Source organism: Mastigoproctus giganteus, chromosome 1 (assembly GCF_048544385.1).
Source record: "Mastigoproctus giganteus isolate SK-2022 chromosome 1, ASM4854438v1, whole genome shotgun sequence".
NCBI classification, from domain to species: domain Eukaryota; kingdom Metazoa; phylum Arthropoda; class Arachnida; order Uropygi; family Thelyphonidae; genus Mastigoproctus; species Mastigoproctus giganteus.
The window spans coordinates 9968098-10084211 of record NC_143575.1 but is presented as its reverse complement, the minus strand read 5'-3'; the positions used below and the strand labels follow the sequence as shown (position 1 = coordinate 10084211).

General features: G+C 37.4%; 2 protein-coding genes across 2 annotated transcripts in view; both read right to left on the bottom strand.

Annotated features, from left to right (window-relative positions):
- Positions 1-10755: 10755 nt before the first annotated feature.
- Positions 10756-77452, bottom strand: LOC150090544 (multidrug resistance-associated protein 1-like). The gene is made up of 9 exons (XM_090379086.1): positions 77372-77452; positions 77089-77288; positions 66547-66670; positions 57139-57240; positions 54535-54678; positions 46340-46498; positions 33390-33556; positions 17068-17259; positions 10756-10864 (listed from the first exon to the last, which is right to left on the bottom strand). The coding sequence occupies exons 1-9, from the start codon at positions 77450-77452 to the stop codon at positions 10756-10758; spliced, it is 1278 nt and encodes a 425-aa protein (XP_090235212.1).
- Positions 77453-112390: 34938 nt separating this feature from the next.
- The window catches only part of LOC150090543 (ATP-binding cassette sub-family C member 1-like), a 198292-nt gene continuing 194568 nt past the window's right edge, over positions 112391-116114 (bottom strand). Inside the window, exon 24 of the mRNA XM_090378813.1 lies at positions 112391-112435. Coding sequence (XP_090234939.1) covers positions 112391-112435 — 45 coding nt within the window. The remainder of the gene's footprint in view (positions 112436-116114) is intronic.

Sequence of the window (116114 nt, the reverse complement as noted above, 5' to 3'; positions counted from 1 at the left end):
CTGGGGGAGGGTAACTGGCTTATCCTAGCATCGTATATTTGTAACCTTATATGGCTGGACACTAAATCTGTAATTTGTCAAATAGAAAAATTAAATGAATGCTGAAATGGGATTTTATGTCTTTTAAAATTTTGTACATATGTGTATACAGTTTATTCTAGTCTTTTATATCAGTAATGAGTATTACTAAAGTGTTTCTTTGTACAATAAATTGTGATTATTTACATGTGTTGACTGGCAATAAAACAGTTTTTTTTAAGCTTCTTGTGATAATTTTTTTTTTTTTTTTTAGGTTTTACTAAAGCATTTCACAATACTTTAGTAAAAGATGGGCTGTCCCAGAAGCATGCAAAGGGTTTGTTTGTTTGTTTTGATTTTTTATTGGCGCATTAGCTTCCAAGGCTATAATGCACCAAGACCAAGTCATATATAAAAAATTTTAAACATTCAGTGACCTAATTAGTTAGGTCACTATGTCAAAATGTATAGAAGGTATAAAATATAAATCAATAAAAATCACAGTAAAATATAAATTTTATACACGAGCAAAAACGTTTATTGATTTTAAAAAGCTAAAAACAGCAGACACATTGCCATTGTCGGATAAAATCTGACTGAGTGTATAAGGCTCAGTCAGATGGTTAAAAGCGATAAGACGAGCATTACTAAAACTGGAACAGTTACATAAAATATGTTTAACGGATAAAATGGTGTCGCATTGCTCGCACATAGGAGGATCATCCGCCCTCAGCAGAAATGAATGTGTCAGATGACTATGTCCTATGCGGAGTCGGGCAAGAACAACTTCCTCGCTCTGATTCCTGCGCAGACTGGACTGCCATGTTTGTATTAGAGGCTTTATTTGGTATAATTTATTTGTTCTCTCTCTGTGCCATAATTCTTGCCATTGGGAATATATCTTTTGGTGTATTATTTGCCTGTAGTCTGTATAGGGGACTGACAGGCAACAATCGTTAGTGGGAGCTGCTGATTTGGCTGCAGTGTCAGCCAAATCATTTCCCTTTATGCATGCAAAGGGAGAAGATAAATAAGATTAAGAAATTATAATTCATGTTCATCTTAATGCAAAATGAGGCTAAACAAAAACTGCTATATACTATCACCTAACTAATGTTTTTTTTTCATTCGAACCCCACAACTTTGTTCATAATGTGGTATCTGTGTGATTTTTGTTTTAATTTTAAAAAATACAGTAGGGCCCCGTTTTTGGCATTCTGCTAATACAGCAGTTTTTAATTATATCGATGTTCATTATGTTCTGCACTTTTTTGGCATGATGCATTCAACAGCTGAGTCTGAGAAGGGCATCTGGCACCATTTTATTGTCAGTGATTCAGTCTGTTTACAGTGTATGATAGTGTAATCATGTTATTAGGCTTGTGCATTTGCAATTAAAAAAAAAGCTATATTCCACTTTTTGGAAATTGCTTTTTGGTGGAGGTCTGGAACCTAACCTGCCATATGGTGGGCCCTACTATATCAAATGAAAATAAGTGAGAGAAACCAATAGTTTTTATTGTATTTTTTTTTAGAACTTAAGGTCACCAATCTCCCAGACAAACTCTGAATCTCACATTGTATCTGACAGAAGCAATGTGACCGTCTATGAAACAGGTTGTTTAGAAGAAAGATGATTTTGCTCACGTGCATATGTTGAATGCCAAGAACAAATTTAATGTCTTGTAACTCATAGTATAACAAGATAGAAACAGAAAATACTAATTAATTAGAGAATATTGGTGGGCAATGATATACAGGAGGATTTGATTTCATTTAAAAATTAAGTGGCACCTGTTAGAGATGCCACATTAACAATGGAAGGTTAAGTTAATCACCTACACAAAATACTACTTTAAAAAGGCATGCTTAAAACTACTACCTGTTGGTAGGGGTTGTATGCATGAGAATTAAGATTAAAGTTAACAAGCTCAGCTCATTCTTGTATGAATTTCCTATTTCCCCTTCTCCATAAACAAGTAATACAAGTTGTCATTCTACCACAGTTAATAAATACATTAAATAAAAAAAAAAAGTAATAAAGTATTCGCAGTAAGACTAAGTTTTACTTTTCTTTGGACATTTAACCAAAAGATGCAAGGAAACTATTCAACAAAAAAAACTTTTCATATATCCTTTATCTCTTATATTACATATCACTCTTTCCACTACCTAAACGTAACAAATTCAGTTGTCTATTAAACTTCTGACTATTGACCTCAGGAGTGGAACTGGCATAGTAGGCCCTGAGGCATGAAAGTTTGTATTCCTAGAGTATTTACTTCTGAACACACAAATGTTTAGAATTAAACCTAATAACTTTTTCCAAGGCAAAAAGTTACATTCAGTTTAATTACTGTTGGGTGACATACAAAAAGTGTGTTTAATAATGGTTATTAATTTTGTTCTGGAATAGCAATAGATAATCACATGACATTAGCATGGGCACATGATGCAAGAAAACAAGCTTATATAGCATCAACCAAAAAAAAAAACACCTTATTTCACCCATCCCCTTGCTGCAAATGTTTGTCAAGTTCAGCCTTGAATCTATTTAAGCTATCAACTTCTACAACAACAGATGGAAGTTTGTTCCGGCAATCAACCACCCGCTGACTAAAGGCAAACTTCCGCACATCTATCCTACAACCGTCTTTCCTCAATTTGAATTTGTGCCCTCTCAGGCAATTATTCTGAGCAAGAGGAAGAATCCCATCAGCACTGAGAATGCTCACACCATTCAAGGCTTTATACACCTCAATCAGATATTTACCCTTGATGGTAGTTACCTCTTTGAGTAAATCCCACTTCAGCACACTAATCACCTAGTGGTGATTAGTGTGCTGAAGTAACCACTGCCACCTAGTGGTTACTTTATCTGCGGGTTCAAATCCCGCCTCGGGCTTGGATCAAAGTACTGCAAAAACCTTGGGAGGTGCACTATGGCCACAGAAGCCGATGCGCCAACAACTACAAAAAAAAAAAAAACAACCTTATCTGCAGATACGTGAAGATTCATTACTGATACGTGAAGATTCATTACTGATAATCAGATCAAGAGTATTACACCCTCTAATTGCCTCCCAAACATGCTGCTGTACAAAATAATCATCCAATAAGTCCACAAAAGCCTTGCTAGTGTATTAGCGACCAACCCACAAATTCCAGTCAATCTCTGGGAAATTAAAATTCCCCATTATAAGACACTCTGATTTACTGGCCCACTATTTCTCAGCACAATTGCTCATTATACTCATCAGATTCATTTGGCCTATAACACACACCTACTCTAATTTTTCCTTTCCCAGTGCTTATGTCACACCAAACAGACTCAACATTGCATTGTCCACCAACATCAATTGGATGCACTTCCTTAGATTTTGGTGTTTCTGAACTAACAGCATAACCCCTCCTCCCTTTCTAGTTCCTGTCTATCCTTTCTGTACATATTGTACTCCCCAAATTCCAGTTCTGCACTGCTTATGTCTGTGTGACACCATGTTTCTGATATCCCAACAATATCTGCTTTTGATGTCTTGACTAGCTCTTCAAGCTCATCGAATTTATTAACTATACCCCTAGCATTGGTGTACATGCACCTGTTTCTACTCTTAGTTACTCTAACACAGCCCATGTATTTACTTTTTCCACTGACTCCCAGCAGTCCTGGAAATCCCCATTGCCTTGCTTTCCAGGCTGCTGCTCAATTGCATTTCAATAGAAGTAGTGCAAGAATCACTTTTATCTCTGCCAGCAGCTACTGTTACTCTATTAGTCAGTGTATCCCCTCAAGCTAGCAGTTTTCCGACCCACCTAACTCTGCCTTGCTAGCATCAGTAAATATTCTTGCACCCTTTTTATTTAAGTATCCCATCCCTGTAGAAGCAGTCTCTCCTGTTAACAAGCACAGACCAGGCTGAGAAAAATTCTGTCCCTTGAGCCTTGCACAATCTCTCCAAGGCCAAATTGATCAACAAGGGTCTCATCATATACTCCCTCCTATCGTGTCTGGACAGAATTGCAGACACTTTCAAATTCAACTCTAACTCACGGCTTTTTTTCAGCATTGACTTGTACTTGTTAAGTAATTCTGCTGATCTCCTACTCTTAATATCATTAGTGCCAACGCGTACAACAATATCACCCTTTTTGTCCTTAAAAGATGATATCTGCTCTACGTCATCAACCTCTGCCCCTGGCAGACATACCCTGATCCTGTTCCATCTATCCTTTTTGCACAATATGTTCCCCATTTCCCTGACAATAGTCACCTACAACTAGTTCCTTTGGAACCAGGGCATTCTGCTGTGGGGTTTGCCGCTGTGTTGCTCGATGTTCAGGCTGTGGGCAGCTGAGAGCTTGATGGGCCCCTCAATTTAAATCCTTCGAGGGCATCCACTCTGTCCTTCAAGCTCTCATATAAGCCCATAACAATGCTGAGTTGATGCCCGATTTCCTCGGACACACAAAGACATTCTCCTTGGCAATATCATGTCCTGTTCTCAATTGCTCCACAAACTTGCTCATGTTAGAAAATGATGACATCAAAGTGTTTGCCACAGTATGGCAAGAACTTTTATAGCCTAGATGAAATCTCTGCCTGCACACTACAGTCAAGGAAATTAACTATATACACAAAGTTTCAAAATTACACAGAAAAAATATGGGAGCATATTCTACAACTAAGAATAAGAAAAAAAAAAAAAAAAGTTCCTATAAACATGCCTCAAGCCTTTATTTCCAAGATATTAAACATTAATTATAAAAATCTGTAAAATAGCAAAACATCTATATACTGTATTTAATACAGAAAGCATTTTCTTTCGACAGTGTGTGAACAATAGGCTTAACTGGCTGGAAGTGGTCTCAAATTAAAAAAAAAAAAAAAGAATATATATATATATATATATATTTTTTTTTTTTTTTTTTTTTTATGGAATGGGCCAGTTTTGTAGTACAAACTAGAAAAGTTCAACATTCACTTTATAGATGGAGTCTCAGGAAGATGTTAACTGTTAAAAAGTTGTCCCTTTGTTCCAAAAAAAAAAATAAATAAATAAAAAAAAATAAAATAAATAAATAATAAAAAAACTCATCTACCAATTGTGAAATTGCTTACTTTAAAAGAAAGAAGTAATCTCAGTATTCCATTGCACTGTTTGGTTAACATTAACTGAGAAACAAACGGCTCACGTTGCACACGCAAGCTCATACACTTGTTGCCATTCGTTATGTTTAATACGTTCAGAAGTCAACTTAAATTTGTTTTTTAAGGTGAGTAATAATAATTTGTCACAGTCAGGAAGACATGTTGTGTTGAATGTACCTTGTGGTGAAGAAGGTGCCTTCGTGTTTCTGCCAATTCATTCAGAATTAGTCTGAAATGGTGAAATCAAAGAAAATTTAAGTTTCCTCAGATACAAGAATCAGATACACTATTCTATGCATACTGACTTATTTGCTTACAAAATACTTACTGCATTTCTTTAGGATAACTAGACAAATTCTGCTACCAATTGTGAAATTTTTGCAATAGGTACAGCTAGAATACAGCTATTTGCAATTCAATGCATACTGGCTTACCTGCTCGTGACAAAACAGACTACATTTAGTATTAGTAACGGCCGCATGGTGCAAGAAAGCCTATGGCTTATGCTGCACCAGCCAAAAAAAAAAAAAAGTAAAAAGTAAAATAAATTAAATAACTAAATAATAATAATTAATAAAAAAATATAAAATAAAAGGAAATTAAACCTATCATCCTATGCGCTTCCCTTACCCGAAAATACTATCCAGATGACCTTTGAATTTCCCCAAACTATCGGCCTCTACCACCCATGAAGGCAACTTATTCCAGTAATTTATAACTCGCTGGCTAAAATAAAACTTCCTGCAGTCCAATCTAAACATTTCCCCCCATAACTTGAATTTATGTCCCCTAGTTCTAGCATCATTTATAATCTTGAAAATTTTGTCCTCATTCATTTTACTGATGCCTCTCAGAGCCTTAAACACCTCAATGAAATCTCCTCTAAGGTGTCTAGTTTCCAAACTCTGCAACCCACATATTCGAAGTCTTTCTTCATAAGGACGCCCTTTTGCCGATCTCACCAGGCGAGTTACCCTTCTTTGCACCCTTTCAAGAAGCTTGATGTCTTTCTTTAGGTGCAGTCTCCATACTTGAACACAGTATTCCAAGTGTGGGCTAACATAAGCCTTATATAATGGGATTATCACATCCCTATCTCTACTTGCAAAAGTTTGATAGATCATCGATAGGACATCATGGGCCTTCCTTGCAACCTGTTTACAATGCTCAGAGAATTTCATGTCTGACCGTATCGTAACACCCAAGTCCCTTTCCTCCAGTACTGGGTTTAGTTGAACTCCACCAAGTGAATAAGTTTTTTTGGGATTACTGTTTCCCAGGTGTAATACCTTACACTTTGTTGGATTAAAGCATAGCTGCCATTTTTCTGACCATTCCTGAAGTCTATCTAGGTCTCTCTGAAGAAGCTCAGCTTGACAGTGATCATTAACTACTCTACCAATTTTAACATCTGCAAATTTAGACATCACACCCTCTATCCCTTCATCAATGTCATTTATGAAAATTAAAAACAACAGTGGTCCTAATACTGATCCTTGGGGAACCCCACTTCTTACATCAACCCAATCTGAGGAATAGCCATTTATCACAACCCTCTGCCTCCTGCCCTGAAGCCATCCTTCTATCCATCTAAGGATTTTCCCAGTGATTCCAACTTCTTTAGGACAACTGGAGAAAAACTTACCAATTGCGAAATTTTCGCAATGGGTACTGCTAGTATGTACTAACACAGGTCACGGTGTTGTTCTACTATATGAATCATAATAATTACTCAGTTGTAATTAACCAGGCAAAGAACATACTAGCAGTGATAATGTGTTCAGTTTTACGTTCCACCACCTAGTTTACAACAGAACAGCATTTGTTAAATTTATATTGTGAGATACTATAGATGTGTTTACTTTTGCTGAATTAACTGACATTTTAATTTATGGCAAGATTCATAAGAATTCTTTAGCTGCTACTCACAGATAAGCCAAAAAAAATTTTCAAACTCAGTGGATATCACATAATAAAATATTTGCTGTTGTGGAGAGAAAACTTAGAGAAACATGTATGTTGAAACCCTGGTAGAGAAAGATTAATGAACTGCAAATATTGAAGACCACATACTTTGTGCTATATAAGTATCTCTTACTATGAGTACCAGAAAGTTGTCAGATTGCAAAAATGTTACATTCATAGGTGTATGAAGGATGTGAACAGCAATGATATCTACTCCATAGCATGCTTGTACAAGAATTTTTATCACAAGATATGAATAAATACAGAAACTTTTGCTAGTGACTCATCTTGCAATGTACATATGCTTCTCAATTCTTAACATATCTGGGCCAAAGAAAAATCTTCATTCAATTGCCAGTACTCATTAACATGCTTCTCTTTTCTTTCCTGTTTGGTGTGGTATACTTGGGACAATCTTGCTAGGACTTTTTTCCCTTTTTTATCCAGCAAGGCTTTCATGAATTACATACATTTTCTGTGGAAAAATTGTTTGCAACAATTGGAAAAAACTCTGAAAATCAGTAGAGGATGTGGTTTATACAGAGCACCAGCCCACTTTCCTCATGTGATTTTTCAGATTTTTAAATGCAGAGTACAATACCCCTGTGGATTGGTCAGAATGGCCCTGTACAATGGACACCATGATTCCCAAACTTCATATCCTTAGATTACTTTGTGTGGTGTCACATGAAATCCACAATTTATTTTACATATATTACCATGCAAAAACAAACTGAGAAATCATAAATAAAAACTTTATTTTGAAAGTTGTTGAAACCATTCAAAACAGTCTTAAAACAATAAAGGCACAGAGACTCACGGAGTGTTGCACTGAATGAAATGGAGATCACTTTGAACTGCAGCTGGGTGTTTTTCTTTTTAGGTTTTGTAGTTTGATTTTTTTTAATATCTCAAAAATAAAGACTTGAGATAGGTGTTCCTATCCATATTTTCAAGAACATTTCTTATTTTTAGCTGTAGAATATGCTCCTACATTTGTTTTGTTCTATTTTTAAACATCCTATGTAACAGTACATACACTGGTATTCAAAGAAAGTATCACCCCTTAAAATTGTAATTTGTCGTCTGAATAATGTAAGTATATGAAAAGATCTTACAGATTGCATCAGACAAGATTGACATGCATAGGTGATGTAGTATTGCATCAGCTGTTACTTTCAGCTATATAAGGATGCTCTGCAAGAGTTGCAGTCATTCCTTGACTGTGTCAGGATGGCAAGTTATGTGCAGTTGACGCACATTTCTGCTTTTGCTTTACGTGGTGAGCAAGTTCTTCCCATCAGTGATTAGATTTCTTTCCCAACTTAAGAATACTGGTTCTGCTGATAGGAAAAAAGGAACCAGGATACAAATGAGTCTAACGCCAAAACAGAACTGCATTTTGAAGTGATTATGCCTTAAAAACTGTTAAGCTTCTTCATCTGAGCTGAAAAGAGAATGGGAAGAGACATACAGGAGTATGGTAGTAAGTGCAGTAAGTCAGAAGACTCCTCTTCAAAAATGGATTTGTAGCCTATTGTCTTAAGAAGAAGCCCCTCCTCACAGAAAAAAAATTAAAATTAAAAAAAAAAAAGGCCCGATTAATTTGGTGTAAGGAGCATGTCAAATGGACCCCCCCCCGAGCAGTAGAAGTCAGTTATTTTCTCGGGTGAGAAGAAATTCAACTTGCACAGCTCTGATAGGAGACAAACGATTCACCGGAGACGTAGTGAAGAATACCATCCAGACTATGGTGTCTGCAGTGAAATTCCCCACCAGCCAAATGATATGGGGGTGCATTTCGTATCCTGGGTAGAGTAGGTCACCTGCAGTTTATAACAGGTCCCGTAAATGCCAGTGGATAACTGCCTATACTGGAAGGCAAATTGCTGCCAACCATTAGAGACCTTTCATCCTGCCAGGTAACTGCATCTTTCAGGACAACTCTGCTCCTTGTCATTGGGCAAAAAGTGTAAGTAGGCACTTCTGTCGTTACTTTAGCTTCATTTCTGCATTAGAGGTTTGATAGTAATGTGTTTAAATTTGTTACAGGTGAAAAAAAATGGTTGGAGGAATGGTCCATTACAACTCTTAGCTGGCCAGGAAACAGCATGGACCTGAATCCTATGGAGAACTGTTGGCAATCATGTGGAATCTGCAGTTGCCAGAAAGAAACTAAAGACCCTTCGTGAACTTCAGAAATTGATCTTGTCAATGCCTCAGTGTGCTGCCATCATCATGGCCAGAGGCAGTTCAACTAAATATTAGTTTGCACCTGGTAAACTTTTCATTGTGTTTTCCATTTAAAATGATAAACAAGCAAAACGAGGGCTTCTGATAACATTTCAGCCATAATTGTCGTGTTTACCAAAACTGTTGTAAAAAGGCTGCAAATTGCTCATTTTGGAATATTTTGAGAGCAGCTTTCAAATATTACTTAGCTTTGCCTTAACTATTAATAAATACCTTTTGTTTATATTTATGTGTGATGCTAGTCATTAATGTAATATACCATTGCAAAAAAGGGTTAGAAATATGAAATTTCTAAGCGATGCACTTTCTTAGAACATTGTTGTGTATATTACTTTAATTTTTATGGTTTTTCTTTCTTTCTTTTTTTTTTTAATTGCTACAGTATTCCTGGTCCCAATTGCAATGGAGAAATCACCTTCAAATTTACTTGTATATTCTAGAAAAAAATTTCAGCAATAAAAATCATTTTCCTTTTTATTTAATGGTGGATTATAGTGGTTATAATGTACCTGACTGAGCAATAATTTTTTATTCATTTCCTGTTTTTTTATTGCTTTTGAGTCCAATTTTTTTTTAATGAAACAGGATCATTATGATTATCTTTTATTAACAGTTTCTTGGCTATCCATGATAGGTCTTCTTACAATTACAAATGTTTTAATTACAATTATCAAAATATTGGAATTATCCAAAATTTAACTCTAAACTTGCTAGACGTAAGGTTTAAATGAACATTAAATATACAATATACAAAAATAAAATATATAATAAAATTTTAAATTCAGATCAGTACATGCGATGCAAGTCTAACATTACTCTTTTCTATGAACACAAAGTGGAGAGAAATGTTAATTTGATTATTGCAAGTTTGATCTTACATCTTCCTTGGATTCACAATAATAAAATGCGACCTGAACATAAACTAAATTCAATAACAAAACTTTTCATATAAAATACTAAAAAGCAATTATCAGTGTTATTTTATCTTGAGTTCATGGTAAACGCAACTTAAATTGATTTATAATATATGCAACTTTAAAAGTTTTCCAAAAATTACTGTCTGATGTTAACACATTTGAATCACTATTTATTGAAAGTAGTGTTCGTAGAGTTACTACCCAATTGCATGACTGCTTTGTTATAGTTACTGCAATTGTAAAATTGCTGTGGTATTGTTCACAAATTGCTAGTTACGTATGCTTTTAAGCGTAGCTTCCAACACCATTACAATTATCTATTTACTCTGAACATGCAGGCCAAATGAAGGCTTATAGGAAAATTAAACTCAAATTTTCATACCTGCATTGTGCATGCTCAGAAATGATTACAGAATATAGAAATCAGATTTCCATTGTAAGACAATATTCTCTCTACGGACTATCAATATCAGCTTCATCACCTGATGTGTAGAAATATAAACTATGTAGTGCTCTAGAGTTGCCATTTCTTGAAGGTACACCATCAGATAACACAATAACTCTAAGGGGAAGAGGAAACAAGTATTAATACATTTTTTGAATGCTAAGGATAGTTAAAGTACAGTATATAAATATATTATATCAAAATACATTAAAAAACTATGCTGCATGACTGCAATATCTTTATTAACATTTCAGGGTCAACACACCTGATAGCAGATTCTTACTTTGTCTTTATATGGAATTCCATCAACTATTATGATGGGTATTAGCGAGGTGATCTGATAGAGGTCTATAAAGCCTTGAATGGTTTGAGCATGCTCAATGCTGATGGGATTCTTCCTCTAGCTCAGAATAATCACCTGAGAGGGCATAAATTCAAATTGAGGAAAGACAGATGTAGGATAGACATGTGAAAATTTGCCTTTAGCCAGCGGGTGGTTGGTTGGTGGAACAGACTTCCATCCCTTGTAGTGGAGGTTGATAGCCTAAATACGTTTAAGGCTCAGCTGGACAGGTATTTTGAACGAACAGAGGGGTGAAGTGGAAGTGGGTTTTTTTTTTTTTTTGGCTGATTCTGCATAAGCTTGCCTTCTTGCATCAAATGCCTCTACTAATGCTAATGCTATTTAATTATAGACTAAAATATTGCAATATATGGAAAGCAAAAAAGTTTCCAATTTAAAATCAAATAAAGTTGTGCAATAGCACACCTAGCCAAGTGCTTAACAAGCTGCCTGCACCTTTTACTTAAAAAAACAAATACTTGGTTTCACACTTCTATTCTCTGAACTTAATAGCCAAAAGATTAATCTATTTCTGAAGGACTAGACTCCTGAGACAAAATATACCAAATTTTCTTTTCTGGGATGAATCACTGTCCTACAGAGCCTCAAAAATGGTAGTTTCTGCTGTCTGACTGACACTTTCACTCACTCATCAATATGCTAACATATTTCTGATTAGATTAAGCTAGAGACTTGAATTTTGGTACAGTTATAGGGTAGTCTTTCCTGGCAATGGGAAAATTAACAAGGCTATGGCAAGTTATTTAGGGACTGCATATACACACATTGCTAAATATGCATCTTTCTAATAGAAGCAGAGATAAGAGATGACACTTATTTTGACATATGGTACATTTTAATTAGTAGGCTTGATGAATAGATTCAAAATGTACTGCTTGCTTTTATATTTGGAGGAAGATAGCTCCAAAAAAAAAAAAAAAAAGATATATACAGGGTGATTCACGACCAGTGCAACAAACTTGCAGGAGGTGTAGGGGGCACAAAGACGAATAAGAATCACATAGCATTGCAGGGTCCAAAATGCCTTTGTCATGCGGTAGAGGACGTTGAACGGGAGGTCGCATGAACAGCGATTGCTGGAAGTCAGCATTTGCGAACCGGTTCCTGAGGCAGTAGTATGGATGAGTATTCAAACGTTGAACTGGCTGACATGCACCTCTCGTATGGAGCTGCGGACTGTAACGGGTGCGCTGCTCTGCGCTTGTACCAGGAACGTTTCCTGCACAGGCATGCTCCTCATCATACAATTTTCGCACGTGTGCACATGTGCAAGGTTATGTGAGACTGGTTGTTTCACGAGAGGTACCATGAATCTAGAGCGAATGACGAAGACGCCAGACAAATGAGGAGAATGTCCTACGTCTTGCAGAAGGCAATCCGAGTACAAGTACTCGAATGATAAGCCAACGATTGGGTATTTCGCAATCCACGGTATGGAGGATACTGTCAACAAACCAAATGAGTTCATACCATCTGCAATGCGTCCAATCATTGGAGCCTGCGGATTATCCACTCCAGAGGAGTTTTACTACTTGGTTTCTTCAACAGAAACAGTTCGCAAATGCTGACTTCCAGCGGGAACGCTGTTCACGCGACCTCCCGTTCAACGTCCTCTACCACATGACGAAGGCATTTCGGACCCTGTAATGCTATGTGATTCTGATTCATCTTTGTGGCCCCTACACCTCCTGCAAGTTTGTCGCACTGGTAGTGAATCACCCTGTATATATGTGTGTGGTTTTCACAGCATCACTAGTAACAGAGCATCAGTATTACAATACCTCTACAAAAAGATTTAATATCTCAAAAATTAGCATTAGCAGAGGCATTTGATGTAAGAAAGCAAGCTTATGCAGCATCAGCCAAAAAAAATAAAAATAAATAAAAAAAAATAACCACTTCCACTTCAACCCTCTGTTCGTTCGAAATACCTATCCAGCTGAGCCTTAAACTTATTTAGGCTATCAACTTCCATGACAAGGGATGGAAGTCTGTTCCACCAACCAACCAACCACCCGCTGGCTAAAGGCAAATTTCCTCACGTCTATCCTACATCTGACTTTCCTCAAGCTCTCAGCTGCTTAGTTTGCACTTGAGCTTCACGCAACACAGCAGCAACCTCCAAGGCAGAATGCACTGGTCCCGAAGGAACTAGTTGGTGACTATTGTCAGGGAAACGGGGAACATATTGCCCAAAAAGGATAGGTGAAAGAGGACCAAGTTGATGTAGAGCAGATATCTTTTAAGGGCACAAAGGGTGATATTATTGTACACATTGGCACTAATGATATTAAGAGTAAGAGACCAGCAGAATTACTTAACAAGTACAGGTCAAATGTTGAAAAAAGTCATGAGTTAGGATTTGAACATATATATAAATACATATAAATTAACATGTGAAAAAGACGCCTATAATAGATATAAGCTGGTCCGTAACCAAGTCACAAAGGAGGTAAGGCAGGCAAAGGCAGATTAAAAGGAATCTTTGGCCAAGGATGCAAAGAAACCTCTAGAAGGAAGGGGATGAATCAGATTGTTCCACTGGATATTGCTGGTTCAACTGTTGACGATCCTGCTCAGGTAGCTAAAAAACTAAATGAGTATTTTGCATCTACATTCACACATGAGTTTTTCAGGGAGGGAAATGCCAGAAGTGAATTAAAGTCTATCATTGAGCTAGATGATTTTGTAATAACCAAGAGCAAAGTGCAGGAGAAATTGTTGAAGAGAAATATATAAGAAAGGCACCTGGGGTTGGTGGGATCTATCCAGTTATATTAAAGGAGGCAGCAAAGGAAGTAAGCAAAACCCTTATCCATAATTATGAGAGCTTACTTGGACTCAGAGAAGGTACCCATGGACTGGAGATGTGCAAATGAGAGCCCAATTCACCAAGGAGGATCAAAGGGCGATACAAGTAATTACAGATCTGTTAGTTTTTCTGGAACTTCTGTTCCAGGGAAATTTATGGAGACACTGGTTAAAGAAGCACTGCAGGATCATCTACACAAGACTTCAGTTATAGCTCAGACACAGCATGGTTTTGTTAAGGGAAAGTCTTGCCTGACCAATTTGATTGGATATTATGATGTGGTCACAAAGGAACTGGATGCAGGGAATAACTTTGATATCATATATTTGGATCTTAGAAAAGCTTTTGATACTGTTGCACATGGAAGACTGCTGCATAAATTGGAGCAGTATGGCATTGGAGGCAATTGCTGCTATGGATAAAGGGATGGTTGAGTGGCAGAGGACAGAGTGGTAATCAATGGACACTACTCTTTGTGAACGAATGTTATTAGTGGAGTTCCCCCAGAGTTCAGTGTTTGGTCCATTGTTTTCTGTATTTATTAATGATATTGATGATGTCCAAGTTTTCAGACGATATGAAGGTTGGCAGTGTTGTTAATGACACTAATGACAGTACGCTGCTGCAACAAGATCTAGAAAAGTTGAGCAGGTGGGCTGAGAAATGGCAACTGAAGTTTAACATTGACAAATGTAAAGTACTACATATGAAAAGCAGTAACCCCAGAGTAACATAACTCTGTGGTACCACACTGACAGTGGCAGAGAAGGAAAAAGGACCTGGGAGTAATGGTGCAGGCAGATATGAAGTTTTCTGACCAGTGTAGATGGTCTGCAAGAGTCGTTCATGGTGTCTTATCAATGATATACAGGAATTTTTCTAGCAGGGATAAAGGAGGCGATTATCCCCTTGGATAAGGCAATGGTCAGGTCAGACCACGCCTTGAATATTGTATACCCGTCTGGAGGCCCCATTTTTAGAAGGATGTAGAGCTGCTGAATGAGTATAGAGAAGGGAAACAAGATTAGTGAATAGAACAAAAGGTTGTTCTTATGGAGAAAGGCTTAAGTTTTGCAAATTACAGTGTCTGGAGACTAGGCACCTGAGAGGTGATCTGATTGAGGTGTATAAAGCCTTGAATGGTTTAAGCATGCTCAGTGCTAATGGGGTTCTTCCTCTTGCTTAGAATAATCACTTGAAAGTGCATAAATTCAAATATTGGAAAGAGTTGGTAGATAGATGTGTGGAAGTTTGCCTTTAGCCAGCGGGTGGTTGATTCCTGGAATCAAATTTCCATGTGTCGTAGAAGTTGATAGCTTGAATAGATTCAAGGCAAAACTAAACAAACATTTGGAGCAAGTGGATGGGTGAAATGAGTTTTTTTTTTTTTTGGCTGATGCTATAAAAGCTTGCTTTCTTGCATCATGTGCCTTTACTAATGCTAGAAAAAAAAAATCTGGAAACTAGGTATCTATGTGGAGACTTAACTGACATGTTTAAGGCTTTAAAAAGGTACTTTTTAAATACTGATGGTACCTTAATTCTTTCTTAGGTAACATACACATAAGGGGGCATAAACTTATTAAAAAAAAAAAAAGAATAGTTGTAGAAATATATGCAGAAATTTTCTTTCAGCCAGAGAGTCATTGATTGTTGGAACGAATCCATTCTCTGGCTGAACCAATCAATAAATTTAGTGATGGGCAAATGAAGTGGGTAAAATGTTTTTTTTTTTAAAAGCTTGTAAAATTTAAAAGCTTTTACAATGTAAAAGCTTGGTTTCTTGCATCAAAATGATACAAGGAAGCAAAAATATAACAACTTTATTTTGGCATTCTGACTGATGTTTTCAGTGATTAACTAGGCAAGATGACCATTGAAAAACTGCACACTTGAGAATGCCATAACATTGGACCAAAGCCTCTCAAACCCAACCTGATGAGGGAGCGGAAGAGACGTAGGGTTATTGAAATGCTATATATCTTCTCCCCCCCCCCTCCGTTCACTGTTGTGCTGTAGTCCCTGATGAACATGAGCCCCCAGCTGACAAATTCCTTCTTCAAATACTTTTTTATTCTAAAATTATGTTTATTATTTCATTAATTTTGCAACATATAAAAGTTCCAAGCTGCAGAGGAGAAAAGACAGTCTTCATATATTAAAGGAAGCAGCAGGATTAATGCAAAAAAAATTTTTTTTTTTTTTAATCAAGTGTAGCTCTGATATGCCTCATGTAAAATCCCAGCAGATCAGAGTTGTGTGTAATCTCTCTCTCTCTCTCTCTCTCTCTCTCTCTCTCTCTCTCTCTCTCTCCCTCTCTCTCATTTAGATCAACAGTTTCAATAATGAAATGGGTAATTACAGACCTGTAGGTTCAACCTCTGTGGTTTTAATTACAGAAACCACTATGATCATATGAGCAGAAATACAAGAAACCTCATTAATTAATAAAAGGAAAACTATATCTAACTATTCTGAGAAGATATTATGAGAATGTTACAAAAGAATTAAATGCAAAGAATAATTTTGATAAAGCACACAAACTTTAGTAAAGCTTTGATACTGTCCTACATGAATTGTAAAATGTGCTATTGGTGAGAAGGTGGAATAAAGGTTGGTCAAGTGAGAGGGAACAATGGATGGTTATAAATAGCTATTGTTCTGAACTAGGAATAGTTCAGTCAGAGAAATATCCACAGTGTTCAGTAGTGGATCCAGTGTTTCTCTGTTATTTGCTAGTCAAGAAATAACAGCCTTTTGTTAAAGTTTATTGATACAAAGGTTTGGAGGATGATAAATGATATAACCAAGGAATGCTGCTTTGACAAAACCTAGTTAAAGTACTATATAATATATATAAAGCTGTAATTAAATAAATTAATTGCTATTAATTAAGCAGCACAATTCTACTGCAGTATCCCAAATGGCATATTCTTTAATGTAAAATTAATCTATATGGCCTGGCAGACCCAAAAATGATTTTGGTTTTGATTTTTTTTTTTGGTGTCAGTAATTATTTTTGAAAGGAATCTTATATTTTTTATTAATATTATGGTGATTAACATTTTAAGTTACATTTATGAGATAGTTTTAAGGTTAAAATAAAGATATATAATCAGGTTTAAACTCAGGATATTTCTTAACCTGTCATAATCTAAGACTGTACTAATCTGATGAGCAATGGTTAAAATGCTGCATGTGGGAAAACATTTCTGAATTGCATGTTGAACTGTATTATCCAAGTCCAGATCACCATATACTGCTCCATCCAGGACCAAAATTTGTGACTTTTGTAGCAGTGCCCTTGTGAGACATAACAACAGACGTGTCCTAAAACTAAAAGAAAAAAAATATTTAGGCATGGGAAATAATTCCACTATGTTAAATTGTAAAAAAATATGATGGCCCTTAACCAGCTGACCACTTCGAATGAAATTAATTTAAGAATTCTGAAAATCATCTTGTACACAAACTTTTAGGATAATTGAGGATAATTTTAGGATAATTTTAGGATTTTAGGATAATTTGAGCATAACAAAATTTTTTTGTTATGCTCAAAATAGATATACACAAGACAATTCAAAAGAAGCTTTACAACTTGTATGCATATAACATTGGGCATATATTTGAATTTAATAAATTATACCAAACAGTATTCTTGTTTTTTTTTTTTTTTAAATTTGTGGTTACCTCTCAGCACATCAGGTATTATATATCAAACAGTAGTAATGAATTGTTTTTTAATTTTCAAATCTGCTGATAATGGCGACTGATAAGTTTTTCACATGGTAGGCAGGAGTAACTACAAGTCAATAACTAGTTTATGTTGATTTTTATTACTTTGAATAAAAGGTATCCTATTTTTCAGGGTTTTTCATCAATTATATGTAAACTTGCATTTTTTTGGCATTTAACAAGAATTGTGCAATTCAAAATGATATTCTCTCAGCAGTTTTAAACAGGCTGCTGTCATATGTTTATGCCTAAATGAACACCTGTACATTTTTTTTACAAACACTTTATAAAAAAATGCTTTTATGAAAAACTTTTGGTTCAAGGGTAATGGAAGAAACTAAAATATAGACATCTTCACTAGAGCTGTTTTCACAGAATAATTGCATTAAAACACCTGCAAGGTACAGCATGATCTGCTGAAAAAAAAAAGTTTTACATATATACACAGGGTGTCTCAAAAATATTGGTACAAACATTTAGGGGAGGTAGGTAACATCTAAAAGGAATGTGAATCGCATAGGAACCCATAACTGGAAATGTCACGGGAAAGTAGTAGCAGAGGCACAAGAAGCAGAAATGACACAAGACAGTAATTAGTGGCAAACATTTATTTGACATAATATTAACAATGGAGTACGAGATGGATGTATTTCATGATGTCACAACGGAAGCTCGAAGGTTCCACCACGAGACACAATGCATGAATGACACTGACGCAGCATGGATTGGCGGACACTGTCGAAAACACCTGGAGTTTCTTTGACAGTAGCAGCAGCGCAGACGAGTCTCGCCCCGAGATCCAGTTCCATCTCCACAGGCGATTCATATACGATAGATTTGAGGTTCCCCACAGAAAGAAATCAAGGCTCGATAAATCAGGTGAGCATGGGGGCCAGGCAACAGGTCCACCACAGCCAATCCATCAACGCCCAAAACACCTGTTCAAATGGTCATGAACACGCCTTCCATAATGGGCAGGCACCCAGTCATGTTGAAAGCAAATGCTGCATCTCATTTGCTGGAACATCGTCAAGTAACTCTGGTAGAACTTGTTCAAGAAAGATCCGATGGAGTTCATGCAGGATGGTAACAGGTATGGGCCGACTAAGCAGTCACCGACCATAGCCCACACATTTATTGCGAAGTGATGTTGTGCTGCATGGGGGCGCACACTGTGTGGGTTGTCGTGAGCCCACACATATCAGCATTATGCTGATTGAATAAGTCTTCCTGAGTAAAATAAGCCTCATCCATGAACAAAACATATGCTGGAAAATTCAAGTCTTGAACACTTTCCTGGAGAAACCACTGCGCAAAAGCCACACATGCAGGATGATCTTGGGGGAGCAATAACTAAACTCTTTGGAGATGAAAGAGGTGTAAGGAATCATCATGCCAGACACGCTGTACACTGCAACGAAACACTCTTAAGGCAGAGGCAACAGCAAGTGTGCTGGTAGTAGGATTATTCTGGACAGCATTCAACACACTTTCTTCCATGGTGGATGTTTGCATCGAACGTGGTCTACCTGCACTACTCCTGTTACCTCTAAAATGACCCATAATTGCACAAATTTTGATGCACATGTGCAAACAAACAGTGGTCCAGTACATGTCTGTCTGTCTTGGAAGCGTTCTCCATAAATTTGTTGAGAGGCTTGTCCATTGCCCTCTGCTAATCCATACACTAGGTGCATGTCTGCCAGCTCACAGTTCACATATCGATGCATGCTGTTCGTGCCGCAACTATTGCTTGAATGAATAAACCACAAATTTTCCCTCTCGCAAACTGATGAACAGCGCAGTGTACCGACTTACGGCGACGTTTCCGGTTATGGGTTCCTATACGATTCACATTCCTTTAGATGTTACCTACCTTCCCTAAACATTTGTACCAATATTTTTGAGACACCCTGTATATGTGTGTGTGTGTGTGTGTGTATGTATGTGTGTGTGTGTATATATATATATATATATATATATATATTTTAATTAATATGATAAATAAAAGTAAAGATGGCAGTTCTTTATCTGCTTGTAAATGAAGAAATGTAAAAACTAATATGCAGCAATCAAATTCAAACAGTACATTAAAAGAAAAACATTAAAAGAAATTAAAATATATTGAGAAAAACATTAATAAAAAATATATTGAAAGTAAACTGGAAGTTATGATATTAATGTAGCTAGGAGGTGTTATGAGATTTTGAAATAGAAAGCTATAATCAGATAAAATTTTATCAACATTAATAGGAAAATAATTAGCTGGCTAGATTATCATGGATGACATCTGAGGACTCCAGTCATAATTATCTATCCAGGATATACTGTTTTGTAGCACCAGGATATTGTTGGGGGAAAAACCCACCAAAATAGGTACATACCAACATTGCTAGTAAAATAAGAGATATAAATTTTGTATCAGAAGTAATGAGATGAGCAGCTTCAATGATTATTAAATGAATAAATAAAAAATAAGGTATGTCATATTTATAAAACTGTAGTGCTACAAAGTAGTGAATATATAATGCTGAAGAAAAAACAACAGAATGCCAATACAATAACTTCCACCATCATCATCAGCCATTTTCAATCCACTGTAGGATGAAGGCCTTTCCAGCAACTACATCAACTTCCACCATCCTTTATATCCTCTCCCAGATGTTCCCATCTGGGACAGGATATAGAGGATGTCGGAAGTTGATGACTATAGTCCTCCGAGGAAGTTAGTTAATTATCCAAATAATTATTTGGTTATCAAATACAGTTCTCCCAACTTCTCCCATTCAAATCATAGCCCTCTTATAAAATCTTGTTATAAATTCCCTAATTTCTAATTTACTTCTCTGGCTTAAAATCTCTCTACCTCATTCTGTCAAATTCATCTGTTGTCTCTACCATTCTTCCAGTCTCTACCAATTCCACAAATCATTTGGAACTCTGACTTCCTCTCTCTGTAACTTAACTTTCTCCAGTCAAACTTTCCTAACAGTGAGTTAATTTTACTTGGTGATTTTAATGTGCACAACTCTAGATGGCTTCCATTTTCTAGTCACACAGACCCAGCTGGTAGAAATGCTGAGGCTTTTGCAATTACTAATGATTGTTCGTTTACCTACCAGAATGCTGGACAATCCTAGCGATACAACCAACACACTTGATCTTTTTCCCACAAACAACCCCTTTTAAGTGAATGGTCCTTTAGGCACCTCAGATCACAACTTAGTGATTGTCTCTTCTCCAATTGAGCCTTTATCTCATGGCTATTCCCAACCTCATGTTGTTTTGGCATTATAAGAATGCAAAATGGGATGACCTGTTTTCTTTTCCTTGGTCAGATTATTGTTTCAAAATTTCTGATGTCAACGTTTGCTCAGTGAAATTTATTCTTGTAGAAATAGAATCCTTTATTCCATATTCCACCCTAAAATCTTGTCCTTTATCTAAACCTTGGTTTTCCAATAAATGTGCTAAGGCTGTTCAAGAGAACGATGTTGCATATCATAATTGGCTTGTTTACAATTCTTCAGTTTCATTTTCTGCATAAACCAGAGCACGCAACAATTGTAATGCAGTTATTGATCAGTACAAACTAGAGTTTGAACAGGCTAAGAGTAGAAAACTTGCTTCTTGCCCTAATGGTAGCTGAACATTCTGGTCTCTTACTAAAGCTATAGGCCACAATTTTTGCCCATCTCTGCTCCCACCTCTGTCAAAACTGGATGGTTCTATTGTCACTTCAGCCAAGGATAAAGCTGACATGCTAGCATCCCATTTTTCTTCCAACTCTTGTATTAATGATCTTGGTAAAACACCTTCCACCATTCCCAGCATACTCCATTCAATGCCTCCTGTGGTCTTCCGTCAAAAGGATGTCAGAAGGATTTTGATGAATCTTGATGCTAAGAAAGCTCCAGGTCCTGATGGTATTTCTCTACTTGTTCTCAAAACCTGTGCTCCTGAACTTACTCCCATTCTTTGCTGCTCTTTTCACTTTCTTATTCCAAATGTGTTTTTCTTTTTGCTTGGAAATTTGCTCATATCCAGCCAGTTCCTAAAAAGGGTGACAAATCCCTCCCATCTAGTTATCATCCCATTGCAATTACTTCTACTCTTTCTAAAGTAATGGAGAAGTCAATTAACTGTCAACTCAAACTATCTAGAAACCTGTGTGATCAAAGATCGCCAGTATGGATTCCATCAGTGTCGATCCACTGGTGATATTTTGGATTATATTACCCATTTATGGACAAATTCAGTGGAAAAGTTTGAAACTACAAGCAGTTGCTCTTGGCATCTCAAAGGCTTTCGATCATGTTTGGCATAAAGGTCTTCTAAACAAGCTTCCATCTTATGGTTTACCCACTGTTATTTTTTTTAATTTGTTATCCAGTTTTCTCTCTGACTGCTCACTGGCTCTTTCTTCTAACTTCTCCACTAATGCTGGTGTTCCCCAAGGTTCAGTTCTTTCCCTCTTGTATATTAATGACCTTCCATTGACTGGAAATTCTCTCCATAGTTTTGCTGATGATAGCACATTGAATTCCACTTTCCAGTTTGAGAAACCTTGCCCTGCTTTATTAGCATTAGCAGAGGCATATGATACAAGAAAGCAAGCTTATGCAGCAACAGCCAAAAAAAAACCCACTTCCATTTCACCCCTCCATTTGTTCGAAATACCTGTCCAGCTAAGCCTTAAATTTATTTAGGCTATCAATTTCCACAACAAGGAATGGAAGTCTGTTCCACCAACCAACTACCCGCTTGCTAAAGGCAAATTTCCACACATCTATCCTACATCTGTCTTTCCTCAATTTGAATTTGTGCCCTCTCAGGTGATTATTCTGAGCAAGAATCCCATCGGCATTGAGCATGCTCAAACCATTCAAGGCATTATACACCTATCAGATCACCTCGCCGGTGCCTAGTCTCCAGACTCTGCAATTTGCAGTCTTTCTTCGTAAGAGCACCCCTTTGTTCCATTCACTAATCTTATTGCCCTTCTCTATACTCGTTCCAGCAGCTCTACATCCTCCTCGAAATGAGGCCTCCAGACCTGTATATGGTACTCAAGGTGTGGCCTGACCATTGCCTTATACAAGGGAATAATCACCTCCCTATCCCTGCTAGAAATATTCCTGTATATCATTGACAAGACACCATGAGCTACTCCTGCAGCTCGTCTGCACTGCTCAGAGAACTTCATATCTGCCTGCACAATTACCCCCACGTCCTTTTCATTCTCTACTACTGTCAGTGTTGATACATTGAGTTGATACATTGCTCTGGGGTTTCTGTTTCCCGATATGTAGTATTACATTTGTCAATGTTAAACTTCATTTGCCACCTCTCAGCCCATCTGCTAAACCTTTTCAGATCCTGTTGCAGCAGCATAGCATCAGTAGTGTCCTTAACAACCCTGCCAACCTTTGTATCGTCTGCAAATTTGGACATTAAGCTTGATGTACCATCATCAATATCATTTATAAATATAGAAAACAATAATGGACCGAACACTGAACCCTCAGGGACTCCACTAATAAAATTACACCACGATGAGCAGTGTCCATTGATTACCACTGTCTTCTCCCCCCTCAACCATCCCTTTATCCATTGCAGAAATTTGCCTCCAATGCCACACTGCTCTAATTTGTGCAGCAGTCTTTCATGTGAAACAGTATCAAAAGCCTTTCTAAGATCCAAATATGTAATAAAGTTATTCCCTGCATCCAGTTCTTTTGTGACTGCATCATAGTATCCAATCAAATTGATCAGGCAAGACTTTCCCTTAACAAAACCATGCTGTGTCCAAGCTATAACTGAAGTCTTGTGTAGATGATCCTACAGTGCTTCTTTAACCAGTGCCTCCATTAATTTTCCTGGAACAGAAGTTAAACTTACAGGTCTATAATTACTTCTGTCAGCCTTTGATCCTCCTTTGTGAATTGGGGTCACATTTGTACATCTCCAATCTATGGGTACCTCCCCTGAGTCCAAAGCTCTCATAATTATGGCTAAGGCTTTACTTACTTACTTTAATATAAGTGCATAGATCCCATCCACCACAGGTGCCTTTATGTTTATCCTCAACAATTTCTCCTCCACTTTCCTCTCAGTTATTACAAAATCATCTAGCTCACTGCCATAGTTTAATTCACCTCTGGCATTCCCCTTCCTGAATAACTCCTCATGTGTGAATGTAGATGCAAAATACTTCTTTAGTTTGTTAGCCACCTGAGCAGGATCCTCAACTGTTGAACCATCAATATCCAGTGGACCAATCTGATTCACCCCTTTCCTTCTAGAGTTTACATAGGTAAAGAATTCTTTTCTGTTTTTCTTTGCATCCTTTGCAAAGGATTTCTCATAATCTGCCTTTGCCTGCCTAATCTCCTTTGTGACTTGGTTACAGACCACCTTATATCTATCATATCTATCCAGCTTATATTTATCAGCTTCAACTTCTTGAATATCCACTAAATACCATTCTCCAGATAATTCTCCAGTGGAAGAAAGACAACTTAGTTGATTTCAATCCTAAAACTGAGTCCTGTCTTATACCTTACAAAAAGGATTCTTCTGCACCTATGCTTATCTTCAGTGACACTGATTTCTAGGCAAGATGATATATCTCTTTTGGGGACTACCCTTACTTCTAATCTCTCTTGGCACAAGCACATTACAAATATTGCTTCCTCTGAATCAAAAAAAAAAAAAAAAAAAAAAAAATTGTTTTTTCCTTTCTCTTGGAATTACTTTTCCTCCAAACAGCTGTTGACTCTGTACAAATAGCAAATCCGCCCTACCATGGAATATTGTTCCCACATCTGGGACGGTGCCCCCAAAACCTCAGGCTTCTAGATTCCATTCAGAAGAGGGCAGTTAGGTTAATTACCGACTCATCCCTAACATAGATGAGTCATTAATTAACATGACTCATAGACGTACTGTTTCTGCTGCATGCACTGGTAATAGAAGCACTGCAGGATCATCTAGACAAGACTTCAGTTATAGCTCGGACACAGCATAGTTTTGTTAAGGGAAAGTCTTGCCTGACCAATTTGATTGGATACTATGATATGGTCACAAAGGAACTGGATGCAGGGAATAACTCTGATATCATATATTTGGATCTTAGAATTGGAGCAGTATGGCATTGGAGGCAACTGCTGCTATGGATAAAGGGATGGTTGAGTGGCAGAGGACAGAGTGGTAATCAATGGACACTGCTTTTCGTGAACTAATGTTATTAGCACAGGCATATGATGCAAGACAGCAAGCTTATGCAGCATCAGCCAGAAAAAAAAAAAAAAAAAAAAAAACCTTCCGCTTCACCCCTCCGTTCGTTCAAAATACCTGTCCAGCTGAGCCTTAAATTTATTTAGGCTATCAACTTCCACAACAAGGGATGGAAGTCTGTTCCACCAACCACCCATTGACGAAAGGCAACCTTCTGGACATCTAACCTACATCCATCCTTCCTCAATTTGAACTTATGCCCTCTCAGGTGATTATTCTGAGCAAGAGGAAGAATCCCATCAGCATTGAGCATGCTCAAACCATTCAAGGCTTTATACACCTCTATCAGATCACCTCGCCGGCACCTAGTCTCCAGACACTGCAATTTGCAAAACTTAAGCCTTTCTTCGTAAGAGCAACCCTTTGTTCCATTCACTAACCTTGTTGCCCTTCTCTGTACTCGTTCCAGCAGCTCTACATCCTTCTTGAAATGAGGCCTCCAGGCCTGTATACAGTACTCAAGATGTGGCCTGACCATTGCCTTATACAAGGGAATAATCACCTCCTTATCCTTGCTAGATAAATTCCTGTATATCATTGATAAGACACCATGAGCAACTCTTGCAGCCCGTTGAGTTCCCCCAGAGTTCAGTGTTTGGTCCATTGTTTTCTGTATTTATTAATGATATTGATGATTGTATATCACGCTTAATGTCCAAGTTTTCAGACGATATGAAGGTCAGCAGTGTTGTTAATGACACTAATGACAGTACGCTGTTGCAACAAGATCTAGAAAAGATGAGCAGGTGGGCTGAGAAATGGCAACTGAAGTTTAACATCGACAAATGTAAAGTACTTCACATGAAAAGCAGTAACCCCAAAGTAACATATCAACTCTGTGGTACCAGACTGACAGTGGCAGAGAAGAACAATGGACCCAACACTGAACCCTGAGTCCCTCAGGGTTCAGTGTTGGGTCCATTGTTGTTTTCTGTATTTATAAATGATATTGATGGTATATCAAGCTTACTTGGTGATTATCCCCAAGTTTGCAGACGAGACAAAGGTTGGCATGGTTGTTAAGGACACTAATGACAGTATGCTGCTGTAACAGGATCTAGAAGAGTTGAGCAGATTGGCTGAGAGGTGGCAAATGAAGTTTAACATTGACAAATGTAAAGTACTACATATGGGAAGCAGTAACCACAGAGTAACATCAACTCTGTGGTACTACACTCACAGTGGTAGAGAACGAAAAGGACCTGGGGGTAATTGTGCAGGCAGATAAAATTTTCTGTGCAGTGCAGACGGTCTGCAAGAGAAGCTCATGGTGTCTTGTCAATGATATACAGGAATTTTTCTAGCAGGGATAAGGAGGTGATTATCCCCTTGTATAAGGCAATGGTCAGGTCACACCTTGAGTACTGTATACAGGTCTGGAGACGTCATTTTAAAAAAGATGTATAGCTGTTGGAACGAGTACAGAGAAGGGCAACAAGATTAGTGAATGGAACAAAGGGTTGCTCTTACAAAGAAAGGCTCAAGTTTTATAAATTACAGTGTCTGGAGACTAGGCACCTGCAAGATGATCTGATTGAGGTATATAAAGCCTTGAATGGTTTGAGCACTCTTAATGCTGATGGGATTCTTCCTCTTGCTCAGAATAATCACCTGAGAGGGCATAAATACAAATTGAGGAAAGACAGATGTAGGATAGATGTGCAGAAGTTTGCCTTTAGCCAGCGGGTAGTTGGTTGGCAGAACAGACTTCCATTCTTTGTTGTGGAAGTTGATAGCCTAAAAAAATTTAAGGCTGGGTTGTGGCTGATGCTGCATAAGCTTGCTTTCTTGCATCATGTGCCTCTACTAATGCCTCTTCTACAGATCCACGGGCAGTGTTCTTCTGAATTGGCTTCTATAATTCCTGCTCTTTGAAAACAGTCTGAACATGTGCTGCCACCAGGCAACATCCATTTACTGTTCAACTTCAAAACTCACAGAACCAACTTTTCATCTTCCTTGTTTATTTATTCAACTGCAATTTTCTGGAACAACCTTCCTTCATATGTATTTCCTGAAAATTACAGTCTACAGAAGTTCAAGTCTAATGTCAACAAATATCTTCTTTTGTCTTCTCAACCTCCAACCCATGCATGGTACTAAGTTCTATAGGTTCTAATACCTCTTGTGTTTTGGGTTTTCATAAAAAAATAAAAACCTTTCAATGTAAATATTTTACTTTTGCTTTGCTATTATTTGTATTTCATTATTGCACATTTTTTCATTTACAGGTTATGGTTTACTTATATTTGTACATTAAACTTTCTTCACTTCTGTCCTTTTTCTTACTTTTCTTCATATTGTTTCCTCTAGGTTTGGCATGTTATGAGAGGAGCTTAAAAAAAATGCATATTTGCTCAGAAGTAGTTGTAATAGAAAGGTGAAATTGTTTTTGTTTGATACTTTGAAATCTCTTTACCAATCACACAAATTTTGGTTTCAATCTAAATTTTTTTTTTCTTTTTTGCAGCACTGAATGAAGTGAAGTGTCATGATGGATAAATTGGAATACATATAGCAATTTGGTTCCTCTTTCTGCAAGGGAAGACCCAAACAATCATGAAGAAATGGTCACTGTTTATTACATTCTGCCTGGGTTACAGTGTTGTTGTTATTGCACACTAGTATAAACAATGTGCGACAACAAAAATGTGGAAGAACCTCAGTGCATGAGTAAATCCCAGAAACTGCTGTTACCTAGGGAGTGTTGCAAAAATCAAGTCATTAATGCTGGAAGATTGCCTATTAGCATCAAAGAACTAGCTGCAGAGCTCCAAATTAGTGGAGAACATCATCCATCAAGAGTTGCATACAAGTAAAGTGTCTAAGATGAGTTCAGACTTCTGATCCCCTTATCAGAAGGAAAGAACAATGTGTACATAAAATGTTGTTGATGTGCCATGAAAAGCAAGGAGTTGTTTTTATGGCTAGTCACCATGAAAACTTGGATCCATCATTATGATCATGAAACTAAAATGTCAAAACAATGGAAGCATGCAGAATCACCACTCCCAAAAAGGCAAAAGGTGCAACCAAGTGCTGGCAGGGTGATGTCAGTTTTTTGGGATCAGCACAGTATAATACTAACAGATTGTCTTCAAAAGGACTGTACTGTGAAAGTAAAGTACTGTTCCAACTTCCTCAAAGCTACATGCTGCTATAAAAGAAAAAAAAAAAAAGACAAGGAAAGCTATCAAAAGGTGTGCACCTGTTCCACGATAGTGTCCCTGCACATTCCTCGCATGCTGCAGTGAGGTGTGCCCATGAATGTGGGTTTGAAATATTACCTGATCTCACACCCTCAGATTTCTTCCTCTTTCATGCCCTGAGGTCCTTTCTTCATGGAAAAGATTTTGCTGCTGCTGATTAGGTGATTTCTTCTGCCAAGTCGTGGTATGAAGGACAAATCACAGGACTTCTACAGAACTGGGCTGCAGAAGTGTATCGAGAGGGGGCAAAATGTGTCATTCTGTCTGGTGTAACTATGTTGAAAAAGTTTTATTGGTGTTTGTTTCAATCATCTTTAACTACTTCTGGGTGAATACAAATCTTTTTGAACTCCCCTTATACACTGGATATTCACCCACCATTTCTTATTTTAGATGCTACTTGCTTTCTCTCTCTCTCTCGTTAAATATACATGCAATTATCTAGTACTAAAACAATATACAAGCAGAAATATATGGAAATGTATAATTCTGAAATTTGCATGCTTAATAGTTTTACAAATTGGAAAAAACAATTCTATCTTTTTTCCAGCAGAATTAATAAGTTTTGTTTAATTGAAAACAAAGTGTGTAAAATGACAACTTAAATATTCAAAATTTTCATCAAAAAATAAACTTACTTTTAAAAAGTATTACAATCCATTAGTAAATGGTCAAACATTAGTATAATCCAAAGCAGAAATAAAAAAACCAAACCTTTCTCCAGAAATAAAAGGTTGAGCACTATTAGGCTAAAGGGGAATGTCTACTTCAAGGAAGTTTTTTTTTTGTGTAAAATTTTATTGAACATTTGGACTTTAATTGTTCAAAGAGAAAAATGCACAATGCACATTCTAATCCATTGAAGTCAGTACTTTGTACACTAAAAAGGTTTTAGTGCTAAAAGCCTCAGACTACAGAAAATTCATTAATCAAACAAGTTAGCATATTATTTAACATTATGCATTAGTAGAGGCATATGACGCAAGAACGCAAGCTTATGCAGCAACAGCAAGAAAAAAAAAAAAAAACTTCCACTTCACCCTTCCATTTGTTCGAAATACCTGTCCATCTGAGCCTTAAATTTATTTAGGCTATCAACTTCCACAACAAGGGATGGAAGTCTTTTCCACCAACCAACTACCTGCTGGCTAAAGGCAAATTTCCAGACATCTATCCTACATCTGTCTTTCCTCAATTTGAATTAATGCCCTCTCAGGTGATTATTCTGAGCAAGAGGCACAATCCCATCAGCATTGAGCATGCTCACACCATTCAAGGCTTTATACACCTCTATCATTATATCATGTTAGTTCATAGTAAATTGCCAAAGTAGGTGAAATGGCATCATTTTTGTTATTAGTGTTAATATTGGCCACATGGTGCAAGGAAGCCAATGGCTTATGCTGCACTAGCCAAAAAATAATAAAAGAAAAGGAAATAGACAACATATGCATTTCCCTCCCCTTGTAGGTAACCATCCCAGCTGACCTTTGAATTTCTCCAAACTATCAGCCTCCATCATCCATGTAGATAACTTATTCCAGTAATTTATAACTCACTGGCTAAAATAAAACTTCCTGCAATCCAATCTAATTATTTCCCCCATAACTTTAATTTATGGCCTCTAGTTCTAGAATCATTTATAACTGAAAATTTCTTCCTCATTCATTTTATTTTTGCCTCTCAAACCCTTAAACACCTCAATCAAGTCTCCTCTAAGGTGCCTACTTTCCAAGCTCTGCAACCCACATATTCAAAATCTTTCTCACATGGATGGCCTTTTGCCAATCTCACCAGGTGAGTTACCCATCTTTGGACCCTTTCAAGAAGCTCAATATCTTTCTTTAGGTGCAATCTCCTTAGCTGAACACAGTATTCCAAGTGTGGTCTAACAAAATACTTACATAATGGGATTATGACTTATCCTATTATCTCTACTAGCAAATGTTTGATAAACCATTGATAGGACACCATGGACCTTCCTTGCAGCCTGTCTACAATTCTCGGAGAACTACATGTCTGACCGTATCATAACATTCAAGATCCTTTCCTCCACTACTGGCTTTAGTTCAACTCCAAGTGAACAATAACCCCAAAATAACTTATTTTGGGGTTATTGTTCCCCTGGTGTAATACCTTACACTTTGCTGGATTAAAGCATAGCTGCCATTTTTCTGACCATTCCTGAAGTCTATCTAGGTCACTTTGAAGAAGCTCTGCTTGGTGGTGATCAGTAATTACTCTACTGATCTTTACATCATTGGTAAATTTAGACATCACACCCTCTATCCCTTCGTCAATGTCATTTATGAAAATCAAAAACGATAGTGGTCCTAATACCGACATCTCATATTGTGAACTACCTTTACAACAAGTTTCCCTGATATTGTACTGCCTTGAATAAGCAAAGCTTTACCAGTGGAGAAGACTAATGTTACTTATTCTTGACCAATACTGCCACCCAGATGGCACCATTTCAAAGCTTTTTGGCCTCTCATCAGTGGGTGAGTAGGTAGGTAGGTACCCTGGTGTTACAAAAAGTGACAGCCCAGTTATGAAGTATAACTCCACAATATGAGAGATGCCAGATGGTGTGCGACGGTTGAGAACAGCACACCATCTGGCATCTCTCATATTGTGGAGTTATACTTCATAACTAGGCTGTCACTTTTTGTAACACCAGAGTACCTACCTACCCACTGATGAGAGGCTAAAAAGCCTTGAAATGGTGTTGTCTGGGTGGTTGTGTCCACCGAGAATAAGTAACATTAGTCTTTTCCATTGGTGATTGTTTGTTATTTGGTTTTTAGGAGCATTAGCAACTAAGGCCATATTACTCCGGAGATATGCGGTGGTCATTCCCTGACCTTTCCGCATCCTCCCTATTTGGTGGTAATGGGCTCGAACCCCGGTCTAATCAAGACGCATGTGCTACGCACTGCTGCTCCTTCTCACCTGGCTACGGAGGCACCTTTCCATTGGTGAAGCATTGCTTATTTGAGTTAGTACAATATCAGGGCAACTCATTGTGAAGGCTTTCACAATATGAGATAACAAAAACAATACCATTTCACCTACTTAGCATTAGCATTAGTAGAGGCATTTGATGCAAGAAAGCAAGCTTATGCAGCATCAGCCAAAAAAAAAAAAAAAACTTCCACTTCACCCCTCTGTTCGTTCAAAATACCTGTCCAGCTGAGCCTTAAACTTATTTAGGCTATCAACCTCCACCACAAGGGATGGAAGTCTGTTCCACCAACCAACCACCCGCTGGCTAAAGGCAAATTTCCGCACGTCTATCCTACATCTGTCTTTCCTCAATTTGAATTTATGCCCTCTCAGGTGATTTTTCTGAGCTAGAGGAAGAATCCCATCAGCATTGAGCATGCTTAAACCATTCAAGGCTTTATACACCTCTATCAGATCACCTCGCTGGTGCCTAGTCTCCAGACACTGTAATTTGCAAAACTTAAGCCTTTCTTCGTAAGAGCACCCCTTTGTTCCATTCACTAATCTTGTTGCCCTTCTCTGTACTCATTCCAGCAGCTCTACATCCTTCTTGAAATGAGGCCTCCAGACCTGTATACAGTACTCTAGGTGTGGCCTGACCATCGCCTTATACAATGGAATAATCACCTCCTTATCCCTGCTGGAAAAATTCCTGTATATCATTGACAATACTCCATGAGCTACTTTTGCAGCCCATCTGCACTGCTCAGAGAACTTCATATCTGCCTGCACAACCACCCCCAAGTCCCTTTCATTCTCTACCACTGTCAGTGTTGTACCACAGAGTTGATACGTTGCTCTGGGGTTGCTGTTTCCCATGTGTAGTACTTTACATTTGTCAATGTTAAACTTCATTTGCCACCTCTCAGCCCATCTGCTCAACCTTTCCAGATCCTGTTGCAGCAGCATAGTGTCAGTAGTGTCCTTGACAACCCTGCCAACCTTTGTATCGTCTGCAAACTTGGACATTAAGCCCGATATATACCATCATCAATATCATTTATAAATACAGAAAACAATAATGGACCCAACACTGAGCCCTGAGGGACTCCACTAATAACATCAGTCCACGATGAGCAGTGTCCATTGATTACCACTCTGTCTTCTCCCCCTCAACCACCCCTTTATCCATAGCAGCAATTTGCCTCCAATGTCACACTGCTCCAATTTGTGTAGCAGTCTTCCATGTGCAACAGTATCAAAAGCCTTTCTAAGATCCAAGTATATAATATCAAAGTTATTCCCTGCATCCAGTTCTTTTGTGACTGCATCATAGTATCCAATCAAGTTGGTCAGGCAAGACTTCCCCTTAACAAAACCATGCTGTGTCTGAGCTATAACTGAAGTCTTGTCTAAATGATCCTGCAGTGCTTCTTTAACCAGTGCCTCCATTAATTTTCCTGGAACAGAAGTTAAGCTCACAGGTCTATAATTACTTGTGTCAGCCTTTGATCCTCCTTTGTGAATTGGGGTCACATTTGCACATTTCCAGTCTATGGGTACCTCCCCTGAGTCCAAGGAAGCTCTCATAATTATGGCTAAGGGTTTGCTTACTTCCTTTGCTGCCTCCTTTAATATAACTGGATAGATCCATCCACCCCGGGTGCCTTTCTTGTGTTTATCTTCAACAGTTTCTCCTCCACTTTACTCCCAGTTATTTCAAGATTCTGTAGCTTACTGCTAGAGTTGAATACACCTCTGGCATTCCCCTCGCTGAATAACTCCTCATGTGTGAATGTCGATGCAAAATATTCATTTAGTTTGTTAACTACCTGAGCAGGATCATCAACACTTGACCCATCAATATCAAGTGGACCAATCTGATTCATCCCCTTCCTTCTAGAGTTTACATAAGTAAAGAACTCTTTGCTGTTTTTCTTTGCATCCCTTTCATTGGTAATTTACTTTGGTAATTTACTCCAAACTAACATGATGCAATGCACCAACTTGTTCGATTAGGTCACTACTTTGTTATTTACAAAATTTAGACAACTACCAAAGAAATGAACTATCAGTCACTGTTTTCATTCAGTGCTTGGTATGATTTAACAAATTCAAAATGAACTAAGTTATAGGTTTAAAGTTGGTCTATTCCTGAATTATTGTATAATAAAAAAAAAAAGCTCAAATTTGAGTGGCTTCAATAAAACTATACAAAAGAAGCCAGAATAATTTATTATACAGATAAATGATATAATAGAAACTTAGCCTTGCCTGAAAATTTTCGTGCCTTCTGCGATTTGGTAATATAGATGACATGGTATACTTGTCACAAAGTCGGAAAGATCAGTCTGCTCTAATGCTGACCAAATTTCAGGATCACTCCTTTTATTCCAAGGGTCAAGGTTCATCCGAAGTGTTCCAAAAAACAATACAGGATTCTAAAATGAATAATATTCTTCAACTGCATTATTTATAACAGGTATACAGCCATTTTAAATGAGTAATTCTAAATGTACAAAATATAAAGTAGGGAAGGGAATTTACATGGTTTATGTAATAAATTTTAATTAGTAAACTTGCAAGGTAATAAATAATGGCAGTAGTACTATAAAATATTACAAAGTGGAGTGTTCATAATGATAAAACTCTTTATTATAGACTACGATCATAGACTAAGACCAGTGCTATACAGTGCACAGAAGTAAAGATTAAAACACATTTAATTTATTGGCAGTGTTTGAAAGATAACCAACTTTAAATTATTTGTTTAAAAAAAGTCAAATTCAACTATTTATAATTATAATTTGACTTTTTTTATTTAAACTATTTTTATTTTTTTATTAAACTATGGTTTAATAATTTGACTATATATTTCGATAATTTAACTATTTATAAAGAAATCTAAAACTGCTATCCATTTTAACTTGAAAAACAAAGGAAGTAACAGAGTGTCAACCTTTCTTTAATAACACATGGCTGGCTGTACATCATGGTAATAAATTTGTATGTCACAGTTTCAGCCTGCACTAGTCAATCACTCATATCTTAATTCAAAAAGTAGCCTATTTGATAGGCAATGGTTAGTTCTATCCTTCTAATCTCAATCAATCAAGTATCCTTGTGGTTACTTGATTGATTGGCTCAAACTCAAAATAGTTTTGAGCTGGCCATTAGTCCTTTTGAACATGAGTAATTCAGGTCAACTTAAATAAGTAAAATTGTGGAGACTCTCCTGCTCACTAAATTCCATATTTCAGCCTAATACAAAAAAAATTAAGACAAAAAGAGCAATCTATCATTTTGCAACAAGATCCATATCAGTCAGACAAATGTCATTTAAAAGGATACTTAAAAAAAAAAGAAAAAGTGATATGTGCTCAGGCAAAATTCCACTGTTGGCAATGTGACTCATGTTATGCAAATAGACTGGGATCAACTCCAGAGATCAATTTAAAGCTACTAGAAAACTAAAAGAGGGCTTTGTGATAGGTGTTAACCCATGAACTGGTCTAAAGAACCAAATTCCTTATGGATCAATATTTTTCGAAGAAAACTGACTATTAAAGTACAAGACATGACAAAGTTCCTAAATGCTTAGCCAACCCAACCCAACTCTTCTGGTGTTGGGTTGGCTAAGCATTATGATATAATACAGACAGATTCCCAAACATCTGTGACTGCTTATGTTCCAATAATAACACAATTGTGCCATTCCTTGCAAAGCAGTCATGTTAAAAGTAAGAGCATTTCTTGGTCTTAATGCAAAAATGAGTGCTCATTAGAGCAATGAATGAAGTTTGATGCAAAGTTAGGCAAAAGTGTGATAAAGCCAAAAATATTACCAGTAGTTTATGGCATGCAGCAATGAAAAAAAAATTTTTATTGAGTGGCACAAGCATTTCATGAGTGAGAAGTTTGGATATTTTCACAAAATAAAGTCAAACTTTCATAACCTCTTTTCAATTTTCCACTGAAAAACATTGCATAATTGGTAAATATTGTGAGCCATTTTACTATTCACATAACACTTAGTGGCAATTATTAATTTGAGTTTTTAATAAATATCTACACTATGCCATGCAGAAGTTCATTTGCATGCATTGTTGCAAATTTCTTTACTTTTGGTCTTGTTCAGTTTTGTGAGGGTTTATTTGTTCTTGATTCTTTCATATTAATTAACACAAACATCCACTAGCCCATAAAAAAAAACAGACAATGTACAGCACTTTTTGCTTTATTTTCTCTGGTTATTCAGAGCCTCCCATATCTCATCCAAAGGTTGTACATATCACATATTTTTAATCACAACATAATTAAACTAAAGTTTCACAGCACTTATCACAAACAAACAAATATACACTGAGTCAAAACATTATGAACAGCGAGTCATTGTGTAAATAGAAGCAATTGCAGGTGAACTACGCCACGTGCACGGATCAGGACACTGTATAAAAAAACACCTGATACTGAGCTCTGTTAATCAGTGTCACTCTTGGTCTTCAGATAGGAAAGACAGCGGACGTAAGCGAGTTTGACAAAGGCCAAATTGTAATGGCCAGAGAACTGGGTCAGAGCATATCCGAAACAGCACAGCTGGTGGGATACTCATGGCCATCCATGGTTGGTACCTACCAGAAGTAGGTCCGAGGAGGGGGAACCCACGAACCACCAGAGAGGTGTTGGACGACCACGAATCATCGATGCTGGAGGTGAGCGAAGGCTCTCCCGGATGGTATGTGGCAACAGACGGGGGCGACTGTGGTGCAACTCTCTGGTAATTGGAATACCTGGTGATGGGAGTAATGTGTCACAACACACACAGTACATCGAAACCTGCTGAAAATGGAGCTGCACAGCTGCAAGCCACTCCGAGTGCCCATGCTAACCATGGTTCACCGGTGACAGCACCTACAATGGGCATGCGAGCATTGAAACTGGACCTTGAGTGATTGGAAGAAGTTTGTCTGGTCTGATGAATCAAGTTTCCTGTTGCACCATGTGGATGGCCAGGTATGTGTGCATCATTTACCTGGGGAAGTGATGGCACCTGGATGCATCATGGGACAAAAACAAGCCAGTAGCATCGGTGTCATGCTTTGGGCGATGTTCTGCTGGGATACCCTGGGTCCAGTCATCCATGTGCCGGGCACTCTGACATCTACCACCTACCTAAACATCATGGCTAACCAGGTACACCCTTTCATGGCAACGGTCTTCCCCTCTGGCAGTGCAGTCTTTCAGCTGGATAACGTGCCATGCCACACTGCCTGGATTGTTTGAGACTGGTTTGTGGAACATGAGGAAGGCTTCCAGGTATTGCCCTGGTCTCCAAATTCCCCAGACATCAATCCCATCGAGCATCTGTGGTTTGTGTTGGAAAAGCAACTCTGATCTGCAGCGTCTCAACCATGGACCTTACAGGAGTTAAAGGATCTGCTGGTTGGTACCAGATACCACAAGACACATTTAGAAATCTTGTAGTGTCCATGCCTTGCCAGGTACGAGCTTTTTTGACTGCACATGGAGGACCAACATCATATTAAGTAGATGGTCATAATGTTTTGGCTCATCGGTGTAAATTAAATTTCAGTATAACAGCCTTTTGCTTTGATCACTACCTTCAAAATTTTTTAGCAACTTTGTCAATTATTTCTCAGAGCATTTCACAATTGGAGTTCTATGCATTTAAAAAAATGCTTTAATGCAGTTAAAACTTGAGTAGCAAAAGCCTTGCTCTCCCACTATGCTCTACACAGACAATCAAGTAATGAATTCAGATGCCACTCTTCAGTACCGAATAAGAGCTGACAAATTCTCAACACCAGTGTACTGGTCTAGTCTTGTGAGAATGTGCTGAGCCTTGCTGGAGTAGCCATGCTAACTACAATTATTGCTGTGAAGGAAGAAAGTTCCTGGTTGACAGTGACTTCCTACAAGGGCAGGGGAATTGTTTTGCTACTCTCCAAACCATTATAAAAGTCATGTTTTTGTATTTGCATAAGTTTGCAACTGAACTGTTTTACAACACATTGTTACTTTTGGGAGAGGGGAGTTTTCAAAGAAAGAACTCTCTCCTGAAAATCTGATCAGAAAAATTTAACTGGATTGAAAATTTATCTGATTAGATTCATTTGTTAGATCACTTTTGAAAAGTGAATTTGCAGAGAGACAAGCCAGTGGTTTTGTTCTTTTGAATTGAACAGCTTACCTTGAATTCATGAAGTATAATTTTTTGAAACATGTAGGGCTTAAACTGAAGGCTTTTCCAAATGCAGTGGATTGTTTCTTAACTGATTGTTCATTAGCTTTTTTGAGTGACTGATGACAATTTCAGAAAAATAATTATTTGATCTTGTAGTACCACAGTGACATTTACAGTTCAAGGGAGACTTGATTTTGAGTAATTTAAGAATATATCAAACTTCTGAAATCAAACTATTCTGCTGATAGTGCTGCTCCCAATGGCAACCCTTTTTGATATCCTGCACTGATTCATTCCAGACTTGAATGGCAAAATAACTTGTGTATCAAAGGTGTTGAAAACAAAGCGATAACAGAAAACTTCAAAAATAAACCTTAATTTTCAGTAAAGGCCCACAAAAAAACTGCATTTTTCAAAATTAAGTTGCACCAATTTCAGTTATGTATCAAAACTTTTGTGCAACCACATAAATCAAAAATTAGTGAGAAATGATAACTATCCAATTTGAAACATATTACTTGTAGTAGAATGATAACTGTGTCATGTTTATATTTAATTAAATTTTATGTATCTAATTCCATCACCCACTGTCAAATATATATATACAATGCAACCTTAATATAATGTGGGTGCAGGTGACAACTTTAACACCAGTGTTATAAGCAAAGCATGTTACAGCAAAAAAAAATTACTATTTTTAAATAATTACTTTATTTACAAAAGTTTTATAAGTAAACTGACTAAAAGACAAACTTAAAGGTTATATCATTCCCTTTACATTCTACTGATACACAATGCTGTTATGGACTTACATTTTATGCATCGATTCTTAAATAGTCATGTAATTTAGTTTGCCAGAACTGATAACATTTTTTCAGTATATAATTCTTAATAGTAGTCATATGCAATAAATGATGTTCACTATCATGTTCTACCCACATCAAGACCTCAATGTTTCAAGCACTGTTAATTTCTGGTGCTTTTTCCTTACACAAGTTTATCCATATCTTCTGAGTCACTGGCCTTCTGTTTGTCGATCGTCTCCCAACTGTTCACAGAAGATAAGATTTCTTTCTCACTGAGGTAATGCACAACAGGAGCCTCTGCATCCAGTTCAATCCAAGCAGCCAGATCATTTATGATATGAAGTCCTCTGAGCAGTGCAGACGGGCTGCAAGAGTAGCTCATGGAGTATTGTCAATGATATACAGGAATTTTTCCAGCAGGGATAAGGAGGTGATTATTCCATTGTATAAGGCAATGGTCAGGCCACACCTAGAGTACTGTATACAGGTCTGGAGGCCTCATTTCAAGAAGGATGTAGAGCTGCTGGAACGAGTACAGAGAAGGGCAACAAGATTAGTGAATGGAACAAAGGGGTGCTCTTACGAAGAAAGGCTTAAGTTTTGCAAATTACAGTGTCTGGAGACTAGGCACCAGCGAGGTGATCTGATAGAGGTGTATAAAGCCTTGAATGGTTTAAGCATGCTCAATGCTGATGGGATTCTTCCTCTAGCTCAGAAAAATCACCTGAGAGGGCATAAATTCAAATTGAGGAAAGACAGATGTAGGATAGACGTGCGGAAATTTGCCTTTAGCCAGCGGGTGGTTGGTTGGTGGAACAGACTGCCATCCCTTGTGGTGGAGGTTGATAGCCTAAATAAGTTTAAGGCTCAGCTGGACAGGTATTTTGAACGAACAGAGGGGTGAAGTGGAAGTGGGTTTTTTTTTTTTTTTTTTTTGGCTGATGCTGCATAAGCTTGCTTTCTTGCATCAAATGCCTCTACTAATGCTAATTTACTCCAAGACTGCCACCAAGAATGTTACAAGCAGCTTTTGCTTCTTGTTCTGAAAATGCTGTGCTAATTCGAGGTTATTATTAGTGATTAGCATGCAGTTTTGCATGCTAATCACTAATAATAGAACATGCACAAAGGAACCTGGATGCAGTTATTCCCTGCATCCAGTTCCTTTGTGACCACAACATAGTATCCAATCAAATTGGTCAGGCAAGACTTTCCCTAGGCATATGATGAAAGAAAGCAAGCTTATGCAGCATCAGCCAAAAAAAAAAAAAAAAAACTGCTCCCATTTCACTCCATTCATTCAAATATCTGTCCAGCTCAGCCTTAAATTTATTTAGACTAACTTCTACAACAACGGATGTAAGTCTGTTCCACCAACCACCCGCTGACTAAATGCAAACTTCGACACATCTGTCCTACATCTGTCTTTCCTCAATTTGAAATTTATGCCCTCTCAGGTGATTATTCTGAGAAAGAGAAAGAATCCCAAAGTATTTAGCATGCGCAAACCATTCAAGGCTTTATACACCGCAATCAGATCACCTCGCATGTGCCTAGTCTCCAGACATTGTAATTTGCAAAAGTTAAGCCTTTCTTCGTAAGAGCAACCCTTTGTTCCATTCACTAATCATGTTGCCCTTTTCCTGTACTCGTTCCAAAAGCTTTACATCCTTTTTAAAATGAAGCCTCCAGACCTGTATACAGTACTCTAGGTGTGGCCTGACCATTGCCTTATACAAGGGGATAACCACCTCCTTATCCCTACGAAAATTTATTTTGTTTCTCAGAGCAAACTAAACATAATTACAATAATAAGCTTTTGGCTGGGAGGCAGCCTTCTTCAGATTGAATACATGAATGGCAGTTGGAATAGAGATGTGCACTGCCAGGATGGTGCGTGAGGTGCGTGGTTAATTGTTTGTTGATGTTTGTGGCTGTGACATATGGTGGTGACGTGGCCAGCGTTTGTCTATGGATAGAATTACTGCCTCTGTGATGGGGTTAACTTGGCAACCACTGTTCCTTATCCCTGCTAGAAAATTTCCTGTATATCAATGACAAGAAACCATGAGCTACTCTTGCAGCCTGTCTGCACTGCTCATAAAACTTCATATCTGCCTACACAATTACCCCTGGGTCCTTTCAGTTCTCTAACACTGTCAGTGCAGTACCACAGAGTTCATACGTTACGCTGGGGTGGTTACTGCTTCCCATATTTAGTACTTTACGTTTGTCAATGTTAAACTTCATTTGCCAGCTCTCAGCCAATCTGCTCAACTTTTCTAGATCCTGTGCAGCAGCGTACTGTTAGTAGTGTCCTTAACAACCCTGCCAACCTTTGAATTGCTACAAACTTGGACAATAGGCTTGATATTCCAACAATATCATTTATAAATACAAAAAACAACAATGGACCCAACACTGAACCCCAAGGGACTCCACTAATAATATTAGTCCACAATGAGCAGTGTCCATTGATTACTGTCTTCTCCCACTCGACCATCCCTTTATCCCTAGCAGAAATTTGCCTCCAATGCCACACTGCTTCAATTTGTTCAGCAGTCTTCCACGTGTAACAATATCAAAAGTCTTTCTAAGATCGAAATATATAATATCAAAGTTATTCCCTGCATCCAGTTTCTTTGTGACCACATCATAGTATCCAATCAAATTGGTCAGGCAAAACTTTCCCTTAACAAAACCATGCTGTGTCCAAGCTATAACTGAAGTCTTGTCTAGATGATCCTGTAATATGATACTTCTTTAACCAGTGCCTCCATTAATTTTCCTGGAACAGAAGTTAAACTAACAGGTCTATAATTACTTGTGGTGCCCTTTGATCCTCCTTTGTGAATTGGAGTCACATTTGCATATCTCCAGTCCATGGGTACCGCCCCTGAGTCCAAAGTACTCATAATTATGGATAAGGGTTTGCTTACTTCCGTTGCTGCCTCCTTTAATATAACTGGATAGATCCCATCCACCCTGGGTGCTTTTTTATGTTTATCTTTAACAATTCCTCTTCAACTTTCCTCAGTTATTACAAATTCATCTAGCTCACTGCCAGAGTTTAATTCACCTCTGGCATTCCCCTCCATGAATAACTCCTCATGTGTGAATGTATATGCAAAATACTCATTTAGTTTGTAAGGCACCTGAGTAGGATTATCAAAAGTTGAACCATCAATATCCAGTGGACCAATCTGATTCATCCCTTTCCTTCTTGAGTTTACATAGGTAAAGAACTGTATGCTGTTTTTCTTTGCATCCTTTGCCAAAGATTTCTCATAATCTGTCATTGCTGGCTAAAGGCAAACTTCCACACATCTATCCTACAACAGTCTTTCCTCAATTTGAATTTATACTCTCGGGCAACTATTCTGAGCAAGAGGAAGAATCCCATCTGCATTGAGCATGCTCAATCCATTCAAGGCTTTATACACCTCAATCAGATCACATTGTAGGTGCCTAGTCTCCAGACACTGTAATTTGCAAAACTTAAGTCTTTCTTCATAAGAGCAACTCTTTGTTCCATCCACTAATCTTGTTGCCCTTCTCTGTACTTGTTCCAACAGATCCACATCCTTTGAAATGAGGCTTCCAGACCTGTATACAGTACTCATGGTGTGGCCTACCATTGCCTTATACAAGGGGATAATCACCTCCTTTTCCCTGCTAGCAAAATTCCTATATATCATTGACAAAACTCCAGGACCTGCTCTGGCAGCCTGTCTGCATTGCTCAGAAAACTTCATATCTGACTGCACAATTACTCCCAGGTCTTTTTCATTTTCTACCACCTTAAGTGTAGTACCACACAGTTGGTATGTTTCTCTGGAGTTACTTCTACCCACATGCAGTACCTTGCATTTTTCAAGGTTAAACTTCAGTTGTCACTTAGCTCATATGCCCAAGTTATCTAGATCCTGTTGCAGTAGCACACTGCCATTAACAACCATGCCAACCTTTGTATCATCTGCAAACTTCGACATTAAGCCTGATATACCTTCATCAATATCATTGATAAATATACAAAACAACAGTGGACCCAACAGCGAACCCTGTGGGACTCCACTAATAACATTAGTCTGTGAAGAGCAGCCCCCATTGATTACCACTCTGTCTTCTCCCACTTAACCACCCTTTTATCCATTGTAGCAACTTACCCTTAATACCATTCTGCTCCAATTTGTACAATAGTCTTCCATGCGCAACAGTGTCAAAACCTTTCCTGAAAATCAAATATATGATATCAAAATTATTTTTTGCATCCAGTTCCTTTGTGACCACATCATAATAACTAATCAAATTTGTCAGACAAGACTTTCCCTTAACAAACCCATGCTGTGTCTGAATTATTGCTGCAGTCTTGTCTAGATGATCCTGCAATGCATCTTTAACCAGTGACTCCATGATTTTACCCAGAACAGAAGTTAAACTAACTGGTCTGTAATTACTCCTGTCACCCTTCAATCCCTTTGTGAAATGGGGGATACATTTGCACATCTCCAGTCCATGGGAACCTCCCTCCCCTGAGTCCAAGGATGCTCTCATAATTATGGCTAAGGGTTTGCTTAGTTGCTTTGCCGCCTCCTTTAATATAATTGGATAGATCCCATCCACCCCAGGTGCCTTTCTTATGTTTAACTTCAACAATTTCTCCTCCACTTTGCTCTCAGTTATTACAAAATCATTAAGCACCCTGCTACAATTTGATAACCTTCTGCCATTTTCAAATCTTAATAATTCCTCACATGTAAATGTAGATGCAAAATACTCATTCAGTTGGTTTGCTTTCTGAGCAGGATCATCAACAGTCGAACCATCAATGTCAAGTGGAACAATTAGATTCATCCCCTTCCTTTTAGAGTTTATATAAGGAAAGAAATCCTTGCTGTTTTTCTTAGCATCTTTTGCCAAGGATTTCTCATAATCTACCTTCGCCTGCCTAACCTCCTTTGTGACCTGATTACAGACTAGCTTATATCTGCCATAGGCTTCTGTGTTGCCTGATAATTTATATGCATCCCATGCATTTTTCTTCTCTGTCATGAGTATCATTAGTTCATTTGATAACCATTTAGGCCTAAAACTTGAACAATACTTCTTAATAGATATGAAACTTTTAGTAGCATCCACGATTAATTCCTTGAATGCTTCCCATTATAATTTACTGTTAGTAACATCGTCAGTTGATCCCACTGTACAGAATTTAAAAACTGTCTCCGACCACTGTACTCACCTTTATGGAAGCAAAAACCCTTTCCTTTACCCCTAATGGTAATTATATCTTTAAGTAAATCCCACATCAGTGCACTGTGATCACTGCCACCTAGTGGTTCCTTTATCTGCAAATTCTTAATACATGAATGATCACTGCTGATAACCAGATCAAGAGTATTACTCTCTCTGGTTGCCTCTCGAACATGCTGCTGCAGAAAACAATCATCCAATAAATCCACAAAAGTCTGACTAGTGTGTGAGTGACCAACCCACAAGTTCCAGTCAATATCTGAGAAGTTAAAATCCCCCATTATAAGACATTCTGATTTACTGGCCCGCTATTTCTCTGTACAATTATTCATTGTACTCATTCGGAGTCATTAGGCCTATAACACAGTCCTACTCTTATTTTTGCTTTCGCAGTGCTTATATCACAAACTGACTCAACAGTGCACTGTTCATCTATATCAACTGGATCCACTTCTTTTGATTTTATGTTTTTCTTAATTAACAGCATAACACGTCCTCCCTTTGTATCCTTTCTGTACACATTGTACTCCACAAATTCCAGTTCTGCATTCCTTATTTCTGTGTGACACCACGTCTCTGCTATCCCAACAATATCTGCCTTTGATGTCTTGACCAACACTTCAAATTCATCAAATTTATTTACTATACTTCTAGCATTGGTATACATGCAAGCATACATGTGTCTGGGCAGAATTGCAGACTTTAAAATTCAACCCTAATTCATGGCTTTTTTTCAAAAGTGATCTGTACCTGTCAAGTAATTCCACCATTCTCCTACTCTTAATATCATTAGTGTCAATGTGTACAACAATATCATCTTTTGTGCCCTTAAAAGATGATATCCACTCTACGTCATCAACCTTTGCCCCTGGTAGACATACCCTGGTTCAGTTCTACCTATCCTTTTTAAATACCATGTTCTCCGTTTCCCTGACAATAGTCACCAACAACTACTAGTTCCTGAGGGATTCTTTCCCAATACATTTTTTCCAGCAGTTTAATTACTGTTAAACTTTCTCTCTTCCATTCTATTCTTTCAGATTAAGTGTTTTCAGAAATTCTAGAACTTGAATTTGAGTTCACAACAAGCAAGTAGCTTACCATGAAAGCAGGCTTTGAAGGCTTGAATAATCTGTGATCCACTGGCTGAATTAGTGCAGCTGTGTTCTTTGGCAGAAATATGACTGTGACTTTGCTATCTTTCGTTTCAGGACATCAGTCAAAGGATGGACTGAGCAATAGGATATTCAACAGTAAAAGAGTAAGTTTTTGGAAAGGAAGTCACATCTCACCAATGGTACAAATTCACTTTCAAATCATGAAGGAAAAATATCACTCATGTTGATGTGCTTTAAACACTGGGGACTTCGACTTTTATTTTTGCAAAATGGGGTTAGCGTGCGATTTCCAATCCTGTTTCTGCACAGTTCTCTTTGTAAGTTTTCCCATCCACTTTGTTGGAAATCTTTTTAATATCCAGTTGACTTTTCAAGGAGAATTTTACAGTACAGTGCTGTTTTGTCACAGTTGTACAACAGTTCAGTGATTTCACCATCTCGAATCACATTACACAGAAATTCAGGAAGTGCTGCTGCTGTAATGGTACCAACTGCAGATTCACCTACAAGACTAACCTGAGATATCTAATGACAAGCCCTCCCATCTGTAAAGCCACTCTTCAAAAGCTTTAAAATGTGTCATCTCCACCAAGTAGCTTATGAAATGTAAGTGTTTGAACTTTCAAAATTACCCCATTTATTGGTATTCCTTCACTACACTTTTGTAGAAACTATTTGTATAGGCATTTCTGTAGAAACCATATCGGTCCACCTCACTGTTTTCACAAAGTCTAGTTTTCTTTCCTTGGAGACTTACTTCATCTTCTACGTAGTCTATGAATGAGTGCAATTTTTTTTCCCCCTCTTTCAATTTTATCCAACCAAGGATTGTTCTTTCAGGAATTAGACATTCAAGAAATATACTGCATGATGTTTCACAACTCTTAAGTTTTCTTCAACTGTATAAGGTTTTTTTTTTTTTTGGTGGCCATTACTTCAGTCCTACTGATTTACTAATTTTGCTGTATATTTATTTATTTCTGATGCCCTAGAATGTGTTTTCAGAAAACTAAATCAAAACCAAACTGCCCAGCCTATCATAATGCCAAAGTGAAGTCACATGATTTCTCCATAAATTACTTTGAGTACTTTACTTGGAGTACAAAAATATACATGTAATGTATATTTTTGTCTAGTTTAGCCCTTTGCAATGTTTGCCATCCTAAGTGCAACTTTCTAGTCAAAGAAAGGATGTCATGTGCGGTTTACAAAAATTTACTTTGTAATTAATGTAATGCACTTGATTAATATCAGTTGTATTCCCCTCCAGGAAGCAGCTGTTTGAAATTAGCATTTCACTGATATACTCTTTTACTACATCTCTAGATGAGAGGAGAAACTAGGTTGACAGTAGTTAGTCTCTGATGAGTCCTGTTTGCAAAAATTACTCTGCAACTGAATACTTAATATATCGAAGTGAATATACAGCCAATTTTTAGCTAATTTCTCCTCTCGGAAATATGGTAGGGATATACAGTAGATACAAATATATACAATATTTACTTTTTCCAGTTTGAAATACTGGAAATGCTAGTTCTTTGAACACTTCCTTTTCTTCATACTTCATTTTGGGGACATGGTCATGCCTGCAGTATATCCAAAACTGCAGTATGAAGAGGTGTGTTATATTGAGGTTGCGCTATGCACACCCACATAAAGACTAATATCAAACATTAGTTTCCTTTGCTGGAGTTATTTGCCTCATAAGAGAAAAACAATATATCATATTGATTGCATTGTACATGTGATGTTAATTTGCATTAAATTTCATAATGCATGTCCAAAGCATTTACTGTCTTCTACTTTGAGATTTTATTGTAATAAAAAAAGAATGACTCTTACCCGAGGAATGATTGCCAGGTTGCGACGTAGATCATGAAGCCCAATTTTAGTGATATCCACATCATCAATCTCAATGGAGCCATAGAAAGGTTCCACAATTCTAAATAGATATAATGCTAAGGAAGGCTTTCCTGCAACTGCTTGGCCAAGAACTGCTACCTAAAATAGTCAAAATGCATTAGATATTAAATTCCCTGGAACACTATAAATACAAAAGAGATTTGGCAAATGTAGGTCCCTATTTAATTCATGCATAACAAACTTCTCAGAGACATGAAGAATGTTCTGTGACTCCCTCCTCTACAGTGAACAGGGATTTTGAAATTTGGTCTGGGATTTAAGTTTCTGAAAAGGGTTGGTCACCTAAGAGGAATAGTCAACTTGCCTGTTTCTATTTAAGCTGTGGAGTGGATTTGACAGTATGGACCAAACTTTGACAGATTCTCCTCCTATAGTGCTGAACAACAGATATGATGTGGGCTTTTTAGAGGTTGATCTTTTCACTCTCTCTCCTCCATAATAAGGAACAATTTAGAACTATCACATCCAGAAAAAATTTGAATTACCTTGAAGAAAGCACTGCAAGACCAAGAGAAACTTCATTCACATTAGCAAATGGTCCTTGAGGTTGTCACAGACATTCTCTCAGATATGCCAGACAAGCTGCACTTGCTACGTGGGAGCCTAAAACTTTCATGGAACTGATATTCGGGTGACGCTCAAGTCAAGTGGATCCAATTTCAGCGAAGTCCAGATGGTCTGTGATAGCCAAATCCTCTGCTTTCACCTTCACGATGGTGGGACTGTTAGTAATCCTGAGTATAACCTCCATGCACAAGTATACGGTGGATGACCACCCAGGTGCGAACCAACATAAGCAGGTATCAAGGTGTGGCACCCACACAACATGGAGGAATGCCGCCCCTCTATGTTACCAGACAGTACTAGGTGGTAGATGACTCATCAACTGGTGCAATACCACCACTTTGATTATTGGAGGCTTGAAGTGGTGGAACCCATGTTTAGTCTCTAGAGCTAAGTTCCGGTCAATCCTTCCCTATCTCTTAGCATTAGCATAGGCATATGATGCAAGAAAGCAAGCTTATTCAGCATCAGCCAAAAAAAAAAAAAAAAAAAAAAAACCACTCCCATTTCACCCCTCCGTTCGTTCGAAATACCTGTCCAGTTGAGCTTTAAATTTGTTTAGGCTATCAACTTCAACAACAAGTGATGGAAGTCGGTTCCACCAACCAACCAACCGCTGGCCAAAGGCAAATTTCCGCACATCTATCCGACATCCGTCCTTCCTCAATTTGAATTTATGCCCTCTGAGGTGATTATTCTGAGAAAGATGAAGAATCCCATTGGCATTGAGCATGCTCAAACCATTCAAAGCCTTATATACCTCTATCAGATCACCTCGCCGGTGCCTAGTCTCCAGACTCTGTAATTTGCAAAACTTAAGCCTTTCTTCGTAAGAGCAACCCTTTGTTCCATTTACTAATCTTGTTGCCCTTCTCTGTACCCGTTCCAGCAGCTCTACATCCTTCTTGAAATGAGGCCTCCAGACCTGTATACAGTACTCAAGATGTGGCCTTACCATTGCCTTATACAAGGGAATAATCACCTCCTTATCCCTGCTAGAAAAATTCCTGTATATCATTGACAAGACACCATGAGCTACTCTTGCAGCTCGTCTGCACTGCTCAGAGAACTTCATATCTGCCTGCACAATTACCCCCAGGTCCTTTTCATTCTCCACCACTATCAGTGTAGTACCGCAGAGTTGATACGTTGCTCTGGGGTTACTGTTTCCCATATGCAGCACTTTACATTTGTCGATGTTAAACCTCATTTGCCACCTCTCAGCCCATCTGTTCAACCTTTCCAGATGCTGTTGCAGCAGCATAGCGTCAGTATTGTCCTTAACGACCCTGCCAACCTTTGTATCATCTGCAAACTTGGACATTAAACTTGATATCCCATCATCAATATCATTCATAAACACCGAAAACAACAACGGACCCAACACTGAACCTTGAGGAACTCCACTAATAACATTAGTCCACGTTGAGCAGTGTCCATTGATTACCACTCTGTCTTCTGCCACTCAACCATCCCCTTATCCATAGCAGCAATTTGCCTCCAATGCCACACTGCTCCAATTTGTGCTGCAGTCTTCCATGTGCAACAGTATCAAAAGCCTTTCTAAGATCCAAATATATAATATCAAAGTTATTCCCTGCATCCAGTTCTTTTGTGACTACATCATAGTATCCAATCAAATTGGTCAGGCAAGACCTGCCCTTAACAAAACCATGCTGCGTCTGAGCTATAACTGAATTCTTGTCTAGATGATCCTGCAGTGCTTCTTTAACCAGTGCCTCCATTAATTTACCTGGAACAGAATTTAAACTAACAGGTCTATAATTACTTGTGTCAGCCTTTGATCCTCCTTTGTGAATTGGGGTTACATTTGCACATCTCCAGTCTATGGGTACCTCCCCTGAGAGGTACCATCTTCCATCATGCAGTATGATTGATGACTTTTGAGCTTATGATGAACATTGTGGAGAGATCCAATATTCCTTACATTGTGAGGGTACAGCTCTAAAACGGTGTTCACAGGCCGGCCACTAGTTAGTACACCGGACCGAACCTATTGGTAACTCTCTAGGCTTCCGGATCAGCTAGTGTATAATCTTGCTACCTCTACTCTGCCAGACACTGACTGGAGGGAGTCCGAGTAGTGTGTGTGTGTGTGTGTGTGTGTTTTCGGGGAGCACTGTCGAGGCCACATTATGTCAAGGATCTGGTTATATTCTTACCATGTGTACGCCACAGCCAAAAATTTCATTACTTTATACAGCATGTCCCACCCACTTTTTCTTACTATTGAATACACCACAAATTGTCAAACTAATAGAGCAAGCTTATCTGCGAAAAGATCTAAACTTCCCAAGCACTTCCTAATTCATTTCACAAATATGTGGTCTCAATTCTTATCTTAACGATGTCCATTTCCACTTGCAGTCTGCCAAACCCCATGTACTTTTTCTGACAGAATCTCAGTTATCGGTTGATTCAACTACTGCTCATCTCAGATGCCCAAATTATTCGCTATGATTCCTTTCACCTCAAAGGTGGTACTTGTGCATATGTCCATTCTGATATTCCCTGTCAGAGACTTGGCAATTTGGAATCTCCTCTTTGATCTTCTCTGGCTTAAAATTTTTCTACCTCATTGTGTCAAACTCATCTGTTGTCTCTACCATTCTCCTAACTCCACTAATCACTTGGAGCTCTTTGACTTCCTCTCTTTGCAACTTGACTTTCTCCAGTCCAACTTTCCTCATAGTGAGTTAATTTTCCTTGTTGATTTTAATGTTCAAAACTCCAGCTGGCTTCCGTTTTCTAGTCACACCAACCCAGCTGGTTGAGATGCTGAGGCTTTTGCAATTAATGATGACCTTGCATAGATTGTTCATTTACCTACAAGAATACCGGACAATCCTAATCATACAGCCAACATGCTTGATCTTTTTCTCACATACAACCCTTCTAAGTACACGGTTGAAGTGAGGTCCTTTAGGTACTTTAGATCACAACTTGGTGATTTTCTTTTCTCCAATGGAGCCTTTATCTCGTGGCTATTCCCAACCTCGTGTTGTTTGGCATTACAAGAATGCAAAATGGGATGACCTGCAAGATTTCTTTTCTTTTCTTTGGTCGGATTACTGTTTCAAAACTTCTGATGTCAACGTTTGCTCAGATCATGTCAGTGAAGTTATTGTTGCAGGAATCCTTTATCCCACACTCCACTTTAAAATCTCGTCCTTTATCTAAACCTTGGTTTTCCAATAAATGTGCTAAGGCTGTTCAAGAGAAGAATGTTGCATATCTTAATTGGCTTGTTTCTAATTCTTCAGTTTCATTTTCTGCCTACACCAAAGCTTGCAACAATTGTAAAGCAGTTATTAATCAGTCCAAACTAGAGTTTGAACAGGCTAAGAGTAGAAAACTTGCTTCTTGCCCTACTGGTAGCTGAGCATTCTGGTCCCTTGCCAAAGCTATTGGCCGCAACTTTTGCCCATCTCTGCTCCCACCTCTGTCCAAACCAGATGGTTCTGTTGTCACTTCAGCCAAGGATAAAGCTGACCTGCTAGCATCTCATTTTTCTTCTAACTCATGTATTAATGATCTTGCTAAAACACCTCCCACCATGCTACATTCAATGCCTCCTGTGGTCTTTCGTCAAAAGGATGTCAGTAGGATTTTGATGAATCTTGATGCTAAGAAAGCTCCAGATGGTATTTCTCCACTTGTTCTCAAAACCTATGCTTCTGAACTTACTCCTATTCTTTGCCACCTTTTTTCACTTTTTTATTCCAAAGGTGTTTTCCTTCTGCTTGGAAATTTGCTCATATCCAGCCAGATCCTAAAAAGGGTTACAAATCCCTTCCATCCAATTATTATCCCATTGCAATTACTTCTACTCTTTCTAAAGTAATGGAGAAATCAATTAACAGCCAACTCTTAAACTACCTAGAAACCTTCCATCTGGTCAACGATCGCCAGTATGGATTTCATCAGTGTCGATCCACTGGTGATGTTCTGGCTTACGTTACCCATTTATGGACTAATTCAATGGAAAGGTTTGGTGAAACACAAGTAGTTGCTCTTGACATCTCAAAGGCTTTTGATCGTGTTTGGCATAAAGATCTTCTAAACAAGCTTCCATCTTATGGTTTGTCAACTGTTTTTAGTAATTAGTTATCCAGTTTTCTCTCTGATTTCTCACTGAGGGTGATGGTAGATGGGCCTCTGTCTTTAACTTCTCCACTAATGCTGGTGTCCAAGGTTCAGTTCTTTCCCCCTCTCTTTTTCTCTTGTATATTAATAACCTTCTTCCATTGACCAGAAATCCTATCCATAGTTTTGCCAATGATAGCACATTGCATTCCACTTTCCATTTTGAGAAAACTTGTCCTGCTCAATCAGCTTCAACTTCTCGAAAATCTGCTACCAATTCCTTAAATGCCGATCTTCAGGTAACTCTCCAGTGGGGAAAAGACAACTTAGTTGATTTCAACCCTTCTAAAACTCAGTCTTGTCTTATATCTCGCAAAAAGGATTCTTCTGCTCCTATGCTTATCTTTAGTGACACTCCGATTTCTAGGCAAAATGATATATCTCTTTTGGGGATTACCCTGACTTCTATTCTCTCTCTTGGCACAAGCACATTACAAATATTGCTTCCTCTGTATCTAAAAAAAACTTGGGTTTCCCTTTTGCTCTCTGCATTACTTTTCTTCCAAACAGCTGCTCACTCTGTATAAATTGCAAATCCACCCTGCCATGGAATATTGTTCCCACATCTGGGCTGGTGCCCCCAAAACCTCTCTCAGGCTTCTTGATTCCGTTCAGAAGAGGGCAGTTAGGTTAATGATTCATCTCTAACAGTCTCTCCACTCGCTGTCTCATAGACTTACTGTTTCTGCTACATGCCTCTTCTACAGATACTTCTATGGGCACTCTTCTTCTGAATTGGATTCTATAATTCCCACTCTTTTTTCCAAAACAGTCTGAACACATGCTGCCACCAGCCAACATCCATTTACTGTCCAACTTCAAACTCACAGAACCAACTTTTCATCGTCCTCGTTTATTCATTCAACTGCCGTTTTCTGGAATAACCTTCTTTCATACGTATTTTCTGAAAATTACAGTCTACAGAAGTTAAAGCCAATGTCAACAAATATCTTCTTTAATCTTCTCAACCTCCAACCCAAGCACGGTACTGATTACTATAGGTACTAATACCTCTCGTGTTTGGGGTTTACATAAAAAAAAAAAAAAAATAAATAAAAAAAAAATAATAATAAATATATATATATAAAAAATTAATTCAGAAGCCTTTTCATTTTGGAAGCATAGAAGTCCACAAAGTCTCTGCACCAATCCTAACAGTGGTGGGGAGGCCTCTCCGGTTTCTGTCCTGTCTCCAAAAGTGTCTACCCTAATTACTTCTTCCTTAAATTTCAAAAATCTCACACATATTTAGATTTCCTAAATGTTTGCCACTATCCTTCTTTCCAAACCAAGCCTTGGTCACAAACTACAAAATACACACATGCTACCCTATATCTTTAACTATTCCAGATATGAACTTTATAGCCTTAATGCTGGCTACACCCATTTCCAATCTAAGGAGCAGAACTGACACAAAAAGAAGGGATTAAGGCCTTTTTTTGAAATGATACCAACTCAAGGTTGATCTAGAATTTGTCACCCTCTCCAATTTCCCACACACAGTTATGCTGTAGACATACAATATTTTCGTCACTTTGGGTTTTTGCAGGAGCTTTTAGAAGGGTTCTACTTCCATCTAATGTTTTTCAATCTAGAATTGTAAAACAAGCACTTCATTCTATTTATTCATGACACCATCAAACTTATTGTCTAAAAAATTAAGTTCTTTACTTTCATTTTAATGATACTGACATGTATCATTAAAATGAAAGTAATGAGTGATAAAAATTAGAATTAAAAGTATTATTAACAATATAAATTAGTATTATTTTTTAATTAAAAATAATTTAAAAGCAAGGCAATGAAATCCTTTCAAAATTGCAGTTTTCCTGAACAAAATATATTTAACTAAGTTCCAGTAATATGATCATAGATAAGTTTAAAACCAACTCCTGATGAAAGAAGGGGATGAAAAGAGGCAGGCCTTCGTCTTCCTTTATCCTCCAGCTATTGTGGTGTCCTTGCTAATCTGATATTATACAACTAATTAAACCAAACAAGTTAAATAGGTGTCTAAATCATTTCTAAGCAGTTCTGTTAAATTTTTCATTGCAGGTTCAATGATGCAGTCTTGAACACCATTGAAGAGACCCCACTTCCTATAACCCAATATCCTATCCATGGTTCACCTCTGTAGAGTTTGTGGACACAGTTCATACAGCCAAATCAAGGCTATGATTTGATTATTTCTACCAACTGGCTAGTCCTTTTCAAACACCCAAATACAAGACCACCAGGTTTCAAAACTCCTTCCCTTTCTTCTCTAGGAAAGAGGATCAACAAATCACTGAAGTCAACTTCTAACCTAACCAAGGAAAATCTGCTGAATGATCCTAGAAGACCAATGCAAATGGCAGTAAGAATGTCAGTAGTCCTATAACAGTCGGCCTTATTATAACCAGTCAGTGTTTCAAGATAGTAGGCCAGAGCTCTCTCTTGGTAACCAGTGTTACATCATCAAATGTTCACAAGTCAGGACTGCCACCTTAAGCAGTTGGTAGTGAAGCACTGTCACATTAAAAACCACCAAAAAAAAAAACAAAAAAAACACAAGTGTATAAAACTTATGGCAGTTGTTAATAATTTATACATATATATTAACCATTAAATATTTTTTTCTATCATGCAGAGTTCTTTTTATATTAGTGAATTTAACTGAAATGTTTCATTAATTAAATTTATAGATATGACCATGTATTATGATGATGAATATTAATTCTCAGGCTGAATTAATAAAACATTTCCATTTTCTGTTGTTACTATAAGCAGAAAGCATAAAACGGAACTCCTAAGCACCACATAGTTGTCAGTGATGCAACTGTGATGGTGCTGAGTGGAATAAAGACAATATAATTACTGCAAGAAAGTTGGTGTGGGCTGCTGTTTTTAATTAATAGCAACAAGTCCTATGCCATTGAGACTCATTAGGGAGCTCTGATAAGTAGGACAGGGTAGACCTGGGGCATCAACATCCCTACCATGAGGCTAAAGGTTGCTATCTGATTAAATCTTTTTCAGTTTACATTATGTTTAATGTTGACCTGAAGGAGTCAATGTTTATAGTTTTTATACTATAACCTACTGATATGAAGTGTTATGTTCCTATATGAAGATGAGCTCTAGTTGCATATGTCTGAGAGCATGGGAGGCAACTAGCATACTGACTCACTTAAATGTAAATGAGTGTGTATACAGTGGAGTTGTGGGAACCCACTAGTGCTGCTTGACTCTAAATATTATGTAAATGTATTACAGGATTTATTTGTGGAAGCACATGTTTCAGATAAGTTTCTAAAAATCTTTTGACAAACATCCATTATGATACCAGAAATTTTTCAACAGGAATAGGATCACAACCTTTGCAAAAGTGATTTTCCCCATACCTTTTCTCCTGGACTGATCTGCAAACTAACACTGTTTGTAACTGGAAATTCTTCTTGGTAGTTGACATCCAAATTACTAATAATAATGGTTCCCTCAGCTGGCCAACCTGGGGGTGGTTTCTCATCTTCTTTTTCCCAGGAATCCTGTTATGTTAATGAAAACATAATATTTTTGAAAATAAAGATCTTTGGGTCTTTACTTTTAACTTGCCTTAGACAAGTTAAAAAGATATGAATGCTATAAAATTTATTGAACTAGCTCTATTTACAAACTGTAATCAATGTAATATAATAAAACAGGCTATGGTCCTTGGGCAATATACATAGACACAGGTATGAGAAATGGGATTGAGTCCATATGTTGCCACAAAATATACAGCCTACTGTTACCCAAGCAGTCAGCAGTGACTTGACAAATGGCTTGGACCAGGATTCAAGCAGTTTGTATTGATGAATTATTGTAAACTCCATTGACCTGGTGGTAGTGTTAGAGTACAAACAAGAAAATCTACAATGAAATTATAAGTTCCTCTGACAGTAGCCATATAGAGTATAAACAGAAATTGTTATGTAAAATTATTTGAAAGTGTTTCATAAACTGAATGCCAAGTACCTCTTTCCCCCAACCAATATGCTCCTACATTTCCTTAGTAGGCTAAGCACTGCAACAGTTTGCACCTACTCTGGTTATTCCCATTAACGCTAAATCAATATTGGTAAAAACTAATCATGTAGCATAATGAAGCTTACTTTATGTAAGTAAACCATTTTTTGTGCAATATTTGGTAACATTAGAAAAGTGATACTTGTTGGATTACATAATTATAATTATACAAGCAAGGTTACGTTAAGACCTATGTGCAAACAAAAGAATTATACCCTTCCTTTCTCTTCCATATATGAAAAGATCTGTATTCATTTTGTTATTCCTCTTTTCACAAAGTCTTAAATTTTCTGCCCCTGAGAGCTAATGCCTGGATGTAACTTCTTCCAGATCCTCCATCAAAACATGACCATTTTGGATGAGTCAGCAAGTAAAAGAATGGGCAACATTGCTACTCGGAGAATCATTTTAAAAATACCACAAGTCCTTAGGGAGAAAATGTCTAGGGACACAGGTTTGTATTTGTTAAGATTTCAAAGGAAAAGGGAAGTTTTTACTGGAATCTATAGTACTCCAGTACTGTGTATGGAGCGAGTAGATGAAAGATACTTGGTGATATTAAGTTTTCACCATTTCTGTAGTGTGTAATTTTCAGGAAATACATATGAAAGGTTGTTTTCAAAGAAGAGAAATAAATTTGATAAATAAAGGAAGTGAATCTAATTTTTAAAGCTGAATGGATAATGTCAACTACCTAATTCACAAATTTGGAATAGTGCAGAAGAAAGAGGTAAAAGATACAGATGCTGACTCAGAAGTAGCAAAGGAAAGGAAATAAGAAAACTGTAGAAAAGGCATGCAGCAGAAACTGAACATTTGTATGATACTGAATGGCAATAATTTGTAAAAGAGAAATCATTAATTAACCTGACTGCTTTCCTTTTAGAAAAATTCTAGGAATGGTAAATCCCGGGAGCAATCCATTGTGAGAACAATATTCTACAATAGGGCAGATTTTTAATTTGTGCAGAATTAGCAGGTGTTTATCCTGTCTAGAAATCTGAACATTGTTGTAGATAAGCATAAGGCTGGAGTTTGTCCTGGAAGCCAAAGATACTTTTGAATACTTCAATCCCCCATTAAACAAAGTGTTGTAATTTCATTGTGTGATGACAATCGTTACTACTTTGCATTGCTAGTGTCACAAAAGCTTGGCCATTCGTCTGTGGATGCCACACCAACTCATCTATATATACTGGAAATGCTCAGATAGGCTTCTCTAATGTACTAGGCATTCATAGTTTTTGAATTTTTGGACTCTTATCCAGATATGGAGACATATCCAGAGTTACTAATAGTCTTAATCAGCATGAAGGTGCAAAAAGATCCAGAAACTGCACAATTACCAGACTTTTCTGAAATTTGCCACATAAGATTCAGAAGTGAGACCTCAATATTGGCTTCATTAGCATTTTAGACTATCAGCCTAAGTTAGCTCTCATTAGTGGAAGAATGCCCATGGACAATGTCTCAGAGACCAAAGAATACACATTTATGTGGGTGACAACCAGAAAACTAGTAAAGTTTTGTAATGAAACAGAAGGGACAATTAAGATAAAAGAAAAAATGCTAATGGTTATTGTACACCAGTGGTTTAAGGTAAATAAGGGTACAAGGGAGCTACAATACCTAAAAACAACTTGTGTATTTAAATTGGTATTCCTTAATAAGGAACACTGGGCTCTAAATATAAGGTAAAACTGAAATAAGAGTAATTAAGTCATAATTAAGAGGAAAGAACTGAAAATTTTAAATCTTATTTTAACAAAACATGGGCAGAAAAAAAAATCATGTTTAGATTAAAAAAAATCCATGTGATATTTTTATAAAAAAAACTGTATTTACAAATTAAAATAATAATAAAAAATTAGAAATCCCAAAATAAGTATGAAGTAAATAAAAATAAAAAGTAAGTAAAAAAAAAATTAAATAAGTATTACCTCTTGGCTAACAGCCATATATTCTGCCATTTGTTCCAAAGTAGCAGCACTACTTTCTAACTGAGTGAAGTTCCTCATCAGTTGGCCAAGTCCATTTGTTATCTGAATAAAGATTGAGGGAGGGAAAAAAAAAATGAAGTCCATAAATAATCTTAAAATATTCAAACTAACCAGATCAGAAAAAAGTTACTACAGAGAGTAGTAACTTTGGACAGAAACCATACAATTTTCATCCCATTTTTACAAATTATACAACCTTTAAAGATGCATAGCAATAGCCATCAATTTTGTGATAAAATAATATCCATCAAAAATACCAATTCTTATATGGCATTTTTGATATCATTTATCAAAATAAATGTTAAAATTTGAAATAGTAATTTTTTTATTAAGTTATAAATATTTCATTTTAAATGAGATTATCTTCAAATCAACACAAACAATTCATTCAAGTTCATGAAGGTAAAAAAAAAAACAAATTCACACAATGACAAATTTTAAGTAATCTTAAGTCTTAAATAATCATCTTGCACATGGAAGACTGCTATTCAAATTCTAGTGTGGCATTGGGGGCAAATTGCTGCTATGGATAAAGGGATGGGGTTGTGTGGGAGAAGACAGCGGTAATCAATGGACACTGCTCTTCATGGACTAATGTTATTAGTGGAGTCCCCCAGGCTTCAGTGCTAGGTCCATTGTTGTTTTCTGTATTCATTAATGAATGTTTTTTATCAGGCTTAATGTCTAAATTTGCAGACGACACAAAAGTTGGCAGGGTTGTTAATGACACTAATGACAGTAGGCTACTGCAACAGGTTTGTTTGTTTGTTATTTGGTTTTTAGGAGCATTAGCAATTAAGGCCATATTGCACTGGGGATATGCGGTGATCATTCCCTGACCTTTCTGCATCCTCCGTATTTGGTGATCACGGGTTTGAACCTTGGTCTAATCAAGAAGCGTGTGCTATGCACCTGGCTACAGAGGCGCCCTACTGCAACAGGATCTAGAAAAGTTGAGCAGATGGGCTGAGAGAGGCAATTGAAGTTTAACATTGACAAATGTAAAGTACTGCATATGAGTAGCAGCAGTGCTTTTTTTGTAAAAAGACAGGTGCCGGTACTCATTCTTTGCTATCAGGTACAATTGAAAATTAAAAGGATATGAAAATTACTCTCAAAATTTTTTTTCCCTGATATTGTTACTTTAGTAACAATGTTTTTGGAATAAGAACAACAAATTTAGTATATTAACAGTTTATTAAGCAAATATATAAAAAAATAAATAAAATGTGAGGAAAATAAGTAAATAAATCTGTCAACTACTGAGTGCCAGCAACTCAGGATGAAGGGTCCATAGTCACGAATGGTAGTTAATGTAGTATCTCAAATATAGAGCTTTATGGTAACTGAAAAAAAATTTAGTATCCTGGATTGGCCTAAAACTGAGGAACTAACAAAAATGTTGTCTATTTGTGTCTTTCCAATTGTTGTGAATGACAAGGGAAGAAGCGACGCAGTCTTCCTGGAGAAGCAATTAAAGTAGTAGTAGTAGTGGCACATGATGCAAGAAAGCAAGTGTAGGAGCTTATGCAGCATCAGCCAAAAAAAAAAAAAAAAAAAAAAATCACACCATTCCCTCCAAATGCCTGTCCAGTTCCTCCTTAAATTTATTTAACCTATCAACTTCTACAACGACAGATGGAAGTTTGTTCCAGCAATTAACCACCCGCTGGCTAAAGGCAAATTTCCGCACATCTATTCTACATCTGTCCTTTCTTAATTTGAACTTATGTCCCCGTAGGTTCGTAATCTGAACAAGTGGAAGGATCCCATCAGAATTCAGCGTGCTCAACCCATTCAAGGCCTTATAGACCTCAATCAGATCACCGCGCAGGTGCCTAGTCTCCAGCCACTGCAATTTGCAGAACTTAAGCCTCTCTTGGTAAGAGAATCCCTTCATTCCCCTCACCAATCGTGTTGCTCTTCTCTGTACACGCTCAAGCAAATCTACATCCTTCCTAAAATGAGGCCTCCAGACCTGTACGCAGTACTCAAGGCGTGGCCTGACCATTGCCTTATACAGAGGGACAATCACCTCCCTTTCCCTGCTAGCAAAATTCCTATATATCATTGACAAAACCCCATGACCCGCCCTAGCAGCCTGTCTGCACTGTTCAGAAAACTTCATATCTGACTGCACAATTACTCCCAGGTCTTTTTCATTTTCTACCACCTTAAGTGTAGTACCACACAGTTGGTACGTTTCTCTGGGGTTACTTCTACCCATATGCAGTACTTTGCATTTGTCAAGGTTAAACTTCAGTTGCCACTTCTTAGCCCATCTGCCCAAATTATCTAGATCCTGTTGCAGTAGCACACTGCCATTACTGTCATTAACAACCCTGCCAACCTTTGTGTCATCTGCAAACTTCGACATTAAGCCTGATATACCTTCATCAATATCATTGATAAATACACAAAACAACAGTGGACCCAACACCGAACCCTGTGGGACTCCACTAATAACATTAGTCCACGAAGAGCAGCACCCATTGATTACCACCCTCTGTCTTCTCCCGCTTAACCATCCTTTTATCCATTGTATCAACTTACCCTTAATACCATTCTGCTCTAATTTGTACAAGTCTTCCATGCGCAATAGTGTCAAAAGCTTTCCTGAAATCAAAATTATTTTTTTCATCCAGTTCCTTTGTAACCACATCATAATATCCTATCAAATTTTTCAAACAAGACTTTCCCTTAACAAACCCATGCTGTGTCTGAATTATTGCTGCAGTCTTTTCTAGATGATCCTGCAATGCATCTTTAACCAGTGACTCCATTATTTTACCAGAAACAGAAGTTAAACTAATTAAAGCAAAAACCCTTTCCTCTGTAATTACTCGTGTCATCCTTCGATCGCCCTTTGTGAATTTGGGATACATTTGCACATCTCCAGTCCGTGGGAACCTCCCGAGTCCAAGGATGCTCTCATAATTATGGCTAAGGGTTTGCTTAGTTACTTTGCCGCCTCCTTTAATATAACTGGATAGATCCCATCCACCCCAGGTGCTTTTCTTATGTTTAACTTCAACAATTTCTCCTCCACTTTGCTCTCAGTTATTACAAAATCATTAAGTATCCTGCTACAATTTGATAACCTTCTGCCATTTTCAAACCTTAATAATTCCTCACGTGTGAATGTAGATGCAAAATACTCATTCAGTTTGTTTGCTATCTGAGCAGGATCATCAACAGTCGAACCATCGATGTCAAGTGGACCAATCAGATTCATCCCCTTCCTTTTAGAGTTTATATATGTAAAGAAATCCTTGCTGTTTTTCTTAGCATCTTTTGCCAAAGATTTCTCGTAATCTGTCTTCACCTGCCTAACCTTCTTCGTGACCTGATTACTGACTAGCTTATATCTGCCATAGGCTTCTGAGTCGCTTGATAATTTATATGCATCCCATGCATTTTTCTTCCCTGTCACGAGTCTCAGTTCATTTGATAACCATTCAGGCCTAAACCTTTAACAATATTTCTTAATAGGTATGAAACTTTTAGTAGCATCCACGATTAATTCCTTGAATGCTTCCTTCTTAAAATTTACTGTTGGTAACATCGTTAGTTGATCCCACTGTACAGAATTTAAAAACTCTGAGACCACTGTACTCACCTTTACGGAAGCAAAAACCCTTTCCTTTACCCCCGATGGTAATTAAATTCTTAAGTAAATCCCACATCAGTACACTGTGATCACTGCCACCTAGTGGTTCCTTTATCTGCAAATTCTTAATACACGAATGATCATTGCTGATAACCAGATCAAGAGTATTACTCTCTCTAGTTGCCTCTTGAACATGCTGCTGCAGAAAACAATCATCCAATAAATCCACAAAAGTCTGACTAGTGTGTGAGTAACCATCCCACTAGTTCCAGTCAATATCTGGGAAGTTAAAATCCTCCATTATAAGACATTCTGATTTAATGGCCCACTATTTCTCTGTACAATTGTTCATTGTACTCATTCAAGTCATTAGGCCTATAACACAGTCCTACTCTTATTTTTGCTTTCGCAGTGCTTATGTCACACCAAACTGACTCAACAATGCATTGTTCATCTATATCAATTGGGTGCACTTCTTTTGATTTTGTTTTTCTTAATTAACAGCATAACACCTCCTCCCTTTCTATTCTGTCTGTACACACTGTACTCCCCAAATTCCAGTTCTGTATTTCTTATATCTGTGTGACACCACGTCTCTGCTATCCCAACAATATCCACCTTTGATGTCTTGACCAACAGTTCAAATTCATCAAATTTATTTACTATACTTCTAGCATTGGTATACATGCAAGCATACATGCTCCTATTCCTGTTCCTAGTTACCCTAACACATCCCATATACCCACCCTATTTCACGATGACTGCCATCAGTCCCTGAAGCCCCCAACACCCCTCGCTCCAGGTTGCTACTTATTCTAATAGAAGTTGTGCAAGAATCACCTTCACCTGTGCCTGCTGTTAAACTATTAGTCTTTGTATCCCCCAAGTTAGAAGTTTTCCGACCCACCTAACACTGCCTCGATAGCATCAGCAAATATTCTTGCACCCTTTCTATTTAAGGGTGTCCCATCCCTGTAGAAGCAGTCCCTTCTGTTAACAAGCACAGACCAGGCTGAAAAAAATTCTATCCCTTGAGCCTTGCACAATCTTTCTAGGGTCGAATTGATCGACAAGGCTCTCATCATATACTCCCTTCTATCGTGTCTGGGCAGAATTGTAGACAGACACTTTCAAATTCAGCCCTAATTCCCGGCTTTTTTTTTTTTTCAAAAGTGACCTGTACTTGTTAAGTAATTCTGCTGGTCTCCTACTCTTAATATCATTAGTGCCAATGTGTACATCACCTTTTATGCCCTTAAAAGATGATATCCACTCTACATCATCAACCTTTGCCCCTGGCAGACATACCCTGGTCCTGTTCCACCTATCCTTTTTACAAAGCATGTTCCCCATTTCCCTGACAGAGTCACCAACAACTACTAGTTCCTGTGGGACCAGCGCATTCTGCCTTAGGGGTTGCTGCTGTGTTGCGTGATGACCAAGTGCAAGCTCTGGCGTTTATGTGGGCAGCTGAGAGCTTGATGAGCCCCTCAATTTAGATCCTTCGAGGGCATCCACCCTGTCCTTCAAACTCTCATACAGGCCCATAACGACGCGGAGTTGTTGCCTGATTTCCTTACATCGCGCACAGACAAAGACATCCCCCCATGGCAATGTTTTGTTCCAGAGAGTCCGGCAAACATTTCACAAGTTGCTCATTTTTTTAGGCTGTGATACGTTGGAGAATCGCCCCCCCTCAGTTCTCTCCCGAGTCACAGCACTCCTGCCACTTTGTGCCCATTGCTTTGCTGCTCTAGTCTGGGGCATGATGTTTTAAATTAATAAGATCAATCAATTTAATTAAATGTCAATACTATGCTATCTAATAGAAACTGATGCATATCACGCTATATAATTATACGTTAGAGCTATCTAGTTAACACAATTAAAAATTTTTATTCTCTACCACTATATACAAAAACAATGGCTGTAAGATTCGAACGAAATAACGGTTTTACGTATATTAAGTAGTAATCCACAAAAAACTATCTAAATTAAAATAAAAATAACCAGCGTAACTATAAGACTACGTATAAAGTACAGTATAAAATAACAATTATGTAAATAAAAATGCAAACACATCGCTTTTTCGGAGCCTGTAACTCACAGCTGTAATTTTTAAAGAGAGTCAGCGCCCTCTCTTTAAAAAGCCTTGGAAGAGAAGCGACTGGCAGGTGAGGGCCATGCAAGACTCCACACAGGCACCCCCTCACCATAACACTGGCTCTGAGTCTTCCTTGATGGGACAACGCCAGCTTTGAAAATTGTTACAAAAATACTTCTCATTGCAAAATTTATAAATGACCTTTATAGAATTATTAGCTAACTATTTAGCAACCTGTTTGTCACCAAAATGAGAGTTATTTAGTACAAAGCGCTATCAAAGTGCAATAAAAAATTGTTTTTTTAATTTTAACATAAAAAGTAAATGATAGATTTCAATTGGAATAGTTTTCCCTTAATAAGCATTGAATAACGCATAGATAATGTGATTTTTTAATTTTTTAGCTCTATTAGCAATAGAAATAGAGGGGAGGGACACAAATTACTCACATTTTCCTGTCTGACGCTGCCATTTTTAATTAAAAAACTTCCATTTCTCAGACAAATTTTTGTCAACAATGAATATGGCATTATGTTGGCCCACATGTACAAACCCATGCAAAATTAAGTCAATAGGTTGAGCTGTTCCAGAGATACAATACTGTGACAGACGGATGGACAGACAGACAACTGAGTGACATTAAAAGGTTTTTCGTTAGACTACTGACCCCAAAAATAATAAGTAAAAATAAATAACATAAGTAAAAATAATTTCATAATAAAGTTTTTGTAGAATATTCAAATTTTTATTAAGTTCTCATCTGACACCCTATGCCGACTTCTTTTCTTCCTCTTTGCTGAATGACATTTCCGAAGCAGCCACGAATAGACATTTTGCTAGATCGAGGCGCGTCAGCGGTGGGCCTACAATTTTAAGAAACAGTGAAGAAACTTTGTCATCAAGGAAGCTCTGATTGGGCTGGCGATGAGATTCATTTGTGAAAATCCTCATTCACTCAATGAAATTGATATTGTACTCAGAGCGTCCATCAAATGCTTCAATTCTTCTGAAACCATCTTTTCAATTACGTATTCCTGAAATCCACGAATAGTATCTCTTTCATTTAACTGTAACCTAATTAACAATTTCTAACTTCATTTTCACCAAATGCCAACAATTCATGTTTAGAAAGTTTAATACCTTCATTGTCCTCCTCTCGTCATCAATGTTGTCACTAGTTCTTAAATTTGTTTTTCATTTTTCTGTTTTGGAAACTGTCCAAAATGTCAGTGTCATTCGAATATTCAGACATTGTGACCATGTAAACAGATAGGGAAAATTTATGGAAAAATACGAAACAATTAATTTGTAGGGGTAAAAGAAAATAACTATCCTAATTCTCAAACGGGGTGCTTACATTTGATTCACAGTTAAGTCTAACCTATGGCCCACCCAGAAAGTGAAATAAAACAAACAGCATTTTATATTATTAATTATCAAAAAAATTCTCATTAAATATTTTATTCAGTAAATGTAACTGTGCATTGTACTTAATAAACTTTTCGAATATTTTCAATTTTACTTTTACATGCAACAAGATATGGAAAATGTAACACTAAAGAAATCTAACTTTGAATTTTTTTTGAATATGGCCCCTGTATAGGAAACATTTGGACACCACTGCAGTAGAGGTGTACAAACCACCACTACAGTAGAGGTGGACCAGAGCCCATTGGGAATAGCCCTTGATCTGCTCATTGTTGACCAGCACGACTTCTACTTATGTGGGACAGATAGTCGGATAGGGTTTTACTAGGTACCACTAAGTTGTAGAATGGTAATCCTTTAGCTCTGTTAATTTGCACAGCAGCACTAATTGCCTAAAGGCTAGAAATGCAAATAGTGCGTACCGAGTTAATTCTCTCCATTTGCTATATGAAAATTTTCTTTGCTCAAGGGAAAGTATTTTAAATGTTACTTACAAGGGGAATTCAAAATAATTCGCTATAAAAGGACTTCGTTAAACAGATGTCCAAATGAGTAATTTATAATTATAAAAATGGTTATACAGTTTTATATAGAAAATATCTTAATAGACAGTGAAAAAAAAAATGCAAATTTAGTTAAATAATTTTAAGCTTTTGAATAGTAGGTAAACATGTGAAAAAAAATTTACGGAATATTGCAAATTTTGAAGTGTACTGCATCCAAATGTCACACATCACTATTAATAAAGGTGCCGGTACACCATACTGTCCCAAAAAAAGCACTGGGTAGCAGTAACCCCAGAGTAACGTATCAACTATGTGGTACTCAGGGTGATAGAGAATGAAAAGGACCTGGAAGCATATTGTGCAGTCAGATATGAAGTTTTCTGAGTAGTGCAGACTGTCTGCGAAGAGTAGCTTCACTGTGTCTTGTCAATGATATACAGGAATTTTTCCAGCAGGGATAGGGAGGTGATTATTCCCTTGTATAAGGTAATGGTCAGGCCACACCTTATATGCTATACAGGTCTGGAGGCCTCATTTTAGGAAGGATGTAGAGCTGCTGGAACAAGTACAGAGAAGAGCAACAAGATTAGTGAATAGAACAAAGGGTTGCTCTTAAGAAGAAAGGCTTAAGTTTCACAAATTAGTGTCTGGAGACTAGGAACCTGCAAGGTGATCTGATTGAGGTGTATAAGGCCTTGAATGGTTTTAGCATGCTGATGGGATTTTTCCTCTAGCCCAGATTAATTGCCTGAAGGGACAAATTCAAATTGAGGAAAGACAGTTGTAGAATAGATGTGTGAAAATTTGCCTTTAGCCAGTGGGTGGTTGATTGCTGGAACAAACTTCCATCTGTCATTGTAGAAATTGACAGCTTAAATAAATTCAAGGCAGAACTAGACAAACATTTGGAGCAAATAGACAGGTGAAATGGGAAGTTTTTTTTTATATGATGCTGTATAAGCTTGCTTTCTTGCATCATATGCCTCTACTAATGCTAAATGCCTCAAATTTAGTGTTTCAAGCATAATTTGAAATTTTTTCCCCCGGACCTTATACAAATAATTTGTATAGGGCCTCCCACACTGTGGATGATTTGTTTAGAGACCACAAATTTATAAATGCACCCTTGCTTTTAAAAATTTCCTCCACTCTGACAGGGCTCAAATCTTTCCTATCAAAATGATGGAAAACAGCAAACTGGCTTACTCTTGTAAAGGAAAATAGTTCAGATTATCAGGCATCCGTGGAATGAGGTCAAAGAGGCTATAGATATCAACTAACCCTCCAGAGCTCAAGTTTTTCAGGTAGATAGATTCCTGTGGTCTGGGTAATACAGACATTTTGCCAGGAATAATGTCCCCTTGGAAGTAAAACCTAACAATAAATTGTCTTTGTGTGTGGGGGGGTTTAACACTCATTTGTACCCAGGCCCATAAATTCATGGCTGCACAATGCTGGCCACATCTTTGTGTTTCCTAATCTTTGGACATGAATGTCAGTGTTCAAGCCATTATCCATGCCTGAAGGAACCAACATAGTATATTATATTTCAATGGGCTCTAAGTGCTGGTTTCAGTCCATTTGAATGTCCTTTGAAGATTAACTGTTTTTCACAAAAAAATGTAAGCTAGTTTTCAATTAATTTATTTAACACACACACACACACACACACACACACACACACACACAAATAAGCCTACCTGTAATGAATAAGTTAATGCTAATCCAATAAATCCTAGTCCATTTTCTTTAAACACAACAGCTAAAACAGATGTTAATAACGCCATACATGCACTGAGAAAGTTTATTCGAATCTCAAGCCACCTAAGAAAATATAATTATTCACCTTAAATTTTTAGCAATGTCTCCAATTATCAAATAATGATTAAATGTAAGAATTTAGAACTGTGTATGAAAAATTTTAATTAATAAGGGTGGCGGACAGTACATTGTCTTCATGTCCCTTTTGAAGAGTGCTATCTGACAGAGGAAAACAAATATCCACTACCTGTTTCTTCATAACCTTCAAGACTACTCCAAGAAACAAAGATGACATAAAAAACAAAATGAATGGACTTTTTACTATGTAAAAGACATTAACTTATGATACATACATTCCTAACTGGAACCTGTCTATCTACGCCTAAAAGAAGGGTATTTCTATATCTAAGAAAATTTCCTCCTGTACTTAGTGTTTGGGTCTCCCTTCTTTGCACAGGGTTCAGAAACTTTTCTGTATGTCAGATGTTGACAAATTCAATACAAGACAATTTAAAAGAAACATGCAATGCCTGGAATAAAAAATTAAATGCATATATTCTGGAATTTCGTTTCAGTATACATCAATACAATATGTCCTTATATTAATTTCAGTATATTACTGTGAACAAGCTTTAATATTTAGGTAGACTAGTTTTGATCAATTAATGATTAATTAGCTGCACTTATCTATGCTTAAGTCTAATACATGCTCTAAGGTAAAAGCATTTTTGTAACATCTAAGAACATTTCTAAACAAAACTCATTTGCATCATACTTTATGCAATTGCAGTTGTGCATTAAGTCTTTCCCTAATGTTTAAAATATTCAAAATGGTTATCCACTTGTGAATTTATAGAGAAAATTGAAACCTTTAGATTAATAGTTGGCTTTTTTTTGCTTTTTTTTTTTTTTTTTTTAAAGAAATAGACTAATCAATTCCAAATTAAAAAAAAAAAACTGATAAGGTTCCTATCTCAATATTCACAAATCTGTAGAATATACATTCTAGTTTACCTGTATGAACTTTATTATATGAGATGCAACTAGCTATTATCATATGCAAAGTCTTCTGTTTCTTTCAAAGCATTCTATTTCCAGCTTTTTAAAGCTTACTTGCTTTGACATTTATATTCAAAAAACAATTAACAACAGTATTGAGAGAATATTTCAAATGGGAACAATGCAAAGAAAAAAAAAAACTTTTATACTTTCAATACTTTAACATATGAAGCATAAATTTCATTACAAAATCTTTTCTGATAACAACCCATTAAAGTTTTACACACATTATGTTCCAAAGTATAACATCAGCAATTCTACATAGCTGTAAATTCTCTTCATTCCTGCTGATATGAGTAGCATGATATATCATTGTTGCACATATGTTTAATAAGAGAGAAGTTTAAACCATTGATACAATCAGACAAGCTAAGTTTAATATCTGAATAAAACTATATATACATAAAAAAGGTGAGATTCTTTTTCTATTAATAATATGCACTCAAATAACAATAAAGAAACAGATTCATTCATTTACAATGCATAGACAAACTAAGTTTACTAATTACAGTTAATTTTTTTTTTTATAAATTCTTCTCAAAAGTTCAATACATTAAATGAAACAATTTCAAAAAAATTGAAGACTTCAGATGGATGATTAAAAGTTCTTTTCTGAGCAGCAGTGGAAAATGTCTAACAAAAATCAATTCCATCATCCTCTAAGCATTTTTTTTTTTGTCAGTATTAACCTTTGTGGTGGTGTACAAAGCATGTGAAAATAAACTGGGGATAAATATCTACTAGAGTGGCTTCTGCAAAATTTTGCTTTCTAACTATGATTTCCACCTTCATATTAATAAAACCTTTGTCCATACTTAACTATAGTTAATAGTTGTCTGCTCTAACTATTATTACATAATGTGCAACATGACTGATAGTTCAAATTTTATTGCATCTTTTTAAAAGTTCACATCATCCTTAAAAAGAACTGATTTTACTCATAAGGCTATATATATAAAAAATTAAATAAACAAATTTTAAGAGCAAATATACAAAAGAGAAACTTTTAAATATTCACAAATTATCGGAGTATAACACACAACAAAATAACTTGATAATTATCTTAATGGTGTCTTGGTTAAGAAAAAAAAAAGTACTTGTTTCCATTAAAATATTAGATGATAAAATAAGACATGAGGTGCACAGTTTTAAGCAATTTATCTTTTATCCAAAAGCAGTAAATAATACATCACATGTTTTGAACAAAAATTTATGCACTTCACTTAAGCTTTAAAATAGCGCAAGTTATTCCCCTTATCATAGTATTATTGGAGCTAAACAGCTAAAGCAGCTATTACAAACAACATTTCAAACATACACTGTAATCCTTTTTATTCTCCTTAAGAAATTTAAGTTTACTTTTAAATTTATTTCTGACTAATAAGTACATTGTGCTCAAATTACATGAAATGAAACTGTATCAGCCTACTGCGGAGAATTTTGAAACATCTTGCATGTTTCAAATTTTTATCCTGGATAGAAGTCACCAGGACAATATTTTCTGTCTAGTTTTTGGCATTTGAGGTATAATTTCATCTACACATGATGCCGTTCCACACCTGATATTTAAATGGTCATTTATGAATAGAGAAAGTATCCATTGTTTCCTCCAATTCAACCTTTATCCTCCCTTCACTGATACCTTCAGTTTTTAATTCAGTCTGATTACCTCATTTATGGTTTTTTTCATCTACTCTGAGATTTAACTACCAAATCCTCCCATCCTCCCACTGCATTTCTTTCCATGCCTTTCCTGAACTCTTCAAGGATTTTTTTAGCCTCTTTCATACATATCTTAGCCCTATGGCACTTTTCTTTATATTTTCCAATGATTTGTTAGTTTTATTTGCTGAAAATTCTTATTGTTTCTTTTCTGCAACTTTATTCTTTAACTTAAGAGTCCAAATCATGTTGAATTTCTTAACTTTACAAATCCCATATGCCTCCTTTGCAGCTTCCACTAAAATCATTAATTTTTCCACTTTTGATCTGAAGTCATGTTATCATCTGAAATGCCATTTAACTTTTGAGAAAGGAGGGTAATATATTTTACATTTGCTGACAAATTTGAGTTTTGATTTTCTAATTTGAACCCTCTTATACCCCTTATTTTTGATCCTAATTATTTAAAATTTGCTCAATATAAGATGACCATTGCTTCTAATTTTGAATCATCTGTAAATCTTTAGATTCAAGTAGTTGTTTAAGATGCGTTTTGTTTCTATGTTTTCTCAATGTAAACTTGTGGCTTAGTTTTTTTCTGAAATAGTATTGGCAGTGGAAAACAATGCAAAGAAATAAGTTTATACATCAAGAAAAAAAAACTACCTGCTTTATTTGTATATCCTTTCTAATAATTTGTCAAATCGTTCTCTAAATTCAAACTATCTACCTGGAATCATCCTCTTAAAATTTAAAGATTTATGTCCCTTAGTGCGCATGTGTGTTATCCAAGAAAGAGTAAAAGGTGACTTTCTGGTCATCTTACTCTTTAGTATTCCCATCATTAAAAACTTCACATTGACTATAGATATAAAATATTTATTCAATTTATCAGCAACCTAAACAGGATCATAAATAGTTAACCATTCAGATCCAGTGGATTAATATGGCTCATTCCTTTCCTCGTATGGAAATAAAATTCTTTTCTACTTGACTTCATGTTCTTAGCAAGATTTCTGGGCTAAGAACTGTCATAGCTTACCTAAGCTCCTCAGTAACTTGGTGGCAGACTAGTTTATAGTAACTGTAGGTTTCTGAGTCTGACTGATAATTTATAATTAAACCATGAATTTTTCTTCTGTCACTAATCTAATTCATGACATTCATTGTGTCCAATTAACCCATATCTCCTTTTAGGTCTAAACCTTGAATAATATTACTTATTTAGTATAAAAAGTTTAAGTCTCAATTATTTCCTGAACACTTAGCATTAGCAGAAGCATATGATGCAAGAAAGCAAGCTTATGCAGCATCAGCCAAAAAAAACCCCACTACCATTTCATCCCTCTATTCATTCGAAATACCTGTCCAGCTGAGCCTTAAATTTATTTAGGCTATCAACTACCACAATAAGTGATGGAAGTCTGTTCCACCAACCAACTACCCGCTGGCTAAAGGCAAATTTCCGCACATCTATCCTTCCTCAATTTGAATTTATGCCCTCTCAGGTGATTATTCTGAGCAAGAGGAAGACTCCCATCAGCATTGAGCATGCTCAAACCATTCAAGGCCTTATACACCTCTATCAGATCACCTCGCAGGTGCCTAGTCTCCAGACACTGTAATTTGCAAAACTTAAGCCTTTCTTTGTAAGAGCAACCCTTTGTTCCATTCACTAATCTTGTTGCCCTTCTCTGTACTTGTTCCAGCAGCTCTACATCCTTCCTGAAATTAGGCCTCCAGACCTGTATACAGTACTCAAGCTGTGGCCTGACCATTGCCTTATACAAGGGAATAATCACCTCCCTATCCCTGTTAGAAAAATTCTTGAATATCACTGACAAGACAGCATGAGCTATTCTTGTATCTCGTCTGCACTGCTCAGAGAACTTCATATCTGCCTGCACAATTACTCCCCAGGTCCTTTTCATTCTCTACCACTGTTAGTGTAGTTACTGTTTCCACATATGTAGTACTTTACAACTGTCAATGTTAAAACTTCATTTGCCACCTCTCAGCCCATCTGTTCAACCTTCCAGATCCTGTTGCAGCAGCATAGCTTCAGTAGTGTCCTTAACAACCCTGCCAACCTTTGTATCGTCTGCAAACTTGGACATTAAGCTTGATATACCATCATCAATATCACTTATAAATACAGAAAACAACAATGGACCCAACACTGAACCCTGAGGAACTCCACTAATAAACATTAGTCCACATTGAGCAGTGTCCATTGATTACTACTGTCTTCTGCCACTCAACCATCCCTTTATCCATAGCGGCAATTTTCCACCAATGCCACACTGCTCCAATTTGTGCAGCAGTCTTCCATGTGCAACAGTATCAAAAGCCTTTCTAAGATCCAAATATATAATATCAAAGTTATTCTCCGCATCCAGTTCTTTTGTGACTACATCATAATATCCAATCAAATTGGTCAGACAAGACCTTCCCTTAACAAAACCATGCTGTGTCTGAGCTATAACTGAATTCTTGTCTAGATGATCCTGCACTGCTTGTTTAACCAGTGCCTCCATTAATTTTCCTGGAACAGAAGTTAAACTCACAGGTCTATAATTACTTGTCAGCCTTTGTGAATTAGTGTTACATTTGCACATGTCCAGTCTATGGGTACCTCCCCTGAGACCAAAGAAGCTCATAATTATGGCTAGTGGTTTGCTTACTTCCTTTGCTGCCTCCTTTAATATAACTAGATAGATCCCATCCATTCTGGGTGCCTTTATGTTTATCCTCAACAATTTCTCCTCCACTTTCCTCTCAGTTATTACAAAATCATCTAGCTCACTGCCAGTGTTTACTTTACCTACAGCATTCCCCTTCCTGAATAACTCATGTGTGAATGTAGATGCAAAATACTCATTTAGTTTGTTAGCCCCCCCTGAGCAGGATCCTCAACTGTTGAACCATCAATATCCAGTGGATCAATCTGATTCAACCCTTACCTTCTTGAGTTTACATAGGTAAAGAACTCTTTTCTGTTTTTCTTTGCATCCTTTGCCAAGGATTTCTCATAATCTGCCTTTGCCTACCTAATCTCCTTTGTGACTTGGTTACAGACCAGCTTATATTTATCATAGGCTTCCATGTCACCCATTAATTTGTATGATCCCATGCATTTTTCTTCTCTGCCATATGTCTCATTAGTTCATCTGACATCCATTTAGGCCTAAACCTTGAACAATATTTCTTAGTTGGCATGTAAAGCCTGGTAGCTTCCAAGATAAGTTCTTTGAATGCTTCCCATTTTGAATTTGCTGTTGGTAACACATCAGTTTGTCCCACTGTATAGAATTTAAATACTGTCTCAGACCATAGTAGTCTCCTTTACGAAAGCAAAAACCCTTCCCTTTACCACCGGTTGTTGGTAGTTACCTCCTTGAGTAAATCCCACTTCCACACACTGATCACTGCCACCTAGTGGTTCCTTTATCTGCAGATTCTTAATGCATGAAGAATCACTACTGATAATCAGATCAAGAGTATTGCTCCCTGTTGCCTCCCGAACATGCTGATGTAGAAAACAGTCATCGAATAAATCCACAAAAGCCTTGCTAGTGTGTGAGTGACCAACCCACAAATTCCAGTCAATATCTGGGAAATTAAAATCCCCCATTATAAGACTGTCGATTTAATGGCCCACTATTTTCCTGTACAGTATCTTATTATACTCAGTCATTAGGCCTATAGCACAATCCTACTCTCAATTTTGATTTACCTATGCTTATGTCACACCAAACTGACTCGACACTGCACTGTCCATCGGATGTCGACTGGCTTCACTTCCTTGGATTTTGTGTTTCTTAACTAATAGCATAACCCTCCTCCCTTCCTGTCCTGTCTATCCTTTCTATACACATTGTATTCCCCAAATTCCAGTTCTGTATTCCTTACATCTGTGTGACGCCACGTCTCTGATATCCCAACAATATCTCCCTTTGATGTTTTGAGCAATACCTCAAATTCATCAATTTGAGGTATTCATCAATTTAATTCACAAATTCATTACTTTACATCATTTAGAACATGCAGTTGTTAACAACATACATTGAAAGAATTTAAACTGTCTAAGACCACTATAAACACCTTTGCAAAGGTAAAATCCCTTCCCCTTGACAGTAGTTATCTTAAATCCCACTTCAATATCTTATGATTACTGATATCTAATGGTTCTTTTATCTGAAGATTCTTAATCTATGAATGGTCATATCATGCATTAAGAACCTCCTTATAAGCTCTAGTCATAATCTAGACCACAGTAAATGAGCACTTCTCTTCAGACTATTATCCCAAGCAGAATGTAATAGGTTCAGTGCCAAGTCTCTAATACATGTTCCTAATATTTATTAATGACATTGATAATGTGAAAAAATTTAGCTTAAAGGCTTCTAGTTGTTAAGTCAATAGTAGTAATTTAAAAACTACCTTTTTTGAAATAACTGCCCTCTATTCTACATTTAAATTTTCATATGGTAGTAATTAAATTAGGAGAACTAAAACTGTTTCTTTAGGGATTTATTAGGTGCATTGGCCTAATAAATCATGGTCATAGTGCACCAGCTAAAATACTATCTCTTAGGAGTACACTTCATTGAGCAAGGTCTCATGCAATTAAAATGCTACTTCCTCAAAGAAGTTATGTAGGGTAGTTTAATGGCATTAATCAAGGTATGCTACTTCAAACAAGACCATTATAAACTGTTTGGATGGGCTGAAAAATGAGAACTGAGATATAATCTTGATAAATACAAGATCCTAATTCTGCCTAGCCAACTTTATTAGTAAGGGGAAGTCTATAACACAAGCTAACAGCATGTTGGATTATTACTGGCCCAAATCACTGATATGACATTATGTGGCATGCAGTTAGCATTAGCAGACACACATGATGCAAGAAAGCAAGTTTATACAGCATAATAAAAAAAAAGAAAAACACACCCAACCTTCACCATTTCACTGATCCAGTCATTCCAAATGTTTGTCTAGTTCTGCCTTGAATTTATTTAAGCTATCAACTTCCACAACAGATAAAAAAGTTTGTTCCAGCAATCAACTAACTGCTGGCTAAAGGCAAACTTCACACATTTATTCTACAACTATCTTTCCTCAGTTTGAATCTATGCCCCCTCAGGTTTGTAATCTGAGCAAGAGGAAGAATCCCACCATTGAGCCTGCTCAATCCATTCTAGGCTTTCTACACCTCAATCAGATCACCTTGCAGATGCCTAGTCTTCAGAAGCCGCAATTTGCAGAACTTAAGCCTTTCTTCATAAGAGCAACTCTGTTCCCTTCAGTCTCGTTGCCATTCTCTGTATTCATTCTAGCAACTCTACATCCTTCCTAAAATGAGACTTCCAGACCTGTATGCAGTACTGAAGGTGAGGCCTGCCCATTGAGTTATACAAGGGTTTGGTTTTGATTTTATTGGTGCATTAGCAACTAAGGCTATAATGTGCCAAAACCAGGTTATATATAAAAATTAAGCATTCAGTGACCTAATTAGTTAGGCCACCCTTTTACAAGGGGATAATCACCTCCTTATCCTTTGCACAATTCCTGTATATCATTGACAAAACCCCATACCTACTCTGTTAGCCTGTCTGCACTGCTCAGAAAACTTCATATCTGACTGCACAATTACTCACAGGTCTCTTTCATTCTCCACTACCCTGAGTGGTAACACCACATTGTTGGTGCATTTCTCTGGGGTTACTGCTACCCATATGCAGTACTTTGCATTTGTCAATGTTAAACTTCAGTTGCTACTTCTCAAGCCCATCTACCCAACTTTTCCAGATCCTGTTGATCTTTGTATCATTTGCAAACTTTGACATTAAGCTTGATATACCTTTATCAATATCATTGATAAATATACAAAACAACAATGGGACCAACACCGAACCCTGAGGGACACCACTGATAACCTTAATCCATGTAGAGCAGTACCCATTGATTACCACTGTCTTCTCCCACTCAACCATCCTTCTATCCATTTTAGCAACTTACCCTTAATACCATTCTGCTCTAATTTTTACAATAGTCTTCCATGCGCAACAGTGTCAAAAGCTTTCCTGAAATCCAAACATATGATATAAAAATTATATTTTGCATCCAGTTTCTTTGTAACCACATCATAATATCCTATCAAGAATATGTAACAAGAATGCCTTTTATGTCAAAAAATACAGGAACCATTTGTATGTCAACCGAACAAGAGGTTCAATTTCTTGGGTATTGGTGAATCAGAATGCTTCTACTGACTCGACTGTTTTGTTTCTGGATCATAGTGCAAAATCAAGTTTAATCACAAGTCGCTATTCGATTTAAGAAGTTTTGACCCTGTGTTTCAAAATGATCAAGCATTTCTTCACACTAGTCTACTCTTTGCTGTTTTCGTTCTGGAGTCAAATTGTGTGGAATCCAGCGGGGACAGATTCGTGATATTTTCAGATGATCTTTCACAATATTGTGAGCACTACCATATGAAATGGACATTCTAACAGCTGGTTCGTAGAGTGTAATTCACCTGTCTTCATCCAATATTTCCTGGGCTTTGCAATTTGCTTAGGAATTGAGGAGGAAAGTTGACCAGGTCTTGCGTCATCTGCAACAGATTCACGGCCTTTATTGAATTGCTTTTACAATTTAAAAATGACCTCTTACCAAGACACTCAATACTTCATTCATCTCTAACTATTTCTGATGCATTTAAGCCCTGTCTAACACAATAACAAATCACATATTATTGTTCGATCTGTCTGACATGCTTGCTTCAAAACGATAGTCAGTGACATGCGGCCAAAAAAAAAAAAAAAACTCTTCATACAACACTAGCTCAACATGTATTGGCATTCGCACAAAGTCTGCTTAGTAGCAATCAGGTAGAGCACCTAACAGCAGTTATGGAAAGTTTGCACGGTGAACAAAATCTTGCACCAATCTGCAAATTAAATGACCATCCCTTGTAATTACTGCTTGGCTGAAGTTCCCCTGTATTCATCCACTTGGTTTCTGTCCTACCTGCTATTCTTTATATTATATCAACCTAGTTCTTCTGCTAATTTTACTACTTTGCCATTTAAGCTTCTCATGTTAAGAATATACCTATCTTTATGGTTGTTCTAGTAACATATTTAGGCACAATCCTGATTCACAGGATAGAGGTACCGAACACAGCTGGATCCTTGTTAAGTCATTCAACTTTCCCACTGGTATGCACCTCAATTATTTTGTCCTACCATAGTGAAAAGTTTCAGCTTATAACCTATTCAATTTTGCCAGCTTATCCCATAGTGGGATGTCAAAATGGAACTAAGGTATCCTACTAAAAAGGTTATGCTACAAGAAGTTAAGGAGTGGTTATGGACATGTAGGGAACCAAAGGCCACAACCAAACTCAAGAAAATGTGGTTATTTTCCCATTTAGGAAATTTGACTTTTCAGTAACACAAATGTCTTAAATGTGTTCAGCTTGTCTTTAGAAATGAATATTAGTATTATTATCTAAATAATAATTCTTCTAACTTAAACTTATCTACTAGCATTTAGCATTCATAGATTATACATTGTTATAATTAATTGCAATTAACTCTTGTTTTAATACTCAGGATACCAATTCATTTAATGAAGTGGTATAATACAGTTGATCAAAAGTAGACTGCAGCCAAGTAGAGTACAAAAAATGAAAGCTTGCCTAAAATTTCATATCATCTATTCATATCATCTCCAATAAAAATACCTACCAGTCAGTTGACATTGTCAGGAAGTAAGAATTAATATTTACATCTATCCTTTTGTGCTGAGATTCAATGAAATATTTTTTAGCTCTCAAAGTTCTGATAATGGAAGCACCTGAAATAGTTTCAATTAAGGTGGAAAGTACTGTTGAGGAAGACACAGACATGATATGATTTAGCTGCCGAAAGGTAGGAACGTACAATTTCTAGAATTAGAAACAATGAATATTAATGAGTTCAGATTTTAAAAATTTTCATATTAAATATTTCTTACTTATGCATTACCTACTTTTCTTGTGCCATAAAGATCTCTGTAAAGAATTTTTTGAAACCGCCTGTAGGAACAATCTCCATTTGAAAACATCCACATTAACTTTAATATTATGCAATGAAAAAAAGTCTCACTTTACAATAACAAACATCTTGGTGTGATGACAAGTAAGCTTTCCTGCATTTGTAGAGGGTTGGACGATTCACCTCAATGATTTACTAATGTTTTAAAAAAAAAAAAAAAAGTTAGGAACCAAGCTATAACCTTTGGTTACTTTTGCAGAGGCCAGGAAAGAGTAGTTTGGTGGTCACAAAATCTTTTTATGACAGTAAATTTTTGAAAGAATGAGGTATAAAAATCATTGTTATTTCCCAATCACCCCTTGCCTAGGACTAAGAGTTCAGTTCAACAACATCAAGAAAAGCTGATCACAAAAGAAATACTTCAAAGGAAATCATTCAATTATTTGTTCACAATTTTATAGCTTTTGCTTTGAAGGAAAGTGGCATGGTATCTGATTGTGATACTACTATCCTCTATTAACAAACATCTTGCTAATGTTTGTAACAAACATTAATAAGATGTTTGTTTCTGCAAAAAGGCTTCTAAGGTTGGGGTTATACATACCACAAGTTTAGACAAATATACCAACCGTTTAAATAAACTGATTTAATGATAAAATAATACTGGATAGTATACTGAATTGATACAATAAAAACTGTAAAATAATAATTTACAAAAACTGATTTACTTTACAAGAAATAAAATTGAATTGATGAATTTTAAAATGTATTAAAAATATAAATTTAAGCGCGATAAAATACCATTGAAGCTCTTGGAGCATCCACCTCCTTTCTCAACAATAATGAAGTTCAAGCGACACAACCTTAAATATCAGACTCACAGCACACGTGTCTGACAAGGCGCATGTTCAACACTCCACGTGTGCTGGAACCGGAAATGGTCTGGGAGCATGGCAAATTAAAATGTTTGTCTCTGGCAAGGACCACAGCCTCCAAAAAGGGGGGGGGGAATGGAGCTGAACTCCCCTATCTCTCTATTCATAGTATTGTTACCAGATGACCCAATCCACAAACTCTCTAGTCACTTGCAGTCCCAGAATCTATGCACAAGTGGCTGGAGAGTTTGTGGATTGGGTCATCTGGTAACAGTATTTGTCTAAGCTTGTAAGATGTTTGTTATTCTGGCAATCTCCTCCCCGAATTAAATTCTGGCAGTGAGCTAGATGATTTTGTAATAACTGAGAGGAAAGTGGAGGAGAAATTGTTGAAGATAAACATAAAAAAGGCACCCAGGGTGGATGGAATCTATCCAGTTATATTAAAGGAGTCAGCAAAGGAAGTAAGCAAACCCCTAGCCATAATTAGGAGAGCTTCTTGGGACTCAGGGGAGGTACCCAATGGACTGGAGATGTGCAAATGTAAAACCAGTTTACAAAGTAGGATCAAAGGAAGACAAGTAATTATAGACCCGTAAGTTTAACTTCTGTTCCAGGAAAATTAATGAAGGCACTGATTAAAGAAGCACTGCAGGATCTAGACAAGACTTCGGTTATAGATTGGACACTGCATGGTTTTGTTAAGGGGAAAGTCTTACCTGACCAATTTGATTGGATACTATGTGGTCACAAAAGAACTGGATGCAGAGAATAACTGATATCATATATTTGGATCTTAGAAAGGCTTTTGATACCATTGCACATGGAAGACTACTGAACAAATTGGAGCAGTGTGGCATATTGCTGCTATGGATAAAGGGATGGTTGAGTGGGAGAAGACAGTGGTGATCAATGGACACTGCTCATTGTGGACTAATGTTATTAGTGGAGTCCCTCAGGGTTCAGTGTTGGGTCCATTGTTTTTTCTGTATTTATAAATGATATTGATGGTATATCAAGCTTAACGTCCGAGTTTGCAGACGATACAAATGTTGGTAGGGTTGTTAAGGACACTAATGACAGTACACTGCTGCAACAGGATCTAGAAAAGTTGAGCAGATGGGCTGAGAGGTGGCAAATGAAGTTTAACATTGACAAATGTAAAGTATTACTTATGGGAAGCAGTAACCCTAGAGTAATGTATCAACTCTGTGGTACTACACTGACAGTGGTAGAGAATGAAAAGGACCTGGGGAGTAATTGTGCAGGCAGATATGAAGTTTTGAGTAGAGCAGACAGTCTGCAAGAGTAGCTCATGGTATCTTGTCAATGATATATAGGAATTTTTCAAGAAGGGATAAGGAGGTGATTATCCCCTTGTACAGTGTCTGTAGACTAGGCACCTGCGAGGTGATCTGATTGAGGTGTATAAAGCCTTGAATGGTTTGAGCATGCTCAATGCTGATGGGATACCTCCCCTTGCTCAGAATAATCACCTGAGAGGGCATAAATTCAAATTGAGAAAAGACAGATGTAGGATAGATGTGTGGAAGTTTGCCTTTAGCCAGTGGGTAGTTGGAGGTGGAACAGACTTCCATCCTTTGTTGTGGAAGTTGATAGCTTAAATAAATTTAAGGCTGAGCTGGACAGGTATTTGGAACGAATGGAAGGGTGAAATGGGAGAGTTTTTTTTTTTTTTTGTTGTTGATGCTGCATAAGCTTGCTTTCTTGCATCAATGCCTCTACTAATGCTATTTGACTACAGGCAGTTCCCACTTTCCAAGTTTCCCTTTATGATTTCCCGGGTTTAAGAGTTTTTTTTCCAAGTATCAACAAAATAGAAAATATGAACATTAACTGCAATAAATAAATGCTAAACATTCATAAATACAGCATTTCAAACCATGTGTGTGGCTATACAATACAGTACTACTGCATGTGCATATGTTTGTTCAGGCAGAGATAAGGAAGGAGGGTACAACTCTTAAAGAATTTTGGAGAGAATTCTATATTTTTGATGCATTCAAAATAAAACTAGCCTGGGACAAAATTACAGAGAACATAAGAGTGTTTGGAATAAACTCTGCCATCAAGTTTATTGATAATTTTGAGGGATTTCAAGAACCAGCAGAGATAGTACAAAATGAAACAGAAGCAGTCATTAATATTGGCTAACCAATTACAGCTTGAGGTTTCTACAACTGACATCACTGATCTGCTTCAAGCACACAATGGAAAGCTCATAAATGAAGATCGCTTTGAAATGGCAAAATGTAAGGAAAGAACATTTATTGTTCTTTCCTTCACTTTCAAAGGGCTTTTCAACACAGAAAAAGCAATTGAGATTTTTGAGCCACAAGATTCAACTTTCAAGCCAACTAGAAAAGGTGCTACTGATTTAAAAAATGCTTATGCATATTATCATGAAAATTATGAAAAAAAAAAAGTAGTCTTGGAAATAAATGACTGACTTAAAACATTTCTGAAAAAGAAGAGACTTCTTGTGCTTCCAACAAACCAACAATGAGTGTTGAACCATCATCCAATGTGAATTTAGTCAAAGATAATGAAGAAAATTCTTTAACATTTGTATGACAATTTCTTTATTATTATAATTTGCTTAATCTTTTTAAAGGCTATATTTTAATTTCTTTGGATAAATAAATTTTTTGTTGACCTTTACTTAACAGTACTACAATCAAGTTTCATTGTGAAGAATGCAACCCCTGTTTTTAACATTATGGTACATCTATGGAAAATAAATTCACTTTATGAGTGCCTACTAGGAACGAATTAAGTCAATGTCAGGAACTACCTGTATTTAAAATAAAATTGAAGAGGTTACTTAATATTAAAATGGCATAATGATGCAAGGAAGTGAATTTACTCTGCATCCTGTGGGGGGGGGAAAGGGAACCTTACAAATTATCCCCATCATCACATAGTGCCTATTCAATTCTTCTTTGAATTTTTCCAAACTCTTTGCCTTGTAGACCACCTGGGTAGGCAGCTTACTGTAGCATTCTGCAACATGCTGCCCAAAGGTTAAACTTCATCAGATCTAGTCTCTTGTTATTTCTTAAAATTTTAGAGTTATACCTTCTGGTCTATCATTCACTAGTGAGAATATTCCCCCTCACAAAAACTATAGTGCTTGGTAGAGGGGGGGACCCCACCAGGCACAGTAGTTTTTGGAAGTAGCTCTGAGTGTTGATGTAGCATGGTTTTCATAGTAGAGCACAAGGTTTCAGGTAGCAAACCAAAAGTGGTTTGGTACCCGAAATCTTGTGCAAACTATCTTTTTCATACAAAGCTGCCTGGAGTACATAGGCAGCTTTGTATGACAGAGATAGAGGCAGCATAGTCAGAAACAGCAGTAAAACATTGATTTGTCTTTGACAACAGATGCAATCTAACTTTAGAATCCCAAGGCAAAATTTTGTCATTTATCAACTGTGCCCTGCCCCACCATCACAGTATGTTGTGGGAAGCCACATCATATTGTGATAATCAAGTTTTTTTTTTTTTTTTTATTCAATGACATTCTGTGTGTAGATTCACAAAATAATCAGGTGTTTCTGCACTCAAACAAACTATGCCAAGTATGGGTTCCCAAACTATTTCAAGTCAGAAACAAAAAAGCAAGTTTTCCTGTGATGCTCTACAATAAAATATTGCAGACATGAAATGAGACAGACTGTAAAGTAAATATAACAGTTATTGATGATAAAATAAAAATGATACAGATTCAATTCAATTATGCATAAAATTAACTCAAAGTTTGTATTCCAGTTAGCTTATTAATATTAGGTGGGCACCATTTTAAAATTAAAAGTATCATTATTGAAACACTGATGTGTTTCACTAATGGTACTTTTAATAGCATAACATTCACAAACATCCTTTTAGTAGTTTTCCCTTTCAAATGAGGTTAAGTAAAATCCAATGATGCCATAATTCCTTTATGTTAATAACCAAGTATGCTAACATTTAAGTCATTCTTTTTTATTAAATGAATTATGAGGAATAGCAAAACATGTCTTTCATCCTCACATATACTCAAGTAAGTGTGTCTTACCTCCTACTTAAAATGTTGAAATTTCACGTTTATTTAATAAAAAAAACTTGAGCCTCTAGGCTAGTAAGGATTCTGAGGTTGATTGCATAGGCATATACTTTTTTTTTTGTAGTTGTTGGCACATTGGCTTCTGTGACCATAATGCACCTCCCAAGGTTTTTGCAGTACTTTGATCCCGGATACAAATACAGGGATACAAACCCGCGACCTTTGGGTTACTAGGATATACCCTATAATCCTAAGAGAGAGGCGGCAAGTGAGTGCATTGAACCATTGAGGCTAATTATGTGAGCATCAATGGACTCAGTAGTGATTCCATTGGATTAGAAAAGTGGCAATGTATCTCCAATACATAAGAGCGATTCTTAGAGTGAAGTGGGAAATTACCGGCCGGTTAGTCTAACTTCAGTAGAAGGGAAAATCATGGAGACAATGATCAAAGTTGGAATTCAGGATCATTTAGATAGAATTGGAATTCTGAAGAATACTCAGCATGTTTTGCTAAAGGGGAAAATCATGTTTAACTAATCTGGTTAGCTATTTTGAGAGGGTCACTCAAGAGCTGGACTTTGGGAATAATTTCAACATTGTTTATTTGGATTTCAGCAAAGCATTTGACTCAGTCCCACATGAGCGGTTACTTTATAAGCTGGAACAGGTTGGAATCACAGGGAAAATCCTTAGATGGATAGCTGGATGGCAGGAGGCAGAGGGTTGTGATAAATGGTTATTCCTTGGATTGGGTTGATGTAAGAAGTGAGGTTCCCAAGAATCAGCATTAGGACCACTGTTGTTTTTGATTTTCATAAATGACATCAATATAGGGTTAGAGCATGATGTCTAAAGTTGCAGATGATGTAAAGATTGGTAGAGTAATTAATGATTGCTGCCAAGCAGAGCTTCAGAATGACCTAGATAGACTTCATGGATGGTCAAAAAAATGGCAGCTATGCTTAAATCCAGCAAAGTGTAAGGTATTACACCTGGGGAACAGTAACCCCAAAATAACTTACACTTGGCAGAGGAACTAAAGCCGGTAGTGGAGGAAAGGGACTTGGGTTTTCGATATGGTCAGACTAAGTTCTGAGCATTGTAGACAGGTTGCAAGGAAGGCCCATAGTGTCCTATCAATGATGTATTGAACAATTGGTAGTAGAGATAAGGATGTCATAATCCCATTGTATAAGGCTATTGTGAGACCACACTTGGAATACTGTGTTCAGGTATGGATACTACACCTAAAGAGAGGGTCCAGAGATGGGTAACTTGCCTGGTGAAATCAGCAAAAGGGCGTCCGTATGAGGAAATACTTCGAATATGTGGGTTGCAGAGTTTGGAAACGAGGCACCTTAGAGGAGACTTGATTGAGGTGTTTAAGGCTCTGAGAGCCTTAAACACCTCAATGGATGGTTAAATGAATGAGAACGAAATTTTCGTGGTTATGATTCTAGAACTAGGGGCCGTAATTTCAAGTTATGGGGGGGGGGGGAGATGTTTAAACTGGATTGTAGGAAGTTATTTGAGCCAGTGAGTAATAAATTACTGGAATAAGTTACCTACATGGATGATAGAGGCTGACAGTTTGGAGAAATTCAAAGGTCAGCTGGATAATTACCTACAGGAGGAGGGAAACACTTAGGTTGTTCATTTCCTTTTCTCTTATTTATTAATTATTTTTTTGTTATTTCTTATTTTTTTTTGTTATTTTATTATTATTGTTATTTTTGGCTGATGCAGCGTAAGCCATAGGCTTCCTTGCACCATGTGGCCATTGCTAATACTACTTGATATTCAGCAAAGCAACTGTAATAAGATTCAAACCTTCATTTAATGTGAGTATAGCCTTTCAGTGCTGTAAAGTTCAGCTTCTGGTTTTAAAGTTCAATTAAATTTTTTGCTGCTCTTTAGAATTAGTAAAGTACACATACCATTTTAATACAAAATGATCAGGTTTCCCGCATCATACTGTAATAATCAAATTTCTTTTTTTTATTCAATGATATACAGATTCACAAAATTCATTACTTTTAAAAAGCAGTAAAAAAATAAATATAGAAAACAGCTGTTAGTTCTCATTTCTCTCAATACAAAAATTTAATTCAATTTATACACTTTTTTTTGAGTAGGTTTCCATCAGAAGCATTATTAATGCTTGTTGATTTTGGGTGTATCAGAAATTTAGACCATACTGTGCCAATTATCAATGCAGAAGCAGCAAAATAAACTAGTCACTTAATGAAACAGGTTATTACAGTAATAACATGGCAATTGATCCAAAAAAAAAAAAACTTTACAAAGCTAAACTAATAAGTGAGCAACTATTTAAAGATTAATACAAAAATGAGGAAGCTTCAGAACAAAAAACCAAGTCTTTTTTTTCCTTTTCTACAGATCAAAACAGTCCAATGTAATAAGAGCTATATTACTCTCTAGGATTGATTGCCATATTTTTGGCTTACATAAAACAACACAAAGAGGTGAAGTTCATTGGTCATATTTCTAAGCTTTTTTCATTGGAAGGATTACACACTTACATTTTGTGAGCATAGTATGAATCAGAGTTGTAATACTCAATGTGTTCTATGTTGATAATATTAGTAAAATAATAAGAGGAGTTTACCTCAATATAGTACGTAGAACACTTCCGTATGATGTATGATATCTGCAGAAATTAAAATGGAAAAAACCGACAACTTACCGGCACATTAGAGTAAATTATAAATAATCAATTTAACACAATTCAAATAAATTTAAAACAATTAAAAATCAAATTAACGCAATTAAAAGAATCTAACGAAAATATTCAAAACAAACAAAAATAAGGAAGGAAAATCGTTTTGAATATTTTCGTTAGATTCTTTTAATTGCGTTAATTTGATTTTTAATTGTTTTAAATTTATTTGAATTGTGTTAAATTGATTATTTAATTATTTATAATTTACTAATGTGCCGGTAAGTTGTCGATTTTGTTTTTTCCGTTTTAATTTCTGGAGGCTATCATACGGAAGTGTTCTACGTACTATATTGAGGTAAACTCCTCTTATTATTTTACTAATAATATGTGAGCATGTAATATAGCATGACACCCTCATAACAATATTTCCAGACCAGATTTTCTGTTTATATAGACAACCAAGAAGGTTGTCTACATAAACTAATAACCCTCCTGGTTGTTTGTACAATCTGTCAATGATTTATCACATTTTCTATTTGAAAATAAGAAAAAGGATATCATCACTCTTCTATAGAAGATAACAGTGATATCGCACTTGAAACTGTTGTCACCCCTCCCTCCCTGAATACAATTCAAGTATGGAGGGGTGATGACTAAGAAGGTCAGTCTAGAGTGGGTGATAAAATTAGAGAGAACTAGGCATTGTCACCATGAATGGCTTATGTGTAGTGTGACAGCTTGACAACTGGGGGGAAGCCTAGTTGAAATAAAGGTACTGAAGGACCTAAGTAAAATAAACAAGGAAGCTATATCCTTACTTGCAAAGAGGAAGGGGAACAAGATAGGGAGCACAAATATAAAATATTTGAGTAACAGAAGAGTAAATCTCATGAAGTTTATCTTCAGACAGCACACTGTAGATCACTGGAATAAACTAGCTACCAAGATAGAATATGATTATCACTTGCGCACAATGAGAAAAGAATTGGAGTTTTAGTTTTTTTTATGCCAAATGATGCAAGGAAGCAGAATAAATCTGCTTCACTACATCATTTGGCCATTCTAATACTAATTGATCTAGTGCTATGATATTCTCATAGAAGGTCGACAGCTCATTTAAAAAAGGTATTACACAGAAAATGTTTTAAAAAACTTGTTTATCATTCATTTATTGTTTAAACAATGGCTTTGTTGTACAGGCATATGTTTTGTGTGAGAGAGATTCTACAAAAAAAAAAATAATAAAATAAAAACAAACTATTGCCATTATGACATGGAATTTAAATTTTTACATTACTGTTTGCAAGTAAAGGAAAAAAAAAACCAAGAGAAGTAATGGGTTGTTACGATTGCTGCTTTCAGTTTCCTTTTTTTTTAAAGGAAATCAAAAATGTTATCATGATGAGCAAGATATTTTTGAATTCAATTTTATGATGCTAAAGATAGAAAATTTGAGAAACACTAGTGATAGTGTTACAAGATTCTAAAATTGCAATATAAAAACTGCTGCTATAACTTAAAAAAAAAAAAAATCTTTCTAACCTAACTTTTCTGGTGGTTAGTAAAGACCATTTTCTAACCATTAGAAATGACACCAAGCCTAACACAAAAATGTTGGCTACAGGAGGGGGGACACTGATGAATAATTGATACATGGCTGCATCAGAAACTTTTAAATGGAGTTTGAGATGCCTCATATGACCACTTGCATTACAATACTGACCACCTATTTGTAATTTTTACTATATGAACAGTTATGAATTATAATTCTCATGAATTTTAGAAACTTCTCATTCACAATCAGGCCAAATAATACAACCATTATTACTATAAAATTCTTACCTAAATTAAGAGAACATGAATAATGCTAATTGGACAAAGCAAATTTTATTCTATAAAATGTATTACATAAAGAAATTGTTAAATTTTCTAACAATAGTACTAGTTAATAAGTAGCAATGTCACCAATTAAGAAGTTCTAGTATATGAGAGTTTAACAACTTACTTCATGTAATTACATTTTATATAATATAATTCACTTAAACAAATCAGTTTAGTGTTATTCATATTTAATTAATTCAAAAATAACATTACATCCTTCTTTCAACATTAATTTTTAGCTAAAATATTTTTCTTTAATTTTATTTTTTAAATCTCATTTTGGCAGGGAAGCAGAAATACATTAGATAGAAATATATAACCAATATAAAATAAAAACAAGCATAAGAATAAATTTTTTCATTCCATTATATTCTAAATGAATTTAAAATGTCACATGAGAAAATCAAATTTAATTAAAAATAAGACATTCATTCTTAATTTATATATCCTTACTTCAATTTTCAACATCACAAATGCTCATCATAGTTTAGCATGTTAAAATAGCAGTAATTTTATAGCAATCATTCAAAAGATTTTGAAATCTTCAATGTCATCAAAGATGGAAACTTTCCACCTTACCCTTATCCTCTGAAAAGTGATCCAGTCAGAGACACGGGTACATATACATGCACCCAAGTGGATGGCATTACTGACAATGGCAATGTTGTTGCAGAATTAGGGAAATGCAATAGCATATTTTGTAATAAGATATTTTAAATTAAATTACTGAAATAAAACACAAACCTCTCAACTAAATTTAAATTCAGTAAATTTAAATTAAACTTTTATGCCTTCATCAATATCTTTACTATCAAGACATGGTTAAGTCTCCAAGGCTACTGTATGATAAAAAAAGGACACTAATATACCACGAATGTGACAAGTAAATACTACAATCAGAGTTATACTTGACAAGGTGCAATTCTGCTACCTGAGTACCAAGATATCCTAACATTCAATATAAAATGAAATCAAAAATAAGAAAAAACACTCAACCCCCAGTAGTGCAAATGCACTACTCCACACCTAAGAAAGCACTGATCAAAGGAAGTGTGCCATTTCCACAATAATGAAATTCAATGAAACAATTCAATTGATGGGTTTCAACTGAAAAACAAAATGGCTAGAGATCAAAACTATGAGAGGTATGAAATGCCCACTGGTCAAAATTGACTGACTAAAACAGCTTAAAATAATTCATGAAATTACATAAAATATACTACGTATTCATGTGTAAAAGAAAAATTAATGAAAAGTTTTCATCCAACTGTTAAAACAAGTATTTTTATTGTTAATTCCACTGTTTGATGATAAAATGTACACAGATGAGCCAAAACACTATGATCGGCAAGTCATTATGCAAATTGAAGCAACTGCAGGTGAATTATGGCATGCGTGGGTTGGGACACTGTATAAAAAACACCCGATACTGAGCTCCGTTAACCAGTGTTATTCTTGTTCTTCAGATGGGAATGGCAGCGAACTTAAGTGAGTTTAACAAAGGCTAAATTGTAATGGCCAGACAACTGGGTCAGAGCATATCTGAAATGGCATGCCTGGTAGGATGCTCATGGTAAGCCATGGTTAGTGCTTACCAAAAGTGGTTCAAGGAGGAAAACACCCATGAACTGCCAGCGAGGTGTTGGATGACCACAGCTCATTGATGCTTGAGGTGAGTGAAAGTTCTTCCAGATGATACGTGGCAATGGAAGAGTGACTGTGGCACAACTTGCCAGTAATTGGAATGCTGGTGATGGAAATCATGTGTCACAACACACAGTACATCAAACCTTGCTGAAAATGGGGCTGTGTAGCTGCAGGAGGCTCTGAGTGCTCATGCTAATCATGGTTCACCAGCGACAGTGCCGACAATGGGCACATGAGCATAGAAACTGGACCTTGAGTGATTGGAAGAATGTCGTCTGGTTGGATGAATCAGATTTCCTGCTGCACCATGTGGATGGCTGGGATGTGTGCATTGTTTACCTGGGGAAATGATGGTGCCTGGATGCACCATGGGATGAAAACAAGCCAGTGGCAGCTGTGTGTCATGTTTTGGATGATATACTGCTGGGATACCCTGGGTACAGTCATCCATGTGCCAGGTACTCTGACATCTACCACCTACCTAAACATCATTGCTGACCAGGTACACCCTTTCATGGCAATGGTCTTCCCCTCTGGCAGTGCTGTATTGTTAGATTATAGAGCAGTACTGTCCTCCATAACAGTATAGCAGTTTTGTTATCTGTCACTTGTTTGGAGAGGTACAAATCACAAATCCCAACAGAGAATGGAAGAATTATTAAAGGCCTCTTCAATTGGGGCTGGGGTTAGCCAGTCTCAAGCACTAATAGGATTCTTCCCTACTCACGAGTTATTCTGGAATTTTTCAGCAAGTAAATCGATCCATGAAAACACTTTTACAGACATAATACATGGGAACAATACAGTTTAGTATACTAATGGGCTAAAACTTATACCATCAAGAACTACAGAAGTAGTGCATTTGAATGTTTCTATCAGTACAGTACGTCTTCTAAATATATAAATTAATTCCTCTTTAAAGCTCATCAAGCTCTCAGCTGCCCACATCAACGCCAGAGCTTGCACTTGGCCATCGCGTGACACAGAGACAACCCCCAAGGCAGAATGCGCTGGTCCCGAAGGAACTAGTAGTTGTTGGTGACTATTGTCAGGGAAACGGGGAACATGCTTTGTAAAAAAGATAGGTGGAACAGGACCAGGGTATGTCTGCCAGGGGCAAAGGTTTATGACGTTGTAGAGCGAATATCATCTTTTAAGGGCACAAAAGGTGATATAGTTGTACACGTTGGCACTAATAATATTAAGAGTAGGAGACCGGCAGAATTACTTAACAAGTACAGGTCACTGTTGAACAAAAGCCGAGAATTAGGGTTGAATTTGAAAGTGTCTGCAATTCTGAGCAGACACGATAGGAGGGAGTATATGATGAGCCTTGTCGATCAATTCAGCCCTGGAAAGATTGTGCAAGGCTCAAGGGGTAGAATTTTTTTCAGCCTGGACTGTACTTGTTAACAGGAGAGATTGCTTCTACAGGGATGGGATACACTTAAATAGAAAGGGTGCAAGAATATTTGCTGATGCTATCGAGGCAGTGTTAGGTGGGTCGGAAAACTGCTAGCTTGGGGGGAGACAAAGACCAATAGATTGACAGTAGCCACTGGCAGAGGTGAAAGAGATTCTTGCACTGCTTCTATTAGAATGAGCAGAAGCCTGAAAAACAAGATGCATGGTATTTCAGAGACTGCTGGGAGCCATTGCGGTACAAGTAAACACATGGGTTGTGTTAGGGTAGCTAAGAATAGAAACAGGTGCAGGTATACTTGCGTGTACACCAATGCTAGGAGTTTAGTAAATAAATTTGATGAATTTGAGGTATTGCTCAAAACATCAAAGGCAGATATTGTTGGGATATCAGAGACGTGGTGTCACACAGATATAAGGGATGCAGAACTGGAATTTGGGGAGTACAACGTCTACAGAAAGGATAGACAGGATAGGAAGGGGGGAGGTGTTATGCTATTAGTTAAGAAACACATAAAAACCAAGGAAGTGAAGCCAGTCGACATCGCTGGACAGTGCAGTGTGGAGTCAGTTTGGTGTGACATAAACATTGGGAGATCAAAATTGAGAGTAGGAGTGTGCTATAGGCCTAATGACTCTGATGAGTATAATATAGTTAACTATACAGGGAAATAGAGTGGGCCAGTAAATCAGAGTGTCTTATAATGGGAGATTTTAATTTCCCAGATATTGACTGGAATTTGGGGGCTGGATACTCACACACTAGCAGGGCTTTTGTGGATTTATTGGATGATTGTTTTCTACATCAGCATGTTCGGGAGGCAACTAGAGGGAGTAATACTCTTGATTTGATTATCAGCAGTGATTCTTCATGCATTAAGAATCTGCAGATAAATGAACCACTAGGTGGCAGTGATCACAGTGTGCTGAAGTGGGATTTACTCAAAGAGGTAACTACCATTAGGGGTAAAGGGAAGGGTTATTGCTTCCGTAAAGGCGACTACGATGGACTGAGACAGTATTTAAATTCTATACAGTGGGACCAACTGATGATGTTACCAACAGCAAATTCAAAATGGGAAGCATTCAAAGAACTTATCTTGGAAGCTACTAGGCTTTACATACCAACTAAGAAATATTGTTCAAGGTTTAGGCCAAAATGGATGTCAGATGAACTAATGAGGCATATGGCAGAGAAGAAAAATGCATGGGATACATACAAATTAACACATGACACAGAAGCCTATGATAGATACAAGTTGATATGCAACCAAGTTACAAAGGAGGTTAGGCAGGCGAAGGCAGATTACGAGAAATCCTTGGCAAGGGATGCAAAGAAAAACAGCAAAGAGTTCTTTACTTATGTAAACTCTAGAAGGAAAGAGATGAATCAGATTGGTCCACTTGATATTGATGGGTCAACTGTTGATGATCCTGCTCAGGTAGCTAACAAACTAAATGAATATTTTGCATCGACATTCACACATGAGGAGTTATTCAGCCAGGGGAATGCCAGAGGTGTATTCAACTCTAGCCGTAAGCTACAGAATCTTGAAATAACTGGGAGTAAAGTGGAGGAGAAACTGTTGAAGATAAACACAAGAAAGGCACCTGGGGTGGATGGGATCTATCCAGTTATACTAAAGGAGGCAGCAAAGGAAGTAAGCAAACCCTTAGCCATAATTATGAGAGCTTCCTTGGACTCAGGGGAGATACCCATAGACTGGAAATGTGCAAATGTGACCCCAATTCACAAAGGAGGATCAAAGGCTGACACAAGTAATTATAGACCTGTGAGCTTAACTTCTGTTCCAGGAAAATTAATGGAGGCACTGGTTAAAGAAGCACTGCAGGATCATTTAGACAAGACTTCAGTTATAGCTCAGACACAGCATGGTTTTGTTAAGGGGAAGTCTTGCCTGACCAACTTGATTGGATACTATGATGCAGTCACAAAAGAACTGGATGCAGGGAATAACTTTGATATTATATACTTGGATCTTAGAAAGGCTTTTGATACTGTTGCACATGGAAGACTGCTACACAAATTGGAGCAGTGTGACATTGGAGGCAAATTGCTGCTATGGATAAAGAGGTGGTTGAGGGGGAGAAGACAGAGAGTGGTAATCAATGGACACTGCTCATCGTGGACTGATGTTATTAGTGGAGTCCCTCAGGGCTCAGTGTTGGGTCCATTATTGTTTTCTGTATTTATAAATGATATTGATGATGGTATATCGGGATTAATGTCCAAGTTTGCAGACGATACAAAGGTTGGCAGGGTTGTCAAGGACACTACTGACACTATGCTGCTGCAACAGGATCTGGAAAGGTTGAGCAGATGGGCTGAGAGGTGGCAAATGAAGTTTAACATTGACAAATGTAAAGTACTACACATGGGAAACAGCAACCCCAGAGCAACGTATCAACTCTGTGGTACTACACTGACAGTGGTAGAGAATGAAAGGGACTTGGGGGTGGTTGTGCAGGCAGATATGAAGTTCTCTGAGCAGTGCAGACGGGCTGCAAGAGTAGCTCATGGAGTATTGTCAATGATATACAGGAATTTTTCTAGCAGGGATAAGGAGGTGATTATTCCATTGTATAAGGCGATGGTCAGGCCACACCTAGAGTACTGTATACAGGTCTGGAGGCCTCATTTCAAGAAGGATGTAGAGCTGCTGGAACGAGTACAGAGAAGGGCAACAAGATTAGTGAATGGAACAAAGGGGTGCTCTTACGAAGAAAGGCTTAAGTTTTGCAAATTACAGTGTCTGGAGACTAGGCACCAGCGAGGTGATCTGATAGGTGTATAAAGCCTTGAATGGTTTAAGCATGCTCAATGCTGATGGGATTCTTCCTCTAGCTCAGAATAATCACCTGAGAGGGCATAAATTCAAATTGAGGAAAGACAGATGTAGGATAGACGTGCGGAAATTTGCCTTTAGCCAGCGGGTGGTTGGTTGGTGGAACAGACTTCCATCCCTTGTGGTGGAGGTTGATAGCCTAAATAAGTTTAAGGCTCAGCTGGACAGGTATTTTGAACGAACAGAGGGGTGAAGTGGAAGTGGTTTTTTTTTTTTTTTTTTTTTTGGCTGATGCTGCATAAGCTTGCTTTCTTGCATCAAATGCCTCTACTAATGCTAATGCTAAAGATAAAAATTCAGTGCTTGTTTACTTTATCACCCATTAGGTTTCTTGAAAACAAGCATGGCTATATATTTCAATGGTGGGAGGAGGGAAGGAATTTGCACAATGGTTAGAAATGGAGAAAAAAACCAGGAGCTACGAGAAAGTCAAGCACAGATTATTTTCCTTCTGAAAACTTGGGTCTTTTGTCAAAAAAAAAAAAAAAACAGGGAAGAGACCACAGAATACATGCAATTAACAGATGAACTACAGTCACAACTTGTGGCCTTTGCTGTCTTAGTACCAATTCCAAACATAATAGCTTCCACCTCCACCAACAATATACCACACAGCCATGCTAGGCACTAATAAATGGCAAAACTATTGTATAGGTAATAGTAACATGCATGTATAGATTAAATGTTACATAGTTAACTAATGAATAAACTCAAACTAAACAATTTTATACTATGTATGAAGGTTGCTGCTAAATGCAACAATGACATGCAAGAGCTATTCTTTCTTTGTGTGTTTGTGCACACATATGGGTGGTACAGGGAAAGTAATTAGTGGCATTATCTTTGGCAGCAGTTGTATTTTGTCTTTGCAGAATCTTACATAGCTTTGCTTTTCTGGTGAGTAACTACTGGCCTTTGCTTGTTAATTTTTTTTTTTCCCCATTTTGTACTTTCATTGTTCTTCAGTTTAATTTAAATGCATGGTTATCACTTTCTACATTTAGCAGCAATCTTTATATATGGCATAAGAATGTTCAACTTGAGATATCATTAACTGTACAATGTTCTATCCCTCTCAAAGCAAGGAGACTTTTACCCAAAATTTACTTGGAGTTTTTAAAGCCTCTATGCCATATATATATATATATTATAGTAGGCTCCCAATTATCTATCTGGGGTCAGTTTGACCAGGTTGCAGATTAACTGGAATGGGGAAAATTTGATTTAAACATCTTAAAAATCATCTTAAATGTTTTTTAAAAAAAACATTAAGGGTTTTGTGAGGGCCCCAAGTGGGCCTCACAAATCTTTCAATACAGCAAAAATTTGAACTCATCAATAAACATGAAAAAGGTGCTGGAGTATCAGCTTTAACAAAAGGATACAAATGTTGGCGAACAAACTGTACAAGTTTTCATAAACAATAAAGTTAAATTAATCAGATTTGCTTAAGTTTCAGATAGTGCAGATAGAAACAAACTTCTTTACTTCCGTTTTCAATAAAAAACAGAAAATATGAACATATATATATATATATATATATATATACACACACAATTTTTATATTAAATGCATATTGTTCATAATCTAGATTTTTTTTGCTTATTTGGCAGATTATCTGGGGAAATTAATTTCCTGACCTCACCAGTTAATTGGGAGTCAACTGCACACAAAGTATAAATATATATATATAAAAAAGAAAAAAAGAAGTAAGAAAACAGATAATACATAAGAGGAAAAGGAAGCAAGAAAGTAGGCAAAAGTGATCTAAGGTAGCATAAGCTTAACATAAACCCCAGCAAATAAAGAAATCAGTAAGGGAGAGAAAAAGAAGATAAGAGTATAAACAATTTATAGACAGAAGAGAAAAAAAAACACACACACACACACACACACACACTGAATTAAAGAATATTGCCATAACTCATATTCTTGGTTTCTTTGTCAGGTATCAACAACCAGATAGAAACAGCAGTAACATGTATATTTCTGATAGACATGTTCTTTATTGGCATTTATTTCTGTAAAATAGATGCCAATAAAGGTACAGACACGGCATAAGTAGAAAATGAAATTTAGTAAAAAATTAAATTTAGCAAAAATTTTGGGTTACAAATCAATGGAAACTGAAATAAGCAGGTGTATAAAAGGGGGGGGGGATGAATTATATAGATGACATGAAATTTGACACAGAGACAGCTAATTCATATGGAAGTAGAACAAGAAAAGAACTTTTCTTGTTCTTGTAATTCCCCCACTCTTCCAGACCAGCCTGAACACATGCTGCAACCAGTTACCATCTGACTCCAAAGTCAGAACCAACTTATTTTTTTTCCCTTCCTCATTTATACCTTCTGTTTTCTGGACAACCTTCTTTCAGATGTATTTTCTGCTGAAAATTACAATCTACAAAAATTCAAGTATGATGTCAACAAATGTCTTTCAACCATGCATAGTACTAAGTACTGTGTGCATGTCACTGAAATAGAACCAGGAACTGTATACTTGTACAGATTATCGTATTGTATAACAATTTTCCATTTAGATAAATATCACCGATTAAAACATTAGCATTAGTAGAGGCATTTTATGCAAGAAAGCAAGCTTATGCAGCATCAGCCAAAAAAAAACCCACTTCCACTTCACACTTCTGTTCGTTCAAAATACCTGTCCAGCTGAGCATTAAACTTATTTAGGCTATCAACCTCCACCACAAGGGATGGAAGTCTGTTCCACCAACCAACCACCCGCTGGCTAAAGGCAAATTTCCGCACGTCTATCCTGCATCTATCTTTCCTCAATTTGAATTTGTGCCCTCTCAGGTGATTATTCTGAGCTAGAGGAAGAATCCCATCAGCATTGAGCATGCTCAAACCATTCAAGGCTTTATACACCTCTATCAGATCACCTTGCTGGTGCCTAGTCTCCAGACACTAATTTGCAAAAATTAAGCCTTTCTTCGTAAGAGCACCCCTTTGTTCCATTCACTAATCTTGTTGCCCTTCTCTGTACTCATTCCAGCAGCTCTACATCCTTCTTGAAATGAGGCCTCCAGACCTGTATACAGTACTCTAGGTGTGGCCTGACCATTGCCTTATACAAGGGAATAATCACCTCTCCTTATCCCTGCTGGAAAAATTCCTGTATATCATTGACAATACTCCATGAGCTACTCTTGCAGCCCGTCTGCACTGCTCAGAGAACTTCATATCTGCCTGCACAACCACCCCCAAGTCCCTTTCATTCTCTACCACTGTCAGTGTAGTAACACTGAGTTGATACGTTGCTCTCGGGTTGCTGTTTCCCATGTGTAGTACTCTACATTTGTCAATGTTAAACTTCATTTGCCACCTCTCAGCCCATCCTTTCCAGATCCTGTTGCAGCAGCATAGTGTCAGTAGTGTCCTTGACAACCCTGCAACCTTTGTATCGTCTGCAAACTTGGACATTAAGCTTGATATACCATCATCCATATCATTTATAAATACAGAAAACAATAATGGACCCAACACTGAGCCCTGAGGGACTCCACTAATAACATTAGTCCACGATGAGCAGTGTCCATTGATTACCACTCTGTCTTCTCCCCCTCAACCACCCCTTTATCCATAGCAGCAATTTGCCTCCAATGTCACACTGCTCCAATTTGTGTAGCAGTCTTCCAGGTGCAACAGTATCAAAAGCCTTTCTAAGATCCAAGTATATAATATCAAAGCTATCCCCTGCATCCAGTTCTTTTGTGACTGCATCATAGTATCCAATCAAATTGGTCAGGCAAGACTTCCCCTTAACAAAACCATGCTGTGTCCGAGCTATAACTGAAGCCTTGTCTAAATGATCCTGCAGTGCTTCTTTAACCAGTGCCTCCATTAAGTTTCCTGGAACAGAAGTTAAGCTCACAGGTCTATAATTACTTGTGTCAGCCTTTGATCCTCCTTTGTGAATTGGGGTCACATTTGCACATTTCCAGTCTATAGGTACCTCCCCTGAGTCCAAGGAAGCTCTCATAATTATGGCTAAAGGTTTGCTTACTTCCTTTGCTGCCTCCTTTAATATAACTGGATAGATCCCATCCACCCCAGGCGCCTTTCTTGTGTTTATCTTCAACAATTTCTTATCCACTTTACTCCCAGTTATTTCAAGATTCTGTAGCTTACTGCTAGAGTTGAATACACCTCTGGCATTCCCCTCGCTGAATAACTCCTCATGTGTGAATGTCGATGCAAAATATTCATTTAGTTTGTTAGCTACCTGAGCAGGATCATCAACAGTTGACCCATCAATATCAAGTGGACCAATCTGATTCATCCCCTTCCTTCTAGAGTTTACATAAGTAAAGAACTTTGCTGTTTTTCTTTGCATCCCTTGCCAAGGATTTCTCATAATCTGCCTTCGCCTGCCTAACCTCCTTTGTAACTTGGTTGCATATCAACTTGTATCTATCATACGCTTCTGTGTCATGTGTTAATTTGTAAGTATCCCATGCATTTTTCTTCTCTTCCATATGCCTCATTAGTTCATCTGACATCCATTTTGGCCTAAACCTTGAACAATATTTCTTAGTTGGTATGTAAAGCCTAGTAGCTTCCAAGATAAGTTCTTTGAATGCTTCCCATTTTGAATTTGCTGTTGGTAACATCATCAGTTGGTCCCACTGTATAGAATTTAAATACAGTCTCAGTCCATCGTAGTCACCTTTACGGAAGCAATAACCCTTCCCTTTACCCCTAATGGTAGTTACCTCTGAGTAAATCCCACTTCAGCACACTGTGATCACTGCCACCTAGTGGTTCATTTATCTGCAGATTCTTAATGCATGAAGAATCACTGCTGATAATCAAATCAAGAGTATTACTCCCTCTAGTTGCCTCCCAAACATGCTGATGTAGAAAACAAATCATCCAATAAATCCACAAAAGCCCTGCTAGTGTGTGAGTGACCAGCCCCCAAATTCCAGTCAATATCTGGGAAATTAAAATCTCCCATTATAAGACTCTCTGATTTACTGGGCCACTATTTCCCTGTACAGTTTCTTATTATACTCATCAGAGTCATTAGGCGTATAGCACACTCCTACTCTCAATTTTGATCTCCCAATGCTTATGTCACACCAAACTGACAACACTGCACTGTCCAGCAATGTCGACTGGCTTCACTTCCTTGGTTTTTATGTGTTTCTTAACTAATAGCATAAACCCTACCCCCTTCCTATCCTGTCTATCCTTTCTGTAGACGTTGTACTCCCCAAATTCCAGTTCTGCATCCCTTATATCTGTGTGACACCACGTCTCTGGTATCCCAACAATATCTGCCTTTGATGTTTTGAGCAATACCTCAAATTCATCAAATTTATTTACTAAACTCCTAGCATTGGTGTACAAGCAAGTATACCTGCACCTGTTTCTATTCTTAGCTACCCTAACACAACCCATGTGTTTACTTGTACCACAATGGCTCCCAGCAGTCTCTGAAATATCATGCATCTTGTTTTTCAGGCTTCTGCTCATTCTAATAGAAGCAGTGCAAGAATCTTTCACCTCTGCCAGTGGCTACTGTCAATCTATTGGTCTGTCTCCTCCCAAGCTAGCAGTTTTCCGACCCACCTAACACTGCCTCGATAGCATCAGCAAATATTCTTGCACCCTTTCTATTTAAGTGTATCCCATCCCTGTAGAAGCAATCTCTCCTGTTAACAAGTACAGTCCAGGCTGAAAAAAAATTTTCTACTCTGAAGAATATCCATTAATCGCAACCTTCTGCTGTTCAGCCACCCATCTTAGAATTTTTACAGTAATGCCAACATTTTCCATCTTATACAGTAACCTCTCATGAGGGACTGAGTCAAAAAGCTTTCCAAAATTCAAATAAACTATGTTGAAAGTGTTCCTTACATCCAGTTCATGAGTAACTGTGTCAAAATAGCCTACTAAGTTAGTTAAACACAATTTTCCCTTAACAAAACCATGTATGTTATTCAGAATACCGTATCTATCCACATGTCCCTGAAAAATTTTCCCTACCTCTGAAGTGAGACTACTGGTCTGTAGTTACTCACTTTGCTATTAGAACTGCCTTATGCTGTATTGGTGATATAAAATAAACACACGAAAACTTTTTTATTTTTGTTGCTCAGAGCAAAACTGTAAATACAACTAATGAGCTTTCGGCTGGGAGGCAGCCTTCTTCAGATTGAATACATGAATGGCAGTTGGAATAGAGATGTGCACTGCCAGGATGGTGCGTGAGGTGCGTGGTTAATTGTTTGATGCTTGTGGCTGTGACATATCGTGGTGACGTGGCCAGCGTTTGTCTATGGATAGAATTACTGCCTCTGTGATGGGGTTAACTTGGCAACCACTGTTCCTGTTCAAGGAGGCATCAGAGCATTTTATATTTAACGATTCCAACCAGGTGCGCTTTAGGTAATGGTGGGACCTGTGCACAACCACGACATCGCGGTGTGGGTCGATGTCGTGGCGGGTTGTCCAGACATGCTCGGTGATAGCTGAGTGTTCTATATCTGCCAAGCGGATCGCCCTTTTATGTTCTGAGAGACGTTTCTCGAGTCGACGTCCAGTCTCTCCAAAGTAGCAGCTGGTGCAGTCACGGCAAGAGATGCGGTAGACCAAACCGCTCTGTAGAAGAGTGGGGATGGGTGTTTTTACGTTGGAGATAAGAGAACGCAGTTTCTTGCCTGGGAGCTGGATGCACTTTATCCCATATGATTTTAGAATTCTACCGATCTGTTGTGACAGGTTGGGGTAGTATGGGATAAATGCCCTCGTGGATGACTCGTCCCTGTTGGCGTTGCTGTTGGTCGTCACGTTGTCGCGTGCCTCTAGATCACACCTGTCAAGGACGTCGATGGGATAGCCACACCTCGTAAGGTCTACTTTGACTCTGGTGATCTCTTTGCGTCTTTCATCTGCGGAGCTGGAGTGTGTCCAGGCGCGAGTTAGCAAGGTTCGGGCAGTGGAGAGGAGGTGGCCCCGCATGTGTGCTGACCGGAAATTGGTAAATTGGCCAGCACACATAGGTTTGCGATAAACTGCCGTCTTCAAGCATGTGCCTTCGCGCCGGACAAGTGTATCTAGGTATGGTATAGAGTTGTTCGACTCCAGCTCAATCGTAAACTTTATGAAGGGCGATAGTGAGTTGAGGTGGGTTAGGAGTCTTTGACCTGAGTCTCTAGGGATGACAACGAACACATCGTCTACATAGCGACACCAAAAGGTGATGTGATCTGGCGCGTGTGTAAACGCATGTCCCTCTAACTCCTCCATCACGATGTTTGCTGTGACAGAGCTGACAGGGGAACCCATGGCTGTGCCATGTATCTGCTGGTAGATGGAGTCGTTAAACATGATTGCACCCTTTGTTAAGCACAGTCTGAGGGCGGCGGAAATGTCATCAGTTGTCAGCCTAGTTCTGTCGCTAAGGGTATCATCGTTGTCCAAGAGTTGTTTTTTTTCCGGACTATTCTTGGCCAACCAGCATATGATATGGTCGTGAGACTACAATGGCACAGCCATGGGTTCCCCTGTCAGCTCTGTCACAGCAAACATCGTGATGGAGGAGTTAGAGGGACATGCGTTTACACACGCGCCAGATCACATCACCTTTTGGTGTCGCTATGTAGACGATGTGTTCATTGTCATCCCTAGAGACTCAGGTCAACGACTCCTAACCCACCTCAACTCACTATCGCCCTTCATAAAGTTTACGATTGAGCTGGAGTCGAACAACTCTATACCATACCTAGATACACTTGTCCGGCGCGAAGGCACATGCTTGAAGACGGCAGTTTATCGCAAACCTATGTGTGCTGGCCAATTTACCAACTTCCGGTCAGCACACATGCGGGGCCACCTCCTCTCCACTGCCCGAACCTTGCTAACTCGCGCCTGGACACACTCCAGCTCCGCAGATGAAAGACGCAAAGAGATCACCAGAGTCAAAGTAGACCTTACGAGGTGTGGCTATCCCATCGACGTCCTTGACAGGTGTGATCTAGAGGCACGCGACAACGTGACGACCAACAGCAACGCCAACAGGGACGAGTCATCCACGAGGGCATTTATCCCATACTACCCCAACCTGTCACAACAGATCGGTAGAATTCTAAAATCATATGGGATATTAAAGTGCATCCAGCTCCCAGGCAAGAAACTGCGTTCTCTTATCTCCAACGTAAAAACACCCGTCCCCACTCTTCTACAGAGCGGTTTGGTCTACCGCATCTCTTGCCGTGACTGCACCAGCTGCTACTTTGGAGAGACTGGACGTCGACTCGAGAAACGTCTCTCAGAACATAAAAGGGTGATCCGCTTGGCAGATATAGAACACTCAGCTATCGCCGAGCATGTCTGGACAACCCGCCACGACATCGACCCACACTGCGATGTCATGGTTGTGGACAGGTCCCACCATTACCTAAAGCGCACCTGGTTGGAATCGTTAAATATAAAATGCTCTGATGCCTCCTTGAACAGGAACAGTGGTTGCCAAGTTAACCCCATCACAGAGGCAGTAATTCTATCCATAGACAAACGCTGGCCACGTCACCACGATATGTCACAGCCACAAGCATCAAACAATTAACCACGCGCCTCACGCACCATCCTGGCAGTGCACATCTCTATTCCAACTGCCATTCATGTATTCAATCTGAAGAAGGCTGCCTCCCAGCCGAAAGCTCATTAGTTGTATTTACAGTTTTGCTCTGAGCAACAAAAATAAAAAAGTTTTCGTAATGAATCCAGAGCATGTAGGCCTTTTTTACTAAAATAAACACAAATATAAAGTTTAACTTTGCTTTCTTCTTTGGAGGCAGGTATAAATTAGGATCTGTACATTATCAGCATTACTTAGAAAAATTCCCTTTAACTACTACACTGCCCTACCATTAATATCCTGACACCCCTCCATGGATGGGGAAACAGGTCCTATGCATGCAAAGCGTCACAGAACCTGTTATAAATATGCACACTTGGCTTCGAACAGGCAATCACAAAAGTGGGCATGCAAGATGACATGTTCAAAAGAATTGATCAGTTCAACAGAATTGATCACCTCAACAAATGCTAGATGCCAATTAACACTGTGTAAGGTTTTCTGTTTACTCACAGAACGCAGCATTGCACTGAAATAAAAGGAAATGGTTTTTTGGAATAAACTGTTGAGAGTACATTAAGCTTGCCGAGACAACCTTGTTTCCTTTGGAGCACATTTTTGAGTTATGAAAATTTGAGGCCTAAAATGCTAAATGACTGAATACAATTAAAATACAGTAAACTTTCATTATAACACTCCTGCTTTTAGCACTCTTTTCTTCTGGTCCCACAATTAATCCTGTGAAGAGTGTTTGCACATAAAACTTCTCTATTTATAGTGCTCTTTGGAGCTGGTCCCTTCGAAAGAAAGTTTTATTTTTTATCTTTAGCTGATTCTTTCAGTAGTCCACTAAAAGAATCAACTAAAGATAAAATAAAACACTTTCTCTAAGGAAGTTTTCTGAACTATGAATGCTATTGAGCACAGAACAAAAGACCCTGCACATTTAACGAAATGCTTTTATTTCTTCTACAGTTTCTGTACTAGGCCATTTAACAACTCTTTTTCATTTTTTGTGTGTGCATTTTATTTTTATCCATTTAATTTACTAATTTAATGGGGTCTACATCAATTTTGTCACAACAATTTGCTGTATGAGACAATTAGATGCATAATAGTTTGCTGTATAAGACATTTTGGTGTATGTGATGATTCAGTAAATTCTATGCAAAAATTTGGTGTATGAAGAAAGACCGAAAATCCAAATTTTAATATGCCATGGTTTAAATGATTAATTTAGTGATCAGAGTACGGTTTATATTTTTCTTGGAGTACACTAACCACCTTAGTCTTCAGGCATTTTAGCACATGTGTAAAGCCTACTGTTTTCAAAATTTCTGTCTGTCTATCCATCCATCTTGATCTAATAAATACACTCCTAGTGGATGGATTTTCATAAAAAAATTTATGAAAATAAAATAACATGACCAAATTTAATGTAACAGATACACAAGATAATATTACCAACCAGAATGTGGTCAATTTTTCTTATGAACTGACTGTACCACAAATTAACCTTTTAAGTAAGGGTCTCAATTATAATTTACCTCCTAGAAATCTACCTAAAAAAAGTTATTGAATTTGAGTATGGATTAAGAAATGCAAAGAATAGAGAGGGATTTATTCAGCAGATTGAGAGTTATTAATCAGAATAGGGACCCATATATACCCAGGTTATCAAAAGAGGAGACCATTGGGCTCCAAAAATTACGACAGAACAACAATATTATAATACAAAAAACTAATAAGGGGGATACAATAGTTGTCTTAAATAAAATTGATTATAGAGACAAATTTAGTAATATTAAATCCAATAGTTCTACCTACCAAGTTGTAGAGAGAACAACATTTTACAACCTAATTAAACAAGTTAATAGAACTTAAAAAAAAGAAAAGGCAAGCAATATTTTGATGGCCATTTTAAAAACCCTTAAAGCAAGGAATAATTCAGTACCTGTGCTCTTTGGACAAGTTAAATTATGCAAAATAGGATATCCAATCAGACCCATTGTCTCATACAGAAAGGCAGCCTTTTCATTGTTAGTGACATATCTATATGGCATTATTAAACCATTGCGTTCTACATTAACATTTAGCTTAAATTCAGATATGTTATTTAATCAATTAAAAGGAAAAATGTTAAAAAGCAACGATGAATTATTCTCTTTAGATGTTGTATCCCTGTACAATATGCCTTAGATGTAATATGTGACCTTATTAACGATCAGTCAATAAGTTTAAATAAGTCAAATTTAACTAGAAATGAAATATTCTATTTAATTAAATTCCTTGTACAAGCCAATTATATTTATTTCCAAGCTAAAATATACAAGCAAATATTTGGGTTACTGATGGGCCTCAGCTTGAGTGGACTGGTTGCTGAAATTTGAATAAAATAGAACAATTATATTTAATGCAGTTTTCCAAAAATAACATTTTATTGTAGATATCTGGATGACGTCTTAATAATTACTAATGTATATATATAGTAAATAATGTCTTGGATACAATTAATAAAATACATAACAAACTTAAGTTAACTTTAGAAAAGGAAATCCCACAGAAAAAAAAAAAGCTATAAATTTTCTAAATTTTACTGTAACCAAGGTTAACGACAATATACAATTTAAAATTTATAGAAAACCAACAAATACTGGAAATTAAATAAATTTTCTTTATACTCCGGAATGACCAAATGGTCAGAGGAGTTTACAAGATACACACAATACAAGAAACAGCACCGTATTCAGCAGTCACGAGCTTGAACCATGGTCACTCAAGGCACATGTACTTATGCACCCGCACACCTGACCACTAGGCTACGGCGGCCTAATTTTTGTCTACACTGTTCCAGCTACCATCCCTTTAAATATAAATGGAGCATTATTTTTAACCAATTTTACAATACATATAGATACAGTTCTACTCAGGAAATGTCTGTTAAATGAACTTATGGAACTTACAAAAAGAATTTTTAAATAGATGGCACACATTGGATACCATCATGAAAATCAGTCAACAGGCAAAACATAAAATGGAGACAGGTACAACAAATAACAGATCAGATATATTTTATTAAGGTTCCCTAAATACAAAATTGGTACAGACAATTCATTAACATTTTCAAGACAACCGAATTTAAAATAGTTCCACAACCCATGAGTAAACTACAAGTTAGCATTAGTAGAGGCATATGATGCAAGAAAGCAAGCTTATTCAGCATCAGCCAAAAAAAAAAAACCCACTCCCATTTCACCCCTCCATTCGTTCGAAATACCTGTCCAGTTGAGCCTTAAATTTGTTTAGGCTATCAACTTCAACAACAAGTGATGGAAGTCGGTTCCACCAACCAACCACCCGCTGGCCAAAGGCAAATTTCCGCACATCTATCCGACATCCGTCCTTCCTCAATTTGAATTTATGCCCTCTGAGGTGATTATTCTGAGCAAGATGCAGAATCCCATTGGCATTGAGCATGCTCAAACCATTCAAAGCCTTATACACCTCTATCAGATCACCTCGCCGGTGCCTAGTCTCCAGACTGTAATTTGCAAAACTTAAGCCTTTCTTCGTAAGAGCAACCCATTGTTCCATTCACTAATCTTGTTGCCCTTCTCTGTACCCGTTCCAGCAGCTCTACATCCTTCTTGAAATGAGGCCTCCAGACCTGTATACAGTACTCAAGATGTGGCTTAACCATTGCCTTATACAAGGGAATAATTACCTCCTTATCCCTGCTAGAAAAATTCCTGTATATCATTCACAAGACACCATGAGCTACTCTTGCAGCTCGTCTGCACTGCTCAGAGAACTTCATATCTGCCTGCACAATTACCCCCAGGTCCTTTTCATTCTCCACCACTGTCAGTGTAGCACCGCAGAGTTGATACGTTGCTCTGGGGTTACTGTTTCCCATATGTAGTACTTTACATTTGTCAATGTTAAACTTCATTTGCCACCTCTCAGACCATCTGTTCAACCTTTCCAAATCCTGTTGCAGCAGCATAGCGTCAGTAGTGTCCTTAACAACCCTGCCAACCTTTGTATCATCTGCAAACTTGGACATTAAACTTGATATCCCATCATCAATATCATTCATAAACACCGAAAACAACAACGGACCCAACACTGAACCCTGAGGAACTCCACTAATAACATTAGTCCACGTTGAGCAGTGTCCATTGATTACCACTCTGTCTTCTGCCACTCAACCATCCCCTTATCCATAGCAACAATTTGCCTCCAATGCCACACTGTTCCAATTTGTGCAGTAGTCTTCCATGTGCAACAGTATCAAAAGCCTTTCTAAGATCCAAATATATAATATCAAAGTTATTCCCTGCATCCAGTTCTTTTGTGACTACATCATAGTATCCAATCAAATTGGTCAGGCAAGACCTGCCTTTAACAAAACCATGCTGCGTCTGAGCTATAACTGAATTCTTGTCTAGATGATCCTGCAGGGCTTCCTTAACCAGTGCCTCCATTAACTTACCTGGAACAGAAGTTAAACTAACAGGTCTATAATTACTTGTGTCAGCCTTTGATCCTCCTTTGTGAATTGGAGTTACATTTGCACATCTCCAGTCTATGGGTACCTCCCCTGAGTCTAAAGAAGCTCTCATAATTATGGCTAGGGGTTTGCTTACTTCCTTTGCTGCCTCCTTTAATATAACTGGATAGATCCCATCCACCCCAGGTGCCTTTTTTATGTTTATCCTCAACAATCTCTCCTCCACTTTCCTCTCAGTTATTACAAAATCATCCAGCTCACTGCCAATGTTTACTTTACCTACATCATTCTCCTTCCTGAATAACTCCTCATGCATGAATGTAGATGCAAAATACTCGTTTAGATTGTTAGCCACCTGAGCAGGATCCTCAACTGTTGAACCATCAATATCCAGTGGACCAATCTGATTCATCCCTTTCCTTCTCGAATTTAAATATGTAAAGAACTCTTTTCTGTTTTTCTTTGCATCCTTTGCCAAGGATTTTTCGTAGTCTGCCTTTGCCTGCCTAATCTCCTTTGTGACTTGGTTACAGACCAACTTATATCTATCATAGGCTTCCATGTCACCCATTAATTTGTATGTATCCCATGCATTTTTCTTCTCTGCCACATGTCTCATTAGTTCATCTGACAACCATTTAGGCCTAAATCTTGAACAATATTTCTTAGTTGGTATGTAAAGCCTGGTAGCCTCCAAGATTAGTTCCTTGAATGCTTCCCATTTTGAGTTTGCTGTTGGTAACATCATCAGTTGGTCCCACTGTATAGAATTTAAATACTGTCTCAGACCATCATAGTCGCCTTTACGAAAACAAAAACCCTTCCCTTTACCTCTGATGGTAAAGGGAAGGGTTTTTCTAAAAAGTTGTTCTAAAACATAAGAGTTGATACTGTTACAACCATGGGAGCACACAATATTGTTTACAATATTCCTTGTGGGTGCAATTCAGCCTATATTGGCTCTACCCAGAACCCACTTTCAATGAGGCTACAAGAGCATGCAAGCATCCGTTAGGACAGGTGCGTCAGAACTAGCTTTTCATGCTATTAATGATGGGCACGTGTTCCTTTTTGATGAGTCAAAGGTCCTGAATACTCAGCAGGGATACTTTAAGTTATTAATTGCAGACACATTGGAAATGAGATTAAATCCCAACTATTAATGTACGTAGACCTTACAATATCTCTGATTCGTAGACTAACGCACACACACACATATATATACATATATACATATATATATACATACATACACACACATATATATATATATATACACATATATATACAGTAATTCATATATTGGCCAGCATAAATAATCTTATGCTAGGTTACGAAAAAGTTTGTATAAAACAAAGGGGGGGGATATCATTCGCGATCCACTTTTTGAATTCTTGTGAACACAGAAATGATCCAAATAAGCTAGTCCCTTAAAGGAAAGTTTTAGACAATTTTAAAGTTTAAATTATTTGTAAATTGATGTATAGTTATCTTGTGATATCCAGATTTTTAGGAAGTTTTAGACAATTTTAAAGTTTAAATTATCTGTAAATTAATGTATATTTATTTTGTGGTGTCAATGTATAAATTAATGTATATTTATTTTGTGGTGTCACAATTATCAAGACTATTTCAATTCTCATGTTAGCAGAAGTTATTGGTTGGTTTTGGGGGGGGGTTGATGGCTGTCAACTTTCTGTGAATCTTCTTGATGCACTAGGTTGGATACGAGTATTAAATATATGATTTTAATACATAGCTTTTTTAAAAATCACAAATTAATTTAATTAACAGGGTATGCTAATTCACATAATACATTTATACTCGATTGAGTTTTAAGAGAATTAGTCCTACAAAAAAAAAAAAAAAGGTAGGTTTCCTCTTATAATTTAAGGGAAAAAAAAAATTTATATTTGGCTCTTTCAGAAAGCACTGAAAATCCTCCCAAATTCCATTAAAATCAAAGCAATAGCAAGCTAGAATTATTTCTTTTTCTATAAGTCCACATATAATAATGTGACTTCCAGAGAATGGACATTCATGAAATTTTATATTTGGTTCTTTTAGAAAGATTTGTCAAGTCCTCCCAAACTTTGTTAAAATCAGACTAATTTGGGGGATCCAAAGAAAGGGTGAGCCCAAAACTAACCATGTACTTGGGATCTCACTTTAACCACTGCACAGTCCCAAAATAGCAACATATTAGTTGAGGCATACAATCCGAAAAAGCAAGATTATACAGCACCAGCCAAAAAAAAAAAACCACCTTCCCACTTCACCCATCTGGTCACTCCAAATGTTTGTCTAGTTCAGCCTTAAATTTATTTAAGCTATCAACTTCTGCAACAGATGGAAGTCTGTTCCAACAATCAACTACCTGCTGGCTAAAGGCAAATTTCCACACATCTATTCTACAACCATCTTTCCTCAATTTAACTCCATGCTCCCTCAGATTAAGGACTTATACACCTTGATCAGATCACCTCACAGGTGACTAGTCTTCAGATGCTGAAACTTGCAAACTGAAGGTTTTCTTCATAAGCACACCCCTTTGTTCATCTCACCAACCTTGTTGCCCTTCTCTGTACTCATTCTAGCAACTCTAGATCTTTCCTAAAATGTGGCCTCCAGACCTGTACGCATATTGAGGTGTTGCCTGACCATTGCCTTATACAAAGCAAATTGCCTCATTGTTGCTGCTAGCAAAATTCCCATAATCATTGACAAAACTCCATGACCTGCTCTGGCAACCCATCTGCACTGCTCATAGAACTTCATTTCTGACTGCACAATTGCCCCAAGTCTTTTTCATTCTCCACCTCTCTGAGTGTAGTGCCACACAGCTGGTATGTTTTTCTTGGGTTACTGCTACCCATAAGCAGTAATTGGCATTTGTCAATTTTAAACTTCAGTTGCCACTTCTCAGCACATCTGCACTAACTTTTGTAGATCCTATTGCAGTAAGATACTGTCTTTACTATCATTAACAACCCTGCCATCCTCTTTGCGTCATCTGCAAACATTATGCCTGATAACTTTATCAATATCAATGATAAATACACAAAAGAACAATGGGCCCAGAATCGAACCCTGAGGGACTCCACTAATAACATTAGTCCACATAGAGCAGTGTCCATTAATTACCACTCTCTGCAGTCTCACACTCAGCCATCCCTTTATCCATTGCAGCAACTTGCACTTAATATGCCATACTGCTGAAATTTGTACAGCAGTCTTCCATGTGCTACAGGGACTCACATCTGGTGAGTATGGGCTTGGCATACGCAGGGTCTAGAGCTGGGCTGGATATCATTATTCTTCTATTTCTTGGTGATTTCTTTCTCTCTCTCTCTCTCTCTCTCTCTCTCTCTCTCTCTCTCTCTCTCTCTCTCTCTCTCTCTCTCTCTCTCTCTCTCTCTCTCTCATTCAGAAATTTGTTTTTTTGGTTGATGCAGCATAAGCCTCTGGCTTCCTTGCACCATATGGCTAATAATAACAGTATGAAAAGTTTCCCGAAATCCAAGTATGATATCAAAATTATTATTTCATCCAGTTCCTTTGTGACCTCGTAATATCCAATTAAATTGGTCACACAAGACTTCCCTTTAACAAATCCATGCCGTGTCTGAACCATTACTGCAGTCTTGTCTAGGTGATCCGGCATCACCTATTTAACCAGCGATTCCTTTATTTTTTGCAGAACAGAAGTTAAACTAACAGGTCTATAATTATTTGTGTCACCCTTTGCATCTCCTTTGTGAATTGGGAATACATTTGCACATCTCCAGTCCATGGGGACCTTCCCTAACTCTAAGGATGCTCTCATAATTATGAGAAGGGTTTGCTTACTTCCCTTGCTGCCTCCTTCAATATAACTGGATAGATTCCATCTACCCTAGGTGCCTTTATGTTTAACTTCAATTTCCCCACTTTGCTTTCAGTTATTATTTGTTGTTATTTGGTTTTTAGGAGCATTAGCAACTAAGGCCATATTTGCTCCGTGAATATGCGGTGGTCATTCCCTGACCTTTCCGCATCCTCCGTATTTGGTGGTGACAGGCTCGAACACCGGTCTAATCAAGAAGCGTCTGCTACGCACTGCTGCTCCTTCCCACCTGGCTACGGAGGCGCCCTTTCAGTTATTAAAAAATCATTTAACTCACTATCATAATTTAATACACCTCTGGTATTCCCCTCCCTATATAACTTCTGATGTGTAAATGTAGATACAAAATACTCATTCAGTTTGTTAGTTACCAGAGCAGGATCATCAACAGTTGAACCATCAATATCAAGTGGACCAATCTGATTCATTCCCTTTCTTCTAGAGTTTACATAAGTAAAGAACTCTTTGCTGTTTTCTTTGCAAAAGATTTAATGTAATTTACTTCGCTTGCCTAACCTCCTTTGTGACTTCATTACACACTAGCTTATATCTGCCCCAGGCTTCTGTGTTAGCTGATAATTTATATGCATCCCATGCATTTTATTCTCTGCCACGAGCCTCATTAATTCATCTGACATCCATTTCATCCTGAACCTTGAACAGTATTTCAAAGTTGGTATGAAAAGCCTAGTAGCCCCCAAGATTAAGTTCCTGAAGGCTTCCATTTAGAATTCACCATTGGTAACATCAGTTGATTCTGCTGTATAGAATTTAAACTGTCTGAGACCACTGTAGTCACCTTTACAAAAGCAAAAACTCTTCCCTTTACCCTTGATGGTAGTTACATCTTTAAGTAAATCCCACATCAGTATACTGTGTTCGCTGTCACCTATTGGTTCCTTTATCTGCAAATCCTTAATGCATGAATAATCACTGCTGATAATGAGATCAAGAGTATTACTCCCTGCGGTTGCCCCTTGAACACGTTGCTGTAGAAAACAATCCTCCAATAAATCCACAAAAGTCTTGGTAGTGTGAGAGTGACCAATTCACAAGTTCCAGTCAATATCTGGAAAGTTAGAATAACCGATTACAAGAATTTGATTTATTGGCCCACTATTTTTCTGCACTCCTTTTCATTATACTCAGTCATTAGGCCTATAACATACTCGCCCTCTCATTTTCCCTTTCCCAGTGCTTATGTCACACCAAACAGGCTCAACATTGCATTGTTGACCAACATCAATTGGTTACACTTCCTTAGATTTTATGTGTTTCTTAACTAACAGCATAACCCCTCCTCCCTTCTTGTCCTGTCTATCCTTTCTGTACACATTGTACTCCCCAAATTCCAATTCTACACTGCTTATATCTGTGTGACACCATGTCTCTGATACCCCAACAATACCTGCCTTTGATGTCTTGATCACTTCAAATTCAAATTTATTTACTTAAAGATGTAACCATATAAAATTTATACTTCTAGCATTGGTGTACATGGAAGTATACATACACTTGTTCTTACTCTTAGTTATCCTAACACAGCCTATATATTCACTTGTTCCATGATGGCTCCCAGCAGCTCTTGAAATCCCCAGCAACTTGCTGTCTAGACTGCTGCTCATTACAATAGAAGCAGTGCAAGAATCCCTTTTGCCTCTGCCTGCAGCTACCGTTAATCTTTTAGTCTGTGAATACCCCCAAGCTAGCAGTTCTCCGACCCACCTAACACTGCCTTGATAGCATCAGCAAATATTCTTGCACCCTTTCTATTTAAGTGTATCCCACCCCTGTAGAAGCCGTCTCCTATTAGCAAGTGCAGACCACACTGAAAAAAAAAAAAAAAAAAAAAAAAAAAAAATTCTACCCTGTGAGTCTTGCACAATCTCTCCAGGGCCGAATTGAATAACAAGGCTCTCATCATATACTCTCTCCTATTGTGTGTGGGCAGAATTGCAGACACTTTCAAATCTAACCCTAACCCTTGACTTTTTCAGCACTAACCTGTACTTGTTAAGTAAATCTGCAGATCTCTTACTGTTAAGGTGATTAGTGCCAACGCGTACAACAATATCACATTTTGTGCCCTTAAAAAATGATCTGCTCTACAATGTCATCAACTTTCGCTGCTGGCAGACATACCCTGGTCTTGTTTCACCTATTTTTTGCATAATGTATTCCCCATCTCCCAGATAGAGTCACCAACAATAACTAATTCCTGTGGGACCAGCACATTTTGCCTCGGAGATTGCCACTGTGTTGCCTGATGCATAGGAATGAGCTTTGGTACTGAGTTGAGCAGTTGAGAGCTTAAAGGGTCCCTCATTAATTTCTTCAAGGGCATTATCCCTGTACCCCTACACCTCAAACTCTCAATCAGAATGCTGAGTTGGTACCTAATTTCTTCAGTCTCTGCACCTAGCACACACAAAGACATCCTCCTTGGCTAGAACATGTCCTGTTCTAGGAAGGTCTGCAAACATTTCACATATTTTTTTTTAGACTGGTGCATTGCAGAATTTCCCCTTGCAGTCCTTACCCAAACGACAGTACTCCTGTTACTTTGTGCCTGTTGCTTTGCTGCTATAGTATGGGTCATGATTCTATTTAAGTATAATTTAATAAATAATGAAATTTAATAAGATTAATAAATTTTAATGATTAATTGATAATACTATACTACTCTAACAGATTTCTAATGAAGTGTTACTTAATTCACTATCTAGTTTTACATTAAACCTTATGCTATGAAGTCTGGAATTTATGTAACGCTATTCCGTATCATATGACAATGGTGGCAACTTACGAACGTAAAATCTACAAACACTAAGTATTAACTTTCAAATTTGCTATCTAAATTCAAAATAAACCACAGAGCTTGATTAGAACTATAAAGGTACTTGTAGAAAATAATTTAGTGCAACTATTAAGTTAATGAAATGACAAAATATAAATACTTAGCATTCCCACACACAATCAATACTGATTGAGTATATGTGTTATCTTCAGCATTGTCTGTTCATACTTTAAAGTTGTGACAATATGTACAATCCTACTGAAGATAATCAAACAGTTATGCTAAAGAAACTGTCAATAATTCAGACATAGAGAGGCTGTGCAAGACTCATAGGGTAGAATTTTTCCCAGCATGGTCTGTGCTTGTTAACAGGAGAATTTATACAGGGATAAGATATACTTAAATAAAAAGGGGGCAGGATTATTTGCTGATGCTATCAAGGCAGTTGTTTGTTATTTGGTTTTTAGGAGCATTAGCAACTAAGGCCATATTGCTCCGGGATATGCGGTGGTCATTCCCTGACCTTCCCCCATTCTCCGTATTTGGTGGTGACGGGCTCGAACCCGGGTTTAATCAAGAAGCATGTGCTATGCACTGCTGCTCCTTCCCACCTGGCTATGGAGGCGCCCTATCGAGGCAGTGTTAGGAGAGTTGGAAAACTGCTATCTTGGGTGGGCATTCACAAACTAATAGATTAACAATAGCCACAGGCAGAGGGGTGAAACTGATTCTGGCACTGCTTCTGTTGGAATGAGTAGCAACTTGGAAAGCAAGGTGCTAGGGATTTTTAAGACTGCTGGAATTCATCATGGAAAAAGTGTTAGGAAACATGGGTTTTGTCAGGAAAACTAAGAGAAATGTCAAGTGCATGTATACTTTGTGTACACCAATGCTAGGAGTATAATAAATAAATTTGATGAATTTGAGGTGCTAGTGATGACATCAAAGGCAGATATTGTTGGGATATCAGAGACAGTGTCACATAGACATAAGCAGTGCAGAACTGGAATTTGGAGAGTATAATGTGTACAGAAAGGATAGACAGGACAGGAAGGGAGCAGAGATTATGCTGTTAGTTAAGAAACACAACCTAAGGAAGTACATCCAGTTGATGTGGGTAGACAATGCAATGTTGAGTCTGTTTGGTGTGACATAAGCACTGGGAAAGGAAAAATGAGAGTAGGTGTGTGTTATAGGCTTAATGAATCTGATCTGTATAATGAGCAATTGTGCACAGAAACAGAGTGTGCCAGTAAATTAGCCTTATAATGGGGGATTTTAATTTCCCGGATATTGACTGGAATTTGTAGGTTAGTCACTCACACACTAGCAAGGCTTTTGTGGATTTATTCAATGATTGTTTTCTACAGCAGCATGTTCAGGAGGCAACTAGAGGGAGTAATACTCTTGATCTGATTATCAGTAGTGACTCTTCATGCATCAAGAATCTGCAAATAAAGGAACCACTAGGTGGCAGTGATCAGTGTGCTGAAGTGGGATTTACTCAAAGAGGTAACTACCATCAAGGGTAAGGGGAAGGGTTTTTGCTTTTGTAAAGGTGACTATGGTGGTCAGAGACAGTATTTAAATTCTATAAGGTGGAACCAACTGATGATGTTACCAACAGCAAATTCAAAATGGGAAGCATTCAAATACCAACAAAAAAATATTGTTAAAGGTTTAGGTCTAAATGGATTTCAGATGAACTAATGAGACTTGAGGCAGAGAAGAAAAATGCATGGGATACATATTAAATAACAAGTGACACAGAAGCCTATGATAGATATAAGCTTGTCTCTAACCAAGTTAGAAAGGAGGTTAGGCAGGTGAAGGCAGATTACGAGAAATCTTTGGCAAAGGATTCAAAGAAAAACAGCAAAGAGTTCTTTACTTATGTAAACTCTAGAAGGAAGAGTATGAATCAGATTGGTCCACTTGATATCGATGGTTTAACTGTTGATGATCCTGCTCAGGTAGCTAACAAACTAAATGAATATTTTGCCTCGACATTCACACATGAGGAGTTATTCAGGGAGGGGAATGCCAGAGGTGTATTCAACTTTGGCAGTAAGCTAGATAATCTTGTAATAACTGAGAGTAAAGTGGAGGAGAAATTCAAGATAAACATTAAAAGGCACCCAGGGTGGATGGAATCTATCCAGTTATATTAAAGGAAGCAAGCAAACCCTTAGCCATAATTATGAGAGCTACCCTGGACTCAGGGGAGGTACCTATGGACTGGAGATGTGCAAATGTGACCCCCAAACCACAAAGCAGGATCAAAGGGAGACACTGGTAATTACAGACCTGTTAGTGTAACTTCTGTTCCAGAAATTATTGGAGGCACTGGTTAAAGAAGCATTGCAGGATCATCTAGACAAGACTTCAGTTATAGCTCGGACACAGCATGGGTTTGTTAAGAGGAAGTCTTGTCTGACTAATTTGATTGGATACTATGATGTAGTCACAAAGGAATCAGATGCAAAGAATAACTTTGATATCATACATTTGGATCTTAGAAAATGTCTTTAATACAGTTGCACATGGAAGACTGCTGCGCAACTTGGAGCAGTGTGGCATTGGAGGCAAATTGCTGCTATGGAAAAAGGGATGGTGAGTGGGAGGAGATAGAGTGGTAATCAATGGACATTGCTCTTCATGGACTAATGTTATTAGTGTAGTCCCTCAGGGTTCAGTGTTGGGTCCATTGTTGTTTTCTGCATTTATAAATGATACTGATGATGGTATATCACGCTTAATGTCCAAGTTTGCAGACGATACGAAGGTTGGCAGGTTGTTAATGATACTAATGACAGTACACTGCTGCAACAATATCTAGAAAAGTTGAGCATATGGGCTAAGAGGTGCCAAATGAAGTTTATCATTGACAAATGTAAAGTATTATATATGGGAATCAGTAATCCCAGAGTAAGGTATCAAATCTGGTACCACACTGACAGTAGTAGAGAATGAAAAGGACCGTGGGTAATTGTACAGGCAGATATGAAGTTTTCTGAGCAGTGCAGATGGTCTGCAAGAGTAGCTCATGGTGTCTTGTCAATGAAATACAGGAATTTTTCTAGCAGGGATAAGGAGGTGATTATCCCCTTGTATAAGGCAATGGTCAGGCCACAGCTTGAATACCGTATACAGGTCTGGAAGCCTAATTTCAAAGGATGTAGATCTGTTGGAACAAGTACAGAGAAGGGCAACAAGATTAGTGGATGGAACAAAGAGTTGCTGTTATGAAGAAATGCTTAAGTTTTGCAAATTACAGTGTCTGGAGACTAGGCACCTAAGAGGGAGTCTGATTGAGGTGTATAAAGCCTTGAATGGTTTGAGCATGCTCAATGCAGATGGGATTCTTCCTCTTGCTCAGAATAATCGCCTGAGAGGGCATAAATTCAAATTGAGGAAAGACTGGAAAGGATGGATGTGCGGAAGTTTGCCTTTAGCCAGCGGGTGGTTGGTTGATTGCTGGAACA

Bases quoted from the DNA above. Each gene is read 5' to 3' on its own strand.
- LOC150090544 (XM_090379086.1), bottom strand. From the start codon at position 77,452: ATGTGGATGTTTTCAAATGGAGATTGTTCCTACAGGCGGTTTCAAAAA. The intron at 66,671-77,088 runs GTAGGTATTTTT...ATATTTTCTTAG, and splicing joins CTGACAATGTCAACTGACTG to GTGGCTTGAGATTCGAATAA. The intron at 10,865-17,067 runs GTTAAGAAATAT...TCTTCCCCTTAG, and splicing joins ACAGTCTTAGATTATGACAG to AGTTATTGTGTTATCTGATG.